Here is a 112,569-nt window from a genome sequence, read left to right as displayed (position 1 = left end):
AGAAGTTTAGCGTGTTCTGCTGACGGTCTGGCAACTTCTAGCTGGCGTTGTGGCTGTGGCCTGCTCCCCGCAGCTCAGAGAGGCCTTGGCCTTCTGTCCTCCACTGTCAGGGTCCCTTCACAGACTGGGTCCTGCAGAGGATTAAGGTTCTGTCTCAGGTTCCGCAGAGCATGCTGCTCATGCTTTCCTGGCGGTCACTCCATAACTGCTCTTGCAAGGACGAGGAGAAGGAAACAGTGCTTCAGGTGCAAAGATGTCACCCCAGGGAGTGAGCAAGGTCACTCCTCCACGCACCCTGGGCCACGCCCAGCCCTAGCTGATCTCTGTGCAAGGAAAATAGACCCTTGGCAAGTTTTTCCCTGGATACTTAAGATCTACTGAGGACAGTGCACACTTCGTACACCGCTAGATGTCCTTGTTTGGGGCTCCCACAGTGTCTCCAACTGCTGCTCTGCCTCTGCAAGACCAAGAAGTAAGAACCAAATCAACAACAAAACCAAAAACATCTGGTGAGGGCCTGCCAAGACCCAGGGTGAATGCCGGCACCAGCCTCTCTCTCAAGTTGACCCAGGACTTCTGCCTTTCCACGTCCATCCCTGTCCAACCCTGGAGACCAGGGTAGCGAAATACTGACTATTTCAAGATAAAGTCGACCACCGAAGTGAGTGTGGTGGACTGCAGACAAGATTAAGCAAGGTAATGTGTCAAGTCTCCTCCTCAGGGCCTTTGCTCAGGACACACATCCACACCTCATTCTCTTAACTTCACCCCGTTTCCTGAGCCTCGTACTCTGGAAGGAGTTAAATCTAGCAGGTCAGGGCCTTCGTGCACAAAGGTGTCATTAATAAGCACAGGTCACTTTACCGTATAAGAGCATTCACCGTGAAGTGAAGCAGGGCCCTCAAACTAAACATTGGTGTTACAAAGGCGGTTACTATTAACACAGCGAGAGCCGTGCGTATGGTCCAGATTTGTAAGTTCAGCACTAGAAATGCCGAGTTGTTGTTTGTGAACTCGCACTGCTTAGAATCACGAAATTGCTCAAGTGGATAATTTGGTGCAATTACATACTGCAAAGAAAATATTTTTGAAAGGTTCGTAAGAAGGCAGAAAAATAATCTCAAGTTTACTTTAATGTTTAGATTCAAAAATACTCAAATAACAAACTATTATTGAGCACCAACTATATGCAATGAGGACGGGGGGATTACCACCCCAAATCGTCATCCAGGCGAGACCTGCCAGGCGACGGCCGAGCAGGTGCCCAGCGCCAGGGAGGGCCGGAAGGAAACAAATAAAACTGTCATTGTTTACAAAAAAGATGACCGTATACTTAGAAAATCTGAAAGACTATTTCTTAAAAGCTATTAGGAATAATAGCTGAATTTATCAAGATTGTTGGATACAACGTCAATATTCAAAATTCAATTGCATTTCTTTATACAAACAACACACAATTAGAGAGTAAGGTTTTTTTTTAAATAGCACTTACAATAGCATAAAACAGCAAAAACAAGAAATAAATCTAAAAACATGTGCGAAACCTTTTGAAAAGGCTACAAAACATTACTAAAACCTATTAAAGAAGTCATAAATAAATGTAGGAATATTTCATGCTTGTGAATGGGAGGATTAAATGTCGTTTAAAATGTCAGATGAATCCAAGTTGAATTACAGATTCAATGCAACACCAAGAGAAACCCCCGCAGACTTGTTTTCCTTTTGTGGAAAGTGACAAGCTGACACTAAAATCCATCTGGAAAGACACAGGGCCCAGAGCAGCGAGGACAGTCTTGAAGGAGAGGAACACGGCTGGAGCTTCTGCCCTCCCAGATATCCGGAAGATCCTTGCACACCCAGAGCAATCAAACGAGGGTGGTGTCGGGCAGAAGGAACACTGGAGCACAGTGCAAATCCAGGACCAGACAACGGTCTGGGCTGTGGGGAGGGGTGGTCTTCTCAGTATTCACCCCCGGGTCCACTGAATGGGTACGAGGAAAAGCATGACTTTTGATTCCTATGATGTATTCTATTTAAAAATCATTTCTCTGGGGCCGGCCCAGTGGCACAGCTGTTAGGTTCGCACGCTCCACTTCGGCGGCCTGGGATTCACTGGTTCAGATCCCGGGCGTGGACCTATGCACTGCTTGTTAGGCCACACATATCAAGTAGAGGAAGATGGGCACAGATGTTAGCTCAGGGCCAGTCTTCCTCAGCAAAAAGAGGAGGATCGGCGGCAGATGTTAGCTCAGGGTTAATCTTCCTCAAAAAAAAGATGAGAGAGAGAGAGGGGAAAAAAATCATTTCCAAATATACCACAGGACTAAATATGAAAGGGAAAATTATGATGTTTCTAGAAGATTACAAAGGAGAGTATCTTAAGATTTCTTAAACAAGATGCAAGAAGCCCATAAAAGGGAAGAGTGATAAGTAGAACTTGATTAAAATCAAGAAAAAAGATACTATTAACAGAAGAAAAAGACACAGAGAGAAGGTATTGATGAACCATAGATCTGAAAAAGGACTCGTATCCAGAATATATTAAAAGAAAAAAATGACAAAGTGACAGAAACCTATGCCTTTGAATGAGGAGAGACTTGGCAAGTCTTCACAAGAGGCCATTCAAACGACGGGTACACGTGCCGGAAGCCGCTCAGCCTCACTCTGACCGAGCAGGTGCGGTGGAACCCACAGAGGAAGGCCCGGCACGCCCCAGCACGCCCCAGGACGGCTGCCGTCTGAAGCACCAGGTGATGGAAGTGACCAGGAGACGCTGGGACTCTCATTGGTTGTTGGGGGGCTGTGAACTGGTGAAACGGCTTGGGAACCTTGTGGCCGTTTCTGACGAGCTGAACACGCACATCCTCCACGAAACCCAGCAAGACGGCTTCTGAGTACACACCCAACTGAAGTGCACTTCCATCTGCACCAAAGCCTGCCGGTTCCACCCGGTCCACGAGAGCCCCACACTGGACAAACAGCTGGATAAACTGTGGCACATTCAGTGTAAACTACCGTGAAACAACAGCGAGGAACAAACCGTGATACACGGGCCGTGTGAGTGAACCACAGACGTGATGGTAAGGGGCAGACAGAAAGAGGACATACTGTGTGACTTTATTCGTATAAAGTTCAAAACTAGGCAAAACTAATGTGGTAACAAATGTCGAAGTAGCCGTCGTTTGTCGGAGAAGGTGCAGCTGGAAGGAGCCCCGGGACGCCCCAGTGTCCTGTCCTGACTGGGGTGCTCGCCATGCGGGGTCAGTGACGTCAAGGCCAGTGAGCGGCATCTGAGGCCGTGCATCTTGACGGACTTGCTCTTCGACGGACAGTTTACCCAAAGCCCTTTTCCTTTGCAGTTTGCAGCCCAGGAAACACTTTCTTCTTTTAGAGAGGAGAAACTTTTCTGATAAAAGAAGGCTAAGAGCTCGCTCTCCACCAGGAGTCAAATCATGGCGCCGCAAGAGAAGAAACAGACTGAGCAGAGGTCCATGTTCTCTCCCGTCATTTGTGGCAACCGTTGGCCCCCAGAATTTCAGTGATGCCCTTGTCTTTCTGCATGCTTTCATCTCGGGGTCCTTGGGTGTTTCCTCGGGGTCCCATGCGCCCGCTGGGAGGACTTGCTGCCTCATCTTGGGATCCTTTTCTAAGTGCAGGGTGCTGACTGAGAAGGCCGTCTGTGGCGAGCCAATACACAGCTCGAGTTTAAAAGTTGTTTCAAAGCCCCATATTTATGTGCATCACTGCTTCTCCATGAACCTGGTAGACCATAAAATCATGCTTCCCGCCCCCAATCTTCTTCCCTGTCTCCTTCCCTCCTTCCTTCTTCTTCTCAAAAGAGCTGCCCCACCAATGCCCCTGTGATTGGATTCCCAGCTAGGGGTTAGGGTAGCTCCCCAATTTTCCAAAGGAACAGCCCTCAGCTGTCTCCTCCCCCAAACCCTCCAAGCCAGGAAGATCCTGTAGCCCCAAATCCACTTCGTGAAAAGGAGAGTCGCAGGCACCGGCCCCTAACTCTTCCTGAGAAAAGCCACAACAACGCTCTCGTGGTTCCATCCTGCAGGACCTGGTCTCCCGCTGCAGTTGGCATTTAGGCGTTTTTCTCCTGTTTACCAAGTGCTGAAGACCAGCGAAGACGTCCTAACAAATCTCATAGCTTGTTTCTGTGGCCTTTCTCTCACTCCCAGGAGAATATGGGCCCGGAGGTTAGAAATTTCACACCCAGGAGGACTCTCCGTGGGTTAACCCAAGAGCCCAGGAAACACCATTTTACTATCTATTTTTTGTGATAAAATTGTCTCTCCCGGGCCTGGCAGTTGGAACACAGCTATAAAAAATGGTGCTGTCTTCCAGTGACATCTTTTAGTGAGAACTCGGCTCCCCCTGCTAGGTCACAAACCAGAGCTCCAATTCCCTCCTCTCATGTGGCAAGAGCAGAAGGCAGCCGCGCCCGCTGAACCGCAGGAAACCTCAGACACGGCACCGCCCCGCTCCCAGGAGGCCGGTGGTCACCCTGCCGCTGGGCTGGGCAAACACCATTGGCTGGAATGGAAGTGGACAGAGCCCAGAAGGATCTTCTCAGCTGAGGAGAGAAGGCAGAGAAGGAAACAGAGGACAGTGCCAACAGGGCAGGAGAAATAGTGAAGACGTGAGCTCTTATTCGTGAAGGTAGACCAGACCCACGCCCTTGTCAGGGCATTTGCAGGCGAGGGCTCTGGGAGCTGTTCTGAGAAGCCTGTCTGCATGTGCCAGCTAGAAGTTTCCATGATCCTAGACTGTTTGTACAGACAAACCCGTTTGACTCAATTATTACAAATATAGTGGCCTCAGCTCCACTGTAGCTGTCTGATTTTCTCTTCCACGACACTGAACACAAATCTGACCAACTTGTTCCACTTCGAAGTGTGGTTTGCGTCGCACAGACACAGCCTTGACCACACCGTGTTTATCTCACCCTTGTTCTGAGGAAGACTGGAGGCTTCACAGCCATATTCATCTAGGGACAAGCGGAATCCGCAAGGGGAGGAGATGGTCTGTGCGCCAGCCCAGTAAGAGACAAACACCCAGAGGAGGAGGACCCGGTCCAGTAAGAGACAAACACCCAGAGGAGGAGGACCCGGTCCAGTAAGAGACAAACACCCAGAGGAGGAGGACCCGGTCCAGTAAGAGACAAACACCCAGAGGAGGAGGACCCGGTCCAGTAAGAGACAAACTCCCAGAGGAGGAGGACCCGGTCCAGTAAGAGACAAACTCCCAGAGGAGGAGGACCCGGTCCAGTAAGAGACAAACACCCAGAGGAGGAGGACCCGGTCCAGTAAGAGACAAACACCCAGAGGAGGAGGACCCGGTCCAGTAAGAGACAAACACCCAGAGGAGGAGGACCCGGTCCAGTAAGAGACAAACACCCAGAGGAGGAGGACCCGGTCCAGTAAGAGACAAACACCCAGAGGAGGAGGACCCGGTCCAGTAAGAGACAAACACCCAGAGGAGGAGGACCCGGTCCAGTAAGAGACAAACACCCAGAGGAGGAGTACCCGGTCCAGTAAGAGACAAACTCCCAGAGGAGGAGGACCCGGTCCAGTAAGAGACAAACACCCAGAGGAGGAGGACCCGGTCCAGTAAGAGACAAACTCCCAGAGGAGGAGGACCCGGTCCAGTAAGAGACAAACACCCAGAGGAGGAGGACCCGGTCCAGTAAGAGACAAACACCCAGAGGAGGAGGACCCGGTCCAGTAAGAGACAAACACCCAGAGGAGGAGGACCCGGTCCAGTAAGAGACAAACACCCAGAGGAGGAGGACCCGGTCCAGTAAGAGACAAACACCCAGAGGAGGAGGACCCGGTCCAGTAAGAGACAAACACCCAGAGGAGGAGGACCCGGTCCAGTAAGAGACAAACACCCAGAGGAGGAGGACCCGGTCCAGTAAGAGACAAACACCCAGAGGAGGAGGACCCGGTCCAGACAGGCCCTTCGCTGCACCTATTACATTTTGAAGGTGGCCCACGAGAGCGGACGGTTACTCCCTGATTATGTATCAGGGCTACAATGACGATGACAAGGAGGTCCCACTTGCCCCTTCTGAGCCCACGCGCCTTCCTCTCCGGGTGCCCTCCTTCCAGCTCCTCTTGGTTCACCTTCTGCCCCATCCGTAGCAGCTGCTGCATTGCTGAGGACTGAGAACCAGCAAAGAGCTCATCCCAGACCTGGTGAATTAGATCCGCATCTTCACAAGTTGCCCAGCGGCTGTGTGCGCGGGACGGTGGGAGGAGCGCTGGGTTTCCTGGAGCTGAGGTTTCCTCCCTCCAGCTTCTGCCTCCAGCCTGGCCCCCGCTCTGTGGGCTGCAGCGTGCTCTGTGTCCAGGCACGGAGTGGTCCCTGTGCTGGACCTGCAGGCCACCTCCACCTGCTCTCACCCCTGCCCTCCCGCTGGTCTCAGCAGAGAGTGACTCGTGCTGGCCACAGAGCCTTCACTACCTGCTCCCTTGACCCCCAGGACCATGAACAAAGGTCAAACGTGGATGTAACTGATCCTCCCGAAGGCCCAGGGACCGCTGCTGGGAGCCAGGGTGCAGGAGCATTAGTGTGAGCACAGAACCCAAAACCGGTTCTTGCAGTCCAAGAGGAAGCAAACAGCACGGATTCCTGCTTGGGAGGCTGCTCCAGACCCCCAGGGGTCCAGGCCTCCTTCTCCTCCAACACGGGCATCTTTCCTAACACCCTACAGAGCCACCCCCCCCAACTCCGGGACCCTTCCCCCCTCTGCCCCGGGACTGATCTCACTCTAGAAGCTGCCCCCGCAACAAGGATTCATCACCCAGACTCCGATAGTCAATCCACAGTAACACCAGGGGCATCAGCAGAACAACCACGTGTGCTCTGGCAGCCCCGGCTGTGGCTTCTGGAAGCTCCCCAGCTGGCAGCGGGGCTGGCCCTCCGCCCTCTCCCTCCCTCTCCCCCTCTCTTCCTCTCTCCTCCTCTTCTCCCTCTCTCTCTTTACTCTTCTGTCTTCTGTGTTGGCCATTACACAGATCAGCACATCCCTTTCCCAGGCCCAGTCGTAACTCCCTGAGATCGTCTGCCCACATCTTCACAAGGAATGGGAACATTCTGTAAATTCAACTTGGTCCACAGGGAGTTCCCTGGACCAGAGAGAGATCGCAGCTTCCGGAGCGCCTGCCCTTTGAGCAAGGAGGCGGGCAGCTGCTACTGTGGAGGGACGTGGAGCCAGTGTCCTCGCAGTTACTCCACTCAGGCCCAAATCTGTGTGATTAAGGAGTCTCTTAGAATCCACTTACAGCAACGGGACCTCTTCTCAGAGAAATGTGTGTAACTGAGGACCCATGATCTACAGCCGCATTCCAGATCCTAAAGTGTTTATAAGTATTCTACAAATGAAAGCTCAGGTCACCCCAGGGGTGGAAGTTATAGAGAAACATATTTTGGATCAATATGAAAAAATGAATTTTAAAGTAGTTACAGCCGACATCAGAAGGAATAGAATGTCTCTAGAGGATGAGCTCCCTGTCACTGGAGGCATTCAAGCAGAGGCCAAAGGACTTCTTGAGGGGATGCTTGTCACATCTCTTCATACTCCAAATTCATCTGTACTGCAGCTCACGGGAAGGCTGGACCCTCTGGGCTTGGGGTCCCTGGACGTGCGGCGGTGTTGTGATGAGGGCGAGATGTGGCTGTGCTTGGCCAGTCTTTCAGGTGGAGAGAGGGGCTTCACCTCCCATCCGCAGGGAAAGCCCACAGGTTCCGTGTGAACGTGGGGCTGAGCCTCGCCCTCCCCTCACTCCTCGCTGTGGCTTGTCTGGTGCGTCGGAGCATTTCTTAGGCATCAGCCATCTCCCACCTGGCAGCTGCAGAGACAAAGAGGCCGCCCCTGTCTGGCCCCGGGCCTGGGCGGGCGCAGCACCGAGGGTGGCTGGGGAGGCCTCGATGCCCCAGGAGTGAGGAGCCCCCCACCCCAATCCAGAGGCTTGTTAGAGGCCCATTCTGCCTCCTGGCCTGGACTGAGACGATGCTCCGTCAATGGCGCATTTAGTCATCTTCACCGGCAAGTTCCAGAAGAGGGAGGCCAGGGGCCCTGGCCAGGGGGAGGTGCCGTCTCTTTTCTGAGTGCTGAGCGCCCCCCACTTCTCCTCCATCCCTCTCATTCTCCACAGACGCCTCACATCTCTGGCTGTGCACCAGCATGTCCCTGGCTCCTCGGGCTGCCTTTCTCCCTGGAAAGCCAACACAGCCGAGACCTTAGCCGGCCGACCCACAGCAGCCAGCGGGCTTCAGGGTGAAAACAAAGTGCTGTAAAAGAGGGGCTTGGCGGGGGTGGGGAGCCTGCCCACCCCTGCCTTTCCCATGCGTCCCGACAACACTGCCTGGACCCTGAGACGCTCGGACTCATGCACGCTGAACGGTGGGGTGGTGGGAGAGGAGTCGACATGGATGCCCTACCCTCAAGAGCTGCAGTTACCCTAAAGGCGCCGGCAGCTTCTCTAGGCAATTGCGTCTGCCTGGGGTCCTCACGCCCACCAGTGCACCTGCCTCCTCCCAGAGGGACACCTCACCTGCGGGCCACTCAGCTCACTGGGAGCGTGGGAGCCCTGGCCCCCGGCAGCCAGGCTGGTGTCCCTGTGCACGTGGGTGTTCTCACAGGAATTTTCATTTCCACACGATAGATGGGGCGAGTCCACTCCAGGTCGAGGCAGGGCCCCATGTCCCAAAAAGACCCCTGGGTTTCTTCCCAAGATCTGGGCGGCTACAGCGGGTCTCGGCCCCCAGATCTGGGCCAACTTCTTCTCTGCAGCCCCAGAGAAGGTCCTGGAAAAGCCCCTCCTGCCCTGTGTCCTCGGTGTACCCTGGGCTCCAGCTCAGCTCCTGAGAGCACGAGAGCTCAGCCACGCCTGCCCAGGTGGACCCAGGACACCTTGCCCAGCTCCCTGGTTATGGTGGGGACACCGTGGCAGGAAAAGCCATGTCAGCCCGTTTCCCTCGATCCCTGCCCCGGCCCCTCGCAGCATCTCGTACATGATGGGGGTTGAGGCTGCAAGTCCCAGGGAAGAGCCACCAGTAAATCGATGGGGTCGTCAGACAAGGGCACAGCCCTCTGGTCCCCGTGAAGGCTCCTCTTCCCATGCCAGGCACAGAAGACAAACAGCCTGCCCCCAGATACCTTTGAGCACAGCCACACGTGCTGTTCCAGGCTGGACGGTGCCACAGTGCTGGCCAGAGAGGTGGACACGGAGTCCTTGTGTAGGATTTCTATGGAATGTCTTAAAAAAAGGACACACCCAACTGGCAGGCACTCATTTGCACTTGGCCCTTGTTTCTTCCTGCTGCTTGGAACAAAAAACAATGGCAGGAGCTGAGGCAGCCACCTGGAGAGTGTGAGGACAAGGATGGTGGCGCAGCAGTTAGGGCCTCAAAGTGCCCCCCACTCCAGGGGTCCTGATTTATGACAGAAAAATAAATTCCTGTGTTTTTAAAGTGACACTTACTTGTGTTTTCTGTTGTAATAATCCACTCTTGCTGGGAGTTCAGCCTCTGAACTCAGTCTCCGATGCAACATGAGTAAACCAGTACATCAGGGAGATGGTTTCAGCCGGACACAGTGCTAAAAAGGACAGTAACGGAGAGACACGGCGCAGCGGGGGGAGAGGGCGCTTTGATCCTAAGGTCATGGAAGGTCAAGCTGGGATGCATGCGTGGGGTGCTGGGAAATCGGACACCCAGACCCCGCTTCCAGGAGAGGCAGCGGCCACAGCAAACCCCGAGTTTTAGTCACAGACGCAGCTCATCCGGCCCGGAGAAGTGACAGGAGGCTGTGTGGACCACACTCGGTGAAGGTGTGTGGAGGGCGTCACACACACAGAGCAGGAAGCGAGGCCCCGACAGGGTGGTGGCTTCTGGATCACAGGAGAGACGTCAGAGTTGAATGTCCGGCCTGGACAGGTCTCTGGAGGGCTTTGGGGAAAAGAGGACCAACCACCCCCGGCTCTCCGCCCAGCACCGCGGGCGTCCTGCCGGACACCAGGGGCCGTCCTGTGCAGTGTAGGGGGTTGAGCAGCATCCCCCCAACGTCAGCTGCACCCCGCCAGTCATGAGCACTCCCAACGTGTCCAGGTATCACCCATGTCCCTGAGGGAGAAGTCGCCGGCTGAGAACCACTGCTCTGATATGTCCCGCAGGGAGGGGCAGAGAGTGCGCGGGGCAGAGGGAGGAGGTATGTGAGGGCCCCTGTAAGATGCCATGGGCCAGGCTGTGGGAATGGGGAGAAGTGGAACTATTCGACACGTAGTTTGGAGACACCCAGGTAGAAAAGGACGGTGTATGAGCCTTGTGTTCCACACCCCGCGCATCCCTCAGGCCCAGGAAGGACCTTTCAGGGGGAGGGGGCCACCTTGCCCTGACACCGGGGCACTGGAGAGGGTCTGGCCATGGGGATGGGGCAGGAACAAGGTCTGCGTTCCAGGCAGCACGGCCCTCCCCGAGCAATCTCCTGCCTTTGCAGGAGGAAGCAAACACAGCGGGATCGCGGCCCACACTGGAAGGTGGCCAGGCCCCGAGACCCCCGGGAGAGCTTTCTGTGAGTCAGACAACGGCACCATTGGGGAGTGACCTCCGTGTCACACTGGGCCCTCACACCAGGAAGCTCACCTCTGACCCCATGGCTGTGGCAGGGCCTGGAGGGCGGTGGAGTGGCTGAGACGGGTGGCTGCAGGTCTCGGGGCGCTCCCCGTGGGTAGGCTTCTCAGATTTGCAGGGGGGGCCTCAGGCGGGCCGAGGATCAGAAGCTCAGAGGGTGTCCGAGCTGGAGAAGTGCTTCCGGGGCGTCAGCTTGGCTGTGCTGCCGGGAGGCTTACAAACCTCATCTGAAGCCATCCTGGCCCTCAGACAAGGAAAACGCGGTCCCGCCAGAGCCCGCGCAGCCGAGGCTCCCATCCGGCCCGTGGGCGTTTCCCCCGCACTTGCCGGCAGTCCAGGATGTGCAGACGCTGCATGCGGCGGAGGAGAAGCCAGCGGCACTGCGGGTGCAAACTCGGCCTCTGGATAACAGGCCACTCAGCCAGGGAACAGGGTCTGGTTTGCTTCCCAGGGCCCGGGAGGGATGAGGCCTCAGGGCTGGGAGAGCAAAACTGACCAGGGACTTATCAGAGGAAGGAGACGCCCTCTGACAAGATGAAAAGGCACCGAGAAAGAAACGCCTGAACAGCACCAGCGGCTCCAGCATTGATGTTAAGCAGGAACTGCTCCCACTGCCACCACAGGAAACCCTCCCAAGACCCCCAATGCAAGGCCTCCTGACGGAAACAGCGCCCAGACAGGTCCTACCGCCCTGGCTGGAAGGTTCTAGACGAACTTGATGGGAGCAAAGGCATCCACTCCTGGTTTATGGACAATTCAGACCACTGACGTTTTGCTGAGCATAAGTAACACTTGGTAATAATTCCAGGAAATCAGATTTCCATGGAAGACATGGGCAAATCTGGAGGAAATACCTTAAAGTGTTGTAACATTCACTGACTGCCCATGAAAGACTCACTGACTGCCATGTTGTCGTAAAGATGGTAAAATATGGAAAAATAAAAGATGGAGGGTAAATAATTTGATAAATGAGTAAAGTCTAAGTGACGGTTACTCAGCCCTTAACTGACAGATGTTGCGTATCGTCCCGACAGGTTCCCTGTGAAGGGGCTGGACCCAGAGTGGTTAAAATGTGTGTGAGTTACCAATGGAATGGGCCGTGGCACACACCTGTGACACACCAAGCCGGCTTCCTCTGCGCTTCTGCTGGTCCACGTCTGTTGTTGCGTGTGACCAGCCCTCCACCCCTTTTGTGAAGAGCACCCCCTCGCTTCGAGAGAAACTCCCCATCTTGCTCCCAGCAGTGGTTGGCATAAAAACCGCCATATTCTCACAGACACAAAAGTGAGGGACCCAGCTGTGGGCACGGACCCTGGCCGCACAGTCGCCGCTTTCTCCGGGGCTGTGAACAGGTCAGCAACAGGGGCTTCTGGTCTCTTCAGGGTTGAAGCAAATGATGGGACCCCGGATGCCACCAAAACCCACGTTTTCAGCTGGGCAGGAAAGGCTCTGAGGGTTTAAGCCAAGGGTGAGAGAGAAACAGAGTGGAGCTCTGCGGCCACTGGAGGGTCTCCTTCCAGCCATTTCTGAGGCCCAGGCGCACCCCCGAATTCCCACCAGTGGCCAGTGAGCCAAGTTCACTTGCCTCCGCTGGTCTGAGCTAAGCGCTGGTCATGGCAATGGAGTTCTGACTAACATCTACACTGCGGTCCTGGGACTGATCATGTCATCTTATAAATCCCAGCTGGGGGGTGTCAGCTCCATCTCAAAAAGTCTCCTAAGAATCTACAGATACTAGTTGTCCATCTTCAAAGATGGAAGAAAAGAAGGAAATCAACACCTAACATTGATCTGTTTCACGAGGAAGGTAATAATTTCCCCATTTCACAGGAAGAGGAAGTGAGCCCAAACAGATAACGCAGCTTGCTGGAAGTCTCACAGTTAGTCAGTTGGTCTCAGAAGAAAAACTCAAAGCAGATATTGGTTTTGCACTACAGCACATTGGCTCTTACGATGCAGAAGAAGAAGGAAAACAGACGTCTCTGAGCTCGGTGCCTCAGAAACGCCCGGAGATGGAGAGGCTCCTGAAACACCTGAGCTGCAGCTCAACGGGAGGATGTGCCGAGAGCCCGGTTGCCGTGGGAACGAGGAGCAGCCTGGGCTGGACCAAGGATGCAGAGTCCAGGGCAGAAGACAGTGAGTCAACGGTCGGTCCGAATATACTCACTTTACTCCAAATGATTAGCTTTGAGTTTTCACCATTTTATTTAGAATAGTACACAAGGGGCCGGCCCTGTGACCAAGTGGTGAAGTTCACATGCTCTGATTCGGTGGCCCAGGGATCACAGGTTCGGATCCTGGGCGCAGACATGGCACCAGTCATCAAGCCACGCTGTGGTGGCGTCTCACATAGAAGAACTAGGACTTACACCTGTGATATACAACTGCGTGCTGGATCTTTGGGGAGATAAAAGAAAAAAGCCTTAAAAAAATAGTAAACTATTTGCAAGTAAACTATTTAACTTAAGGACAACCACATTAAAGTTATTTTAATAGAGAGAAGACCTTTAAAACCTAATCAGAACTTATTAATTGGGACTAGTTTTGGATCTTAGAAGGGAAATCACCTTGTCCCCACGTGACATTCTCTGAGACCTCCTCTGGGGTCCATCCGAGGGCAACAGCATTGCTGACACCAGTACAAGAAACGTAAACACAAGGGATGTGTTCAAAACCAGAACAAGATCTCGAGCAAGGAAGAGTCTTCTCCCACACTCCGGGCACCGTCTCTGATCTGCTTTGATCCTGAGAGTCGTTGCCCGCTGAGCTCAGACGGGTGTCGGTCTGCCCTTCCACACAGTGTCCACCTGACGAACGGCTCTGCCCGGGGAGAGTCACAGACCTTCCAGGAGGCAGACTTGCCAAATTTCTCTCTGGACTTCGTGCCACGATGTCTGACAACTTACAAATGCAAATACGAATGCTCAGCACACCTGGGAAACCGGCCCGGCCTTGGTTCCATGTCTGGTGATTGCTGGTTCCCCACCAGGTGGAGGGGCAGAAGGTGGTAGTGCTGGCAGCCAGCGTGGGTTCCGAAGAGTCCAGACGACCTTGATGGCGCCTGTTCATCGGTCCTGGCACCGCAGAGACGTGCTGCCTGCTCACATGGGGATCATTAAAGTCATGACACTTTTGAGCGTGAATTTATTTCTCTATGGTCTGAACAGGCCACAGAGCCCCTGGTCTAGATTCCCTCCTGAGGGGTGTGTGCTCTTTCTGTGTATTTTCACTCTCAGGAAAGTGAACTGCGGCCAGGCTGGACAACGGGGTAGTCTAATACATGCAAATTTGTCTCCAGATGGTGCTCCAGCCACTTCCACTGTGCCCAAGGCCTCAGCTAGCGAAACGGAATCCGTGCCAGGAGAGAGCCATCTGACAAAGGCACCGACATCCGGAACGAGCAAAGGACCCGGAGGAATGTCCCTCACAGCCCTCCTCCGCTGACCGCAAACCCAAGACAAGCAAATTCCTCTGGCCCTCGTGGGCTGTGGGGGGGGACCACAGACAACGCAATAAAATGTGTGAGGATCCAAGGAGCGCTGGAGGAGTGATCAACCTGGAGTCCCTCGGTCAACATTCATCCTGTGAGACGCCAATCAGGTACGTGCGTGCACACGCGTACACACACACACACACACAAACACATAGACATTGATACAGAGATACACAGACACAAACTGACACACAGACACACAGAAATACACACAGAGGCACAAACATACGCACACAGACACACTGACACACACACACACATAGACATTGATACAGAGATACACAGACACAGACACACTGACACACAGACACACTGACACACACACACACACACACATGACATTGATACAGAGATACACAGACACAGACACACTGACACACAGACACACTGACACACACACATAGACATTGATACAGAGATACACAGACACAGACAAAGTGACACACAAACACTTTTTAAAAAAACCCTGTGCCTAGCTCCCTCGAGCCTCAGTTGGAAACTTTACTCCAAAGGATACGATGGAGTCACTCAAGTTTTGACACACTTCAGCTTAAAAGCAGCAAATCAAAGCAGGACTGGCCACTAGTATCTGACACACTCCTGACAGAAGGGATGACAGCTGGTAGGCAGAGGGGAATGACAAATTATTTGGGACAAACATTCTTCAAGGCTGAGCCTCCAGCATCACAGACAGACAGCCCAGAGCTCAGTGCTCCTTGCTGGAAATTACTACATGCCCTTAGCAGGGCATGTCTCTTTAAGAAAGTGAAAAGAGGGGCTGGCCCAGCAGCGTGGTGGTGAAGTTCGGTGCTCCACTTTGGTGGCCCAGGGTTCGAGGCTTCAGATCCGGGGTGTGGACCTACACACAGCTCATCAAGCCATGCTGTGGCAGCGTCCCACATACAAAATAGAGGAAGATGGGCACAGATGTTAGCTCAGGGCCAATCTTCCTCACCAAAAAAAAAAAAAAAGTGAAGAGAGAGCAATGCAATTCTTAAATTTAGGGGGAAAAAGGCAAAATCTAGGTGATGTGGAAAATACACTTGAAAAGAGCATCTTCATTTAAGGTGATGCCAGACACAGAAATATTTGTGTGTATTTATTTATTCAAGAGGCACAAGTACATTTTCGTGCCTGCCACCCACCAGACACCACACTGGGTCCCAGGAGCAGCGGCATCTCGGCCTCAGAGTCTCTTGGTCCTCCATCTAGATATGGGAGCACTGCCGTGTCAGGTCGCTGAAACAGGCACTGGACCACGTGCTCTGACTTTCGTCTTTCAGGATCAGGTACCCAGAAGTGGCCCCATAGGAGTACTTCCCAAGCAAAGTGGGCTAAACACACATTTTCCCCAGCAGCTACACGTGTAGAAAAGAGAAATGAGTTCTGGATTCGGCTACGGCTCCTCTTCTGTCTCTTACCAGATGGGCTACCTCAACCCCCCCGAACTCAGTTTCTCCATCTGTTAAATGGGGACAAGTCACCCCACCTTCCCGTCTTTGGGGAGGATTCAGTGAGCGTGCTCCGTGAAATGAACGGCTTGCCGATCTTGCTCAGAGGACCTCACTGTCCATCACCGAGTTGACAGAGTAAGTGCATGTGATTTTAATGAACAACTGGATGGACCATGAGTCTGTGTGGTTCTCCTTGAGGATGCCCACATCGCTGAATTCTAGACCACGCTGAGCCAAGAGGACTCTTAATCCTCGTTCCACTCAGTTCCACCACTCCTCGACTAACACTCCACATCCAGTCTACACCTTGTCTACACCTGTCTCCCTCTAGCCTCTGTCTTGTCACATCTCTGGCCCAGCACAGAGCCTGGTACAGCAGGTGCTCAGAAACATCAGCTGAACAAACAGGTGAGGGAAGAGACGCCAGGTGAGCAGTGAATCCCAGCCTGGGCCAGGCGCACTGACCCAGCCCCAGACAGAGGTCGCTACTTTGTCCACTCAGGCTCACAGGGAACGAGTGGCTGACCCGAGCCTCATCTCCATCTGCACAAGAGCCAAGGGGTATTTATCCACAGGCCCACAGAACGAAAGAATTCCGGGCTGTGGTCTGGAATAGCGGGGCTCCCGAGTTAGCCTCGCAGATAACAGAGCTGTGTGGGGCCCTGAGGGGCTGGGCCACGTTCTCTCTCCAGGAGAGGCGTGCTCAGAACCGAGGGGCTGGGTGGGGCGCAGACTGCTGCAGCTCTGCCCCACTTGCTTCCCTGGCAGCTGGCACACCTCCAGCTATCACCTCCACAGATGTTACCTTGTTGACGCAAGAGTGTTACCCAGATCATTGTAAGGCTCCGGGGTTATGTGGTCTGTCAGAGAGCGGACAGTAAGCAATCACAGGGCTGGAGGCCCCCGACCCTCATGTCTCCAGATGCGTCATTTGCAAAAACACAAAGATTCTGTGACGATCTGCCTACAACTAAAGGTCTTCACCTTGGAAAGTAACGGAGCCGTTGGCAACGGTGAGGGGCGCAGTCAGTGATGATCTTTAAATACGCAGGAGTTCACGGCAATAAAGATAAGGACAGCGTCTGTTAGGAGGCCGTGACCTCGCTGGAGATGGAAGAGCTCTTTGTGGGAGATGACTGGCGATCAGCTGTGGGCAGCCGGGTGCAGGCAGACCCGGGCCCTGTGCTCCACAGGCTCCCAGAGGCCACCACGGACTGAGGGCTGAGCATGGAGAACACAGTAGAAGGACGAGCAGGGCCACACAACAGCAGGCCAGGGGTGCGGGGCCAGGGGACCTCGGTCCTGCCAGGAGGAGGCTGTGCAGGGCGGGGCCGTGGCGTCTGCAGCCTCGTCCCTGGTGCAGGAGCTCAGTCCCTTTCAGACGCGTTCTGGGCCTCTGCGAGACCTGGGCTAGCTGCTTGGCCTCTGCTTTCCAGATGTTCTGGGTCTGAGGGGGAAGTTTCTCATCAAAACTTTCTTGCCTTTAAATTCTGGCCGCATACAAAATAAGGATGCAGTTCAGCATCTTCTCCTCTCCTGTTTGTATGAAACATACGTCACCCTATGCTGTTTTTTGAAGAACTAATTACGGAATCTGGGGGAGCAGTCTCGAGGCCAGGCCTCTCCAGGAGCAAGGATGTGCGCAAGAGGCCGGAAGAAGGGAATTTAACTCACGTGACGGGCTTGTCTGAGCCTGGCTCTGCACCAGGCACTCGATACGAACGTCTCAGGTCACCTGTGCAGCAAACTCACTGGGCAGGTGGTGCAGTCATCTCTGCTTTACAAATGAAATAGACAGATTGATAGGGAGGTAGATACGGACCAGGTTCAGTGGTCTGCCAAGACCACACAGCTTGTGAGTTGTAATCAGGGCTGCAGTTCAGCACAAGCAAGAAATTATATTTCAAGAATTAAGATTCCCAAAGCTACAGAATTTTGTACTTCCCACATGAGGAATAGTCAGTGAACTATGTGTCAACACAAATAATCCATAACCAATCCATAAATCAAAATTAGGGTGAGTTTATTATGAGCCAGATCTGAGGACTAGCCCAGGCCTTCCTTCCCCAAGGAAGGAAGGGCACCAAAGAAGTGGGGTGTACAGAGCGGTTTTATACCATCTTGGAACAAAGAACACACATCATGTGTGACAGGAATGTCCCTTTTACAATCGTCATAAGATTGCTTTGCTGGCACAGCAGGTCGGTGAACACAGCAGGTCAGTGGTCACAAGGTGAGCACAGCAGGTCAGTAATTAATCCGTGGTTTAGGGAGAGAGGCCTATCCTTAAAGAAATGCCAACATGGGGGAAGTACATCCCTATCTTTAACGGCATTATTCTTTTTTTTGGGACACAGTAAATGCTTAAAGCAGATGCACAATGCATGCTCAACAGGTCACGTCAGGCCCTTTTGGAAAAATAAGTTCAGGTCAAATTAATTTTAAACCAAATGGCTTCCGCATATACTCCCATATATCTTTTTGCTTTTCTTTTATTTGTCATTTGCAATTCTATCAGCATCTTGGGTGTAGCACGGAATGAATAAAAGTTTTAATTGAGTGTAGGTTTTCGCTTTCTCTAAGTTTGGTGAAATGAAAAGTACAGACCCCAGTGTCAGAGTAAGTGGGCTTGAGCCTGGGGTCGAGCATGTCCCGATGTCGGAGAGTGATGAGGGGCGGAGGCGAGACCCACAGCCCACGAGCAGGACGTCCCACGGGCACATGGCAGACATCGCATCCTCTTCCCGGCTCCTGTTCCTCTGCTTGCTCTGAATCATAATTACCAGAAATGAGGACAGCAGTCATTCTCTGAGCTAACTTCTGGTGCAGTAATTTTTAAAGAACACAAACATGTTCCTCTCCTGGAACTTCCTTTAAGAACAGCTGCGCACGAAGTCCTGTGGCAGAGATTCCGCGTGTGGACCCTGATTTGTTTTGCTTAATGAGGACACAGGGACAAGAAAATCAGTTTGTATGCTGGGAAGGATGCAGCTGATTTAAAAAGCATATAACGATGACATCATGCAGCTATGTGATTTAGGGCTTTTAATTCGGAGTTAATAACCCATAAAGAGAGACTGGATTTTGGTAAAACACGTTGAAAGTAACATTTTCCCTGATAGTTAAAGATTATGTCCAATGTTGGAAAAGGAAAGAAAGTCTAATGAAATCAGAAGATTCCTGCTCTTTTCCTTGCCCAAACCTCTGTGATGGGGAAGCTGCCCCACTTCACCGTCAGGTATTTGAACAGTCCCTGCACGGTGAAGGGAGCAAGACGTCCCCTCCCTCCTCCGCAGCTCCAAACCCGCAACGGCGAGGCTGTGCTTGGAAAACGGGGCTCCTGGGCAGTTCTGTGCTAGACCAGCCATCAGGCTGCCGTTCAGGATCATAACGGAAACTCTAAGATTACTTTGAAGTTGGAGGCTGGTGGGAGGGACGATGGGGGCCGTGAGGAGATCTTCTGGCCTCCCGTCCTTCCTCTGGAGACACTGGAACAGCAGAGAGAGACTGGGTCACTTTTAACAAATCCCACAAACATAAAAACAGCCACACGGGAGTCTCTGGAACCTTCCAGATTCAAACATGGCACCCACTGTCAACGCCTCAAAGTTTGGGGTTTGGGAATATTTGTTACCATAAACACAAATGAGAGGGGATCCCTGGTTTGAAGATTTCAAACAAACCCTGAATGCGCAGAACCGGAAGAAACAAGAAGGGTTTGCTCAGGGCCGCTGTCACAGTCAACGTGATGGGAGACAGGACGGCAGCCGAGGGATGCACCAGTGGAATAAGCCTCTCCAGAGGGGCAAGCGGGAACAGACATGGGACCCCAGGACAGCCTGGATGTTGGCCCCCAGGGGCTGCGCTGGGGGGTCCATCTGGACTCTCCCCCAGACCTGCCCCTCACCTGTGGGTGGCCTGTGCCATGTCCCCCAGCCTCGGGGACCACTTTCCTTATCTCTAATTACAGGATAACCCTAAACTGACAAGCTGAGGCCCCAGTGGGTCGCTTGGTGGGGATTCGGATTCCGATGAACTCAAGGCTCTGGCAGCTTTGGGACCAGATGACCCCCTCTCGCCTACGTGCTTGGTCTGCCCACCCATCTGTCCATCCCCATGATCCTAGGGTCTCATGGCTACAGCTGTGGGTAGTGATGAGGCAGTAAAACCAGAAAAAAATGTTACGTAAGACTCAGTTTGTGCAAATCGGATGAATTCCTGAAACTTCATCAGAAAATACATTTTTTTCCAAATATCAAATATCTTTAAAGTTAACTAAACACACGAGACTCTTTTGGTGAATTGTTTGGTGAACAAATACAACTACTGTGTCATTTGGGATAAAATGGTCCACACAGGAAACAGGTGTGAGCATTGAAAAAGGCAACAGGAGGGGCCGGCCCCGTGGCTGAGTGGTTAAGTTTGTGCGCTCTGCTTCAGCTGGTTCGGATCCTGGGCGCAGACCTACACACCGCTCAAGCCGTGCTGAGGTGGCGTCACACAAAGAAGAACCAGAATAACCTACAACTAAGTACTGGGGCTTTGGGGAGAAAAAAAAGAGGAATATTGGCAACAGATGTTAGCTCAGGGCCAATCTTCCTTGCCAAAAAAAAAGAAAGCATACCTAAAGAAAAAAAGGCAACAGGATTATTTCCATACGGTCTCCAAATTTTTTAAAGCAAGACACGTGATCATTTTTGCCACTTTAACATTATCCATTTCATTTAAATTAAAATTGGTAAACAGTACTCATCCCTATATCACCTTGTGTAAAGTGCTGACTAGGAAAGGGCCACTGTATTCACTGACAGAGGCGTGAAAGGCAAGGAGCTGCAGGTGGGCCAGGTGAAGCGCACCTGTGCTGAGGGCCACAGCTCCCGGCCCGAGGCCGCCTCTAGCCCGGTGAAGTGGACTGTGGATCCCACGTCCCCCAGAGGAGGGGAGAGGGCAACACCCCATTGCTGTGTGTGCCCAGAGCCTGGCGGAAGAGGGCTCCTCTCTCCCCACCGCAGACCACTGCTCGTCCTGCCGTCCCGGGGGTGGTCGGCACACGGCACAGGTGCGGCTCCTGGGGGAAGGGAAGGGGAGGGAGCTGGGCTGGCCCTGGTCTCTACCTCCACGCCCCCTGGCACTTCTATCAGCTCTTGGCCGAGACGCTCGGGGCGCTCGGCCCCAGGCTCCAGCTCACGGCAGTCTCGAGGCACTCAGGATTAAGCGAATGGAATTCTATTCACGTCATGCACAGATGTAACATTGGGTTCGTCACGCTAAGAAAAGGCAGCTGTTGGAGTCTTTCAGTAGAATCCTGGGAAGCTGACTGTAAGTTTCTCACCTCCTGTGAGCCAAGCTCCTCACGCAGCATCCGTCTGGGACGGGAGAGCTCACCATGAAAAGCACCAGGGGGTCTGGGCTCATCGCCCCTATAAGCAGGGAGGTTCACTTGTCTCACGACAAATTTCGAAACGATTTGGCAATTTAAAAAATTAAGTATTTAACTTTGCCTAATATTTCCATTTTCTTTTTCTGACAACCGTATGAACAGTAATGATTTCCCCCCGGGCCCTCTGAAGAAACCCTGAAATCCTTTCCAGTTCCCTTCGAAACCGCATCCTCTCTCCTACCTGGACCCAGAGCACAGGGACTGAAAAGCTGTCACACGTGCCACACAGTTCTGGCCACATAGCCACACGCAGCAGTGCTATGGAGGAAAAGCTTGCTTCCTGTGCCTCTGTTTGGGACAACAGTCCACCCATCATTTATACCTCGGTGTGGTCGGCCGGCACTACATGATTTCTGGCCGACAAATCACTGTCTCTGTCCACACCACAAACGTCACGAGGCTGGGGCAGTGGACGAGGTTTTCCCAAGAGGTCAGCCCCCAGCTGCTCAGATTTACAATAACTAAGCCAGCCCCGTCAGCCCCACGGAAGGTCCTTGCCACCCCAGAGAACTGAGTCCATTTTAACTAACTCTCTCCTTTCCCCCTTTGTCACGTTTTTTGTATAAAACAGCCCATGGCCAGGGCAGCCCTTGGGCTCTCTGCAGTGCCTGCCTCCTGGCGCGTCGTGCTCTGACCTCACGTGTGGAGAGGGCACGGCCTTGAAGACGGCGGAGGGAAAAGACGACGCCAGTCTCCACGTGAAAGCGTGGCCATTTATTTGGCTGAAGGCATCGCTACACAGTGCAGATGCCTCTTTGGTGATGCGCTGATTACAATGAACATAAGAAAGGCATTTGGTGTCGGAACAGTCAGAAAGGAAACGAGTATGTACACTTGGCCTCAGCCACAGCAGCCCCCCGTGCGGCTGCCGGCAGGGTCCGGAGGCGCGGCCCACGGCTTCCATTTCAGGTCTGGGCTGGAACGGTGCTTCGGCAGACATTTCCACTGCAATTACAGAATCCTCCTGTGCACCACAGGCTGCCTCCCCTTCGGTGTGGAGACCGCGTCCCCCGACCCTCGCCCAGGCCACACGTTCCCCCAGGCGCACGCACCTCTGCGACAAGCCACACTAAGCCGCCAGCGCACCTATGCCACCCAAACACTCGCGGACGGGGACCTGCCATCCTCTCACACCTGAGCAACTTACACCACCATCAAAATTTTGGACAAAGTTACCCATTGCCTAGTTTACAGAAATCAGTTCCAAGATTCGACTACTAGATTTGACTTGATATTTCCAACAAAGTCCCGCGCCCTGGGAGACACTCCCAGGCCTATTCGTCATTTAGTGATGAGAGGCTAAGAAGTCAAGCTGACCGTGATTAACGCCACTGGAAATACCCCTGCAGCTGGAACGTTAGCTCCGTCCTACAGACGGGGGCCTGGGACATAGAGCCAGGGGTCTCCTGCTGCAGGAGGGTGCCTGAGCCGGACTGAACCAGGCTTGAGAGCACCCACTGTGCGCCGGGCACGGCCAGGAGACTTGCCTCCCACTCACTGCCAGGGACGGTCTCAACACAGCGCCACCAACCGTGGCCTCGCCACACCTCACACGGGAACCCCGTGTCCCTGGGGGTCTCCCCATGGGAGAGGCAGGGCGGGTCCCTCATCTGTGCCCCCATGGCGCCTGGCTGCAGCGGGCACTCCAGCAAAGGTCTGCAGAGCAGCGCACCTGTGTTCAGGGACACATTCCTCGGAACATACATCACTTCGTATTTAGAACAAAACAGGAGGTTTTGGTCAATTAAGAGAGACAGACCATGAGGTATGGCAGTTGCTTTTCACTGAATTGTAAGAGAACTTTTGCATAGTGGAAATTATCATTCTTCAGGATCTAACAGCTAAAACATGGGCAAAATTTCATAAAACATCATGCATTTAAAAATACAAATGAGGTATAGGGATTGTCCTTTTTCCGTTAACGCACTCACACAACCCGAACCTAGAAAGTTCCCAACATTCGAATGCCCCGTCAGAAGCAGGATCTGGAGCTGGTAATTCTTCTGTGCCCTCTGGCCGGACAGAGTCCTGTGGACACGAACCGAGCGAGAGCCGGCATGGACCGACTTCAGCAACGCAGGTGTGGTTGGTGGTACCGTCCCGCGGGGGATGGAGGACCTGCATGTTTGGTCCATGACGAGGCGTCTGTACACAGGTCATAACTGAAAACAAACCTGATCCTAGATGTGGCCTAATGACCTCACAGGTGCATGCGGGCGGAGCTGAGCATCGCAGTCGTGGGGTGCACGTGCTGTGAGCAGCGGGAACATCTGTTTCTGTGGTTGCATGATGGGCTGTGGACCGTCACAGAGGACCGGGGGTGTCGCCACTCATCAGGCTGGGACGATGGGGCCCGTGCTTCCTGCCGAGGCCGTCACCCCGGTCCCTCTCGTAAGAGACTCTGCTCTGTCTGCCAAACTCTGATTTCCTTTGTAAACATGGTGGGCCTCCTCCAGCGGCTCTGTTCCACACCCCCACCCTCGGTGACACGCCCGCCGGCTCCAGGTGTCAGAACCAAGCGGGACTGACTTTTACTTGAGAAGAAATGGTGATGTTAGGGGAAATCAATTTAGGAGCCTAAATGATTTAACTGTGCAATTTAATAGTAGCACCAATTTTTCATTAAAAAATTAAATAAAAACCTGAGAAATCTAACGTGAAGTTAGGACACGTTTCTGCCCCCGCAGCGCATCTGCGCCGTGGTCTCCTCACGAAGGCTCGGGTCCCAGCACCTGCGCTGCTTCTGACACAGCCCGGCAGCCGTGGAACGCCCGAGTCCTCGTGGTCCCTTCAGTCTGTCTTCCCCGCACCGGCCCTCGGTCTCCAGAGGACCAGCAGAGAAGCCCCACGGAGGCTGGAAGACCCTACGGCTTATTTCCCGCAGTGTCTCTTAGGCAGACTGGACAACAGGCTCCGTCGAGTCTCACGGGCGCCGGGCACTCGGCAGGCGCGCATGCTTCCACGAAGCAGGTGACCTGCCCGTCCTGGGGGAGGAGAAGGCACAGCAGGTCAGTTCCTGGGACAGGCGGGCTCGTGCATTACTCCCACTTCCCGCTCGCTGGTGGTTTTGACCCTGCGTGCGGGTCTGACCCCTTTGGAGGACTTTGTGACAAAGGAGTGATGCTCTTGGCTGATTCACAGCTACACACACCCCTGCAGCTTCCAGAGGCCCCCCGTCCTCCACTGTCCTTTTCCCACCATCCTCCCACACCGAAGAGACCCCAGGACACAGGTTCAGCACACGCTCCTTGCCCTGCACTTAGGACCCCAGGGGTGGAATCCAGGGACGTCCACCGGAAGGAGGATGGACTAGAGAGGAGCTGGAAGGAGACACAGCTCTCCCTGCTCTGCTCTGTCGTCCCCAAACCAGCAACCACCAAGGACACTGGACCCCCTTCCCCATCCCAGAGCCAGGGGACAAAGCCCCTTCCCAATCTGCACCAAGGCACCCTGGACTGGCCCCCCATCCTCCTGTCCTGTCTCCCCGGGTCTCAGCCCTGAACTCCCCGCCCAGCCTGGGCTGCCTCCAGCCCCCACCCACTGTGGACCCCTCGGCCCCCTCCATCCACTTTCTCCAGAGACCGAATGTCCCCTGGCAGGACCACCCCTTCCTTGCCGGGGTAAACAGCCCCGTGGCTCACTAGGGGCAGCGGTACCCACGGCTCTGGGGGAAGCGCTTCGAGCTCCCTGGAGGAGAGGGAGGAGACCCCACAGGTGAGCGGGGGCCCTGCTCCGCCCGCCCGGTTGCTCAGGGCCCTGCAGGTGGGCCCGTGTGCCCCCGGGTTGCCAAGGCAGAGCCCCAGACTCACACGGCACTCGCAGGCGGTGCACGCGTCCTGCTTCCACTGCGCCCCGTCGGTGCGAGTCTGGCCGGCCGCGTCCGTGCACACCGAGGTGCTGAGCCGGGACTCAAGCTTCTTTATCTGCGGCAAAGCACACGCACACGGTCACTTCGGACCAAGAGTTTAGCACTCGAGGTACACCTGTTCCTTCGCTTGAAATCGCCCTGAGACAAGCAGAATATTTCTGAGGAACTTTTATGGAATCTCAGATTTACTTGTTGGAAAGCTGATGGCTATTTGTCCAAAAGGTCCATGACAACGCTGACCACTGCCCTATCTCAGGTCGGAAGTGCAAACACTGCAAAACGTGGTTACTAAAACAAGAGAAGAGACACCTTGGGAACAGACAACGGTGACATCCTCACAGGACCATGAGCGAGAACCACCCAGATGAGGAAACCGTCTGCACCGAGACTTTCAAAGGAGCGACGCACCGTGACGGGCAACCAGCCCCACAGCGGTCCTGCCAGCTGCCGAGCCTCTCCCCTCCCCTCGCTGGGGTGCTGGCTGGTGGCAGTGGCCAGGAGGTGGGGGGTCTGGCAGCCTCGGCCGTCTCCCTCCAAACTCCACGAGTTAAGAGGAGACTTCGCCTTGTTCAAACTTCCTGTAAGGTGGGCTTTCTGTCCACTCAGCTCAACTAACAGAGAAACGCGGTCTGCACAGGACGGAACTCATCGCACACGACCCAGATCTTCCAGTCAGCCTCCTAGCAAAGCGTCTTCATGTAGGCGAGGCGTCTGTGTTGATAAACGACGCCAGTGGCCACGAGCAGACCCCACAAACAGACCTCCTGCTCGCCCCTGTCAATTAACATGTCTTCCACTCTGTCGTGCCACAGCCCGCCAACAACAGCTCCGTCTCAAACCCACTGAGACCAGATTATCTGACTTATGCAGAATCGCCTACCCAGAGGTGTCCAACCCCTCGTCCCGTGCTGCTGTACGACTCTCTGGCACTGACAGCCCGGCGTCTAAGATTCATGAGGCGACCGGCATTTACTTTGGGAAGTCTCAGGTGCGGCTCCAAATGAAAGCCATCTCTTCTGCATGAACCACTTGATAGCCTACCTGATACTGGGGTTTCCAGACCTCAGACCTGCTCTGAAACATCAAGGAAAGGAGGGTCCCTAAGGCCCCAGGAGTGGACGCCGGAGCCACAGGTCAGGTGGGCACCCTCTGTGGGGCCACTGAGGATGGAGGCACCCTCGGCCCCTGCTGATCGACCCAGTATCAGCATAAAGCCAGAAGCAGCAACAACAAAACCCTGACCCAGAGTTTGCCTTGGAGACAATTAGAATAAACGAGACACATCTGTGTGAACCAGGCGAGGCGACACACGGATTAAGAGAGAAACGCCCGTGAAGTTCCCACACATCCCTCTGAGCTGCAAGCGGTTGTAAAAGTAACGGTGGACATTCCACCTGCATTTCTCAGAACCTAGAGCCACTGCCGAGGCCAGCGGCCAGTGCCCCCAGATCCGGGGTGCGTGGGAGTGAAGGGTGCAGAGCACTGCTCGTGATTCCACCTGAGGGTGGAGGGGAAGTCATGAGGCCACAGAGGGGCTCACAGATATTGGTGGACATAGAGTTGGGGTCACAGACACTGCCAGTGTGGGGTGAGTGGCCCCCTGCGCCCCCATCCTGCCTCCTGCCTTTGCTCACACTGACCCATCTGCAGACTGACCCCCGACCCTCCAGTCACCTGTGGACACTCAGCGGTCATTGGTCCAGCCGGCTGGCCCTGACTGACCGGCCTCAGGACTCGCAGCACCCACCTGCCCCAGGCTGGGCCCCAGGACACCCTGTGCCGGCCACGGCCCGCTAATTTCTGCCTGGGTTTGTCCCTCCCGCTCCAGGTGACGGGGGCTCCTTTCCCAGAGCCTGGACTGAACGGTGCCCCCTCCATCTGCTGAGTGACTGCATCCTCTCCACTGTCCACAACTGCAGGCCATCACGTGAAGTCACGCCTGACCCCAGAGGCAGGAGAAGGGCCCTCAGGTCAGGCCCGAGGGTAGATGCAGGTGGAGCTGAGACATCTCTGCCTCCGTGTGGCTGCAACAGAAGGTACCTGAGACTTCCGAGCCTGAGGATTGAGGATCCCATACATAGGGGTGGGGCTGGACCACAAGACCACCCCGATCACAGGCTCATCTCGAGAAACTTCCACAGCAGCATCCTTCCACTAACACTGCTGACTGACCTACGGTCTCAAACTGCACTCCCTTACACAGTCACACCGAGAACCCAACACAGCGGGGAAAGGTGGACATCGGTTCCTGGGCGGGGGAGGGGAGAGCACTCAGGGCCCCCAGCCCTGCAGCCCCAGCGAAGAGCCCACACCAGGAGCTGCCATGCCTGCAGGTCAGCCTCCAGCATCCACCCTCGCACACCCAGTGGGGCTGGCCTCAGAACGCCGCCCGCCCCTCCCTGGGCACAACGATCTGTCATCCCCGGAAAGAGTGCCTTCGGAACAGGACTTGAGGTTTGAATTCTCCTCCATGACCTTGGCAGCTGCTCCAGGCCCACACCCCTCTACAGCCACCGCTGGCAGCCCATGGACAAGGGTCCCCAGTCGATAGGACACTAGAGGGCAGCTCAGTGTGGCCCAGCCTGAGACAAGCCAAGAAAAGAACAAAGCAGAAGAAGTGACATCCCCTGAGAATCCAGGAGCCTGGGGGCGTCAGGGGTTTCGCTCCTTCCCATTGTGGGAGAAACGAACACTGTGTTACACCTGGAGAAAGGCCGGGCTGCTGACAGGGGCGCTGGGCTCGTAGCTGCCCTCACCTGTGCCCTGAGGTCTGTGATGGTCCTCTGCATTTCCAGAACAAAGTCCTTGAACTCGTTCGTCCCTGGAGCTTGCGGGTGCTCGTAGGAGGCGGACGTGGTGTTGCTGGGACGCTGGCTGCGTTTCCCAACACTGCACAAGGGGAGAGAGGAGCAGAAACAAAGACGACCTCAGCACATCACAGCTGGCGTCACTCATGCAAGGTCAAGGTGCAGCTGCGGAGAGCGTGTCCTGTGCGGGGGATGGCGCCATGGGGCGGCCAGACGCGGGGGACACGGCCCAGCCACGGAGACGGATGGCCGTACCTCAGGGTCTTCCCGGGTTGGGCCTTCTTGGCAGGCTCGTCCTCCTCGTAGCTGAATTCGAGAGACCGCCTGCCTCGGAAGTGGTAGGAGAAGGCGTTAAACTGTCCCCTGGTCCTGCAGTCTGAAACGAAAGCGTAAAGGGCGCGTCAGCTGCTGGGCGCTCTAATAACAGGAGGAATTAAGTACAGCTCGGCAGGTATCACAGTCTTTCTGGCACATCTATGACAAGTCACAATACTCCACGGCAGACAGTGGGACAATAGCTGCAGCGCCACCCGCACGTGCCAGCCCATCGTGGGCTTCACCCTCCTGTTCCCAGGAGCCAAGACTTGGCCCCCCTGTGCCTGGAGCCCCCTGACCTTGCCTGGCCTCTGAGGACGGACATCCTCCTCCGGGGACACACTGGACCCCCGTCCTCTCAGCCAGCACAGGTTTCCCGCCACTACAGGGAGGCCCAGCGCCGGCCCGGCCCTGCACATTCATACCCGGGGCGTCACCTTCCTCCCAACCAGGTCACTCTGCGCTCCAGAGCCCCTGATGACACACCTGAGCTCCCACACCCCGGCCGGCTCCTGCTCCTCCTGAGCGCCGGGGCAGAGCAAGGCACCCCTGGGCTGCGGCACACCGCCCCATGGGGCAAAGGATGTCCTGTCTCATCCACTCAGCACAGAGCCCAGGACGGGCCTGGCCAGGGATGCAGCAGAGGCCACACAGGGCCCTTTTCAAATTCTGAGTCTTCGGACACACTGGGGTGGAAACTCCACAAGAGAGAAACACGCGAAGAATAACCTGCAGCCGACAGCTGTGCTCTCTCCTCCCCGTGAGGGGCTGGGGCCACCTTCTGGTCCAGCTTTTCAGTGACTACTGTCTTCCAGACAGAGACCTACAGCCCACCTCTGCCCATGTGACAAGGCCCCCGGACAGCTCCTCCACGTGTCCTGTGATTGACCTCAGCAGCTAATCATTTAGCTTCCGATTCACACCTGGACGCATCTCGTGATGCTCTACTCACGGTTGCACACCTGTGGTGTGAACGCGGGCCCAGGGTGCACCTCGGGGTGATTCTGCGCAAGCAGAGGACACGCGGCCACTTGTGGGTAAAATCCCCTTGGGGCGGGGCCCAGTTACGCTCAGGCCACAGCACTGGTGCTGGCATGCGACACCTTGCAGCCCAGGTGCCTTTCAGGGTTGTAGAAAGAGCCCACTTTGAGAGAGGAAAAATGTCCCACTTTCCAACTCGGGGGACACTTTCGTCTTCACAGCCACTCCCCCCTTTTTGGACAAACATGGACATCACATTCTAGCCACACGGTCCTGGCCAATGTCACCAAGAACGGGACAAGTGGCACCCCTGCCTTCTGAGGATGCTGTGAGAAGAACACAGCCCTGCTCATGGAGCCCAGAGCCCTAGGGCAGGACCTGGACCTGATCTGAGAGAATCGGAAAATCCGCACTGAGGGGGATTCCACAAAAGGGATCGAAATAAAGGCAGACGGAGAGTAATCCACGATCCTGGGCAGTCCCAATTAGGACATAAGATAACACACAAGGACATTCTTGGGACAAATGACAAAATCTGAATGGGGCCTATAAATTAGATAAGAATATATTATCCACACTAAATTACCCAATTTGGATCATGCATACACTTAACTAGATTATCTGCGGGTAAGTGGCATGATGTCTGCAACTTCCTTGACTAATTTAGAAAAAAAATGTATTTTATGCATACACATACGCATATACATACACACACATATACGTGCATACATAGACACACATACAAATATGCATATATATGCACATGTATATGAAAAAGAGAATCTGGATGTTAACTAGACTTATTGTGATCATTTTGCAATACATACAAATATGGAATCATAATGTTGTATGTCCGAAACTAATGTACTATGTGTCAATTACACCTCAATTAAAAAATAAATATATAAGCAAATTTTAAAGAGAGAGAATGGTGAGTAATATATGCCAGAATGTTAACAATTGATGGATCTGAGTGAAGTACAGGAGTTCTTTTGTACTATTTCAACAATTTCTGCAATAATTTCAGAAGTGTGCGTGTGTGTGTGTCTTCTCTGTTACTCATCAGTCCCTCCAAGGAAGATGAAATTCCTAACTCTGATCAAAAGAAAAGCAGCTGCACCCCAGGAGCTGCTCCCCAGTCTTTCCTGTGCACAGATGCACAATGTGGTTAAGGGAAGACGATGTGGTCGGGAGGCACAGCTCGTGGAAGCCGCTCTACGTGAGTCTCCTACAAAAGCTGAACTGAAAAGTGAATAGCAGGGGCCGGCCTGGTGGCACAGCAGTTAAGTGCGCACGTTCCGCTTCGGCAGCCAGGGGTTCGCTGGTTTGATCCCGGGTGCGGACCTGGCACCGCTTGACAAGCCATGCTGTGGTAGGCGTCCCACATATAAAGTAGAGGAAGATGGGCATGATGTTAGCTCAGGGCCAGTCTTCCCCAGCAAAAAGAGGGGAACTGCCAGCAGTTAGCTCAGGGCTAATCTTCATCAAAAAAAAAAAAAAATGAATAGCAATCAACATTTGGACCCGTCAAACCTTAATTCTTTCGTTTTTCTGTTAGTTTTTAGATATGGCTCTTGGGCTAAAATGAAAACCGATAAAGCTTATAAAGCATTCTTTAAGTTTTGTCAGTTTAGGGCTGTGCCTGCTATTTCAAGAGGAAAAATATCCAGAAGAAAGCATGTCAGAAATTGCTTCAAGCAGCCAAATTTCTCCAAGGTCCAACAACAGGCTCGTGACGGGACACGGAGGACAGAGCTGGCTTCAGGAGTCGGTCTCTCTGAGGACCCTGGATTTTCTGAGCAAAAGAACAGGAAACCTGGCCCTGCTCCTTCCCCGGCAGCTACAGGAAACCTGGTAAAGTTGTCAGAAAAGGAGTTTATTTACCTGAGAAGAATAACTGGCTTTTCCCAATGCTTTTCAAGGAGAACAATTTTCTGCAGAATCAAATTCTCTGCCATACTTGTGGAAAAGCATTTTGAGCTATATAAACCAGTCAAAATATATATTTAAAAAGCTAAAGCAAAATGACACGTTTCCAATAGATGTAAGAATGAGGATGCAAGTACTTTGGAAAATTGGGTATGTGGCAAACACAGTTTTAGTTTTTATGTGCATTCTCACAATATTACAAATCTCACTTTGTTATACATATATATTTAACATATTATATATATTATAGGTATAGTGTATATATCTTATATATATACACACACAAAGAGAGAAGGAAAGGAGGGAGAACACAGACAGATGGAGGCAGACACAAAATGAGACCCACCCCCCGCCACAAACACAGAACAACTGTTAAAAACGGCTCTAATATATCAACCTAGATTTCAATATATACTAATGAAAATAACAGCTAACTAAAAGTAATTGCTAACAAGAACAAGAGCCTGACCAGAACTGTTTCTTCAGGAAGAAAAGGTGGAAGAGAAGACAACTCTAGTTTCCACACTTCTCGGGTCCACCTGCAGGCAAGGTGCGCAGCCGAGTGCCGGGCCAGGGACGTGGGGCCAGGGCTCCGTGGGGCCGTGCGGCTCCTCTGTGCCCGTGGACCCATCTTCCTCGCCACAGAGGAACGCGGTTACACAGGATGGGTCCTAAACGTTCCTCCAGCTTTAATATTCCATGGTCGGTCTCTGATCACAGTGTGAATAAAGCCAAAATTACACTGCAGCCAGAAAGGGGAAATTGAGGTTAACCACGAGCAGGATTCTGGAATGCAGAGAAGGCAGCGCAGAGCGAGGACAGCACCCGTGAGCAGCACCGACTGGGGCACACCCGCGTCACCCCTGTGCCCTCACCCTCGCTGATGGGACGGCCAGCCCCCTCCCCACTTTCACGGGGCTTCCAAACTCCTGACGAGGAGGCCACCTCACACCTGCAGGCATTTCTTACTTCATCAGAGGATAATTTATAAAGCTTTCTCAGTCATGTCAGTTACTGTGAACTTTGAGAACACAGCTATATTTTTAAAAACTGAATTTGATTGGGCCGGCCCGGTGGCACAATGGTTAAGTGCGCACGTTCCGATTCAGCGGCCTGGGGTTCGCTGGTTCAGATCCCGGGTGCAGACATGGCACTGCTTGGAAAGCCATGCTGTGGTAGGTCCCACATATAAAGTAGAGGAAGAATGGGCAGGGATGTTAGCTCAGGGCCAGTCTTCCTCAGCAAAAAGAGGGGAACTGGCAGCAGATGTTAGCTCAGGGCTAATCTTCCTCAAAAAAAAAATAAAAAAAACACCGAATTTGATGTTTGATACGCTTCCGTGATGTGTTCCTTTTTCACCTTTTGTCTGTGGGTGCAGATACAGGCTACCATCCAAGTATTCATATTTACACATATATTAAATTTTCAAGAAAAGCTAGGAGCATACCTCCTTGTTCTCCATTTCTTTTACTTAGTATTTTAATTGCCATACTAAACACTATCCCCAGGTATTACAAATTCTTTGAGATCATGACTTGCTTTTTTTTTAGATTCCACAACGTTCCTCAGGGTGGATACACCATAATTTGAAAACTCCCCCACGGCTGTAGAATTTGCTTCTGTTTTCAGTATCACGCGGTACCTGTAAGTGCTTTAGCATGCATTAGCTTTCCCCAGAACCAGCAGTGAACAAGGAAAATAAATCACGAGAAACGGTGGGTCCCCCACATGCGCACCTTCGCAGCAGTCCTGCCACACGCGGAGGTCCACTCTGGGGATCTCGTCACAGCTGCCGTACCCGTGGGGGAACTCCGCCACTCTGAACACGTCCCTCTGCACACGCGTGATGTTGTCCGAATTGTCACACAGAATCCTGGCCAGGGACGTCTGCTTGATCTGTGTCAACTGGGCGGGGGAGAACACCCCCGGGTTTTCATACCACAACCTGCGTTCCCCAGAATGAGAACAAGATCAGAGAAAACACAGATTCGAGAGCCACAGGGAGTGGGATTAAAATATTGCTCTGCTCAGTTTCACCAACAACACACGCATCACTGGTTTCAATTAGGTATCACTTAAAAACGGACTCAAACATTTCTTGTATTTCCTACTCAGAAAACAAAAATCAAAAAAATCTGGATGAAAAATAGTGGAAAATGAGCTCCTCTGACAACCAGCACAGGCTGCTTGTTAGAAACACTGGCAGGGCCCACGGTCACCTGCTGAATTACTCAGTAAGAGGTGGGGACCGCCTTCCAACACGTTAACAGAACTCACAACACTGCCCTAGACTCCGAAGTTCAAACTCCCGTAAACCCCACGGTGGTGTAGCCGTCTGGACTGTCCATTTGCGGGAACAGAGATGTCTTGTTAGGTGAGGGATGTGATGGTGTCTCTGAGCTGGGTCATGGTGACTCTAACGCTATGGTGACAGGCTAGCCCGCAGGCAGGGAGCTGCGCCCGAGCACTGCGGGGTGAAGACAGCTCCTCGTTCCCAGCGTGGACACAGCCACCACCAACGGCTCCTCTCCTCCGAGTCCCCAGACAGACTCTTGTCCAGGGCGTCTGTTTACCTGTCCCCGTCTCTCAGGCGCTTGAACTGGGTGCTCAGCAGGCACATCAAGGTGGGCCCGAGGCGGCTGCCGGGCACCAAGTCCTCCACCATGAGCGCGGGGAACAAGTCGATGTTGAGCGGGGAGCCGTACAACCTGCAACAGACGAGAGGAAACCTTAAATTTACTCAGCAAAGCCGAATCTGGCAAAGGACACGGCAAATACGAAAAGAAGGTCCTCATCTTTTTCTCATTATTTTACATTACTCAGACTGTCTCTCAGCGAAGAAAATTCATCTCTATTTCTTTAAAGCATCTATCTATTGTGTTTTAAAGAATTTTTTCTACTTTCTTTTTATATTTACATGTATAAATACACACACACACACCTTGTTATAAGAAGTTTAGAGAGGGGCTGGCCCCACGGCCAAGTGGTTAAGTTCGCACGCTCTGCTCCAGCGGCCTGGGGTTTTGCTGGTTCAAATCCTGGGCACGGACATGGCACCACTCATCAGGCCATGCTGAGGCAGAATTCCACATACCACAACTAGAAGGACTCACAACTAAAAATACACAACTATGTACCAGGGGGCTTTGGGGAGAAAAAGGAAAAATAAAATCTTAAAAAAAAAAACAAATTTAGAGAATCCAAGAAAACTAAAACTGCACCGTTTCTCACTATTCAGAGATAATCACACAACAGCATAATGTATACTTTTCCCATCTTTTTTTTTTTTTTTTAAAGATTTTTATTTTTTCCTTTTTCTCCCCAAAGCCCCCCAGTACATAGTTGTATATTCTTCGTTGTGGGTCCTTCTAGTTGTGGCACGTGGGACGCTGCCTCAGCGTGGTTTGATGAGCAGTGCCATGTCCACGCCCAGGATTCGAACCGACGAAACACTGGGCCGCTTGCAGCGGAGCGCGCGAACTTAACCACTCGGCCACGGGGCCAGCCCCTTTTCCCATCTTTTTTTCATAAATATGCACGAACAATAAACTACATACAGCTAAAGACATGTTTTTAAAAGAATGATATTGGGATTCTACTGGGATTGAAAATGTACTTGCTCTGAACAAAATATATACTAAGCAAAAATAGTACAAGACTAAGATATGGCAAGGTTTCAATGTTCAGGAACAAATATATTCACGAAATCCTCCTGTTTCCTTAGAAATATAAGCTTACAAGCAAAGAGCTGACAACTTCTACAGATAATTCTTATCTAATCTCTCACATTATCCCAAGAAGTCTACTAGACTACAGGATGGCTTGGTTTCCACTGCTATTCAAAGCTCAGCCGGATGTTTCAAATGCGCCCTGTAACTGAGACAGTCTTTCGCACAAAGCCGGGATCAGTGACACTGACTGAGGGAAGAGGCTGCACGGGGCTGTCCTCGGTGACATCCTTCTTACAACTAGGAGTGCAACGCTGTTGAAACTGGCCCGTAGGCATCAGAGAAGGATAAACTGGGCTCGTTTTCTCCAAGTGCAATGACATTCATGCTGAACTTCAGCTTGGACAGAAACACAGTCAGAAAGAACCTCGCAGGTCGGGGTGGTTCCCCGACAGAGCCAGGCGGGGGCGCGTCTCTCAGAGCACCCTTGGGCTTTTCCTAAAAGAAACGCCGGTCCAGGGTGGGTCCTCCTCTCTTTCTGTCCCTACCCCTCTCCGAGTGATGCACCAGCACAGGCTCGATGACACACTGCTCAGGCACTCGGGGATGGAGACACAAGATTGAAACAACACACTTCTTCCCAGGAGGGGACAGGAAGGGGACAGGACTCATGCGCCTGCTTGCTCAGAGCACACAGCCAGCATGCAGGCCCCCAGCCCGGGTCAGACGCTATTCCCTTCCCCTGACTATGCTTCTTGAAACAAAAAGATTTCGTTGGGTGCCAATAAAATAGATGCCACCACGCGCTTCCTTGAGTCTGTGAAAAAGCCTCTCCCGCCCTTGGGGCTGGCACGGGCCTGGTGAGTCCCCTGTCCCTGTGTCTCATTTCCTCACGTGGTCAGTAACGGCTGACATAGGAGAGTCAGGGAGGCAGCTGGTGGATGGGTTCATAGCGCTGGATTCCTCTTCCAGGGTCTCCAGCACACCGGGCGTGGGACCCTCAACCCGCCAGCAGCGCCAGGAGGGAGCGCCGGCCCCTCTGAACTGCTCTGAACTAAGTCTGGCAAAACAGAATTTCTGGGAAGTCTGGACAAGAACAAAGGAGGGTGTACAAGCACAGGCAGCTCACAGAAATCCTAATTCGGCAAAACCAAACCGCGACACAGCAGTCCTTGTGCCAGTGGAGGAACAGACATCTACGTCCACCAGTAACCACACGCTACTCCTGAAACGAACACCGGAACGCGTTACACTCAGGAGGACACGACGTTCCCTCATTCAGAACTTGCAACAAGTCACAAGCGAAAGTCAATTTTCCCTAGAAGGCAGAGGTCAGGTGCTAATTAGAGGATGTCTGAACTTCCGTGTTGGGTGAGCAACTCCTCGGTGAACTGGAGGGTCCAGGAAACATGCAAAGAGAGTCTTAAGGAGAAAGTTTTCTTCTTTTTAAATCCATTCTTTCGAGTGTGAATGAACAGATCTTAAAATACACAATGAGCTGTGGACTTTAAGTCCAAGGGCTAAGAAGGATCATTAACGAAAAACTTTTAACAAGTGATATTCCCACAAAGACTGCATCTAAGAAATTGGAAAAATGAAGGAAAAGTTAGTGAGTGGATGAGATGCGAGAAGAGATGGGAGCAGCTAGCTCTCTCCACTCTGGAGAGCTTCACGTCGGATCAGGACCCCAGCACAGAGGGTCCCAGGAAGGAGACTGGTGTTGGCTGGAAAACCCGATCCCAACCAGACCCTGATCCTAACTGGATGGAGGCCCCTAACAGGCTGACCAGGCGGTGCTGTGGTCTCTGTCTCCCTGTGGAAGGAAGGGGCTGTCCCAGTGGTCCCCAAGGGCCCTGAGCTGCTGTGCAAGTCGTCTCTCCTGGGCTGCCGGCCTGTCACGTGGCCTCCTCACATTTCCATCACCTCAGGCCAGTGAGATCTGCTCCCCTCAGGGACAGAAGCTGCTGCTCAGAAGCCTGCACAGATGCCTTAAAGTGTCAGCAGTGGTCCCGGGGTCGCGGCCACCGGCCTGGGTCTGAGCATCAGAGAGGCTGTGAGCATCTTCGGAGGGCGTCTTCGGAGCGAAGCTGTGAGCCCCAGCTTTAAGAGCTGGTGGCCCACGGCCGTTCTTCCGGCACCTGGCTCTGACACTCCTTGCTCCTAACTCGAGAGCTGGGTCTCCTCCCGCAAAGCCCCAGAAAGACCCAATCTCAGGCCTGAGGGTTTCCCGTGCAGATCCTTTCCCTTGCCTGCCAGGACTCTCATCTCAACTCAAAACTCACAGCAGACGTGGCTTGGTCACCCACGCCCCTGGCCCTGGCCCTCCCCTGACCCAGCGCAGCCACCGGAGGCATCTCCTGGCCCCACGCCGTCCCAACTCAGACTCCCATGCGACCAGCTTCTATCTGACTCGTGGCTACACAAACAAAAACTGAGACACCAAGAAATAACAACCACAGCACCCACATGCGGGCCACCTTTCTTCGCCCACCTGACGGGTACAGACGTTAAGACGTCAGGTCACGGTTGCCTCAGACTCACCGTCTCAGCTTCTCCCGGATCTCGGGGTTTTTGATCTCGTTCTTCAGGTCCTCGAAGGTGTGGGCGGAGGACAGGTTGCAGTAGACGCGGTAGTCGTGGTAGGGCGGGATGCCGTGGTCCCGGCCCCGCTGGATGTTGATGGCGGCCAGGTCCAGGGCCACCGTGTGCGCCATGGAGAAGAGCCGCTCCGTGAGCTCCGTGTTCAGCAGCTGGGAGGGCACGCGCATCTTCCCTGCCACGCCAAACAGGCCCCGAAGCAGCGGGTCGATGCCGCCCTCGTTCACGATCCGGAAGGGCGAGAAGAAGGCTTTGTGCAGGGGGATGTGTCCCTGTGCGATGGGCTGGAAGTTCTCATCCAGCCGGTACAGCACGGGGTTGACCAGCGTGTGGCCGAACCTGAAGGCGGCCGTGGCGAAGGCGTTGAAGATGCCGGCATTGACGCCCGGCTCGTAGCCCCGGTACTCACCGAGCATCTTCATGCCCACCTCGCCCAGCACCTTGGGGAGCCAGTGCTGGTAGGTGATGTGCTGGACCTGCGCCCCCACGATCTTCCTGGCCTCGTGGTAGATGGTGTCGCCGTCCCAGTGTGGGTTCAGCGAGAGCAGCTCAGCGGCCACGCGGTTGTGCTCCCGGAACCACAGCGTGTGCATGCTGGTCAGGCCCAGCTGCTCGTTGGCACGGTGATCCCCGGCCAGGAAGCAGGGGATGGGGCTCTCGTTCTCGTCCCGCATGCACTCTGTGGGCGGCCCAGTGGCAAAGGGGAGCAGCGGCTTCCCCGAGCGCTGCACGATGCCCTGGCGCAGGAGCCCCCGGTGGCTGGCCAGGTCCCGGATGGCGCGGGCCTCATGGTCCGTGCTCCCGTAGACATTGGAAGCGTCGATGTAGGAGGTGAGCTGGTTGATCTGCTCCCGGGGGTACACGGAGTTCATGAGGAGCGAGGTCATGCCGCTGCCGCACACGGGGCTGGAGCGCACGAAGAACATGCAGCGCGCCCCGCTCCGCACGCGGGGGTCGTTGGGGGGGATGGCGACCGAGAAGCAGGGGGGGTCGTTGCCACACACGCTGCTGCAGTGCTGCCCGTCGGAGAAGCGGGCCTGGCTCAGGGCCACCACCGTGGAGTCCAGGTCGTGGTCCAGAAACTGGCCCCACTGCATCAGCATGTGGGTGAACTGCTCGTCGGGCGTGATGGCCTCCGTCCCGATGAGGGACGTGGACACCAGCCGGGGCATGGGGAGCGGATGCCCGTGATACAGCCGGCCGGGGTTAATGCCTCGAGGGGTGTTGAACCCGTTCTCGTACACGGACTTGAGCAGGCGCTCAAAGGCGGTCAGCGAGGCGCCCCACATGGGGTGCTGCAGGTTGTTGCAGGTGCCGTCCTGGGTCCTGTACTTCTGGTGGAAGCACATGTCCGAGCAGTTGTTGACGCGACGGTGGGCCGTGCAGCCCGAGAGGTTGGCGATGAGGCTCAGGTACTGTGGGGACACGAGGTCGTTGTAGTGGTAACCTGGAACAAAGAGCCGGGAGACGCAGCTTACTCCCACGGACCCCGGTGCGGACCTGCTGGAGCTCGCTCCCCGTCCCAGCATCACGCAGAGGTGCTCCCTCCTCATCCTGGACTCTCGCCCATCTCCCTTCACACCTGGCCAGCTCCAACTCTGCTATGGAGAATCCCCCGCTTTGCGCAGTCCCAGCCACGCTCACAGATGCAGGCCCACACATTTTGCGCTTCACCTTAAACTGTCCTGTGTGTCACGTGGTAAAACTCAGCGTGACCGCACAGCCAGCCCTCTCAGCACTGAGACTGCTCCCAGGATCTCCCTTAACCCGCGGCCACTGCGGGGGCTCCTGGTCTGTTGCGCCAACACCCCCTCAATGGCCCCTCCCTTTACTGTGCTTCTAAGCTACTCCTAAGGACAGTGCCCTCCTTGCCACTCCTCTTCCATGAGCCCAGCCAGGAACACGCCCTCCCACTGTCCCCACGCGGCTCTGAGGACCTTACCTTCTGGTCCAGGCTGCAGTCTCTGCCCACTAGCTACAGGAAACACTGTGACCTTGTCAGCCTGGCAGGACACTCCAAACAGACCTTCCTCACTGAAGCCCCCACTCTTCGCCTTCAAGACCCTGCTCCAGCCCAGCCGAGGACCCCACATCCCAGGACGGGCCGTGTCCAGGCCTCTGTGTCTTCCCAAACACTCACACACCAGGGCTGCTCCTCGCTCCATGCTCGTCCTCGACCCGGCGTTCCAGGGCCCGCCGAATAGCTCCATGCTCAGGTGCGCTCATGCAAGGGCACACACTCACCACACGCTCGCTCACACCCTCGCCCACACCAGCATCCTCCTACAGCACCGGAGCCAGTCAAGACCAACTCTGCCCACACTCAAAGGAAACAGCTCCCTTTTGTAGGGGGCAGTGTTCGCAAAACCCAAAAAGGATGCGAAAGGGACCTGGAGGTGCAGAAATGTCACAGGTTGGGGGAGAAGTGATCAGAAATAGGAGCGCCAGAGGACTGCACGAGCAAAGAGCTTTGCTGGAGACACGACACTGGGCTCCCCGAGCCATCCAGAGCTCTCAGGCTCAAACAGACCTGACAGCTTCATCTGTGTGCACTTCCCAAGGACCAGAACAGCACATTGCAATGGCTGGCTCTGTGCTCACAGCTGCTCCCGGGAGGCCTCAGAAAATTCTCAATCTTTAACATCAAAAGAGCCAGGAAGGACAACACTTCTTCCCAGGGTCGATGGCTCCCGGAACAGCCTCTGCCGGCACCTTCATGGTTCCTACAACGCTGGCACAGGCTCGGAAGTGACTCTCGGCCGAGAGGGCACATCAGGGCTCCTCTGGGCAGCTTTCCAGGCTGGGCCCCGTTGCAGAGACCAGGAGAAGCCCGAGCGCCGGCAAACAGCCCCGAGGGTGGACAGCGCCACAACTGCCTTTACTCGATTGGAACCACATGCTGTGCTTTAAGGAACCAGAACCCCCTAAAACTTCACTGAAAAAATGCTACAAAGCCAAACCTACCTACAGAGCCAGTGGGCTGACCAACGCGGGGCGAAAGCAACTCCTGGAAAACGAGGCGTTCACCAGGAGTTGTGCCAACTGCCCTGACGGTTCCAGAGCACGGTAACTCACTCCATCTGCTTTAGAGATAAAAACTACCTCAGAATAGACAACTAACCACAGGCAAGAAGGCTGGAATGTGTGTGGGAAGAAGCGCATAGCCAAGAACAAGGGATGAACCGAACGACTGTCTCACGACAGAAAAACGCCCAGAGGTCCTGTCCGTGCCTTAAGTGCTTTTCTTCCAGGGAGCAGCGACACCCGGGTCTGTGAACAGGGACACGTGGGCCTGGCAATGGCGGTCTCGTGGGTGCCCCTGTGCATGTGTCCACAGGGAGACAGCCCCACGCCCACCCCGCCTGGGCCCTCGCCCGGCCTGCCCTGTCACTAAGTGCCAGCTCCGTCCTTCCAGCCACTGGGGCAAAACCCGGAGTCATCCTGACTCTGCTCTCTCACCACCGGCGTCCAGGCCACGAGTAAACCTCACCCGTGTCTTCAAGAGTTCTAGATACACCTCTCACCAGCCCACCTCGGTCCCAGTGCTGTGGCCTCCCTCCTGGATGGTTCTGCAGACGCCTGCCTGGTCTCCAGCATCTGCTCTCACCACCTCACGGCATTGTCCCCCAATAACCCAATCCACGTAGTCACGTCCTTTCTCTGCAAGGATCCCCCGCGGCTCCCGTCTCACAGAGCAAAAGACAAAATCTTGTCTCGTCTCCTGGGCGCCCCTGGCCGGGCACCCCGAAACCTCCCCACCTTGTCTCCTCCCCACTCCCTCCACCGGCTCTTCCTCAAATGTCCTGAACCTGGCCCGGGGCCGGTCTCCCCTCTGCTGGGGATGTGAGTGATTTCTCTCTTCCTTCTTGTCTCCCCGGGTTTCCGACAGGGGGTACTGGTAGGAAGTCAGCACGCGGTCCTCAAGGAGCTGTTGTGCCCGGTCTTGATCTCTGTAAGTGGCTGCAGGAGGTTTATGACCCTCCTGCTTGGCCGCCACAGCAACGTTGAAACATCTAAACTACGAGCCAGATGAAGAAAAGTAGCAGCAGCGAGAAACAGCACTGAGCCACCCGAGGGTCCCCTTCATGGGAAAGAAAGTGACCCTTTACTCCAAATCAGGGCTGGGGAAGGCTGGAAGGCACCACAGGGACAATGCACGCATCCCACATGTCCCCAGCACCAGCCCTGTGCCTGACAGGCAGCAAGTGCCAACACAGACGCGTGGACAGAATGAAATGGTCCTGATGTTTCTCCCCGGTGTGCCCACTGGTGAGGCTGGAGGTCCGTCCAACAAGAGGAGTGGAACATCTTGAGGGCCCACCCCAACACCCTCCCCGAGGCCAGCATCCTCCCGGAATGGGGAGGCAGGAGAGCGTTCTACACAGAGCTGTGGGCTCGCTGGCGCTGAAGCTTAGCCACAAACCGTCCCCAAAGGTGGAAAGACTGAGGACTGGCTCAGGGCAATGTCTCCACTCCAACATGGGGAGAAATGACCCTACAGTTCTCATCTCCACGCCTCCTTCAGCTCACACATTCCTACCTAATATTCAATTCTTGAATAACGTTTGCGTCCTAATGCGAGAAGATGTGCTCATCAAAGACAAGTCAGAAAAAACCGAAAACCATAAAGTGGAGAAACGTTAATTACCCAGTCACCTCATTTCACAGACAGCTACAGTTGGCACCACTCCCAGTGCCGTGTGTGTGTCTGCGTGTGTGCCCACAACTCTGAATAATTAGCTGCTGTTGAAAACGATGCCTTCACACAACAGCAGTCGGGGTCACCTGCCATCTCTAATCGCACTACCGCCCCTCCTGACACGGGGGGGCGTCCCCATTTTCAGCAATGCCATGTACCAGGGGCAGAGCGAGAGGGTGTCAGTCACCCCACACACCCGCTCAGCACCGGGGACAGTCTCATCAGCCACTTTAGAGAAGCCGGAGCTCCAGAAACATCCTTTCTGACAGCTGCAGGACGCCACACCCCGTGGACACAGTGTCATTTATTTAGCTGCTAAACTGCAAAGTCCTCCCTCACACCTTCTTTGTCCCAGAAGCCTGGACAGCCACAGCACCCTGGGCAAGGACAGCCCACGGCCCACCGTGTCGTCTTCTACAAGTACACCCCCCATCACCCACGGGTTTCCCGTCAGACCTGAGGTGAGAACTACAGGGCTGCCCCAGCTCAACGCAGCCTCACTTTAACCACGCCCGTGTCATCACAGACGCCACGGAACAGGGACGCCCGGGGCTCTCCTGGGAGGGCGGAGCAGCCACAGCACGTTCTATACCCGGGACTCGAGAGGGAGGAGGGAGGAAATCACTCGGTACTGACTCGTCCCATTCAGGTCCACCATCAGGCCGTGCTGCACGTGCTCCTGGATCAGCTGCAACGTGCGCTCGAAGATCTCCCCAGCGCGGGCCTGCTCCACGGTGTAGGGGTCGCGCGGATACCGGAACAAGGCCAGCAGGTCATTGGGGGAACGCGGACGGCTAACAGCAGTTTAGGAGGAAAAAGGGAAAAACAGAACAAGTTACTGAGGACAAAAATCACTCACATCCAAAAATATAATTATTGCATTTACTATTTCTGCTGCTACTTTTCTACAGACAGGAGGTACTGTACCTTACTCATCCCAAGTGGAAGGCAAGAAGACAAACACACAACCAAAAGACACTAAAAACAAACAGTTAATTCAGTCAATAGAGAAAGCACAGATATTCTGTTTCAACTAAGATGCAGAAAAACACTTTGGAATTGCCAACATGAGCAAATACACTATGGCTCGTGAAACATTTTATTTTTGCCAAGTCATTTAGGAACAAGCCAAAAGAATGAGTTGAAATTTTTAAAAAATGTTTTATTCGCGAATCATAGTTCAGCTTCTCCTTGGAAAGGACTTTCTGTCCTGAGATTCACCCCCAGAAAAGTGGATGCCAACGTTGTTTATGATTTTTAAATCAGATGAGGCAGTCAAAACTCTGCACATGGGAGCTGCATGCATTCTCTAACCCCCCAGAAGCTAACAGAGATGGGGCCAGAATTCTGTCAAAACTTCTCCGTAGTACCTGTCAAACAAGTGTGTCCGGGTTGAGTTTATGGCTCTGTCAACAGTCGCAATCGCTTCGACAATTGATGTGGCTACAAATGGATCCCCGTTTCGACTGACATCAGGAACTAGGAAAACAGTAAGTCGCACGTTACTGGAAAAGATACTGCAGAAATTACTCATGAAGTAACGTCTAGACGCTCCATCGTGCAGAATTGGGGCACACTCGTCTCCAAATGTTATTTCTATTTCTCACACCAAAGCCGAAATTACTTAACACACATTCTACTAGAAGCTGTTTTCAAACAGAATGGAAATGACAGACTTTTAACTTTTCAAATTATGTGAGACCCCATGAAAGGACAGGGACAAAGTAGTTATAATGTGAAACACTGAAGTTCTTCCACCAAAGCGTCACCACACAGGGGAGGTGTTAACTCAGGCCAACCGGGGGGGCCGGCCTGCGGGGCACAGAGCAAGACGTCTTCAATCCCAGTGGGTTCTGTTCAGTCTTCCCAGCAAAGGCCAAACTCTCCATGGATGCCTATCTCAAGCTGCTCACTCCTTGAAGGCCTTTGTTCCCCCATCATTCCATCCCCTCATGGACAGATCTGTGTCACTGCCATCAGTGTCGATGCACTGGCATCGTTACACTTCATATGTATGCACACACAATGCATGCACACACACACGGGCTCATAGGCACACCAGCACACATACACATACACGCACAATGCATGCACTCACACACAAAGCACACATATATACACCTGAACACATACATGCACACGTAGTGTATGGATGCACACATAATGCACACAAAGCACACACATACACACAGGCACACAAACACATGCAAACACACAGAACAGGCTCACAGGCACACTAGCACACATACACATGCATGCACAATGCATGCACACACACAAAGCACACATACATGCACATGCACACATGATGCATGTATGCGCACCTACACATAGGCACACATCCACACAAAGCACACACATACACAAAGGCACACATACAAATGCACACACACAGACACAGGCTCACAGGCATACCAGCACACATACACATGCACACACAATGCGTGCACACACATACAAAGTACACACATACACATGTGCACACATGCATGCATATGTCCGCAGCACACACAAAGCACACACATATACATGCACACGCGCACGCACATAGGCACACATACACATGTGCATGCACACACATGAACACAACGCACACAGCACACGAGACTGAAGCTGTAATCCCTGAAGCTACTGCTCTGTCTCAAGCTCCTTCCTCTCACTTCTTTTTCACTTAATATTTCCCAGCACTTACAGTTTGCTAAATAAAATACTCAAACCAAATTTTTATCTTTATCTTTTAAAATGGCTCCTGCCAGGTCATCACAAAACACTGGTTAATAAGCCCAATGGGGATTTATTTCTTCAGGCTCAACCTTTCTGCAGAACTTGACATGGTTGAAAATGCCCTTATTGAAATGTTTCCTTGACTTGCTCCAAGATCTACTCCCTCCTGACTGGATCAACTCCCTCCCGCCTGGGATCTACTCCCTCCTGATTTCTTCCTGCCTCACAAGGACTCCTTTCCAGTCTCAGGCTCATTCTATCTCTTCTTTTGACCAACAGGTGCACAGAGTTTGACTACTTGTCCTTCTTGCTTCCTGACGCTGGCTCGTCCTTGGTCCATTTTGGGGTATCTTTTTCCTGCCCGTTCTCTGCCTGCTGGTGCAGCCAGGGCATGGTGACCAGCCGGCTGTCTATCTAAGGCTCCCCCTAGGCGAGTTCATCTCTTCCCACAGCTTTAATATTTTCAGTGATGGGACCAGCCCTGATCTCTCCTCTGAGCTCCAGACTCACACCTCCAGAGGCTTTTCAGCCTTATCTTCTGCTAACAGAGCAACTGATGCGTCTCTTCCCTGGTCTGACTTCCACCTTGATCATCTCTGAACTCTCAGTAAATGGCGCCCATATCACCCAGGCGACTGGGGGAGAACCAGCACCTCCTCTCTCCTCCTCTCCACACCTCACCCATGCAGACCTTTAGCACAACAAAGTCACCTTTCAGAGGCGCAGACTGCTTACAGCACTCCCCTGCTTGGAACTGTCCAGCAGCTCCCCATTACATCTGGAACAAAATCCTACTCCATGGCACACCCGACAAGGCCCCTGCGGCCGCCCGTCTCCCCCGCATTCCTCTCCCAGCACCAGGCACTCGGCTCATCCTGACCTCGGGCATCATCCGCTGTTCTCCTGGGTCAGATGGCTCCGGTCCCAGTCTCTGCCTCTCAGAATTTACAGATCGGGGCGGTCTCCCCTGCCCGCCCGTCTGAGGACCCTGCACCTCTCCCTCTCTCCTGCTTTGCAGAGAGCTCACCATTCAAGCCGAACTACTCATTTGCTTATCCACGTGCCCCCCAGCACCTCAGCACTGAGGCCGAGGGCCTCAGCGGTCTCACTCACAGCGGGATCCCTAGGGCCCCAAGCAGAGCCTGAGAGGCACTCTCAGACGTCTCTGCAATGGACAGACAGTCCGCCCTGAGCAGAGAGCCCTGGGCAGGCCGTCTTTCCCCTCCGCTAATCCAACTCGCTGCCCACAACAGAGGCAGAGAGTTGGTGAGCTGCCCGGCCTACTCTGCGTATCTGAGATATTTATACACTTATGGTTCAAACAGCTGAAAAGCAGTTTCTCTAGGCAGAGCCCTATTTTTGTGTATCTTAAACAGAGCCCCAACTCACTAATTTTTGGAACTTAATATTTTTATGCCAAGTGTTACACAAATTAAGCAGACAATTTTATATAATTTTGAGATTCTAATGCTTCCTTATCTATGATTTAAATTGAACTTGTTTTTCTCTAAGCAATAATTACAGAAAAATAATCCGAAAACACTTATCTATGTATCTTTAAAAAAAAAAAAGCAGAAGAAATTCACTAAAATCTTACGAGTGGTTATTTCTTGGCGGTGGGATTAGGGGTGGGAGACAATGTTTAAATTTCACATATAACTAATTCCTGTTATAGCAATGTTATTCTGCCCCGTGACACTGCGTGTGATGTGCAGGGCCGACTCAAAGGCGGGGTCAGCGTGGCTGAAGGGCTGCCGACTGGACCTGGGGAGGAGACTGCGCGTGATTATCTGGAGGTTTATACTGAAGCCCCTCAGAACCTATTTCACCCCAGGATACGCATGCCACACCCAAAAGAGAGAAAGCAGAGGCAGGAGCACAGACGCCCTTGAAGCAATCATCGCAGCTGTACTTTTGCCAAATGGTGGCTGTAATTACACACTGCCTGGATGGGTGGGATGGGTCGGGTGACCACTAAACCAACCACCAAAGCAACAGCCAGGAAAGCTCCTCCAAGAGAACCGAGCACAGGGGCTTGTGGTCTCAGAGCAGCAGGAAGAAGCGGCTCAGAGGGCCCGCCTGGCCCAGCCACCACTGAGTGTGCGATGCCAGGCAGCCGGCCGTGCCCCTCCGGGCCCCATGTCCTGTCCTGCAAATGAGCATCGAACTGTCTTCTAAAAATCCTAAAACTCCTGAACTAATGAGGCTGGACTTGCACCGGGGGCCTGTGTGCTTTCCTTCTGCGGCCTTTGAGCCCACGCAGGTGGGATGTCTGTGCCGGAGGAAGGTGAGGTGCCGTGTGCCGTCTTACCGTTGACGCTGAGCACCATGCTGACCGAGGCCTGCCCAATGGTGTTCCGGGCCACGCATTCATAGCGGCCTGCGTCCGCGGTCCCAACGTCATGGATGGTCAAGAATCCCTCAGGGCTGATATGAAATTTCCCACTTTCTGTCACCTGAACCCCATCCTGGAGCAAAACAGAACAGAAGTAGCAGTAGGAATAAGATGAAGGAGAAGCTGCTTTCCTTGGCGTGTGGGTTCCACTTGTTAAAGTAACAACAAAAAACCTTGTCCGCTGATTATGGGACAGAGGATCTAAGAAGAGGGTTTCCTTTGCTTCTGTCGCCGAGAAGGACGTGAAGAGGGGCTGGAGTTTGTTGGTCCCACTTCGTTTTTGTTAGAAAGGATGCCCTAAGCGTGTTTTCACCCAAGGCTTACAACCTGGACGTTCACTTCTGCTATAAAAGTCTGCAGAAGAGCGAGCAGGTGGCAGCGCCCCGGCGACCCACCCTTCCCACATCAGGCCTGCTACCTTGTTCCAGGTGATGGCGGGCTCCGGCTCCCCCTGGGAGCTGCACGGGAGCTGCACGTTGCTGCCCACCTCCACCGTCATGTCGCTCGGAATGCTGGCAAACACCGGGGTGACTGGAAGGCAAGGGACACCCAGCTGACAAAGGTGGAAAACTCGTAATTCATACCAAAAAGCTTTCCAAGGGCAGTGGCCTCCTTGGCCTCCATCGGGGCAGACCTGGGGCGCGGCCAGGCCGTCTCTGCCTCCCTCCCAGCTGTGTCTGTGCAGAGTGAAGGCACGGAAGGAACTGGGGGCCGGGCTGCCCGCTGCCCACCCAGGGCTCTGCCGCCAGCCTCTGCTGCCTGGCAGGGGCCTGAGCTGCCGAGTCCAGTGACCCCATGACTGCCCAGGAGAGAGGCAGGGACGTACAGGACCCAAGAGAGGGCAACAGTTGGGGACGGAAACACGTGCTTGAGAGAAGAGCTTCTCACGTGGAGAGTGGGGACCTGGCCAGCAGGGGCGGGGTTTTGGGGACCCTCCCGCACACTGTCCCCCAGCAGGCCACTCAGGGTCCTGCCCAGGCAGGAACTAGAAGGACAAACCCACAAACTCAGAGCCCGTCAAGCCAGTGACAACAAACACCGAGGGCAGCCTCTCCCCAGCCCCAGCCCTCGCGGGAGGGACCCTGCACAGGCCTCGGCCCTCAGCCTGGTGCTGCCCCAGTCCTTCTGGGTGGAGGGAACAGGCAGGGGGCACCTGAGAGGACAAAAGGCAGGGGAACGAATGCCAGGAGGGCAAACAGGAAAAGGGTCGCGCCTCCAGGACATGGCCACGGGTCTGCTCACGGTCAGACCAGGTGCTGCTTCAGCAACTTCTGGAAAAGGCCATGAAGAACAGCCCTCCAAATCGGCACCATGGAGCCAGTGGAAACGATCGACTGTCCTCTGAGGAGTCGGCCTGATCAGAGCTCCATGTGAGCATCATCCAAACAAGTAAGGGTTCTCACAGGGAAAGTGGAAGGGATCTGAGCAGCCACGACGCAAACCCCCGGGAGGACAGCACAAGGACAGCTGTCACCGAGGGGGAGCAAGCTCTGGGCAGCGACAGTCCCGTGAACACTGTGGAAAGCCCGTCTCTCCCCCAGCCGTCCACACAAAGCGACAAACCCACCAGCGAGGACCGCTGTCCACCTACCTCTGGGCTGTACCGTCAGGTGGGCCACCACCCTCTGGGAGCCGATGATGTTGACGGCCTGGCATTCGTACTGGCCCTGGTCATGGAGGGCCACGCCCGAGATCCGGAGTGTCCCGGACGACAGGACCAGATGCCGCCTGTCTACCGACAGCTGGCTCCCTGAAAGGCACAGAGGCACCGGTCAGTCACACGGACACACGGGCGCCAGGCAGAGGAGGGCAGGGAAAACACGGGATCTGCTGAACTTCATCTGAGAAAAGGAAAGGACGGTCTCTGCTCCGGTCAGGGCCCAGCATAACCCGGCCTGACTCCAGTCAGCAAATGCTCCTGCAGCTGCAGACGTGGTGACATGCCTGTGGGGTGTGCCAGTCCAGGGATCAACAGAACACGGTCCTGCCCCCAGGGAACTCCCCAGAACGGGGCGAGACAGACGGACAAGAGCTACATGAGCAGGGCCAGGATGGCAGGGGCTCACACTGGGGTCCCGGGCATGAAAGGACAGAGCTGGGAAGAGGATGGGGGGACTATGGCTACCTAAAGGCAAACCACACTCCAAGTGAGGTCCTAACACACTCCTCTTGGGGAGGAGCCCTCCTGCCTAGGAGAGGCAGGCCCAGGGCACTGGTGCATCCACCCGACTCCACCCAGAGTCCCTGGAAAGGGCCCCCAGGGGACGAGGGGTGGAGCTGCCCTTTGGTTCAAGGCAGGGATCACTCTCAGGTTCTCAAGGTCACCCTGTCTCTACTCTAGGACAGAATCTGAGGTCCCCCAGCGTGGGCACCTGCCCTCACCCCAACCTGCCCAGCCAGGCTGCTATCACCCCAGGGGAACAGGCTGTGCCCTCATCAGTCATGTGGCCGGTGGTTTGCCAGTTGGAGAAGACAGCTGGGATTAGACCCAGAGGATTAACGTGACCAACAGTCACAACACTGGATGAAGAAATGACATGAGAAATTGGGGAATTAAAGGACAGCAAAAGTTTAAAAAATATCTTCCACTGATGGTTTCCAGAAAGTTCTATCCCACATATTATTACATTTCATTCAAGATGCTAATTAAGTGTACATTAAAGGCAAGACACAGAGACTACCTGGGAGGAGCCAGGCCTCAGAAAGCCACACCCAAGCCCCTTCAATAAGAACGGATCTCTGCGTGTCCCGCCACGCTGGCCGTGACCAGGACACGCAGACACCTCTGTCCCTCCCTGTGCCAGGGTCGTGTCAGGTTCCGCCATTGCTCCGCCCGTCCAGAGGATTTGGGGTTTGCCTGGACGAGGGGCAGCCAGACTTGTTTCCTGAGTCTGTCTCCCCAGGGAGGGGCCAGGGCAACGGGGCTGGGACCCCAGGGGCGCCTCTTACCTCCTTTCGTCCAGGCGATGACCGGCTGTGGGTAGCCCTTTGCCTCGCACTGGAAGTCAACCGTCTGACCCTCAATGACAGCTCTGTCCTGAGGGGTCACAGTGAACTGAGGAAGAGCTTCCGGAAGGAAAACATTGGGAACACGACATTTAAAAGACAGCATTGGGTAAAAGGGCAACACAGACAGCACTGCCATGCTCCTTCCCCAGAGGAGGTGCGTCCCGTTAGTAAGGACAGAATGTCGGGGTTCTAAGAGGACACCCTGCTGTTTGGGGCAGGATCCGAGAGCAGGGCATCTAGGAGATGTGTCTAGGAGACGCTTCTGAGTGACAGAAGAACATCCCGTGTTGGGTGTGGCTCGGCATCCCAGGGCAGAAGCGGGCGGGAGCTGTTCACCCAACCACACTGCCAGCTGCAGCGCACGGGGTTCATTCCAGCTGCGGTGGTAGCTGCCAGTGACTTACAGAGACTCATCTCACTCTCAGCCTAAATTAATATCCGCAAATGGTTAAAGAATGTCATCTGGTGCAACTGTGTACAGCAACAGAACTTATTTTATTGTTATTGGGTGAAAAAAATAAGCTACAGGATATTTTATATGATCCCAGTTTTATAAAAGTAACAACCACAGCAAAAACGTGAACACAAAGTGACCTGCTGGGCAGTTACGTGTGCAGAGGCCCAGGGCTGGACTCCCAGACTGGGAGTGAAGCAGCCTCCATTGGAGGCAGAAAGAGTTGGTGAAGAGAGGAGTGAGGAAAGAACAAATTTCTCTGTATGTTGCACTTCTGCATTGTCTCAGAGCTTCCCCCAAAAATGTCCCACTTTAATTTATTTAGAAATCAGTAAACTCATTACAGAGTCAATTAAGAAATTTGGAAATGCACAGCACTAAGTCTTAAAAGTATACATACTCTTAGCCTCCTATGTCCAAAAATTGATCCTAGGGAAATTCCAAGGTGTGTGCAAGACTTACTAACACATGTACACACCTGCAAGCACACACTTGTGCATTCAACAGATATTGGGCACCAGGCACCTCGGTGCTATGGATAACACAGCCAAAAAACGAAGCGCTTTGTCCTCCTGATGCTTGCATTCAGAAATAAACCCGTCACCAAGTCTCAGGAAAGGTGTCAGATGGTGGTAAGTGCATCCAGTAAAAGTAAAGCCAGCTGAGAGGCAAGGAGGACCAGGGTGGGGCAGGCGCCAGGTGCAAGGTGCCTGGAGAGGCCTCGTGATTCTGGGTACACGAGAGCGCCACGAGGGGAGAAGGGGTCTGCCCACAGAGCACTGTTCTCACCCTGGACGATGATGAAAGCTGTGGCGTGGATGCTCCCGATGCTGTTGGACGCGGTGCAGGCGTACTCCCCGCTGTCCTCCTGCGCCACGTTCTGTATGTACAGGCCGCCCGAAGGCGTGACCCTCACTCGAGGGTCCTCAGGCACGGGCGTCTGGTCCCCTTTTGTCCAGGTGATCCGTGGCACGGGGTGGCCTGTGGCGCTGCACTCCAGGGTGACGCTCTCCCCCACGAGCACCTCCGTGTTCTGCGGCTGGATTACAAAAGCGGGTCGAGCTGTCACAACGAAACACAGATTCTGAGTTAATCTCCTTCAATTTAGCGACAGGCATTTGCTTGAATGTTTGTATTTCCATTCACTCATCCATCTGTTGACCTCTAATCTAAGCAGAACAACAAGTGAACACGTACTTTCTAGCCTTCTCTCTTTTTTAAAGAAATGCGGACACAGTGAGAGTGGTCACTGCCTTAGGTCGAGTGGCCAGCAACTCTGACTGAAGGGTAAGAGCCGTGGACAGAACTCTCCAGAGAATTCTTGCTTTTGTTTATTTAAATACGTTATGTCAACCTTATTAACCCTTGTTAATAGTCCTTACTGGTATGAGACACTGTTTTTAAAGTGTATTTAGAACATATAAAAAAACCAATTTCCCTCACAAAAAGAAAAATTCAAATTAAAACTACACTAATATTTTTCAACTGTAAATCTAGAAAAAAAACAATCCAGACACATACTAATGTGTTTTGCAGGTGAGCTTGTGGGGATACAGACCTCTCTCAGGTTGGTAGTGGGGTGTAAGCTGCCCACCTGCAAGGTAACATGGCCACGTTCACCAAAACTAAAATTCATCCATTTTACCCAAAAATTGCCCAGCCAGGAACATATGCCATAGATATTTTTACAAGCATGTAAAGCAACACATCTACAAATAAAAGGTTTTTTCACTTCTGTGCTGACACCCTTACCTACAATTCTGGAATCCAAAAAGCTCCAAAAACAAAATATATTTTTTGTAACTTATTTGTTCACAGACTGTGTCTGTCTGGCATGAGGCTACTTAGAGTCTTCATTGATTCCACCTCCTGTGATCAGCCACACAGTTGGCTGGAGGATACTGACGTATTCGTTACAGGACGTGTAGGTCAGCATAATGGATTAGGCACCACATGGCCCTTTTGAAAAAATTCCCCAAATTTCTGAATTTCAAACAACTTCTGGCACAAGGGGTTTTGCATAAAGTCATATGGACCTGGGATAACAATGTGGAAAAAATCTAAATGTACTCCAAAAGGGAGCTAAACAGATTATGTCACATCTAGATGACAGAATTCTTTGCAACTGTAAAAAGGAACAGAGTAAGAAGAGCCTCATGTACGGAAATGAAAGCCCTCCAAGATGTGGAAAGTAAGAAAATCACAGGCCTTGCCGATGCTGATGACCTTTCCAGAAGGATGAAGGAGAAACTCCTATTAGTAATTCTGCGAAGTGGGAGTGGAGACAGGAATTCAGTGGATGAAGGAAAGAGACAGGAGAGACTTTCCCACATTTTTTTACGTCTGCCCATGTTCAAGCCCTATTCATCAAACATCTAAGTAATGATATAGGAAACACAGAAATGACATTCAACATTAGCGTTTTTAGCAGAAAGTGAAAGGAGAGACTGTGAAGCTGTTCACAGGGAGAAAAACACCGAAGTCAAAGGCTGCCTTGACGGCATCTGCAGAACCTGTGATTTTAAATTTGGCTTTATGAAATACAAAGACGAGACCAGATTTTAAGGAGCAAGAATCTCAATGAGGAAATACAGACAAACCACTTATATTGCCGTCCGACAGGTATTGTATTGTAACAGCCTGAAATATAAACCGCCAGGGTACACTGACCCAGAGTGACTGACGGACGATGCCGAGGGCAGGGAGGAAGGCTTCAGAGGCAGTGACAGGTGCAACGTGTCCTGGGTAAGAAATGGACTCTGCTGGCCCACCCAAGGAGAGGGACAGCATGGACCCCTGGAGGCGCCACAGCGGCCGTGCTGTTTCCAGCAGCCATGGTGGCTCAGACCACTCTACTCGACTCCTCCAACAGCCAGTTCCTGTTCTGGCCAAAGCTCGTTCGTAGCCTGAAACACGTCAGCAAGAGCAGGGTTTGCAACCAGGTGGAACTCAGACCGATTCCAGGCCACAGCTGTGATTCCTCTGCTTCAGACAGTCTTTTTAGACCAGATGTGGGAATTTTAGACATGGGAACTTAGATGTGAGAATTTTGCATAAAAATCCATATTTTTGGCCTTTTTTTTTTTTGAGGAAGATTAGCTCTGAGCTAACATCTGCTGTCAAGCCTCCTCTTTTTTGCTGAGGAAGACTGGCCCTGAGCTAACATCCGTGCCCATCTTCCTCTACTTTATATGTGGGACGCCCACCACAGCATGGCTTGCCAAGTGGTGCCATGTCTGCACCCGGGATCTGGACCCGTGAACCCCAGGCCACCAAAGCAGAACGTGCGCACTTAACCGCTGCACCACCGGGCCAGGCCCATGGCTTCTTTTTAAATAACCAGAGCGCTCAGCACAATAGAGACCCCACTGCCAAGTGGCAACAGCTGGTAGAAGCCCCTTCAGACGGGGGTGAGTGGAGAGGCACGCCGCTCCTGCCCTCCCCTCTGACGGCTGCACCCACAGGACCACTGGACCGGCCTCAGCTGTCCACTCTGAGTGGCCGTCCTGGATGAGGGGGTGACCGTGGACTGGAGCACCAGTCAGGAATCGCCTGATTCTCTTGTGGACCGACCCTGCCACTGGAGCTTCCCCTTGAGACATCAGCCTTCGTCCGTGTTTACTGAGCAGGAAAGGGAGGAAGTGGACCATGAAGAAGGACCGTTCTGGAAGGAGCCTGGTGTGAGATGCTCTCCACGTACCTGGAGACCCGAAGTACCTGAGGGTCACTTCCTGCGTTTTCACCTCCCCGGCCACGTTTTTTGCCATGCACTGGTAAATCCCCTGGTCTGTCTCCTGCGTGTTCTGGATCATTAGGGTTCCGTCGTCCAACAAGTTTAGGCGGGAATCTGTCTTCATGCTCAGCTCGTTACTGTAAAGACATAAATCTGGTCGCTCAAATTCTTAAAGCACAAGGAAACACCCAACCCCAGCGGAAGGCCTGCATCCCAGTGGGGAGCGCTCCCCGCACCCGGACCGCAGAGGGCGTGCCCGGCCTCCTCAGGAAACTTCTCTTTCCTAAGGCCTCTGACTTAAGTGGCATTTCTGGGAAATGCGCCTACGTATTTGAGTTTCTAATTAATTCAAATATTTACTTTTACTATTTACATGTTCAATCTATAAAAGTTTTAAAGCCGTCTCCATTCCAAAGGGAAAAAATGAGCACAGTGGAAAAAATTCAAAGGAAACACTTTCCTTTGTTTCTGGCAAATTAATTCAAGATAACAGGGTAGAAACATTTATGTTACTAAAAGCAAAAGATTACATGTGCCGACAGAACAAATCATCCTTGTTTGAGGGTATTTCCCAAGTGACATCACTCAGACACCTAAGGGAGTGCCCAGTCTACAGGCCTGTGGGGGGAACAACCCCCACCTGTCCCACCCCACTTCCCCCAGCGGCACCATCCTCCAAAAGCAAAAGACCCCCTTCCAAGACCTGCCTCTCATCCGCAGGGGGTCTGGATGGAGGCAACCATCACCTCATGCCCACGAGTGACTCACACTGGTATGGCCCAGTTCCCCCCTGCAAACACTGAGCCAACAGCTGGGGCGGGCCGTTGGCGGGGGCAGCCCCTTGGGTGGGGCTGAGGCAGCTGGCCCTCAGATTCTGGCAGGCAGAGGGCACAGCCCCGCACTAGACATCAGGCCTGGGAGCTTGGCTGTGCCTCTGCCATGACTGGCTCTGCCACTCGACTTTTACTATCAACTGGATCATTTGGAATACATAGTTGTCAAGGGCCTGAAGCAAGTTTATGCTTCTCTGCCCTTTAAGTGCACACCTCGTAACATTTCAGAAGTCCTCCAGGGTTATCCTCTGGAGCTTCAATCTCATCACCTTCAGAGCTATTCAAGGTAACGAGGGATCTCAAGACTGGGACAGCATCTAACACTCCCCCACACAGTGCTGGGTCCAAGTCCAACGTCAGCTCAGCCATGACAACAAATCCAGGCCCAGCACAAACCTCCGTATCTTCACAAGCTTCTGCACCTGAAAATCCGCCAAGCTCGCTGTTCCCCTATTCGATTTTCTGCAAACACTGCTTGATTCAAGAGCCAACCCCATTTCTGCTGGGAGTCTGGCCCAGGTCTGGAAGGGACGATGACTCAGTCAGTGTCTGGGCTCTGATCTCCGGAGATGTCCTCCTTACTCCATCATGACTAAACATGGCCAGCAAGCTCTAAGAGGAAACGCTGAGAGCCAAGATCCACAGCGAGCATTCTGCTCATAAATGAGTGCATGTCAGAGTCCTTGCACAAATAAACATGGGAAGTGATGACAAGGTGGTCTCACGTTGAGGATTTCTTTCCAAAGATTCGGTTCAAAATGTAAGCTTCAAAGTGCTGCATTTACCACATGACCCTCAGGGGTCTGACCCCAGGGCCACATTGAGCCAACTGACCACAGGTCTGACCTACGCTCTGCTCCCCACACCTTTTGGTTGTGGAAGGAGGGGGGCCTTTGTTTCAGGAGACCAACCTGCTCCACACGGGAGCTAAGCACACTGTGTTCACTTGACGGGGTTGCTTTGCAGACGCTGTCCCCAGCAGGGACGAGCCCCCCATCTGGTGAGGACTGGCCCCAAGGCTCCAGGTGCAAAGCCTCCACTGACCAGACCCCACAGCTTCTGACCAGAGAGAGTGGGCGGGGAGAGAAGAACCGAGTTTCCTTCCATTCCTAACCGTGGGCAAGGGGTGACACGCTGCCCCTTTACTGCTAACCCCCGCAGGCCGACTGGGAGAAGGTGCTGCACCCTTCACAGGACAGGACTGGGACGCGTCTCACGGAGGCCTGGGACAGCCGAGACGTCTCCCTGGCCCCCTGCTACTGCAAAGCAGGAGAGACGCAGAAAAAATGTTTTCTCCTTTATACCTTTTCCTCCGTCGAAGAGGAAGAAAGAGTCAAAGTGGGGTTTGGAAGGGGTGGGGGTGGGCCAGCCAGCAGACAGAGCACCGGACAGACCGTGAGAGTCACGGCACCAGACGCCCCGATGGTACCTGCCCAACACCCAACTTACTTGTTTCGGAGCCAGATGATCTCGGGTTTGGGGTTGCCTTCGGCTCTGCAGGTGAAGAACACTGTGTTCCCCGAGGTGACGTCTGCGTCCTGGGGCTCGGACGTGATCCGGGGCCTTTCTGTGCCAATAAGGACACAGAGACCTTGCTGGTTAAACCATCCAGTAAACCAAACCAAACCCCGCTGAGAACTGAGGACACTGACACTGAGGTGGTCTCAGACAAGCATCAGGTGATGACCTCAGTGGTCTGCTCACCCTACAAGGAAGCATGACACCTGTGCGACTGGACACTCCGTGAATAACGGTTTTTAATGAATAAAAGAACAGAAAAGAATACTTCTTAGCGAAAGCAGTGCTGAGAGCAGAAGCTGTACCAGGCAGGGCAGCAGAGCTGCCCTTCGTCCTTCGTCCTCCTGCGTATGCGTCTCCTCGCCCACAACCCTGGGGACAGAGGAGCTGCCTCCTCGCACCTCCTAAGTGCCAGGTGTCTCACACTCTGGTCCTCCCCACCACCCACAGCTCCCGGTGACCAGCGGGCGTCCCTTCTACACACCAGGCCTTCCACTTAACTCCGTCCACAGAGCCCCCGGCAGCTGAGAGATGCTGGGCGTGACAACTATTCTCTGAGTCCTCACTTACTAACTATGGGACTTTTCGAGAAGCAACTTGACCTCTTGAAGCCTCAATGTATTCATCTACCTAGCATGTACATTTGCTGAGAGAATTACAGAGGGAAAAAAGCGAACTCACATACACAAACGTGTGTGTGTGTGTACGGTATCTGACATCTCACGGGTACAGATGTGGTCGGCATCGTTATCACCGCTCAGTCGTCAAAGAGATTCTGCAAACTCGCCGCCCGCGCACGTCAACTGGCCCTGATCCTGAACTGCTGCCTCCCATCTTCGTGGTGCTCCACAGCCCACGGCAGGAGCCCCCACCCCCGACACTGCCGCCCCTCGATTCCCCCTCCCCCACAGCTCCAGAACCACCCACTGGCCTCCTCGAGGCTCTCCCAGCGCACCCTCAGCCACATTTTAAGGAGCCTCCACCCACTTTCCATCTGTCGCCCCGAGCATTGAATTTGGGGGACTTTGGGAAAGTTTGCTTCTCCACGTGCTCTGGTCAGACAGAGCCGACCAGGTGGTGAAGTAGCTGGAGGAGGGACCTGCCAGCCCCTGGTGACCCCAGGTGGCAGGTCAGCAACTGAGATCGCCCAGGATGGTCGGGGCAGGACGCATGTCCTCGAGGCGCAGCCACTGCCTGGCGGCTGTGGCGCTGGACTAAACAGTGGAGGCGCCGCTCCCGAGCTGGGGCCCTGCTGCTGAAGCTGGAGCTGGCGGGGGCAGGAGGGTGGCCGGGACTCACACCCAAGGACATCTGTGAGCAATCCCTGAGGCCAACGCCAGAAAGAGGAGGAGACCTGGGAGGGGCCAGGGAAAACGACTCCGCCGTGCCCGGCAGGGTCAGCCATCGGAGGCCAGTGGGAGCACACTCATCCATGGCCTCTGGCCTTTGTCCCAGTAAGTGAATCTTGAGGATAGCGCCTTGTCAGCCCGGTGCACACAGCGAGCCCAACCCAGCCCCACTGCGCCCGTGCGCACGGCTCCTGACGGAGGTCCGGACACAGCCGAGGGCCGGGCGGGAACGTGCGGCCAGGGCTCCTCTGGACACCCAGCCTGTTGAAGCAAGCCACCACAGATGGGAAACACGTTCACAAAGGGCACTTTATGGAGGAGCCCAAACGTTGACGGGTGCGGTGCTGTGGTTGCCGGGCTGCTTATGAAATGTACTAATTTTCATTAAGCTTGTTTTTAATATTTACAACAGAATAATGATGCTTTTAAGAAACTAACTGTAGCACCCCCAAAAAAGTCCTCAAATTAAAAGAAAAGAAAAAGCTGAGTAACTCCATAGGCGTTGACAAGGCAGATTCTGCCCTAGGACCTGATTTGATTCTGCCCTTTTCTTGTGCTATTTTGCTCAGGCATCCATCCAGTCAGCACACAGATGCACTCTGCTGGACGAACTCGAGCCACGGATGCCTTGTGTGGCCACCGCCCAGATCAGCATGCAGAACGCTGCCAGCACCCCACCAGCCACCTGTGCCCTCCCCCAGGAGTCACCCCATCCCAGCTGCCAGCTCCCCCAAGGAGCCCTGTGGTCAGGCAGCGACAGCCTTGAGAAACAAAATGAGGGACAGCGAGTGGCAATGTGCTTCATTATGCTAGTTTTTGCAGGGGAACCTGAAACTAAAACCCAAGTTTATTACCAAATAATTAGTTTCTTATAGACACAACAGAGGAGAGTTTTGCAAGGATGGGTCCTTGTCAGGTCCCCCCAGGACTTGATTTTTGAGACTCAGCTAGTGTACGTCCCGGGCCCTCTGGCACACCAACACAGGGGGCAGGGCCCAGGTGCCTGGGGGTTCCACCCCCCATCTGGGGGCCCCGGGGCTCACTCACCACAGTCCAGCTCCTCTGGGGTGATCGTGGCCACTGACCGCCCCTGAATGCGTCTAGGATGTTCACAGGTTGCTGCTGCCTGCGCGTTGCCCGACTTGGCGTAGGTTTTCAGCAGATCCGCCAGCCACAGGATTTCACAGTCGCAGTGAAGCGCGTTCGAGTCCAGTCGCCTTGAGAAGGAAGCAGTAGCCAGTGAGACTCGAGAACAGCAGATGGCACCTGTTCCAGACAGACCTGAATAGACACAGGACAGCAGGGCCGGCCGGGATCAGGGCAGCAGATGAGATCACGCTGCAGACGATGGCATCAGCCCCAGTCCTGCCCAACAGGGAGAACCAAGCAGAGATGCACATGTGGACAGAAAGAGAAAGCCAAGAGTAGGAAAAAACCCAAACAGCACAAATAAAAGATGGTGTGCATCTCACTTAACCCTAACTACCCCATAAGGGAGAGGAGGACGGTAGCCCTGCCACTTGGGGCTGGGTCTGGTCTGACGCCAGCTCACAGGGCACAGATCTCAGAGGATAAAGTCATTCTCAAAGTCTCCGAGGAAAGTGTCCTGTGAAGCAGGAGACCCACGTCTCAAGAAGCGTGACAAGCAGGATCTCCTTCCCCGAGGAAGGGGGCGGAGTCTGCACAAAGCACAAAAGGAGGGAGTAATGGTGACAGGAAGAGGAGCACAGACAGGTATAGGGATGTTGGCATCACGCATGACAAGTGCTGGCAGATGGGCCTGAAGAGTTGCCATCAGACCAGCAGAGACAGGTGCCACGTCCATCTACAGAGAGACGCACTGGGAGCCCAGAGCAGGGTACCCAGTGACCTCGGCAGGCGGTGGGTCACTAAGTTCACACTCTGCAGGCCCAGAGCTCACCCAGGGGAGACGGGCTGTGATGTCACACCTCCCACCCGTGTTTCTCCAGGAGGCCGCTCGGAGAGGAGGGGAGGCAGCACTGAACCCTTGCCTGAACAGTCATTTCTCTGATGAGCACCTACAGGGGGAATCTACTGGGCTGAAGGCAGTCGTGACACACCCCCACTGCACCTTGACTTCTCAGATGAGGGTGCACCTGGCAGAGGTGGACCCAGCACGTGCCCAGCTCCCTGTGACCCGACAGCCCCCTGAAGCTCAAGACGGGCCACAGGGTTCAGGGTTCAGGGGGTGAAGCCACAGGAAGGGAGATTAGCTACGTGACCCTGGCCAGCCCTCCCAAGGCCGAGCAGACCAAGAGAAGGAAGGCCCCCAACTCCACAGGCCTGCTCTGGCATCTGGGTGACAAGAGCGCAATTAAGTGGGGCCTGAAATCCAGGGTTTCACAGAATGAGCAAAGTCAAGGGAGCAAATAGCAGGCAGAAAGGAGGTGCTGAGGTCGAAGGATCGGCCTTTGTCAAAAAGCCGTCAGCGTGTTCATCAGGACGCAGCAGCCCCGCCTGCCTGCCCTGAGCTCATCTTGGTGATCCTGGCAATTTCTCTGCTACTCTCTCTTATCCATCAAATATGGAAGCACTGATCACGTCCTTCCCCTGGAATGAGGTTTTAGTCGGCTGGTGATTGCTTTACCCCAAAGAAACAAATCATGAACAGTGAGGAAAGTCTATGTCTTATTTCACTTTATTTCACTGAAGAGATGAAACAGACAAAAGGCCACTCTGGGTCTGGCTTCTTAATATAAGTTTTCTGTTTCTTTCTCATCTAGTTCATCGTACGCAGTCAGTGATAGAAACTAAAAAACAATGGCTTTCAAGACCACAAAGGAAAACACAAAAAAGATGTCCAATGACTTCCTCCATCAATACTGAAATGCTTTAATTCCCTTATAAGAAAGCACCCATTACAAGGCAACATTAGTTTTGGAGACCTAAAAATGGGTACACTTCAGTCTACTTAACATGTTCAGTTACATGGGTGCCTAAATAAAAGGAATACAGCACAGAGATTCTGTCTAGACTGATTTTATTTCCAGTAGTAAATACACACCACAGAATTAAAAATTAATTTGAAGAATTTAAAGTTGATTCTTAGAAATGTCTTCCTCGCCTATTAAAGGATGATCCCACTGCCACGTTCCCTGGATCTCCTCAAATCTCGGTTTTACATTCTGATGCTTCCCATCACCCCCCAGCTGTAGAACTCTTTGCTATTGTGCATTCTGATCACAACACACACTTCACAGGACCCAACAGAAAGGGGCACGAATGGAGAAGCTAGGCTTTGCTGGACAGACAGCACAGAAGGGCCCATACTCACAATCTTTTCATGGACTCCAAGTGATTAAATGTTCCTGGAACCAAATGTGTAATTCGGTTGTTATGCAAAAATCTGTTGAAAGAGACAAGACAACAAAGTAACTTTTAAAAATACTTCTTAGATGCATAGAAGAGTGTAAGCCATCAATTAAATCAGCTTTTAAGAAACTATCTCAGTGATTGCATTGACTTAATACAAATGAACCTGAGAACAAAGTTATTAGTCCAGAAAAGAACTAGAAATTTTTTTCTATTTTATCACCATTCCCCAAAAAGAAGAAATTCTAAGTCCTGCTTCTGACTTGTTAGATGAGGAGCACAGATTTCCTGCTGAGGCAGTTTGCAGGTGTGTGAACAGATAGCGACCAGAATTCAGTTACAGCAAATGGGCAGAGCCCAGGGCTCCACAACCCACAAGTGAAGACAGAAGGTCAACTTACAGCCTTTCGAGCTTTGGCAAATGCTGAAACGACTCTGGGTCCAAAGTTTCTATCTGATTAAAATGCAGGTATCTAAAGAAGTAAAAAAAAAAAAAAAAAAAAAAATTTAATGATTTTAATTACTTTTTTTACAGGTTTAGATTTTCTGCTCGAAAGTTTCTTTTCTAAGTCATTTCAAATTCAACGTCAACAGATAACTCTCCAGATGTCCTACACTGTGTGGAAAACAGACGAAGTGATCGAACAGGAAGATTAAACACAACTCTATCTTGGGCCCAGATTTTCATAGAATTGGCTGGACAACGACAACTGTGGGTCAGACACAGCGTGGGCCTTTCCTTCACACCCGGAGGGAAAAACCACGACAGCTCCACCTGCTGATTCACTTTCAAAATATATGGGCCTTTCTAGAAAAAAAATCAACATGATCTTAATTATGGCACATAGATATGTGAATACCTTCATTCAAATCTTTTAACTTATAAACGAAGTTAGGAGGGGGATCAATTTCCACTTTAACTTGATGTTGAGCATGTTGTCACCTACAGAAACAACAACTACAGAAATAATGAAAGAAAAATCGCCCTGGACTAAGGGAGCTAACGCACTTCCTCAAACGTCCCTTAGTGCAGACCACCTGGAGATTATGCTTCTTTCCATTTAAGACGTCTCCTTGCTTCCCATAATTTACACATTTTTGGCATGACTAATTTCTTCTAATTTTCCTGAATACTGCTTTTCTCACTTGAAAATTGGTGGGCTGTCCCTTACCTAAAACACTCTTTGTCACCTCCTAACTGGGGTGTAGGTGAGCGAGCCCCCCATCCACACAGCAGAAGAGGGGTCTCCACTCACGCACCCACCCCAACAGGCATGCATTTCTAACGTTGGCTTCTCCGTGAGAGGCGGGACCCCCGGGAGTGACAGTCACAGCACCAGGGTTACAGGTCTCAAAAACCCACATCAAAGAGAGCTTTCTCAAAACTCGCCCCTCATCAGTTAGACACTTTCACTAACGTTTGAGATTACTGTAACTTCAAGGTCACTAAACTTCTACTGCCTGCACCCCTGGCCTGTCCGTATGCAGCTCTGTCCCTGGGCAGCTCACCAAGACCACAGAGTGACCCCAAGTCTGAGAAGGGTGTAGGGGTGGGCTGTGAGCCGGCAGAGCTCAGGCCTCCCCACCGAGCTCAGAGCTGCCTCACCCTCTGCCACCCCCTCTCCCGTCGCCTGGAGGGGACAGGTCTGTGCCCAGTGCCGTCCATCCACGAGTGGAAACTATGAGAGCAGGGTGAACTGAAGCAGGAAAAGAAGGAAATGCCCAATCGATGGCGGCCACAGGACAGTGCCCAAAGGAGACAGAAGCAAACAAGAAGCTCCAACAGCCACCCAGGAGCAGCCTGGGGACTGGGCCCACCGAGGACACAGACGCAGAGAGCAGACTCGCTCAGCAGGGCAGGCAGGCAGGGCAGGAGTCCTGGGCGAAGCGGATGAGGAAGAAGAGGCATGACATGCCAGTCCCGATTTAGAGTTTGTTTAAAAATCTACACGCAGCAGCCACAGCGCAGGTTGGCCAGGAAAGAGGCCGCCCAGGCAGGACGCAGGCAGCCTGCTTAAATGGTGCCAAGAAAACTAACCATCAGGGGTTCACGGGCTCCTGGAACAGCTGCGGCTCCGGGCAGCCGGGGGTGCCAGCCACCCATCCCACAGTGGAGGAAGCCACAGACCAAAGATGGGAAGTGAGGCCCCAATTCTAATCCACATTCTGACTCTGGCCACGCACGTTCGCTGACACAGGACCACGGCCTCCCACGGAGCCCATGTTAAATTAATCAAACACAGAAACCACGATACTGAGGGGCTCCAATGCCCTGGCGCCCACGTCAGCAAGCCCAGAGCTGAGCCTGGAAATGCCTCAAGGTTACAACATGGAAACCCAAGGACAATCCATCACATGGCCAACCAGGCGTGTGCTGCAGACGACCAGCGATTCCCTCTCTGGCTCCAGCACCTTCTCTCTCGGTCTCCCCGATCCCGTCAGGGAGGCTCCTGACCACTCATGGGTCAGCGCTGCCCAACTCAAATCAATTTTTGCTCAAGTAAACTCTTAAAACCTCTAGATGCCTCAGTTTATCTTTTATCTGAGAGGCTCAGCAGACACTGGCAGGCCTCAAAGCCTTCCCACTCAGCCACCAGGCTCCAGAGGGCTCGGCCCTTCCAGTCTCCCCTCTGGCTGGGAAAGCCCACCTCTTCAGCGGTTGGGTCTGGAGGGGCCTCCACGGGACGGGGATGGAGTTAGTGGAGACCTACAGACTGTGCACACACGTCAGGGACAGCATCCGCCTGAGTTCTCGGGGGACACACTCATCTCCCTATGCAGTGCCCTCCTGGAGGGTGGGGACCTGGTCCTAACTGTGTCCTCACCCCCCTCAGCAACCCAATGATGTTACCCGAGTGCAGGAGGAGTCCCAGCAGCAGAGACCCCAACCACCAATCCTGGGTTCTGAAGACAGCCTGACCCAGGATGCACCCCCACAATCATCAGAATGCTAAGTCAGAAAATTCTACTCGGTGTTCCATACATGCCATTCCTCTGCCCTCCTCGTTTCCCCCTGGACTTCACCTCTTTCTTCCTTAAAAATCGCTCAACCTGCCCCCTCATAAAGCTCGATGAGCAGCACCTAGTTCTCATCTTTTCAGCGTGTGTAAACCACAGCCAGGATTTTACAGCTGTCTGCTACGATTACCTTATCGCCCTCGTGCCATTAAAAGCGTGTCGGATGCAAGAACTTGTTCCCTTGTAAACTCTCCCTCCATCTGGATGTTTTCCAGATTTTCCATGTGTTTCTGGAAAACATAATGGTCTGAAATCCGTTTTTTTCCTTCTCTCTAAAGCAGGGACTATACAAGCTTTTAGATATAACTTCTCCCCAATACACTCTATGCCATGAACCATCAGCTCAGGAAAGCAGCTCAAACTTGAATAAATAAACACTTATTTAGAAACACGAGCACTGGGTGTGCTTCCAAAGCACTGGGTTTGCTTCCAAAGCACTGGGTTTCGGGTGAACACTCTCCCCAGCTCTGCCGTAAGGTCTCTGGAGGTATTTCTGTGCCCAGACAACCAACAAAACATGAAAACACATCAACAGTTGTAGCAGAAGGATGTCATGCTGCGTTACGGGAAACAGCTGCTTTCCATCCATGTAAGTAAAACTATGTGACAACTTGAAGCTCCTCAGGAATTGCTTCAGCTCATTGACTGAAAGGTGAACTGGCCAAGCAAACAAACCAGAAAAAACTGCTTTTACCAAGAATTCTACTTAAAAATTAACACTCTGACTTCATAGCAAAGTAGGACATCATATGTCGCCAAAGAAACATGTCACATACGCTAACTAGAAGCACATGGAAAACAGTTGATTTTCTCCAAAATAATGACATCATGAATGAAGAAAGTAAACTGCACGAGTGCAGATTCACAAACAGGAAACAGTACAATGGGAACCGTCTCCTCGCCCTGCACTGCCCTGGATTCTTCTCCCCGAAAGACCTTTCGTGCTCAAATCTGTCTGCAAGCCTGTCTCTCCTTTGAACTGGGAGCTCCGTGGGGACAGGAGCCACTCGGCCTCACTGTTCTCTGCGTCACGAATGCGGGGCACATGGTCTGGCGTACAGCGGAAGCCAATAAATGTCTCCTACTGGATGGAGGGAGCCGACAGACAGACGAATGACCAGTCAGTGACGGCTCTTCCACCTGCATGCACATGCTCCCTACGCCCCACTTAGTACAGACATGCATCGTGCAAACAGCCACTTAGTCCGCTTTCCCTATGAGAGGCAGAGGGCAGGTGACACCCGAGACCCTGAATACGGAGGACAGGGACACTTACAGTTGCTCTAGGGAGGAGAGTCCCTTAAAGGCTTGCCTGTCAATTGACTGGATCTCATTCTTGTACAAATAGCTGAAACAAGAAACACGGGGGGTTAGTGCCCACGAGAGGCCACGGCTGCAGACGGAAAAGGAGAATTAAGGCGACACATGGAAACAGTTTTAAAATTAACGATCCCATGAGAATACAAACAAAACCTTTACACAGCGAGTGCAGCCCCTCTCACGGGGGCTCCCCTTCCCTTTCTCAAAGGAAAATCCCCAAACTGGAGGTGGTCAGACCTCTTCTGTGTAACGGGTAGATTCTTGGAACATGGCCTATGAGTTGTTGACAGTCCCTCACTCCCCACAAACATGTGATATGCGTCGACTATAAGATTCTATCACACATGCGGTTTCAAAATATCCAGAAGGAATTTGAAGAGTAGACAGTGTGAAGACTACAGGTGTCCCGAATGACTCTCACCGGCCCAGAATCCCATTCTTACAAAACAGGAGCAACAAAGGCCTGTCAGAAGAATCACTTTACTGGCCCACTGCCTGTTTTCGTATGACCCGAAAGCTAAGAATGGTTTTTGCATTTTTTAAAAATGTTCAAAAATTTTAAAAGAAAAACAAAATTTGGTGACACATGAAAATTATATGAAATTCAAATTTCGGGGTCCACGAGTACAGCTCTGTTGGTACGCGGCCACGTCCGCTCGTTTAGTATCACCCACGGCCGATTCTGTGCTCCGTGGCAGAGTTGAGTAGTCATGACAGCGAGTGTATGCCTGTAAAGCCTCAACTCTGTCCTTTACAGAAAAGTTAGTCAACTCCTGAACAAATTTATCAAGGATGAAGACTTTCACACCAAACTTTCACAATTCCAACAAGAACCACAAAAGGGTGCACATTGGATCTACCCATCTGTCTGGGACACGACGACTTCTCAGTGCCACGCTTCTCCTCACACATCTCTGCAGCAGCAGATGCCGGCGAACCCCAAGAACGCGGTGGTAAACACGTGACTTCCAAGCCCAGACTCGAGATGTGAACCCTGGTGGTTCCCCACCACTGATGTAGGCAGAGGGACGAACCGAAACCCACTGCCCTCCTACAGCTGACCTCAGGCTGAAGCTTCTTTTGTGTTGGTTACCATGGGCTGGGGTTTCACTTAGCTATTCCACCAAATAACCAACACTTTCTGTCTCGTGCTTGTAATACCACGTGCCTCATCTCCAGAAGCACAACGTGTTTTATTCTTTGATTAGCCACGTCTGGTGCACGCCCAATTTGTCAGGGCCGCTCTGCTGTCTTTGATTGGTGCAGTCCATCTAAGTGTTTCTCACTTCTCGCTGTACAAATCTGCAGAGACGACCTCACAAAGAACTACAAGCCTAACACAAACCAGCCAGAATGCCCCCAGAAAGCAACAGCCCAGTGCCCGTGACAGGGGTCTGGCGCAGCGGTTACTGCCAGGCTGTGTAGGCTGGAATCCCTGAACTGCCACTCACTATGTCATCTTGAATAAGACAGTAACCTTTCTCTGCCTCAGTTTCTTCCTATGTGAAATGGAGACAATAGCAGCACCGCACAGGGTCATGGAAATTAAATTTGTTGTTGTTAGTGTCACTGAGTCAATCTGACTCCCAAGGACTTGTGTTCTGCAGGGGCCCTGCCTGGTCTTTTCTGCCACCCTCTCCCCTTCCAGCGCTACATCAGACAATGCTCCACTGCTATTCATAGAGTTTTCATGGCCATTTTTTTTGGAAGTGGGTGGGCAGGTCCTTCTTCTTAGTCTGTCAGCTCAGCTGAAACCTGTCCACCACAGGTGACCCTGCTGGTATTTGAAATACCGGTGACATAGCTTTCAGCATCACAGCAACACACAGCTGTCACAGTACGACAACTGACAGATGGTGGGTGTGGTTCCCTGACCAGGAAACAAACCCGGGCCGTGGCAGTTAGAGTGCTGAATCTTAACCACTAGACCACCAGGGCTGGCTGAGTGAAGTTAAATAAATATACAGAAAGCTTTAGAGTAGGGCCCAGCACGTGGTAACTACTGTTCAGGTGTGAGTTATTACTGATGATAATATTCCTATAGAAGGTAAATCTGAATAGAGGTTTCTGTGCCTGTTTCCTAAAAACAAAACAGAACAAAAACCAAACAGCGCTAGGAACATGTTTGCATGCACTTTAAAAAAATGAGAGTAAAGGAATCCTTTTAAAGAATATGTAAAACAACTGAACCAAACTAATATGTATGAATGTATGTCAAGAAAGACATTGGGACATGATTTGCTTTCATAAGAATAACTGGGTACTGATCATCTTCTAACAGTAAATTACAAATACTTCTCTACCTCATCACAGAGTTGACTCTTTGAATATGAGTTCTATCTCGTGCTAATTCATCATGAGGAAATACTAACTAAGGGGAAGGTTTATGCCTTCCCAGAAGTAATTGGGGTTCTGGTGGATAAGGAATATTCAACTTCTAAGAGTATACTTTGGCACTGACCAAATAGATAAGGCTGATAAAATCAATAAATTACAGAAGAGCTCTTAAATATTTAAATGATACTACTGCATTCTCCTACATCAGTGCTTATTAGACTGTACTCACCCAGTGAGGTCTAAGGAGAAGGGAGCTGGGGACCCTGAACACGTGAGTAAGGGGTCCCCGGGGTCTTTCCTGTCACAGCTCCATCCCTACTCCTCAGGGCTTTTTCTCATCACAGTCTATCTCCTCTCTTGACTGCTGACCTCTGCTCAGCCCATCCACAGTGACCTGTGGTACCCACTGCCAGTCGGTACCCACGGCAAACGTGCATCATGGATGTGTTCGAGTGGGAGAGAGGAAAAAAGGTTGGAGCATGGAAGCCTTGAGAGTAAGCCAGTCAGGAGATGAGGTTTAAAACATTATTTAAAAGAGATCACCTTAAGTGAAAAACAAAGTATCCCAAACTCCTTAATGTTAAATATATTTACAGAGTAAATAAGTTGATCTTAGGTAATTCATACCAAAAGCAAAATATAAAATAAAAAATAAACTAAACATGTACACACGTAAACACACACTGTGAATGCTGGCTATCGGTTAACTGCCTCTGCTTTCCAAGAAATCCAAACCTTTCTTCTGGAACTTGCACTACACTTAAAATTTTAAAAAATAATAAAGCAAACAAAGAAAAGTTCAAAGAATAAACATGCAGCCTGTCTCTCATTTTGAAAATGTGTAACAAGGCTTGGTAACGTTCATACAGAATTAAAAATTAACATACTATCCCAAAAGTGGTGGAAAATCTGTTTACACATGACACTTTCAAATATCTTCATTGAGGAAAATATATTTCAATTAACAGTTAAAGTTAACTCTGTAGTTAAGAAACACTGATGCGTCTAAAATTAAACATTTCAAAACCCACATCAACACTCACAATATGGCTTTGTTTTAAAAATCAACATAATGTAAAGACATTCAGCTTCACGTATAACATAAATTCCCAATAAAAATCACTGATGTAAATCCCTCATTAAAATGGTTCTACTTAAAAAGTTATCTAAGGTCTAAAAGTAAGAATAATTTGCTGAAAGCACGTGACACATACTTCTAATCTGTCTGGAACGAGGAATGTAATCGGAGTGTTTTTCTTAACGCTTCCCAATTTTAGAATAAGTGCCGTGAAGATACCAAACCAGCAACCCCCAAGAGGGCGTCTTCTACACTGCAAAACTGACTTCAACGAGCACATCTTTCAAACGCCAATAAGTTAATTAAGTAAATGAAATCACTTGGAGAAAAGTGGAGAAAATTAGAAGGAATCAGTGACATTCCAAAGAGATCTGTAATTTACACGGTACATTTCACCACAGCTGCAAAGGGAGCTCAACCATCCTGAGAGCTTTTGTCTCACGAGACACCTGTCAGCTGTTCACACGCAACTGGACCTGAGGGCAACTCCCACCTCAGCAAGTATCACTAGTCCCAGGATGATTGTCAGAGGCTATGGCTTTTAACTTTTTTCAACCTATTTACTGAAGGCTTAGTAGCTAAACACTAAAAATCCCTTAGGCAGCTCTTTATACCAATGACAACTCACTTTAAAAATCCCAGCTGAAATTTCACTCACCTTCTGAAAATTAAACCTCTTTAAATGGGTGTATTTACAATAATTCATAAGCAAGTCAAAATTTAGCTCCATGATGAAATAGTCAAATACAGATAACACAAGCTTTTGGGATAAAGAACTGATCATTGACTTACAGATATTTCAAATTCTCCAAGTCTTCGAATGATCCCCCAGGTATGCTCTTGATCTGATTATTGTTGAGAAGCCTATGAAAGTAAGTTTCAATCAGAATTAAAACAGCTACAGACCTTAACATCAACATTCACGAAATGCTAAATTAACACAAACACATAGCACCTTCAGAGGCCCGTAACTACAAATTTTCTCAAGAAAGGAGCATCCACGTTACCCCACTGTTTCACCTTTGTATGTAAGAGAGAAACAGGTCCCTCTCTCCTATACAAAGGAGTATCTGTCTTCATCCTGTTAGTAGATTTTCTACTTCAGCCGGGACTATGGCCAACTGGAAGGCCATGGTGGAAGTACAGAGTGTCAAGCCAGATGTGTCACTGAAGGGAGGTCCTTAGCCAATGGGAAGGGACTGGTATGCAGAGCCACAGGTGGTCTGCCCTCCAGGCTCCTGATCCCATTGCCCTGCATATTCCCCAGCACCCAACAGTCACTGTCCAGGTGCAGAAGAGCCAGAGAAACCAGCCTCCCACCGTGCTCAGTACAGCAGATAGCAGAGCAGCCTGGGGTCTGCTGCAGAACCACTCAGCTGTCGGGCCTGTTCTCTTCCTCCACCCTTGAGGTCTAAACCCTGGGGCGCAACTGGGTAGCCCTCCAACCCTTCCTGAGTCCACATCAGTTCAGGAGAAGTGCCGTGCCCTCGACCCCGTGGTGGGAGACCAGCACAGCTGAGCGAACCCGGCCCAACAAGGGGCTGAGTTGCTGACACGAAGAGAAGGGGAGCATGTGTCCTGTGGCCTAGCTCACACTGCCATACAATGGCCAGGTTCACGGCTGTCAGACAGACCGTCAGGGACAATGCCAGAACGGCCACCAAGCATGGGATCCTCAGTGACCCATCCTAGTCTGCACACTCCTCTCAGGCTCCACCTCGGCCTCGACCATCCATACCCATCCACCGTGGGTAATCGGGGTCGACCGCAGTACTTGAGATCCACCCACAGGCGGAGGTGTCACGACTTCTCTATTTTTCTCTCCTGGTTCCCAGCAGAATGTTTGGACTTACAAGGTATTCAAGTTTCTCAGCCTCCTGAATGCTCCAGGCTGGATCTCTCTGATTCTGTTAAAGCGAAGATCCCTGTGAAGAAACAAGAAATGCATTTATAGGGAGATCTGCAGTCATCACTAATCTATGTCATTTTTAAATGTTCCGTTTCAAAATGGCGATAAGGTAGCTAAGAAATTGAATCTCAAAATGTATTCCCTGGATGAACCATCTCTTTGCTGAGGCTAGATTCATCACATGAATATTTATCTGAATGACAGATCGACGATGTCACAGTACACGAATTTGTTTAAACAATAATTATGGGAAGACAAAATATTACTTTAAGTACCTATCCATCCACCTTCTGCCAATCCACTAGAAAACTGAACGTCAGTAAGGCTTCAGATAACACACAGGATCAACTGCATCTACTCAAGAGGCGAGCCCCACGGGCCACGTACTTGTGGAAACACTTCACAGCTCCTGCGTGGAATTTCATGAGCTGGAATTTGGTTGTTTATCAGGTAACCACCAATTACATTTTCCCAGTGAGGAAGTTTAGACCGAATGTGTCAAAACCACTATGCTCATTGAGCAGGTGAACTGGGAAAATGAGGATAACTAATGTATGGATTTTGACCTAACATTTCTAAACAGGTATTTTACATACAGTTAAACATGCACTGGTAGACTAGTTATCTATTTTTTCAAGGACAGAGGGAGGACTTGAACAGCCAGCCCAGCAGAGACCAGGGGGCAGGACAGGCTCGATCCAGAGACGGACCCACCAGCTGGCCCAGCGCAGGAGAAGCACGTGGATGGTTGTAGAGCTGACACTGGGGCAGAGCAAGCGTGGGGGGCTCTGACCGGGGGGTCAGGAGTTCAGAGACAGAAGGGATGCAGACAGAGATCTGCCTTTACCCTGGCAGCTTGAATTAAAATCCATAAATTTAGCAAGTATGAAAGTCACTGAAAAATAAACAGAAAGACCACTTTCCTTTATCAACGTCTTAGAAAAATTAAGATTCCTCATTCACAGGTCCAACCCCTTCTAACCCAGTCCAGTAGGGACTATTATGGGTGGAACTGTGTCCCTGAAATTCATGTGTTAAAATCCTTCCCCAGCGCCTCAAATGTGACCTTATTGGGAGAGAAGTCTTTATAGGAGCTGATCAAGATAAAATGAGGTCACAGGGTGGGTCCTAATCCAATAGGAGTGGTGTCCTGAGAAAAAGTTGCAATTTGAGGTCAGGCACCCAGGGAGAAACCATGTGGACTCTGGAGTTGTTGTGTCACAAACCAGGAAACGCCCAGGGTTGCCGAAAACCACCACAGATTCTCCCTCACGGCCTCAGGAGGGGCCAACCCGGCCAGCCCCTATCTCCGACTTCCAGCCCCTGGAACTGCGAGACAGCACATCAGTGTTTAAGCCCCCGTGTGTGGTGCTTTGTTAGGGAAACTAACAGGGGATCCTGGGGCAACATTTGCTCCAAATCATGAATGGATGTTTCTGTTACTACCTTCCTTGAGCTCTTTTAATGTTCATAATCTTTTCTGGAATCTGATTACTTTGAGACACTTTAATACCTGTAAATAATTTATAGAATTGGTTCTAGTTTATGATACAATAAGAGGCTTCTCAAAAAGTAACTGTTTGAGTCACTAAAATTAGTCGTGTTTGGTGTCAAGTCAGCAAACGAAATATGGTGCGTTCTGTCATTTGCCTTCTTGCTTTGGGGCAAGGTCTGGGGAAGGGGAGTTCATTTTCCCTTCTGCCCACCCAGGCAACCACAGGCACCATCTGACCCGAGTTTGCACCCTCAAGCCCTCCCCGGGCCACTTTCTTCCCCCAACACGCTCTGCCCAGAACACTCCTCCCGCTGCACTGCAGTGTTTGTTTCTAAATAGGCTAGGATTTAATTTCCATTCCTATTCTGAATGCTGCAGGTGGTACTACTTGGAGGCGTGCCGAAAGTCAGGAACAGTGAAGGCGGATGCAGAGTCCTAACATGTGAAATGTGGATCAGTTATTAATGAGGAAAGAGCTCTGGCTGAGGCTGCAGTGTGAACCCAAGTGACTGGCAGAAGCTCTCTGCCCTCACAGGTAACATGAGGTTTCACCGAATTTGAACAGATGAGCCAGGTGCAAACAGAGAAAACCTCCTCCTGGAACACCGTGACATACTCACACACAGCAGAAACCATCCAGACACTGTGTTCAGGAACCAAGTTTCAAGTCCAGAGTAAAGACCGTGGCTTGAACACCCATAATGTCTGACTCCCATTCTCTGCAAATCCATACTCAAGTGACAGAGGACCGATGATGGCAAAAACAATTTGGAAACTGGAAAGCAAACCAATGAGTGAGGATTTGGCAACTCAGAATTCGACCTGAGCAGGCTACCGGCAAGACTAGGAACCAGCCTCTGCGATGTGGCAAAACGCATCGGCGCCGCCAAACTCGGGTAGTGATGGAGAGGGTGTTGCCACAGACACAGCAGCCCCGCACACCTGGCCCTGCGCACCTGCAATGTGGCCTAACCAAAACATGGGGTCCGTGGATGACGCACAAGAGATCTCAATGACCTCATATGAAAAATGGAATTTAAAGCTGTCATTACTTGCAATAAGCTTGTATGTTGATTACAAGTTGAAATGAGTATGTCTGATATATAGTTAAAGTCTTAGTAAACTTAACCTGTATCTTTCTAATTTTTAATGAACCTGTTAGAAAATTTAAAATTCCATACGTGGTCGCATCATACTGGTGGTACTGGACAGCGCTGGTCTAGGTTAAAGGGGAATATTTCAATCTTTTTTCAAGCATCGGATCAATTCCCCACTCTCTTAGCCAGAAAGCCAGAAAAAGATGGCACACTTACCATCCTAGAGAGGGTAAAACAGAGAGTCCCCATTCTAACAAAGAAGAATCTTAGCAGAGAAATTAAAAGGATAAAAAAGAAATCAAACTGAAATTCTATAACCAAGACACAATAACCGAAATGAAAAAACTCATTGCATGGAATTAACGACATATCAACTACTCCAGACAAAAAGGGAGTGGACTTGAAAGCAAACATTATAAATTACCCATTCTGAAGGAAAGAGGGGAGAATGTTTACACACTCAGCGTTTACATGCACGTACACACGGGCCTCCTCAGGGACGCTCATCCTCCAGAGCCACGGAAGAGCAGAGAGTAAGAGGCCAGGTGACCCCAACCCAGAGAGACAGACTGAGGGAATGGAGACGCTGTGGACAGGGAGTCAAGAGTCATTTCAAACATGAACCCACATTCTAAGTCCTAACCGCAAAGTGCATGAGCTGCTTTTTACCTGAATTAATTCCCGCTCTGTAGGGAGAATCAGGAGGGATGTGCTAACCTAGGAATGGTGACGATTCTCCCAAGCAGCGTTCTCAGTGGGGCCCCCTCAGCAGCAGCAGCAGCTGCACCAGGAACTTGTTAGAAAAGCAAATTCTGGGCCGGCCCCAAATCTAGAGAATCAGAGACTCTGTAGCGGGGCCTGGTGATGTGCATTTTCACAATCTCTCCAGGGGAAGCAAGGTGAAGTGTGAAAACGACTGCTCTCCAGCAGTGTGTACACGTGTGGCTGCATGTATATGTGTAAGCATGTGCACCTGTGTGGATATGCATGCACACGTGCACACTCACACACACACACACACACTCAGCAGACGTCTGCTTGTCCCCTCTGCGCCTCCTCCACGTCTGACCCTGAGCCCACCTGTCACTGCTGACATAAAGCTTATGTTACATGCGAACTGAACTCTCCAGCTAAAAAGCGGTTAAAACCAAGTATGTAATTTAACTCATCTTCTTTTTTAACTTTTAAATTGCTGTCTACACACGCCTGGGCAGACAATGTGTGTAACCCTACAGAATACGGCCATAGGGTCATTCATTACCTACCTCACACACTTGGGTGTGCTCAGTTATTTCACTAGTAGAATTGTTATTTTCACAATCATAATAACTACTTCCACAAATAATCCTAACATGAAAAAAAACTGTCCTAAACTTTAAAATTAACGAGCATTTCAGAAGCACTCCCTCTGCTCGTCCCCGCCCCCCATACCCCGCAGTGGAGCCCCCTCTGCTCTGGCTGGGGCCCCGGGGCTGGGTGTGCTGGGCAACACGGCCAGGCGGCCCTCATCCACACCTGCTGGCTAGTGCCCAGGCCCTCTGCTCACCTGCCAGCTGCCCTTCAGTGCCACTTCTCCCAACAATGAACTTTCGGAAATTTCTCTGTGAAGTGGGCGTAATGAGGGAGTGGAGGTAGATTCTAGAAAGCTCTGGGAAAGCCACAGCTGAATACACGTGAACACTGACAGCTGACAGCAAGAGGGCAGCTGCAAACTTTCACTGAGGCCAAGAGTAAAGCCCCGAAGACACTGGTACAGCTCGGCACCCCTTCCTGCGTGAGCTGGAAAGTGCCCATCCTTCCTAAACAGAGGCACTCGAACCCTCAAACCCCAAGGACAGTAATAATACGCCACGTGCACAGTAACCGAGTGGTGAGAGACCAGGGACGTGCAAAGTGCTCCACACACCATGAAGCTCTTTGTGAGCATCCACGGTGACCGGCATCCGCACAGGCCCCCGGATCTCGCTGACTCATTCACGGAGTGCATTAAGTACATATTGGGTGACAATCTCTCAAGAAAGCAGTTTCTACACTTAGAGCATCTCAGTGTAGGACAGGAGTTCACTCAAAGGCTCCTAGAAATTATGATTGTAGGCAAGCTCATGGTGAACTTCACAGTCTGCTTCCACCTTACCTGGCTACAGAAGTGACACACAGTGGGGATGTTGGTGGGGACAAGTTAGGGCATGGTAAAGGTGGTTGGTTTTAGGACGGAGGAGAATTGGAATCAGGTTGGAAGAAATCCCTGAACGTGGCAAACAGGAATTCAGGAACTAAGAAAAATTAGGTAATTTGCCGAAAGTCACCCACTCTGTAAGGAGCAGCACTGAAAATGGAATTAGGACCAGCCCAGGGCTCTTCTCTCAGCACCTGACTGCTCCCAGCGGAGGCCATCAAGGAGCCATTTTCCACCCTTGCTGGAGGAATTCAGCAGATACCCTGCTCCCGGCAGCACTTACATTCAAGAGTTCTTCAAAATGTTGAAGAGCTACTTCTGACCACCTTAAGGGAGCAGGGAGCCAGGACAAGCCATCTGCATACAGAGAACAGACTGGAGCAACCATTACAAACGAAACAGGAATTTCTCAAGTCAGATTCTCAAAGACAGAACCCAGGTCCATTTATATTTTATATTAAAAAGGCTAGCAGAATCTAAGCTCATAAGGCAAGAAGTTTTAGGGTGATTTTTTAGTTTTGTCTCGGTTTAATGTTTCCATAATTGCAACATCTTGATGGAAACAGAAAACTTACCAGAAAAAAACAAGAAGGAAAAACTGGGAAGAATCAAGGTGTTTGGGATAAAGCATCAAAGTACAGGTTTATATCCAAAATCAGAATCACAATTCATTACACACCACAGAAGTGCAGCTTAGAACTAAAAGACGATTTGGAGATGCCAGTTTTCATCTCACCCACTCGAGGGCTCTGTGCCTTAGACCCCGTCACAGTGACAGATGAAGTCCAGACCACGCCATGATGTTTAATTTAATCATCAAGAGTTATTATGAGAAAAAAAGGCACAGTTATTAAAGACTGTCTTATAAAGATCATCTTACCATAATCTTCAGTAACACTCATTTCTAAAATAAGATTATCTTGACTTTTTCCTATTCACCAAAGTGACACGTTTTAATTCATCTTTAAATGAAAAAAAGAATTTAAGAATGATTTGTCAACAAGCCCAAAATTACACGGTATATCCTGTTTGATTTGAGAACCAAAAGTATTTCAGTTACAGGCTGAAAACTCCCACCATATTAGAGCATCAAAACTCAACGGCAGTTACTTTGTGATACAATGATTTTGTTCTTTCTCAAGTCTGTTTCATATTTGGGGGTGAGGTTTCTAACTAATGAGAGCCAGGATGCTACTTTCAAATATTTCTCTACAAATAACACATTTCAGAGGTGAACTGTCTTTATTCTCAATGCATTTTCATTACTAGTGTGGATTTTTTAAAAGTATTTGGGCAATCTTTCATGTTACATAAGAATTCTGATCACATTTGTATCACAGTGTTAAAAGTCATCTTGAGGCTCACTGCAGAATGATCCTCCTTAACTTGTATAATTTCAACATGAACGTTCCTTATATAAGTCAAATAGTGGCAAACACTGACTTTGTGGTTCTTTGGTAAGCACTGGGAGCATCCACAATACAAACCTAAAAGCTCTTAAAGTGTTGTGCCTCAGAGGAGAAAACACAGAAAGAAGTAATTCACTGATTTTAGAAATTAGCACCCCCTCTAAAGGGACAAGTGCTGAAACATCGTCCCCAGCTCTCCAGCCACTGGGAATGCTGAATCTCCATCACGCCTCCCTGTCCATTCCTACGGAAGGGGAAGAGCATTAGAGGTTCATACCATCGTAGACTTTAAAAAACTGCATTCTGGGGCTGGCCCTGTGGCCGAGTGGTTAAGTTGGTGCACTCTGCTTCGGCAGCCCGGGGTTTCGAGGTTCAGATCCCGGGCGCAGACCTAGCACCTTTCATCAAGCCATGATGAGGTGGGGTCACACACACCACAACTAGCAGGACTCACAACTAAAATATACAACTACCTACTGGGGGGCTTTGAGGAGAAGAAAGAAAAATAAAAATAAAATTCTTAAAAGAAAAAGCATTCTAAAACCAAGCCTTATGATTTTTCACTGATATTTGGCTGGAATTAAATTATGTCCATTTTTTGTATGAATGCATGCCTTTCAGATGCCGAATGAATACCCAAAGCTTGTGTTTTTCGTGTTAATGATAGTGGAGGAATGCGTACATAAATCCATCGATTTACTTTTAATATCTACTAAGATGTCTTATGACGTAGTCTTATACGCCCCACTTAATTCTTTACAGCCAATGATTAAGGCCTAATAATTTCATTTGCTTGTGCATTTAGCAAATGCTAACTGAACAGCTCGAAGTCAGTCCCTGTGAAACGGAACGCAGTGAGGAGCTCCAGGCATGCACTGGGCAGTGGCTGGAGACAGTGGAGCGGCTGGCGCTGTGTCTTGGGGAAGAAGCACCAGGGCTGCTGGTGGACTGGATGTGCGCCGTGCGGGAAAGAAGGACTCGCGGTGACTGACTGCAGCTCCTGGCGAATGTGTGAGCCAAACACTGAGATGGGAGGGTTGGAAGGCTGCGGGGGGGTCAAGAGTTCAGTTCAGGGCACGCGCCTGAGATGTGGGTGAGACCGCCAAGGGAAGGTGCCGAGTAGGCTCGGAGACCTGGAGTTCAGAGGAAAAGTCCAGCGTGTCACTATAAACGTACAGGCTGTGGGCACAGAGCTGACGCTTACAGCCTCCGACCTGGGAAGCTCTCCACAGAAGCTGTGCAGAGGAGCGGACACGACAGGAGAGGGCAGCCCCAGGGAGGCCCTGAGGAAGGTCAACATTCAGAGCAGAGAGAGAAGCGGAGAGCTGAGGAAGGAGAGGCAGAGGAGCAGCTGGAGTGTGGAGGGAAGCTGGAAGAGCAGGCTTCCGGCAGGAACGCTCAGCTCTGAGGTTCAGCTGGACTCAGCAGGCAGCTCCCACGGACGCCTGCCGTACACTGTTTCACCGGCACCTGTGGGACGCAGCTGACCATCCACGGTCGGCAAGTTAGACACCTCTCAGGTGAGGAACACTGCCAAGGTTGCTTTGAAGAGACAACAAAATCCAAGTGCTCTCTATCTCCTTGAGGCCTAAACAGGGACGCCCAGCACCGCTCCTGTAAACAAATTCACTACGGTGCTGAAGGACGATGCAGTGCATTTTTCTCACTAAAATTACTGGTTTTTAATGTTTGCTGTAGAAAAAAGAAAACAGGGGCTCTGTGGCACAGAAAATCTGACAGAAAGAGTTAAACTGTTTTTTTTCACACTAGAAGACGCCATAATTTCAAAGATGATAAGAAATTACCCAAGTATATAAAAATAATGCAACTCTTAGATAGATGCACAATTCTTTTTTTTTTTTTTTTCTGCTTTATCTCCCCAAATCCCCCCTGGTCCATAGTTGTATATCTTAGTTGCAGATCCTTCTAGTTGTGGCATGTGGGACGCCACCTCAACGTGGCCTGACGAGCGGTGCAATGTCTGTGCCCAGGATCCGAACCAGCGAAACCCTGGGCCGCTGCAGCGGAGCACGCAAACTTAACCACTCGGCCACGGGGCCGGCCCCAGTGCACAATTCTTAAACTTAAATCTCATCTTGCAGATTCTCAGAGGAGAAGAAACTATAACCTATTCCTGTTCCAATGGGTAAAAGTTAAACTCAGGTGATTAGCAGTTTATCTAGCTACATCCCTACTTCCATTCAAAACTAAAAATGCTAAATTCCGCTCTGGGACAGGCAACAGCCCCATATGGAGGGGCCCAGCTGGTGGAAGGAGCCGTGTGACCCAGCCCACTGCTTCCTTCTCTGTCCAGAGGACGGGGGTGGAGGGGCCTGACTTACCCAACTCTGCTGGGCAAGTACTGATGGGGGGCAAGGGTCACATCATCCAGTCACTGCCTCTAGTCAACCTAACAGGAGCTATTGTTTCCTGAAAGCCAGCATTTTATGTTAAAAATGTCCATGTATCTCACATTCTGCTCCATCTTACTATGACTGCATTAAAACAAAACATTCTTAAATGCCTGGCAAGGCTCGTGGTGTGAATTTCCCTGTTTGCTGAGCACAAAGAACTGAAAACATCAGATGAGACGCCCAAGGCACCTGGGACCTCACCAGTCTTCAACCAAAACTCAGGACCCTCCCCCACAAATCACATTTTCTTCTCACTTCAACCAGGCTGATGCAGGCACCATCAACCTGGTAGTGTGACCAGGCTTAACCCCCTTGTCCTTCACGTCTCCTCATCTCTCGAATCCAACGCAGCAGGGCCAGGCCTTTCTGTTTTCCATAAACACCCTTCACACCGTGGCTCCTCCATGCCACCACCACTGACACTGGGCCAGGCCCACCTCCTCCGATCTGACCCTCGTGAGGCCTGGCCATGTCTGCAAACCCAACGTCACCCTTGGGTCTAGCGGCAGCCCAGGAATGCCCACTCCTCCCACACAAAGACAAGGCTCTTGATCAAGGGCAAGGGGAGCCTTCCCATGGGCCCCATCTGTCCGTCGTGAAGCGTCAGGCCCACACTCCCACCTGTCCCTCCGGCAGGGGCCCTTGGCACAGGCTGTCCCCTACCCTACAAGGCTCCTGTCTCTACTCCTCACCCAGTTAACTCCTGCTCGCACACGACATTTGCTCAGGACACCAGACCTGTCCTCTGAGACAAGGCCCAAAAGCCGTGTGGGCGGCACACACCGTCTCCCCCGTATCCCTGTGACTGGGCTTACACAGCGGGGAGCCCTGGTTTGCGAACTGCACGCGGACTTGCAGGAAAGCAAGAATGTGCACAGGCTTCACGCCAACATCAGCGCCTGTGGTTTGGGCAAAACCAAGCTCATCTGCTCACATGTTTACTGTGACTACAAAGGAGAACCCTAAAATGCACCTTCATCAATGAGTTTCTTAACAACAAGTGTGTTGAAACAGGTTTGAAATCTTGACTTCACAATCAGCAAAGCAGCTCGGGGCCGCATCCGGCCTGCAAAAGGTGGATGCCCACAGTTTGGGCCCGCACCTCCAAAAGGCACCTTCAAATGACGTCAGCTGTCCCTGAGGAAGGCAGTCCCCACCCGGCACCCTGACTGTCCTTAGGCCAGCCCACTCCTGTCCCTCTGCGGTCCCACTCCAGTCCCTCAGGCTCCCTGAACACCACAGCAGCCATGACTTTACTGACCTCAAAAAATACTACCCAGCACAGGCCTGGCTGTCAGTTTCAAAAACCTGGCAAGTCCATTCAGGCTTAGGGGTCATCACCCGAGGGTCACGGAATGTCGCACACACTGGAAGGCAGAAGAGCATGCAGTCTGGCAGTGGAGCCTCATCGGAGCCATGGACACCCCCCGATTCCCCTGGGTGGGCCTCTCCTCTGAGCACTCGGGGCAGGCCCCTCCCCTCTCGCTGCACAATCCTCCTCTTCTCACAAGCCCATGGACTGGCAGGAGATGCTCAAGAGAGAAGGGGAGGGGCCGCCCTTGGCCCACTGGTTAAGTTCACATGCTCCGCTGCAGCGGCCCAGGGTTTCGCTGGTTTGGATCCTGGCACTGCTGGTCAGGCCACATTGAGGCGGCGTCCCACATGCCACGAGTAGAAGGACCCACAACTAAAAACACACAACTATGTACTGGTGTGATGTGGGGAGGAAAAAGGCAGGGGGAAAAAAAAAGGATTGGCAAAAGTTGTTAGCTCGGGTGCCAATCTTAAAAAACAAAAAGAGAGAGAGAAGGGGAGACTGACGCCAACTCTGCACTTGGTCCCAGATGCCTCCATGACATTTCTTGGAACATCAACCACCACATGATAGAAAAGGCGATTATTCATCAGGCATTCTGAGGATTTAAGGAGCTAACACACCTAGAGAAGAGTAGGTACCAAATAAAAATCAGTGAGAGCTATGGGAAATGCAAGAGCAACTGCCACAACATAACCCAGACGTCCCCTGGCACTGCCCACCAGGTGACACATGGAGCGTCCGCACACATCCTAGGGCCTGGGGCCTGCGCTGGATTCCTAATCGGAACATCCCAGTTCACCTGAGGCCGGAGGGGCTCTGAGCCCAAGACAGGCGTACACACTACGCCTTCCACGCTTTTCTTTACCTGACTAAGCACACAGAGCCCATCCCAGTCCCACCCCGACAGGCGGACTGCAGTTTGCCCACTGTGAAATACGGTGCCCACGGCACGGTGATCTCCAGGCACGTCTGACCAGCACAGATGGCAGCGGGACCAGACCGCACCTCCGGGAGAGGCCAGCAGTCGGCCTCACCCTGCCTACTGCTGCCAGCAACGCTAAGAAGGCACGGCCCTGACCCCTCTGTCCCGGCCACTCCTCAGCAGAGTTTGCAGGGAGCAGCCTTGAAGGATGAGGTAATGTCTCCTCCAGTCAAAGAGGAGGTCTGCCCACAGCTCCCCAGAAAGCGGAGCTCCCCCAAGCCCAGTGCTCGTCTCCTCCCCGCGGCTGGTGCTCTACAACCCCCACAAGGACGGGGCACATGGGGCACCCACGTGAACAGGAAGCTCATGCCGCTGACGGCGCTGGGAGCAATAACACCCCTGGCCTCGGAGCAGGACTCTCATGCCTTCCACCAGCCTCCAGGAAGGAGAAGCAGATTCCGGCGTCTCCTCCCTCCGTCTGAGCTCTGTGCTCTCAGGACGCAGCAAAATGACTGATCTCGCCTTTCTGGGCACACGGTGCTTTCCTGTCTGGAGTCGGGTTCAAGCTACGCCTGGGAAACGTGACCGAAGAATCGCCCTTGACCAACATCTCCCCCTACACCTGGTACTTATGCAGCCCATTTTTAAAATGTAATTTAACTCAATTCAATATTTACTGAGCAGATTTGAAGAAACAGGGGCCACAGCTAGAAATTACAGAATTTTTATGGCCTTCTGCTGGTGGGGGCAGATGGCCAACAGGATAAGTTTATTTTTATTTGTTTGCATCCCTATCTTCTTCCTCTCACAAGTAATTAGAGGCAGCATCCAAAACAAATGCATAAAAAAGACAGATGAAATCATCTAAGGGATTAGGAAAAAAGAGAAAAGGAAAACAAGGTCAGAAAAAGAACAAGATTACCAAGCAGACGTCAGAGGCAGGATGCAAGTCTGGCTCAGAGCGTCCAGCAGCCAACGCCAAGAGAAAATGTGACCCAGCCTGGGGCTCATTAGCAACGAAACAAGCCTTAGCCCACCCTCTGGGAGATGGAGCTTTTACTGACACTGAGGCACAGGCAGAAGTGCTCACCAGACCCTCGTAAAGATCAGGAACATGGGTGTAGGAAACAGCATCCCAAAAAGAGGTTCGGCGACTGATTTTGTGTGGATGTTCCCTGCCCCTCACTGGAAGCCAACAGCACGATTTTAATGAATGATTCAATAGAAACAGTGACACAAATTTCATCCTGTTTATCTTGGCTCATCCTTCCGGCCTCCAGAGGTCTTTCTGGACCCTGATTTGCATTCCAGGATTCGCTAGTCCTCTCTGGCGTGTGTTGCCTAGGCGTGTAATGGGCATGCACTCCCCCATCTTTATCCAAGGTACTGAAACTTTAAAAACCAGAAACAAAAATGCAGCTCAGGAAAAGAAAAAGCAGCATATGACGATGAAAAGTGTGAGTCTGGGTCCCAGGCCTGGCTGCAAGCCAGGGACCTTCCAAGGGGACCAGGGAAGATTCCGGAACCTCCACTTGCACCCACCAGACAGGGCCAGCAGCCCTGCTGGTCTGCTGCACCGGGTCCTTGACATGATGTCTCTACATACGGACAGTGGACAGCACAGGCTTCACTAGTAAGAGAGACCATCCTTCTGGAATGCACAGGGTGACTGCACATCCTTGTCCGTGTGACCCCAGGAGACAGCCCTTAACCACATAATTATTAACAACCGCTTTTACTTTCAAGAATGGAGCCATCAGACCTGAGAGTCCCAGCCGCCCGGTTCTGGCCCTTCGCACCACGGCATGAGGTGGCCCACCGACAACCATGAAGCAGATGAGCGCACGCGGGGTCAGCAGTCCAAATACTGGAGGTCAGCGCCTCTCCAGCCACCTGCAGCAAAGGACCTGTTTGCTGGGTTTGCTTTTTCCCCCCAACTCCATCGTGGACTGATGCTTTTGTAAAATACAGTAAAAATGTTCTTGGATGTCACAGCAAGGTCACATTGCTATGAAAGCTCCCTTGTTATCTCACTACTGACCAGTAACAAAGCCGCCTGAACACTGGCACCAAGGCGCAGACCCAACTCTGAGCGTTGCTTCTTCAGGTGACATGCATGGGAACCAGTGAACAGGTGGGTCACTTCCTGGTTAAGGAGCCTCGAGGTGCAAAATGAGGAAGAGCCTCCAGTGGGAACTGTGCTCCCACCTTGGCTCTGCTGGTCATCCCAGGGAGAGAGGAGGAGAGGCGGCGATGAGCCCTTTGCTGAGCATCACCTAGTTGACTTCTCTCATGGGCCCTCTGAGGAGTCAGGGCACTGACAGGGTCCCTACATGATCAAGGGAGGAGTGAGCAGTGAAACCTGGGCCCGTGTGAACCAAGGCTAAAATGAGGCGGTTCTGGATCACAAGAGAGCCTGTTTCCAATGGCACAGCTCGGAGCTCTCCGCTGCGGCCACTTTCATCCAGAATCCCAGACTCCAGAGGCCAAAGGGACTCAAGAGACACAAGGGTGCCTGGGAGACAATTTGCCAAATGTTGTATTTTTTGTCGTCTCTCCCTCTGGAATTTAAGCACCATGACACCTGGGCCCTCTCTGGGCTCACAGGCATGGGGTCTGCGCATAGTGGGGTCTCCATCAATTAGGCTGAATGGAAGGACTGTCGCCCAGAACAACTCAGGAAGGGCCTCGTGCAGGCGCCGGCTGGAAGCTGCTGAGCCTTCTGCACCACCGGCTCCCACTTGTGCAGGATCAAGAACTGAAACTCGGCTCTGAGGTCCTTCCCACAGGGGCTTCAGCTTGTAACCGTTTCTCTGAGCACAGGGCTTGAGAAAGGGGGTGTTACAGGTCGGGGAGACTCAGCTCCATGGCCCTCCCGGTGGCTGCCTCGTCCGAAGTTCTGCTGGACGCTCAACCGGCTCCGTCTAACTCACCGCCCGAAGGCGGGATGCTGAATTGCTGAAGTAAGTCAACTCTTCAAATTTATCTTCTGATAAGGCCTTTAAAATTCAGGTCAATGAAAATAGTGAGCAATGGATGTAAATAAAGAGGAGGGCAAAAAAAGCACCATTTTTTTCCTCCAATACACACCTTAAAAACAACTGACAGGATGATACAAAGCACAGGACAGAAAACTTTGCTTCAAAAGGAAATTGAGTTTTGGAAATAAATCGAGGTGTTGACACATTCAAAGGAAGAAGATACATAAATGTTTTTATTTTGGTTTTAGGTCTTGGGTTTTTTTTTATGAGCAAGTATAAAAGGGAAGTGGTGGTATTTAAATACTGATATTTAAATACTCTCAGTGACAGACAGGGCCCAGTCCTGCGGCAGGGACCTCTCCCTGAGCCGGATCCACCCTGCTGGCTCCAGGCAGCCCCACCCTGCTGGCTGCCGGCGTCGCCACGCAGGGACATCTCCTGGTGCCCTGCCCTCAGTCGGATAAGCTGCTGCTCTCAGCAGTCTCCGAGCGCATTCTTTATCACAGCTGTCACATAGCTTAGAAAGAGAAGCAAGGAGCTTGGAACGTTGAGACCTGAGCTCAAACCCGCAGAGAGGGGCACGGGCTCCCCAGGGGGCTCAGGAGGTCCGCCACCCAGAAACGTCGCCCATTCCTGACAGCCAGGGTAATTCTGGAGTTGGAGGCTTCAGAAACAGCCCTCAGATGGAAAACGTTCAAGAAGATGGGTTTCTCCCTTCCCAAACTTCCCTGGAGCGTCGGGGACACTGTTCACGTTGGAATGACCCACTGGTCAGCCCTGCGTCTGCGCTCGCTATTCAGGCGCGTACTGAGATCTCTGTGCCGCGTTCACCGGGCCCCCAGGCCCCAGTCCAGAGCACGTTCCTCCCTCCCGGGACCCCCAGGGCAGCCCCCTATAGGAAGGCCCACCCCGTCGGCACTCCACCCTGCCACTGGTGCTGAGCAGCTGCTGTGAGAGGAGAGAAGGCACCTGCGTCCTCCAGAGTGGGACCGTCTGCTACACCTTCCAGAACCTTCCCCGCCTCCCCAGCACCAGCAAACAGTGCCCCTCCTAGAGCAGGTGCAGCCAGCCTGTTCCCCACAAGGCCAGGCGGGAAGACTTCCGGCTCCGACCTACACGGTCACTGTGGTGTCTACGGCTTCTGCTCGTCTGTCATTGTGGTCAAGCATCTACAGACGGTGCTGGAACCACAGGCACGCCGCTCCAGGAAACTCTGTTCATGGCACAAAGTGTGAAATTCAAAAACTTACAATGTCAGGAAATATTACTCTTCTTCTGATTTTTTGGGGAATATTTAAAAATGTAAAACGCACAGCTCACAGTCTAGACAAAACCAGGCGACAGCCGCATCTGGCCTCAGCCCAGAGTCTGGCCTAGGGTGCAGTGAGGGAGCCCCCAGGGGCTGGCCCGGGGCTGTGTCTCACCTGGTCTACCCTAGGAGATCAGCCTATTTCTAGGCTTTATGTTTCAGGAGTATTGTTTTTCAGGCCACATGCAAACGCAATTAATTAACACAAAGCCCTCCTTCTGCCTTACAAAGGAACAATATAAAGCTATTAGTTCATGCATAGTGTCTCCCCTGGGAAGATATCCCAATCTTTTCTATGGGTGTTTAAAAAATGAAATCAGGAGGCTGGCCTGGTGCGTAGTGGTTCAGTTTGCGCACTCCGCTACGGCCGCCCAGGGTTCATCGGCTCGGATCTGGGCATGAACCTACACACTGCTCATCACGCTGTGGAGGCATCCCACATGTAGACTGGAGGAAGATGGGTACAGATGTTAGCTGAGGGCCAGTCTTCCTCAAGCAAAAAGAGGATTGGTGGTGGATTTTAGGTCAGGGCTAATGTTCCTCAAAAAAATAAAAATAAAATAAATGAAATCAGTATCTTTTCTGCTTCCCAGACAAAAAAGTGGCCAGAATTGTGACTATTGATTTTTCCCAAGGCCATTTTATTCTGTCTCAGAAAGCCCCCAGCGCAGGGTTACACCAAGGACAGCAGTGTCATTAGAGGGAAAAGGCCCCTCTCCCACCTTCTAAGCCAACAAGAGGCAGGCAAGACCCCTGCACGAAAGACATGACATGCATGCTTTCCAACTACGCGTGTCAGTGAAAACATGAGCAGACTGACATCGTTCTCATCAGAAACAGCCAAGAAAACACCGAATGGATGGAAGAACGCTCCCCCCAGGACCATGCCAGCACCATCCCAGGCCTGGACAAAGGAGCTCTCGCTTCTGCTGAACCTTGTGCAAGCCGTCTTCCTGTTATGGAAACAGGACACAGGTGCAGATCAGTGAGTGCACCGTCTGAGGGGAAGAACACGCCGTGGTGGATGGTGGGCGCCTTCTGTGACATCACAGGACTCCCTGGTGGGTCTACCAGTCCCGGGCTGAGGCTGGCTTCCAGCTCCAGCCTGTGGAAGCCAAACAGGCTGAGGTATAAACAGCGGGGGGTGAGGAGACAGGACCTGCCCGGGCACGGAGCCATGCGGGAGAGCAGACACCGGGGCGCTGCACTCAGACCCGAGCAGGCCACGGCGAGCCTCATACCCATTCCAACTGCCGCCTCTCTGCATAACCAACTCCCGTGGCTGAAAGCCTGCCGTCTCAGGACTCATCCACAGAAAGAGAAAGAACCTAAGTATGTGGAGACACACAGACATGTGTCCTCCAGGCAGAGTGGAGCCCTTTTCCAACTGCTCTGAGTAAGTCTGTCAGTTTTCTAGCTCGGCAGCAGGTTGGGGGAATGTTGCCCTGAGGAAGCAGCAGACAGGTCGGGGTTCAAATCCTTCCTCGGCACTTCCCTGGCTGTGTGACCCTGGACAAATGCCGTGACCTCTCTGAGCCTCTGTTCGCTCATCTACAGTGATACAGTGATAACGTCACCTGTCTCACAGGATCGCTGTGAAGACTACAGGAAATTAGATGAGCAGAGCAAGGAACTGACTAGTGACAGAGGGATCAGAGCGTGGAGGCAATGTGCAGGCGGGGGGCATACCCTCTGTCTGGAAGGATCCCTCTACAAGGAAGCGGGGGTCACCCTCTCAAAGAGACAGGCCACCTCCCGCTCACACGGCATGGCGCTCCTTCATCTCACACTCAGTGGAAAGGTTCAGAGAAGTGAGCAGATTGACCTGAAACCACACAGCCCAACAGGGGCAGCTGAGGAGGGGACGTGGGCCTCGTCCCCCAGGCCGGGCCTCTGTCCTCCGCTGGCTGCGTCCCTAAGACTTCTTCCGTGGGCCCCTCACCCAGCGTGATCTGAGAACAGTCAGAGTGGCGCTCAGCGTTCCCAGCTTTAACTTGGCTCAGATGCATGTACTGGTGGGAAGACTAATGTGATCTTAATATAGCCACTTCCCTTGAAACGCTCGTGCCATGCCAGATTTCATGTCCAAAAACACGGCCATGCGAGAGTTCCCCGAGGCCTCACAGCAGCTGAGGCGACGGTGGGGAAGGGAAGGGTGCGTGGCGTGAATTCTTGTCCCCGAACAACAGGTTAATACCCAGCTGGCCAGCGGGAAGTCTGACAGGCGCAGATTCCACGCTGTCTGCCCCTATTCAAGGCCCCTTTGTTCTCAGAGCAGACGCCTGCCTGTGGATCGCTCAAATGCTTCTTGCCCGGGGCAATCTGATTCAACCAGGCTCAGCGGCTTTTCCGACTGGTAACCATATTACCAGGAAACAATGGGTTCTACACACAAACGGGAAAGACACCCTTGAATCTCTGTAAATTCCCACTGGAAATAAACTTGCTGGAATACACTCACCTATTTACTCAATGGGTGAAAGGCTGAGAATCAGGTCGCCAAACTGTTGATGTGGGAAAATTCTTATTTTAGCAGAGTCTTTGCAGAGGGAGTTACAGAATTAGAACTGGACGAACGGGTCAGTGGGGACCAGCAGGCACGCAGAAGCACTTTGACGGCTGGTGGGAAGTCTCAGGGAGCGAGTCAGGCTGACAACGCTGGAAACCAAAGATCCCTCAGTCTGAACATTACAAAAAAAGAGGACGACCAGAGGCCACGTGTGTCCCGACACAGGCAATGGAGCGCAGGACGCCACCTATGCAGCCGACCGGCCAGGAGAGACGCCAGAGCTGACCCTCCTCCAGAGGTCACGACCAGCCACAGGACACACGGGCAGAGAAGAAGTCACTCAAATCCAGAGCATGGAAAATCCTACAAGACGCGCAACCTGTGATCTTTGTTAACAAATAAAATAAAACATGGAGAACAGCAGATTTAAAAGTCCTAAATAACAAGCCAACTAAATGCCGTGTGTAGATGGTCTTTGAATCCTGACTCAAAAAAACCAACTATTTATAGCCCCCCCACATATACATATGTGTGCACACCTACACACACACACACACACACACACACACACACACTTGAGAATCGGGGAAGGTGAAACACTGATGGGATATCAGATGATAATGTTAAGATGTTAATTTTTTAGATGCAGTATTGTGGTTATTTTTTGAAGGTGTTCTTATCTGTTAGAGATACATCCTAAAGTATTTATGGTTGAAACAAAAAATAAGACTATAAAACTGAACAACAAATATTTAGTTACAAGCAATATATTTCTCTTGTTTAAAGTGAAAAAAAAACCTAGACTACCAGCTTGGCAGCAATATCAACGTTCAAAGTTAACACCATGTGTCTGTTTATCCATGTGTTCACCCATTACTTTATTTTCAATCAGATGCCCTTTTATAAAACACTTTTCTCTCTAACTCTCCAGGCGAGCAGACCCCTCTTTCTTCCTCAGTCCCTTCCCTGTACACACGCGTGTGCGCACACAGCTTCTAGGCTCTAACAGTATCACGTCTTGAGCTGCCTCACAATCACCCCTTCTGCGGCTGACACTGCCGCCCACACACAGCGATGCACCTTGCTATCTGCAAATGAACTCCCCGATCTGAAGCTAGCCCGCCATTTCTCTCCTCACAGCATTCAAGGGCTTCCTCCTGCACAGCTTCAGCTCCTCCGCCTGAATTTCAAGGCCCTCCTCCCAATCTCAGAGATCCTTCCAGAACACCCCACAGCCAGCGACATTCCCCACATGCATCCGTGGCTTCCCAATGTGTCTGATTCTGATTATATAACCCCCACAGCTAGTAGGCGGTTCTGGCACACGTGACGAATCAAAATTAACTCATCCTTCAAAGTCCAAATTAAACAGCCACGGTCCTGTTCGTAAACACCTCTCAGATTGCCCTGAATAGAAAAATCCCTTTCTCTCATGTCCTCCCAAACGAAGTGTCTCTCTTCAGAGGAGTAGTCTGTCTAGCAGTCCAGTGACGGTGAAAACACCAACCTCCCCTATTGGACACACGTTCTCCAAAGGCCTAGTCCCACCTGTGACCTCAGAGCCGGACGGCTACCAATCAGTGACCGCCCGAGTGACACGTGGTGCATTAAGCAATGGTATGATGAACAGCTAATCTCGCCCCTGAAATGGTCCAAACCCTTTTCCCTAAAACAAAACACAACTTGGTAAAACAAAAAGATTGACACCTCAAACTTACCCAATGCTATGTGTCAACCATGTCTTCTGTTTGCCGTAGGAAAAAACACACCCTCTAGAGAGGCAAGGGTCTAACTCGCCCATGGTCCACAGGGCAAGCACTGACTCACTCTGCTCCACGATCAGAGATGCTGCCTCAAGGATGTCCGTCACTGTCCTGGCCGTTCTCCTCAGGTTCTTTGTGAGCCCCAGAATTCCACAAACCTTTCTCCAGACTCCCAACCAGCAAGACTCTTAAAATATAGCTGATTGTAAAGATTACACCTCAACATGATCTTTCTTGACATAAGAATCTGAATTATTGGAAACTGCCTGAGATGAGATTTCTGATTTCTGATTTTTTTCAAACTTAAGAAAAGAAAAGTCTAAAACCATAGACTTTCCCCATTGCAGACACACTAAGTAACTAAGACACCTTTCTGCTTTCTCTGAATGGGTCAGAGTGATAAGCAAAGCACCGAGAATGGAGAAACGTGCGACTGTATCACGGAAGTCAGCTTGAGAACAAACGTGAGGTGGTGGACACAGACGCCACGCTAACATTTCACAATCTGAGAGAAGAAATACAACATCATGAGTGAGCATTGTACGTGCCCACAGCAGCTACGTCACAAAACGAGCAAAGATGAGAGAAAAGGCCACGACAAGCGAGTGTGAAGCGTCATCTCGGGTCTCACGGGCTGCCTCCCTGGGGGGGACGTCTTTATTACGGTGGCTGTGAGGACGTCTCATGGTGTACCCGTGCGTCAGAACTGACCAAACGAACACTCTCAGTTAGAGCGGAACATTTTACGTCATTAGCAAAAGTCAACCACAGCACAGAGGCGAACCTACCTTAGGGGTCACGGACCTCAGGCCTGTGGAAGAGAGTGGAAACCTGGCTCGGAAGCGTCTGGAACGGCTGAGCTGGGGCCCGAAGCCCAAGGTCTACTGGACTATCTACAGTGTCATCTACCTGCTGATGGACCGGACTCAGCTAGCAGCTGCTCCACAACTGCTCTCCTACACCTACCCTCCTGACCTCCTCCTCTAGCCCACTGCCCTAACCTGCCACCTGAACCTGCTAACCACGGCCCTAACCTGCCACCCGAACCTGCTAAACACGGCCCTAACCTGCCACCCGAACCTGCTAACCACGGCCCTAACCTGCCACCCGAACCTGCTAACCACGGCCCTAACCTGCCACCCGAACCTGCTAACCACGGCCCTAACCTGCCACCCGAACCTGCTAACCACGGCCCTAACCTGCCACCCGAACCTGCTAACCACGGCCCTAACCTGCCACCCGAACCTGCTAACCACCGCCCTAACCTGCCACCCGAACCTGCTAACCACCGCCCTAACCTGCCACCCGAACCTGCTAACCACCGCCCTAACCTACCCCCCGAACCTGCTAACCACTGCTACATCACCACCAACCCACTGTGTGAGCAACTACCTAACCTCTTACACTAACCTATGGCACTAACCTTTTCCACTTTATTTTGTTTGCTTTGTTTTTAAATCAGTAGAAGAAACTGGGTCCCAGAAGCTGCAGTGATCCACGCAGCAGCGCGTTTGTGCGTTTGTCTTTTTTCCTCTTTGCTTAAACAGGTTTGTTACCACGCTGCTGATGCACTGTATTTGCATGAAATTCTGCACCATGCATGCTAACTGTAGTCAAGCTCCCCCCTCATCCCAGGGAGAAAAACCTACTCTGGAGGATAATTTTCACTGAAATTGAACCAAATTTCATTAAGTGGACTGTGACAATATTATAAATGACATGAAAAATAACATTTTAACATTGGCCATCAACTTAAGGAAATGGTTTGCCTATAGAGATTTTTGTCATTTTTAATATATTCTACCCTCAGAATTAAAGCATAACGAACAAGAAAAAACCTGAGTCCTAATATTTGAAAACTAACAAAGGTAGAGTAGATGCAAACAGTGCAGAACTTCGTAGGACCAACGAGCTGAGAGTCTATACACGAATCTTCAGCACCACCCAGCCCGGTGCCCACCCTGCCCAGGAGCCCTGGGCCTGCTCCCTTGGGAGTCACTCTAGTTTTGTCCGTAATTCTAACAAACCCAAGGGAAGTGAAAGGCGGGAATTGGGGAAGGTGAGGTCACCCAGGTGACAACTAACCTTGGTGGACGTCTGCCAACACTGGGGACAGCGACAGACATAGAGGCCAAGGGGACCCAGAAGGAGGCGATGCCTGGAGCCCGTGGGAACAGAGGTGAGAACACCACATGCCACGTCTGTGAGGCGAGGCCCATCGTCCTGTGTCCGGGTGACGGACACCAGGACAGACGCCAGGATAGACTTTGAACAGCGCAGGCGGGTGCACGTGTGCCGGCCACTCCCTCTCGAGGCCTCTCCCTGCAGGTTCCCCCTCTCCCTCCCGGCTCTCGGCTCTTCCTCTCCTGTACCAGGTCGGTTAACGCAAGTACACACTGGCTCACTTCCGCAGCATCCGCTCGATCCACAGGAATGTCTGTGATGGATCACAACGCCCCTCGATGAAGCTGCCCTGTGCGTGGCTTGCTGGGGCGCACGTAGGAAACACAACACCGCGAGATGCCCGCGAAGGCACTGCTGTAGCGGTCGAGCTCCACAGCCCGGAGGCATCAGGGCCCCAAGAACCCGGGCAGCAGCTGATGCGGCCTCCGCTCCTCCTGGGCACAGGAGCCCGGTCTCCCTTCTCACCTCAGTGACCCCAGCTATGCGTGAGCACAGAGAAGTCAGCGACCTATCTCTATCCCCTGGAGCCCCAAACCTGCGGGAGACCCTCCCAGAGGAAGGGCTAGCACATGGGACATGTGAGGGGTCGCCCGGGGCAAGAGCGGGTTCGCCTTAAAGCAGCAGGCTCCCAGGCCCAGGATGCAGGACCACAGGGCACTCTGAGCTGCACAGGTCCCCGCCTCAGTGAGTGTGCACGGGAGGGGCCATTCGGGCAGATGCTGTACCCAGGGGAGTTCTCGCCCCACACTGTATGCGCCCAGAACCACTCTGCCAGCGTGCACCCTTACACAGACCCTTCTTCCTCCAGGGTTGGTGGACCTCGGGCAAAAGGGGTCACTGAGCCCACGCACGCGCAGGCACATGCTCCAGAAGGAAGGGCACCTGGCGGGGGCTGCAGTGCTCCGAGTGTGGCCAGGGCTCCCCGCTGGACGACACGACCCACTTGGGGGGACATGTCCCCAACCTTGCAGCAGGGGCTCGGTTCCCCATCTGGAAAGTGGGGCTAACAGCAGGAGCTTAGTGACTCATGACGATGATCCTGTCCACAGAAAATGACCACCCTGGGGGTGAGCAGGGGAGACACGCCCAGGGACGAGCTGACGGCAGTAACAAGGTCTCCTCAGCCGCCAACCTGATCTCAGATGGAGGAAAACGCACGGAGAAAGAAACAGGTGTGGGGGAGAGACGGCGGGGGGCCTATACACGAGGACATGGAGTGTCTCATTATGGAAAGCAAATCAGTGAGGCAGGAATGGTACACAGACGCACACGAAAAGGCAAAGTTTCTATGCCCCAGGATTACAGCTGCAAAATTAACCATAGTTTGCTTTTTCCTTAAAGCACTTTAAAAATCTTGGAGGGGCCACCCCAGTGGCAATGGTTAAGTCTGCGTGCTCTGCTTGGCAGCCCGGTTCACGGGTTCGATCTGGGTGCAGACCCACACCACCCATCAAGCCACGCTGTGGCGGGACCCACATGTAGAGTGGAAGAAGGCTGGCACAGATGTTACTAGCTCAGGGCGAATCTTCCTCGGCAAGAAAAAAAAATCTCAAATGAACAGTCTTGCTTATGTCATAATAAATCCCTAAAAGACAGGGTTTTTTCTTTCCTTTTTTTATGTTTTAAAATAAACTAATCAAGTTGTTTTCTAAACAATTTCTAGACAAGAAATAAAAACTCATTCAACAACATGCAGTCCTGAAAAGGAGCAGAGGCAGCTGTGGACTCCGGCCCCTCTCAGAGGGTCTCTCTCCCGGGCCAGGCGTGCTTTCACAGGTGTCCAGGTGCCCAGCTCCAACCGCCTTCCCACGCGTGTCTGCTCTCTGCTTCCTCGGAGCTCTGCGCCACTGACGCGGGCTCTGGCTCCTCTCGAAGCCACAGCCTGACGGTTTTAGCCTCCACTGCTGGCTGTTTGTCCCTTAGTATTTTCTAGTTCCAGCGCCCCTGGGAGACATCTGTCCAGGCCAAGTCTGACCACAAGCAACTGGCTAGCACATGGACTGGCTGTCCTTGGTCAGGTGCCCACCCAGATCCAGGCAGCTGACCAGGAGGACTAGGGTCACGTGACACTCAACAAGGACACTGCAACAGTCAGGGTTCTCCCAAGGAACAGAACCACAAGGACATGACATGTATGTGTGTGTGTATATATATAGAGAGAGAGAAAGATTTATTTTAAAGAGACATTTACTGTGGAGGCTTGGCACGTCCAAAATTTGCAGAGAGCTGGTGGGCTGGAGACCCAAGAAAGAGCAGCTATCTGCGTCCAAAGTCCATCTGCTGGCAGAAGTCCTTCCACCTCAGGAGATCCCAGTCTTTTTCTCCTGAGCCCTTCAACTGATTGGATGAGGCCCACCCATGTTGTGGAGGGAAATCTGCTTTTTCTCAAAAGCTACTGACTTAAATGTTAATCTCATCTAAAAAAATGCCTTCACAGAAACCTCTAGAATAATGTTTGACCAAATATCTAGGTACTGTGGCCCAATCAAGTTGACACAAAAAATTGACCATCACAGACACCCAGGCATCCTGGGATATAACCTACTTGTTACAACAATTATAATTTAAACAATTCAACAGGTTAATTATAGTTGTTCCTACAGAGAGAGACAGAACTTGCTCTTTGAGTTCAGCAAAATAAACAGACAAATCATGTTATCCCACTGGGCACTCAGCCAGGACTGAGCCAACTGGCCGGCAGAAGGTCACATACCCTCAGCACAAACCAAGCCCAAGACAGAACCAATTTCAGGCTTTACCAAAATATACTGAGTTTTGCTTGTTGCTTTTCTAAAAGGCTCAAATCAGGCTAACTGTGTTTGAATTGCCTCCACTGAGGAAACGGATCACAAAATGGAATCAACAAATATTGATAACAAATAGTTACTCTCTATCCAGAGGCTCTGAGAGCGTCTAATCTGGGGGGCTTCCTACAGACACAGAACTCAGGAAGTTTTTAGGAAGACAAGAAAAGCAACCCAAGTTAATTACTGAATGAGAAAACATTTTTAGAGTGTTCAGCGAAATAGTTTCATCAATCAGAAAATATCACAGGTCAAAAGCGGTACGGGACAGACGAGAAACCCCGAAAGGAGCTGATAAGAGATGGTTTGAGGTGAAGCGTCAGGATCCTTCTGAGGGAAAAAAACGGAGCCCTGTAAAGAGAATAAAAATAAACCTTAGCCAAGGCAGTTCCTCCTGGCGGTCTACGTGGACCTCTTCATTTTAAATAAGGTTATCCCACGTTACCAGCCTAACCTGCCTACTTGCAACTCCTTGGCCGCGATGCCGGAGCAGTCATCTTACTTTGCACTGAGTTTTTGGTGGTCTCACCGGGCTTCTCCAGTGAGAAAATGAGAAGCCCTAAGGCAACCCCCACGGTATGGAATGAGCTGGTTCATCTCCAGCATCCAGATGCTAGCGAAGCAGGATCTTGGAAGAATTGAAAAAAATAATCACTCAAATCATTTTCTTTTGGGCTTCATTCTCTTAGGAACTGCCTGAAAAGGGCTGCTAGACACAGAACTCAGAGAATCCTCAGAGAAATAAGAAGTTTCTCTGAGACTAACGAAAACAACGAAGAAGTTGGATTTAAAGCCAGTGAATTTTGAACTTAGGAAAAAGGGGGCTTAGGTATACAGACAGAGTTCTTTCCACAGCTATCTCCTTTTCCAGAACCCTCTAGCTAGGCTTCCAACCCCACTCCTAACCCATCAGAGGGTAGGACGGGGAAGGGACAGGGCTGTGTTAGGATAGCGGTGCACTGCCTACACAACTGGGTGTGCCTCACAGCCTGGCCCCTCCTGGACAGTGAGCCCCCAGCAGCAGGGTCTGTGTGTCTTAGCACCAGCACTTGACACCTAACAAGGATTCCAGAAATGAAGGAGGGAGGGAGAGAGTGATGGAGAAAGGGATGTGCAGTTGGGCAGACAGATGGATGAAAGAATGAATAGATGGAGGGGTAGCTGAATGGGTGGGTGGATGCATGGATGGATGAATGGATGGAAAGATGCATGGGTGGGTGGATGGAAGAAAGGACAGATGGATGAATGGGTGGATGGACGGATGGGTGGATGGATGGATGGGGGGGTTGGATGGATGGGTGGGTACATGTGGGGATGGATGGATGGATAGGTGGGTGGATGGATGGATGGGTGGGGGGATGAATGGATGGATAGGTGGGGGAATGGATGGATGGATGGATTAGGTAGATGGATGGGTGATTGCACAGATGGATGGGTGGGTGGTTATGGATTGAAGGGTGGATGGATAGAAAGATAGGTGAGTGAATAGATGCATGAGTGCGTGGTTATGGACCAAAGGGTGAATGGGTGATGGATAGGGTGGCACAGGCACTGACCGAAGAAAATTACACAACAAAAAAACACGCACAAGGAAACAAATGCTCAAGATTAATATTTAGCCACCTGTTGCCATGCCAATACAAACATCCCACATGTCTGAATAAGTAACAATGATGACTAATGGTATCCACTTTTAATCACTATTTTTAAAAGTTAAAGTCCTGCTCAGCTGGTGATAGACTTTTAGAAATATTGTGTGACTCCAGGAAGCGACAAGGCTAATCTAGGTTCTCTTTCCCCAAAGGAAGCTGTGAGGAAGAAGAGAAGCACATGTTTAGCAAGAACTTCAGATAAGTTACAGCCTCATTCCACTGATGGAACCCACTCTCACATCTGTCTGCTATCTTGCCTCCTTCCACGACATTTCTGAGTAAAGAAATTCCTGCCTGAGAGCTGTAATAGTCTTATTCTTCCCCAAAAAGGGAGAAAATATTAATCTTACAGCTCCAATCACTGCAAAAGCAAAATTTTCTCATCTCTACCAGTGTCGGCTTTATATTTATTTAGAGTAACTGTGAATTTTCAGTTTTATTGTCCTTAATTCTTAGCAAATAATTAACATTAGATCTATGCCGAACTGGCAACTTAGGAAGTTGAGAAGGGAGGAAGCTCACATTACGGGATATTTCCTGGGTCCTAGGACTGCAGAAGGCCCCCTGCAGGAGCTGTCCTCAGGAGGGAAAATTAGATGCTCCCTGAACATTTGCGTTTGGTCTGTCAGAGAAAAATGCATATTTACAATGCCCTGAAAACCTGCTTAATGGTATTTCCTAGCAGTAGTTCCTGGCATCACTGGTATCTGCCTCCATTAAAACCAGCACACAAAATAACGAAAGTCATACCCAGGAGCTCAGGGCCTGCACTCCACCAAGAGGAACACAGCGCCCATCACAAGCACCCCGTTTCCCCGGGCCTGATAAGGGAGAGCGCCCCCTCCTCTGGCCTCCTCCGGCACAGCCCCTTGTTTGAATTTGCATGGCCCAATAAATCCATTCTTCGAGGATACAATAAAAGCTTCCGTTGTAAAAGCATCTTCCCCACAGGCTCCGGGTCAGAACACTCACATAGATGCCCTTCGTTATTCCTCAGGAGCTGCCCACAGATGGGGAAACTGAGGCCTCGAGGGCTGGAAAAACTTACCCCAGGGTGCTCTAAAATAATCCAAAAAATATACACAATGGCATTTGGAAAGTTATTGTTTATACTACCAGAAAAGTGGAAACAGAGAAATGACCCATAATAAGAATCCACTTAAACAAATTTGGCAATTCCAAACGAAATTAAATACTATGTGGCTTTAGCAATGATGGTGCAGACAACTATTGCCTAGACACATGGCCACAACGTGTCACTAGGACTAAAAATGTGCACCATGCGCTACAGAGCAGGACGTAAAGCACGACCCAATGTCTGGAAATAGATGATAGATAGACTGATCCATAGATAAATAGATAATATGTAGATAAATAGATCCTTAGATGGATAGATAGATCCATAGAAAGACAGATAGACAGATAGATAGATAGACGTAGCTAGATAGATGATAGAGATAGACAGGTACATAAACACATAGAGATAGATGACAGATGACCCGTAGAAGCTAGATAAATGCAGACAGACGATAGAGATGGAGATAGAGCTGTAGATGTAGACAGACACATGGACATACAATATTTCTGTGTACATAAGCACTCATTTAAATGTTTGTTCATGTGTGTATCTGAGGGACAAGCCCAACTTGTTAACACTTTCCGCTAATGAAAGGAATGTAATTTTTTTGTGTGTCTATATTTTCACATTTTTCTACCATGACCACGCACAAGTTGCATAAAAATATTTTAAAAATATGTTGTAAAAGAAAACTAAACAAGATGGTGCAATTCAGTGGGTAAGCGGGCAGGTTGCACAACCTCCCTCCAGGGGGGCTCAGGGGGAGTGGCTGACTTCATCCGTCCTGTGCCCACCCAGCTCCACGCCTGCGAGAGGTGAATGACGACAAAGAGCTGAGGGGCCTATGACAGAAGGCAGGGGGGCAAGTTTCCAAAGACCTTCAAAATTATACACAACTTGAGAATTACGGGAAGTAAACAGGAAGAACCGGGATCCTCCGGCCAGCAGGCAGGAGCGCGCACGCTCACAGGACGCGTCCATCCCCGGCATGCAGGCGGCAGGAGATGCACAGTCTACCTCCTGAGCAAGAAACTCAGAAACACAGCTGATTCCTGGCTCCTGGAAGCTAACGATCCAACCTGAGGATTAAGGATTCCTCGTGGTTTTTCTCCTTCCAGCCCCTCACCACTTCTCCCCTTATTTCTGTAATTATCCAGGGCTGACGTCATGTCAAACCCAAATTGGTCTCGTCCCTTGGAGAAAAGTCTTTAGTTGAGCAACCTGCTTACGAGAAATGTGGCTGTGACCTGTGGGTTATAGTCACTGAGGCCACTCGACACTTGCCACAGAAAATCACATCCGGCAACTCTCTACAGAATATAAATAATCCGCCTTTAATCCCCAAATAATAAACAACAAAATTCTTCTTGTTGAAAAGAGAGGAAGTTTTTAACCTGCATTTTTCCGTGATGGAATTTGCTACAGCCCACAGCAGGAGTTAAACTAAACTAAGCAGGGTCGGGTGGTGAAACCCAGTCGGTCACAGACACAGAAACAGTGGGAGCACAGCCTGGTGGCTGCCTAGCCAATCTCTGTGGAAAAGCATGAGAGCACAGAGCTGCTCCCTGCCCATGCCCGGCAGCGCCCTGTGGAGGAGTGCGCAGACACGGAAACAACCTGTGAAGGGAAGCTGAAGACAGAGTCCAGCACGGCATAAACTGACAAGATGCTAACAACTCACTTCCTCTTCCTGGGCACGCACAAATCAACGTTCCCCAGGGCCCCTGCTCCCAGGCTGGGACATGTGGCCAGCGCAACGTGAACAGCAGTGAGGCATCCCATTCACGCTCCCTTGCTCCCCTTGCGTGACAGCTTGGAGGGCCAGGGACTGGCAGCAGAGCCCCCGGATGGACAGATCCTGAGTCCCTGAGTCACTGTGAGAGCAAACATTTTCTTAGGTAGTAAATATTTTGACTTGTCACAATGACCCAGCTCTGCCTTTGTGGTTAGAAGGCGGCCACGGAGAAAAGACAATGAAGGGCTGGCACGTCCCAATGCACTCAGTCCACAAACAGGCAGCTATCCCACTGGCCATGGTCTGCTGACCCCTGGCTGCAAGCAGAGCCTCTGACGACAGCTGCCCAACCGCGGACATCCGCCCAGGGCCCTGTGAGCGAGGGGGACGCGCTGTCTTCATCCACGGAGACTCTGCGACCGCTCCTCACAGCAGCTGAAGCCCGATTACGCTGACGAGCACACAGGCATTCCAAAGGCAGGTGGGGACAGCAGCAGGGTTGCAGAGCTCTTAACTTTTTTTAACTGCAGACTTGGGCATGTGAACTCAGTCATTGTTTTACTCTAATTGTTACTTACTTTTTAACACACCTCTTTGCAGAAGAATTTAAAGGTTTTCTTGAAAAAGTGAATGAGGACTTCCACTTTTGAACACGATAGAATAAGAGTGCCGGACTTACCGTCCTGTCTGGAACAACCAAAAAGCTGATAAAATACACGAAACAACTGTTTTCGAGATGTTGTACATCAGTGAACAATGGACACAATCCCTGAGAGGTGAAAACGAACGAGGTGACCACACGTCCGCCCCATGGCTGCCTAGGAGAGAAGACGACGATGACGCTGCGCATCTGGGGAGACCAAGGCAACGAACTCACAGGACAGAGACAAGACACCCGGATGCTCCAGCGAGAGAGGACGGAGGGAGAGAGAGAGAGAGAACCCCAGGGATCTGCAGAGTGTGGAGGACTCAGCTGAGCACTGAGAAGGGCATGCGTGTGGGCAAACCAGGAGAAGAGCAAATGAAATCTAAGGTAGAAGAAAGGAAACAACAAAGATCAAAGCAGAAATCAAGAGAACGACGAAACAGAAAAATCAATGAATCCAAAAGTGGAGTTTCTGCAAAGATTAATAAAACTGATAAACCTCTAGGCAGACCGATCAGGGGAAAAAAAGAGACTGACAGGCGTTTCTAATTTCAGGAACAAGAGACTCTCACCCCAGATTCTCAGACATTAAGAGGATAATGAGGAACAGCTTTATGATGGCAAGTCCAACTTGTGTGACACGGACAGTCTCCCTGGGAGACACAGTCTTCCAAAGCTCTCAGAAAGAAAGAACCCTGAACGGCCCTTTATTTGTTGAAGAAATTGTAGCTTAAATCCTTCCCACAAAGACAACCAACCCCAAGCCCAGGAGGCTTCCCTGGGAAGTTCCACCCGATGTTTAGGGAAGAACTAAAACCAAGTCTACCCACACTCTCAAAAAACTGAAAAGGAAGGAGTGCTCAACTCATTCCATGAGGCAAGATTTACCCTGATAAGCCAAAGCCAGACAAAGACATTCCAGGAAAGGAGAACAAAGGCCGACAGCCCCCCTGAACACAGCCAGGTCATCTCCAACCAGGCAGAAGGGCGGAGGGAGGGCTGCCAAGGACCAGAGGAGAATTCGTGGGCAGGGAGGTTCATTATCTTGATTGTGGTGATGCTTTCACAGGAACAGACATATGTCAAAACTCACCAAAGCGTGCACGTTATATATGTGCACTTTCTTAACGTCAATTATGTCTCAATAAGGCTTTTTTTAAGTGAAAATTCATCTGGACAAAGGTCAAATGAGGGAATAGTCACTGGTTAAGCTTCTACTTCAGACCTGACTCCAGAACAAAAGACGAGATGATCCTGCAGGCTGCCCCGGGAGCCTCTGAGCTCAGCAGCTCCATTCCCAAGAGTGGGTGCCGAGCGAAGAAACCGCCAGCCGCAGCCACTGTGGGCCCTCCTCCTGGCCGAGCTCTCTGAAGGGCTGGGCGTCCAGCCGGGACCCCTCTCTTCAATGAGCTGAAGATCCCGTGGGCAATCAGATTTGGAACAAAACCGCTTTCTTAAAAAAAAGAAGTCTGAAGTAAACCCTAAAGGAGAAGGAAAGGAGTCCCCTGGGGACCTACAGAGGAGGGTCTGACCACCCTTTATCCAGGATCTTTGGGTAAAGTTCTTGGGGGATCAGCGTCTCCCAGATTTCCATCCCTAAGAAGGCAGAGAAACAGGACAGAGGCAACAGTGTCCAGAACAGAGAAACTGTCACAACAAATTAACAAAGATAACCGACCTCATAGCCAAGCCGGGGAAGGTGGACCCTGAGAACTAACCCACGAAACAACTAGCATATGCTCACTCAACTAGCATATGCTCACTCAACTGGCATATGCTCACTCAGCTTTCTTGCTAGTTTTGATCTCAGGATTTGTCTATCTTGATTGCGGACTTCTGGCATCTGAAGACAAACCACGTGACCAGGGAAGAAAAAGTACAATTTCTATTTTCCAAAATTAACTTCGAGACAAAAAGACTATAAATCATTGGAACTATCCATTTAGAAAGATTTTACGCCACCAACGACATTACTTTAAACACCTGAAAAGCATTCCCTCCCCCACTGAAATCATCAGGCTGTTTCGTCCAGGTGGATACGCAGCACTCAGAGCATAACAATTCTACAGTCCCGTCCAGATCCCAGGGAACCACTGGCCTCACCGAGAGATGGGAGTAACACAAAATGTCCTGATTGACTATTTAAGCATCAAATACAGTAAACTTTAACTGCTTTTCAATTGAATTCACCAAAAAATGCACTTTTAAATAAATTGCATTTTCTTTGTGCCCCAAAAGCATATGAAACCGTCAAGATTAAAATGCTCAGTAAACCCAGACACTGAAGAGAGCTTATGTGTTGGGTGCTGAAGACGAGCGACCCAAAGAAGCTCTCGCAGTCCACATAGTAAGGAGGAGACGAGGAGGACCCAGGTCCCCGACTCCCAGCCCTGGGTTCTGACTGTGGAGCTCTGCGGGGGGCCCCCCTGGACCCCACATGGTCACCATTGGCATCTATGTCGTCTCTTCAAGTGCACAAGAAGAAGCCTGGCATCTCCAATCAGAAAGATAAAAAACATACTTTGCCAGTGAGACTCAGCATACTGCATGTTGACTTCCAACTTTTACCTAGTTTTCAAACTGATGAAGAGATCAGCGCTGCAGACTGGAATTTTGTCACTGTTTTTGTTGACATCTTTAACGTTAAACCTTTAATCAGTGCAGTGGACAGTTCTCGTCTAGTCTGCCCAACAGCCACTTTAACAAAAACGCCCTGTTCCTTCCTCTGGGCAAAGGGCGTGGCCTGCTTCCAGCCCACGAGTTGGGCACAGCAGGTTCCATCCACTGCTCCAGAGGTAGGCGGGGCCCAGGCCTTGGGGCAAGACCTCCCACTCCGCCCCCCTCCCTGCCCCACCCCATGTGCTTGAGACCAGGCAGGTGGTCCTTTCAGTCAAGTTCCAGAACTTGTGCTTCTGCACCAAGAAAGAGTCATTCACTCTCTTTCCGTTGCACTGAGCGCCATTAGAAGGGAAGCCGACAGCTGTCAGTCATCACTGTGTAGAGAAACTGAGTCACAGGCTGAGTGGAGAAGGAGCCCAGTGCCTCATGATGGTGGCATTTGGACCGTGGATGAAGCCACGCTCAAGGCAGAAGCTGTCTGATGGGCTTTCCCATGATGACTATTCCCTGGACTCATTAAAACACGAAGGAGGCAGGGAGTTCCTCCAACAGCTGAACTTCAACTCAATTCCCAACAAGAGGAGCGTTTTCCAGGCACAGCTTTCAAATACAAGTTCACATTTTCAAATGGTGACCGGGTTATAACTAAGCCCAGAACCCACTCCTGATGGAGACGTCACACTCAGAGCTCTCCGCTATCCACAAGACAGCTCTCCAGGCTTATTTGGGACACCGAAGTTTCCTCCTCTAAACACAGCACGCGGTGCAGTCAGAGCTCAGGAACAGACCCCCGTCTGCACGGGACCCTGCAGAGCAGCTGTGAGTGGGAGGAAATATCTGGTGCATCACCATTTGGGAAAGATAAATGACCAATACCTAAATATTTAAAAAGTAGCCGGAGCTAGTCCTGACGGCCTAGTGGTTAAAGTTCCGTGCTCACTCACAGCTTCGGTGGCCCAGGTTGGCTTCCTGGTCTCAGAGCCAGACCACCCGTCTGTCAGTTGCCATGCTGTGGTGGTGGCTCACACAAAAGAACTAGAACGTCTGACAACTGGGATATACAACCATGTACTGGGGTTTTGGGGAGGAAAAAAAAAAAGAGGAAGATTGGCAAAAAAAAAAAAATAAAGTTACTTCCCACACACTCCATGTAATTAATAAATATTTTTGAAAAGAAGGCTTCCTATGACAGTTTTCAAATGCATTTGAGCTGCGACAATAAAGATTTCATCGTAACAGGGAATTTACAAATATAGTAATTTGTTTTATGGAAGCCAAAGGCTCCGCCTTGGAGCCTGCTGTCCCCATCGCGGCACGCACTAGTGCTCTGCAGAGCCCAGAGGAGCCAGGATGCAGCCTTCATGTCCACCGACCTTGTGAATCTCCCACCCCAGAAGAGGCCAGCCTTCCCAGGAGCTGAGGGTGTCCCCAGAGGGTCAGGAGGGAGGGAACTTCCTGTGAGCCAGAGGGAGAGTGGGGAAAGTGCCAGGGGAGAGAGCCGGGCCTCCCAGCATGCAGCTGCCCTCCTCAGCCCAACCCCACCTCCTGGCCAGGGGAACGGTTTCTACCTCAATCCACCTTGAACGAGGAGACCTCATCTCTGTGCAAAGGGAAGCTCGTGGGAAATTAGATTCTCCTGATAGCCAAGGCTGGGGAGCTCCAACAGAGGCTGGTGAACAGGCAGAAGCTGTGACTCAGGGCTAGTGTCCCAGGGACCAAAGGAAACAGTGAAATGGCCTGAAGATTCTCCCTCCACCTATGTGTCAGGATCTCAGAGAGGCCTGTGGGGGTCCTGCAGGAAGGCGGGGACCAGATCCATGAAGTGGCAACACTGGGATCTTCTTCCCATGTGGACAGGGGCCGGACAACAGGCATCCACTGGCCCAGACCACCAAAAGTGCATGGTGCCCAGAGCACGCTGTGCCCACACAGCCTGGTGCACAAGACGCTCCCGACTGGACCAGGAACTCCATGAGGCAGGTACCAGACCAGGCACAGACCCAGGCACACAGCGGGTCATCAGAAAGTTGAGGAGTGGGGGAACGGCTGTCTGCCAGGTGGACCCTGTACCTTGGGGAGAATTCAACCAAGTGTGCCCCCTGAGGAGGCTCTCCCTAGCCCCCTGCCTAGTCCACAGGGGCCAGTCCACAGTTCCTCCAGGGTCCCCCCAGGACACATCCCCAGGCTCCCTGCAGAGCCAGGGTTTCCTGTCACGTGGACGGCACTCCGGGGTTAACTCTGGGGCTGTGGAGTGGTCTGGACTGGAAGACGGATGTCAGTGATGAAGAGCTGATGATTCCCATGACCTCACGGCGGAGGCTACAGGGAATGGAAGGTGTCGCAGAGGAGGAGGTGTGGAGGGAGCAGGCCCACAGGCCAGAGCCCAGAGCCCTGGGCCTGTGGCCAAAAGGCTGGGGTTGAGAGGAGGGCAGGAAGGGGGCCAAGGAAAAACGTCAGCCTTCATCTTTTAATACTAGCCTTTCAACTATCACAGTGACAGACGTCTATCATGGCAATGAATAGAGTGTAATGCTCAAAAATTAAACAAGCATTTCTACAAGAACTTCTGAGAGGAACTGAATACTCCACCCAGTGGTGAAGGGGCTTCTACAGGGGCTGCAGAGAAGCTGCAGAGCCGCCAGACCACAGGGCGCCGGCTGCCAGCTGCCGTCTGTTCTAGGACACCACTTTGCACTTTCCAGTTGGTGTGACTCAAGGGTCAAACGGAACCTGAATCACAAGGTGGCCTCAGACGTTATTTTCTGAAGCCCCAACCACGAATCAACACAATCCACTATGAGGCCCAGCTGGCACACACTGCTGGAACGCCGCGCGGCACACACTGCTGGAACGCCGCGCAGCACACACTGCTGGAACGCCGCACGGCACACACTGCTGGAACGCCGCGCGGCACACACTGCTGGAACGCCGGGCGGCACACACTGCTGGAACGCCGTGCGACACACACTGCTGGAACATTGTGCGGAGAAGTCTGACATTTCCCAGTGATTGAGAGTCAATCTTGGGTGGGGGGGGGGGGTTGCAGTTCTTGAAAGCAAAGGGATGATGCGATGGTTGGATGGCCCAAGTAACTTTGGGGGCCAGGCTCTTTATCTATCTTCATATCTCTTTTTTTTTTTTTTTTTTTAAGATTTTATTTTTTCCTTTTTCTCCCCAAAGCCCCCCGGTACATAGTTGTGTATTCTTCGTTGTGGGTTCTTCTAGCTGTGGCATGTGGGACGCTGCCTCAGCGTGGTCTGATGAGCAGTGCCTTGTCCGCGCCCAGGATTCGAACCAACGAAACACTGGGCCGCCTGCTGCGGAGCGCGCGAACTTAACCACTCGGCCACGGGGCCAGCCCCTATCTTCATATCTCTTAAGTCCTCAATTTCTACCAAATAATTTCTTAAAAAAAAAAAAAATCATACGCCTGAGGGCAGAGACCTGGGAGAAAAGCTGGAAGCGAAAACTAAGTATTTCTGTGTGAGTGGAATTTGTAATATGACTGCGTCCCACCATGCAACTGCCAGACTGGACCCCAGAGACACATCAACAGGGTGCCCCCAGAACTGGCCCTGTTCCCTCATTCCCTACTCCCTGAAGGATGTACTCCATCCGACTGTCTCTTCTTTGTTTCCAAAAACCTACCCCCTCCCCACGGTCATTAAAAAGTCTCCACTTGTGCCCTCAGCCCCCAACCTCCAGGGGCCAAGCGACTGGTGAACTGTCCCCCAGCTGGAACCTGTCACACCAGGACTCAGTTCTACCCTCTTCCCTGGTGTCCACAGTGGCCATGATGGGAGCTTCCTCTCCCGGAGCCTGGTCTGCACAGATGTAAAATGGGTGGGTGCTCATTTCAACGAAAATCTGCTCAGTTCTCTTAGGGGTTTGCTTATCTCAGCATCTGTTCTGCCTGCCTCAGAGTTGATGAGACCAAGGATGGTCACCTCAAAACATTTTTTAAAACTACAGAGACCCATAAAAGTGTAACATATAAGTGTGTAAGAACGAACAGTTTCTGGAAATCTTGCAAATGCTAACTATCACGTCACTCTCCTTTCCTGTGACCCCCACATCCCGCTCCCCACTTTACAAACGCCCTTGGGTTCTGCAGACAATCTCACCATGTGCAGCAGGCCGGAGGATCCCATTTTTGCTCCACAACACTCATATTTTAAAATACTGTTCTTTTTAAAAAGCAATTAAGATCTGAGGGCAAAGCATAGGACAAGTATTAGACACTGGCCAGATGTGGAAAATGGCTTCAGGGTCCAAGCGTTTTCCACTGACTCACTGAAGAATTAAACTACCCTACGGAGAAACGCCTCCCCCCCCCCACCCCCCGCCTCCCCCGCTTCAGTCCGTTTCTTGAGAGTCTGACGCCCCCTTGGGTCCCTCCTTGGCAGGCCGCTCAGACGCTCTGGAGGGAAAGCCCTATTTATCTCTCTGAGAGGAACAATTTCGCAGGCTGGGAATGACTCCCGACAAAGACCCTGAAGGAAGCTTTCTGCAAACTCAGCGACCACTAGCAGAGGTCTCCGTCCATGCACTCGGTTTTAAAAGTAAGGACACTAACCGCCCACTTCCTGAATAGTTCGCTCAAAATTTTACAACTTTTGCAGGCTCTTCAGCGGTGCCAGAGGAACTTGGCTCAGCCAAGAAAAGTGGAAACTATTTTTGGCATTCAGAAGGGCAGCTGTAGGACGCTGAATTACAGGCGGCGCCTAAAACGCATGCCTGCCTTTACAGATTTTGAAAATTTCTAATCAAAGTCGTATCGGAACACCTCGAGGCCTGCAGCGAACTCTTGCGGCATTTCGGGCCCTCTGGGGACGGGATTCGGCCTTTGGGGACCGACTGGGGCGGAGGCGGGCGGGTTTCCGGGCCTGCGGGGCCGCCGGAGCGGGCGACACTTTGTAACAAGCCGAGCGCCAAGTATCCGCGAAGTTTGGCACACCCGGATCGCGGTGCGCCTGGGCTAGAGCCCAGAGGGACGAGCCCCGAGCGGAAACAGCTCGGACCCCGGCTCCGTCCAGACCCGAGCTGCCTCAGAACTCGGAGGCCCGCACCGGGCCCCTCCCGGAACCTCGCCGCCAGGCTTGCTCCGGGCTCAGGGAAAGCCCCAGAGAACTGTGCGCCCCGCGGGGCCGGGGACATTCCGCGCCGGAGGCTCCCGGCGCCCCAGGCGGACGCGGGGACTGGGAGGGGCGCTGCCGTGAGTCAGTGAGGGTCCGCGAGGGAGGATCCCCAGAGCGGGGCCAGGGGGTGCCGCTCTCCAGGAGGAGAGGGAGGGAGGGAGGGAAGGAGGGGAAAGGAGCGGGAGGCGGAGGGGGAAGATCCCGGCTGAGCCGAGGAGGGGGAGCCGCGCGCTCCGCGAGGAAACTGCCCAGAGGGGGAGAAAGGGGAGCGGAGGAGGGGAGCCAACAGGAGGGATCCCGGCCGCGCGCGGGGAGCGGGCAGGGCCGTCCGGAGGAGAGCAGGATTTTCCCGGGCTGCTCCCGACCACTTCCCAGTCCAGCGGGGCATTCCCTGCGCCGAACAAAGGCGGCTCAGGAGGCCGCGCAAACTGCGCCCAGGTCCGCCCTCTGCGCCCGGACCACCGCGGACAAAGGGCCGCGGGCCCCTGCCCGGCCCCCGACGCCGCGATCCTCCCCCACCTCCCCTCGTCCATCACCCTCCTGCGCCCCCGCCGCACTCACAGGATGGAGGTCTGCGGCGCCACGGCGGGCACGGCCTCCAGCAGCAGATGCATGCAGCGCACCGTGGTGCGGAAGCACAGGCAGCGGCTCGGGCACCCGGCGCCCGGCTTCGGGGCGACAGAGGCCAGCGCCCCCCAGCCGCAGCACAGCACGAGCGCCAGCAGGCAGAGGCGCGCGGGGCCCGCGGAGCGCAAGGCCATGGCCGACGGCGCGCACGGACGCTCGGGCGCACCGACCAACCGCGAAGGGCCCGGCGCGTCCCCGGCCCGCTCCGGACTGCACCCGCCCGCCCGGCCGGCCAAGGCCCAGGTCCCAGCTGTGTGCGGGGGGCGGGGGGCGCCAGCTGTGCACATGCGCGCGGCTCCTCCCTTCCCACCCCCACCTCCCCAGGGGCCGGGGCGGGGCGAGGACCTCCGGCCGCGGCGTCCGGTCACTGCGCCCCCGTCCCTGCGGCGGGGCTCCCGGGTTGCAGGGGGAAGATGGGGGCCTGGGTTTCAACCCCAGATCTGCACTCACGAGCTGGGGTCTCGGCCAAGTTGCTTCGCCTCGCCTGGCCGCCGTTTCCACATATGTGCGATGGGTTTTTTGTTATTTTATAAAACACTTTTAGAGAGCTTATTATGTCCCAGGGGCGGTTCCAAGCGGGCACTCTCTGTCTGTCTCGTCTCTCTCTCTGTCTTTCGGTCTCTCTCTGCCTCTCGCTCTCTTTCTGTCTCTCTCCCCTTCCCTTTTTACTCACACACTGCAGCGGGATTTGAGGCAGGCATGCGGGCTGAGACCCCAGAACCTGTTAACCACTCGCTCTGCCCACTACTGACCACAGGGCACTTTTAGGAGTACGGAAGATCAGGCTGGCGTTCTACCAGGGGCGTGCTTGAAGGCATGCTGGAATGGGACCAGGGGGTACCCCAGTACTTTCCTATTGCTGTGTCAGCACTCTCCTGTAGCTCACACAGTTTCGAGGGTCCACATCTGGGACCAGCTGAATGAGGGGTCTGGCCCCTCTGGAGGCTAAATGTCTGTTGTTGAATTTATCAGCCCTATTACCACGTGGAACAGCTTTCTAGGGACCCAAAACAAGCCATCCAGCGGTCCTACATACTAACCAGTCACAAATCTCCCCCACAGCACACTCCTGGCCTCCACACTCATTTCCAAGTGCCTTCTAGAGGTCTCCCCTTAATGTCTTACACGAATTTCAAGCTTATCATGTCAGAAACCTAAAACATTACTCTTCCTAAAAAATCTATTTTTTCTTCTGAATCACTGCTTTGATCCTCCAAACCACTCTCTCATAACTTCCAACCTGGAAGTTGTCCCTCCCATTTAAGGAGTTGGGAAATCCTGTTAATTCCAGTTGCTCATGGTTGCTCAATCAACTTCAGTCCTTTCTATCCTCCTGCCTCATAACCACTGAGAGTCCGGCCCTCCCCATCACCCCTGGACCACCACTGAGTACCCTTCCTGGCTAGCCTGCCTCCTGTGTCTGCCTGGTCCACCTTCCCCACAGCCGACAGAGAACATGTCACAGCTTCAACTCTGCCACTTCTCTGTCCAAACATCTCTGGGCCCCTCCAGTTTAACTGGGCAAAGGCCATATTTCACTCAACACTAAGAACTTACTGCCACTCCCAGGAGACAGGGGCATCTCTGAGCAGCTGGCTTCTCTTTTCAGTTCGACAGCTATCCCCTAAGCCAGCCGTGATGTTAATTTTATGTGTCCATTGGGCGGGCTATCAAACCTAGTGATTTAATCAAACACCAATCTAGGTGTTGACTGAAGGTGTTTTGTAGATGAGATTAACATTCTTTGACATCTACAATCAGTTGACTTTAAGTAAAGAAGATTACCCTCCATAATGTGAGTGGGCCTCATCCAATCAGTTTAAGGCCTTACAGGCAAATACCAAAGTTTCTCAGAGAAGAAATTCTGCCTCAAGATTGCAGCATCAGCTCGCACCTGCGTTTCCAGTCTGCTGGACTGCCCCACAGATTTTGGACTTGTCAGCCCACACAATCGCACAAGCCAATTCCTTAAAATCTATCTGTGTTTTTATTCTTCCATCTATCCATCCATCCATCCTTCCTCCCTTCCATAAATCTGTCTTTTTTTCCATCCATCCATCCATCCATCCTTCCTTCTTTCCATCCATCTATCCATCCATTCATCCATCCTTCCTTCGATCCATCTGTCCATCTATCCATCCATTCATCCATCCTTCCTTCCTTCCTTCCATCCTTCTATCCATCTATCCATCCATCCATCCTTCCTTCCTTCTTTCCATCCATCTATCCATCCATTCATCCATCCTTCCTTCCATCCATCTGTCCATCTATCCTTCCATCCATCCATCCTTCCTTCCTTCCTTCCATCCGTCTATCCATGCATCCATCCATCCTTCCATCCTTCTATCCATCTATCCATCCATCCATCCATCCATCCTTCCTTCCTTCCTTCCTTCCTTCCATCCATCTGTCCATCTATCCATCCTTCCATCCATCTATCCTTCCCTCCCTCCTTCCTTCCTTCCATCAATCTGTCTTTCTTTCCATCCATCCATCCATCTGTCCTATTGTGCTGTTTCTCTGAAGACCCCTGACTGACACACACCTGTTTGCAGAGCACTGGATGAGGAAGTGTGGTGGAAGTGGGAGGCCAGGATAATGATTTAGCCTAAAGAATTTACATTTGAGTAATGAAGCTCTTCCTTATTTTAAGCTAAATGTGCTTCCCATATCTTTTGTTCATTATTTCCTGCTTCTGCCCTCAGAGGCCACGGACCCTCACACCTCCAGGATCTCGACCTCCCAGGGGGTGAATTGTTTAAGGATGATCAAAGCCACTGAACTTTTCTACTGCCATGCACCCAGGTGAAATATCCCCATTTCCCTCTGATGACCAATTTCCAGATCTTGTTGTCTGCCCCAAATCTTGTTATATGTCACACAGCAAACATTCCTTTCGGGGGGATTGTGCTAATGGACAATCTTTAGTTGTTTAGGTTTCCATACACAGAAGCAAAGATTAATGAGTGAAAGATGCTCCTTAACTTCCATCCTCTGTGTTTTGTGAATGCTGTCACTGAGTTCTACAGCATACCAGGTGCGACCCTGGACACACATGGAAACAATCTCTACTCCTGGTCGAGTACTGGCCTCTGTGGCAAGGATTCCCCACGACTACCTTTGTACAGACGCCTTAGGATCTGAGCCTCGCAACGTCCCTCACAGAAGGTATTATTATCCCCATTCTTCAGAAGAAAAAACCAGTGTTCAGAGATTTCGGTAATTTGCCCATGCACTTGTAGATAATCAAGGGAAGGATGGAAGAAGGGAGGGAAGCAGGGAGGAGAAAGGAAGATGGTGCTGACTCAGCATTTGCAGTGTGCCAGGCACTGACCTGTGTGCTTCGCCTATTGCAGTGGATACTGGTGGCCACCCTCCCAGACCTCGCTGGGGGGCTGCACCCCATCCCAGTCACTGCTGATGTTCTCTGGAAAACTGCCTAGGGCTCCCAGGAGCCTTGTCCCAGAAATGCTGGGAGCTCTTCCCCTCCTGACGCAGCCCGCAGCCAAAGGCGGACTGAGTTGGGGCTGCCTCACCTGGAGGTTGAACAGCTGGCGAGCTTCCTGGGGCATCAGGTCGATGGCCAGCTTCTCACCCTGTGCAGTCGGCTGCCCTCACTCCCAAGAGCCCCCCTTACTCATCAGGCTCTGCTTTGGGGCCCCAACCTAATAGTGCATCCATGACGTTAGCGCCCACAGTGTCCCCCAAAGCACACAGTCTGTCTTTTCTACAACCTCTTCGCGGTGCAGTGATGTCATCTGTCTGCCTGTCTGTCTCCCCACTAGAC

General features: G+C 51.9%; 1 protein-coding gene and 1 long non-coding RNA gene across 7 annotated transcripts; one reads left to right on the top strand and one right to left on the bottom strand.

Moving 5' to 3' along the window:
* Nucleotides 1–21,724: 21,724 nt before the first annotated feature.
* On the bottom strand, nt 21,725–109,531 carry PXDN (peroxidasin). 6 transcript variants are annotated; one of them, XM_070571855.1, is made up of 23 exons: nt 109,233–109,531; nt 70,851–70,922; nt 69,790–69,861; nt 65,539–65,610; nt 61,646–61,717; nt 61,207–61,278; nt 58,959–59,128; nt 56,494–56,611; nt 54,179–54,348; nt 51,268–51,540; nt 49,965–50,081; nt 48,607–48,765; nt 47,434–47,546; nt 46,932–47,088; nt 43,267–43,375; nt 42,533–42,690; nt 37,141–38,644; nt 33,505–33,639; nt 32,668–32,876; nt 27,962–28,082; nt 27,656–27,788; nt 24,841–24,954; nt 21,725–24,015 (listed from the first exon to the last, which is right to left on the bottom strand). In XM_070571855.1, the coding sequence occupies exons 1-23, from the start codon at nt 109,283–109,285 to the stop codon at nt 23,896–23,898; spliced, it is 4,293 nt and encodes a 1,430-aa protein (XP_070427956.1). In that variant the 5' UTR covers nt 109,286–109,531; the 3' UTR covers nt 21,725–23,895. The 6 variants fall into 6 exon arrangements, with proteins under 6 accessions (XP_070427956.1, XP_070427954.1, XP_070427958.1 ...); XM_070571853.1 differs by lacking the exon at nt 109,233–109,531 and adding an exon at nt 108,717–109,068; XM_070571857.1 differs by lacking the exon at nt 109,233–109,531 and adding an exon at nt 107,142–107,221.
* On the top strand, nt 107,441–111,818 carry LOC139075479 (uncharacterized). The gene is made up of 3 exons (XR_011525848.1): nt 107,441–107,579; nt 111,488–111,587; nt 111,711–111,818. It is a non-coding gene; the product is annotated as an uncharacterized lncRNA (long non-coding RNA).
* The last annotated feature ends 751 nt before the right edge of the window (nt 111,819–112,569 follow it).

This window comes from Equus przewalskii, chromosome 14 (genome assembly GCF_037783145.1).
Source record: "Equus przewalskii isolate Varuska chromosome 14, EquPr2, whole genome shotgun sequence".
In the NCBI taxonomy this organism is placed as follows: domain Eukaryota; kingdom Metazoa; phylum Chordata; class Mammalia; order Perissodactyla; family Equidae; genus Equus; species Equus przewalskii.
Note: the sequence above shows the minus strand (reverse complement) of the source record. Positions and strands in the feature narration are given on the sequence as shown.

Bases quoted from the DNA above. Each gene is read 5' to 3' on its own strand.
- PXDN (XM_070571853.1), bottom strand. From the start codon at position 108,916: ATGGCCTTGCGCTCCGCGGGCCCCGCGCGCCTCTGCCTGCTGGCGCTC. The intron at 59,129-61,206 runs GTGAGTATGGGC...TTCCTTCTCAAG, and splicing joins TTGGAGTCCATGAAAAGATT to GCGACTGGACTCGAACGCGC. The intron at 48,766-49,964 runs GTAAGAGGCGCC...TGTGCCTTTCAG, and splicing joins CATCGCCTGGACGAAAGGAG to GGAGCCAGCTGTCGGTAGAC.